Source organism: Castor canadensis, chromosome 17 (genome assembly GCF_047511655.1).
Source record: "Castor canadensis chromosome 17, mCasCan1.hap1v2, whole genome shotgun sequence".
NCBI lineage: Eukaryota > Metazoa > Chordata > Mammalia > Rodentia > Castoridae > Castor > Castor canadensis.
Genome location: NC_133402.1, coordinates 8,625,999 through 8,769,790, shown reverse-complemented (window position 1 = coordinate 8,769,790; position 143,792 = coordinate 8,625,999). Strand labels below are relative to the sequence as shown.

Sequence of the window (143,792 nt, the reverse complement as noted above, 5' to 3'; positions counted from 1 at the left end):
GGAGGACACAGGGTCAGGGCCTCAGGCCCTCCTGCCAGTGCAGTGGGGGCTCAGCCTCTTCTTTGTCCCCTTGCGGAAAGAAATGGCCGGGTGAACAAAACTGCCTCCCCATCTGAAGGGTGCAGATCCCCAGGGAGGGCAGGGAGATTTCCTGGAGGAGGTGTTGCAAGGAGGACCCCAATTTGGCCAGGTGAGAATCAGTCAGGTGAGAAGAGAGGTCATACAAGAGGAGACAGAACAGCAGGGGCAAGCTCCAGGAGTGTGTCTTTCGTGGGGGGCTCCAGGCAGGGTCAGGTTCAAAGCCGGAGAGAGGGCAGACGGTAGAGGCAACCAGGAGGGTCATGGATGCCAAGGTGTGTGGACTTTCTCCTGAGAGCTCAGGGACCCAATGAATGCTTGGTGCTGCATGGGGAGGGAGGGCGGCCTGAAGCCCTCGCTGCCACCCAAGCTTGCTCTCTGTCCCCTGTCCTCTGTCTGTATGAGGACTGTGGGTGTCTGGATGGGCCCCCCACTTGCTGGAAAGGGCTGGGTTGGGCGAAGTGTCTCCTATGGCTGGAGAAGAACCCAGGGGTGCAGCATGGACCTGAAAGAGACTACAAGGGAGCTAAACGAAGGGCTTCCCAAGACACAGAAGAATGTGTTTTTATTGGCATTGATAAAGCAATAATGACAACAGCATCATTGTCATCTACCAAGCACTTACTCTGCGTGCACTTCACAAAATTAATTCACTTCATCTTCGCAGGAATGATTACCTTTCCATTTTATGATGTGTCCTTGTCGCTTACCCAAGGTCACAGTTGAGCTACTGCAATGAAGAAGGGGAGCATTTTGCTGAGCACAGCAGAGGAAATGCACCTGTGCCTTGCAGATGGTCACGCCATTGGACCTTAGCCAATTCTCATAAAAATTCAAAGATGCAAACTGGCATCTCCAGCCTTCTTTACACAAAGCTTAAAAAGTTAAAAATCAGTCAGGTGCCAGTGGCTCATGCCTGCAGTCCGAGCTACTCAGGAGGCAGAGATCAGGACGAGCACAGTTCAAAGCCAGCCCAGGCAAATAGTCTGTGAGAAGCTATCTCAAAAAAAAAAAAAAAAAAGCCACCATAAAAAGGGCTGGCGGAGTGGCTCAAGTGATAGAGTGCCTGTCTAGTAAGCATGAGGCCCTGAGTTCAAACCCCAGTACCACCAAAAAAAAAAAAAAATTAAAAATTAGTTGATAATACTTAACTTGAAAGATTTGTTATAATGGAGAAGTGTTGGCACTTGGCACAGCTCAACATGTAGCCACTGTCTGGGAGAAACCACTCGAGTCTCCTACTCACAATGTCTGTCCCTCCTGCCTGGAGGGACACTGAGATCCCAGTGCATAAACATAGCCATAGAGAACAAGGTTAGAGCCGGGAGTGATGGGTTATGCCTGTAATCCCAGCAACTGAGGAGGTGGAAATCAGGAGGATTGAGGTTCAAGACCAGCTCAGGCAAAAAGTCAGTGAGACCCCATCTTAACAAAGAAGCTGGGTATGGTGGTACACACGGCAATTCCCAGTAATTCCCAGTTATGCTGGAGGCATAGGTAAGAGGACTGAGGTCTGAGGCTGGTGCTGACAAAAAGTAGGAGACCCTATCTGAAAACTAACTAAAGCAAAAAGGGCTGGAGGTGTGGCTCAAGTGGTAGAGTGTTTGCCTAGCAAGTGTGAGTTCTGAGTTCAACCCCAGTAGTGACAAAAATGAAAGAAAAAAGGGTCAGAAAAAGTCACACAGCAAATCACATGCAGAAAGCCTATGCATTTTCATGTGTGAAATGTTTGTGCCTAAAGGTCACTTGTTCCCAGATGTTCTGGGAACATTCCCCAAGCCTGGGATGCGTGTTCTAACAGCATCCTCCTCTCTTGCCCCCACCCAGGATTCTCTCACTGGCCACCCCTGGACCACACTTTGGGGACCGTGACTTTCATCCCTGAACACTCAGAGTAGCTGTGGTTCACGGGCAGGTGACACTAGACTGAGTCCAAAGGCTCAGGTCTTGACCTTGGTTCTGGGTGACCACAGCCAAATCTGCCCTCAACTCGAGCATCGACACCAAGGCTATCCACGGGCCGTTCTTCCCGGAGCATTTGGCCACGCTGCCATGTCTGGGTTTCTTGGCCTGGCAGCTTTAGGGATCGCCCAGCTCTGCCCTGAAGTTGAAGGCACCACATCTGTGTGGAACCTGTTTCCCTGCTTGTCTCACGGGTTTGGATGAAACAGACTTTGGGCTGGGCCAGGCCTCAGAGGAAGAAACCTGGCACTCAGTTCTCCCCAGAGCCTAGTTGGGCACAGCCCACCCAGCTCTTCCTCCGCCACCCGTGCACGCCACAAACGGCTGGTGTGTGATCGTGCACAGAGAAGCAAGCAGCAATGCCACCCTGCCCGGCCCACAGGTGGGCGACAACACAGGCAGCTTGGAAAGGAACCATCCCCCCCCACCCCCAGCCCAACACCGCCGCACAAAACACCCCAGGGTCACCATGAGGAGTCACGTGGAGTGTGTGGCTCCTTGAGAGGTGGCACTGGCTCCCTGCAGGTCCAAGTCAGCCTTTGGCACCTGGGTGGCTGCCCATGGTCACCACGGGTCATCAGGTGAAACCTGGAGACCAGGAGCTGCTCGCCTGGGGTCAGGAAACAGGACTTGGCTGCTGAGTGGGGAGGAGAGGTGCAAATGCATGGTTGCCTCACCTCAACCCCTCTCTTGTTCCAGGGCTCTTTGGGCCTCGTCATGGGTCCCACTCGTTCACACACTTAGTCACATGCCTGAGTCACATGGTGTCCCCACAAAACGCCCTCAGGGAGATGATAGCCTGCCTTATGGCAGCTATTTTTGGTTTTTGTGTTTTTGTGGTACTGAGGCTTGAACTCAGGGCCCCATGCTTTCTAGACAGATGTCTACTTGAGTCACACACCCAGTCCTTTTTGCTTTAGTTTTTCAGATAAGGTCCCCTGCTTTTATCCAGCCTTGGACTCTGATCCTTCCTCTTCCACCTGCAGAGTAGCTGGGATTGCAGTTGTGCGTCACTCACCACTCTATACCCTGAGGGCTTTTTCCTTTTTTTTTTTTTTTTCTGGTACTGGGGTTTGAACTCAGGGCCTACGCCTTGAGTCACTCCACCAGCCCTTTTCTGATGGGTTTTTTTCGAGATAGGGTCTCACAGAACTATTTCCCCAGGCTGGGAAGGAGCACCCAGCTCCTTTTTTTTTTTTTTAATGATTCTGGGGCTTGAATTCAGGGCCTCACACTTGCTAAGCAGGCGCTCTACCACCTGAACCACTTTGCTGGTCTTGACTGGTCTTGAGTTTTTAGTCTCTTTTATGTCCTAGTGAGTTTTATTTTAGAAGACTCGTGGTCTTCCTAATACCTAGCGTTGGTCAAGCCAGTCCACACAGCCCAGTGGGCTGTAGCTTTGACCCCTAGCTAGAAGGACTTGGCTGTCTGACATGGAAGTCCCCACTCACTGAGGATCAGGGCTGAGGCTCACTGGATTTGAGATGCACTCTGAGTGTGAAATATCCGCTAGGTTTTGAAGTCTTAGTGCCAGAATAAAAGGACGTAAAATACTTCATTGATACTGTTATTTTGATTAAAGTTTGTGATGGTAATATATGGGATAGATTGGATTAAAGAAAACATTTTTGACACTAATTTCACCTATTTTGTTTTGGGGTTTTTGTTGCTGTTTTGAGATGCGGGTCTCCCTGTGTAGCCCAGGCTGGCCTCAAACTTGTGACCCTCCAGCCTCAGCCTCCTGAATGCTCGGATTACAGGTGTGCCCTGCTACACCCAGCTCACTTGTTTGTTTTTTCAATGCAGCTGCTAGAATTTACAAAAGTCCATGAGTGACTGGCATTTTCTTTGTACTGGGTATCATCTCAATTGCTCCCTTTCCAGCCCTGGAGCTCCTTATGCAAAAATTCCTAACTGTCATTTTTAAGTCACACATGGCATGGGGCTGGCGGGAGAGGCCCCATCTTCATTTGCCTACAGAGTCCATGTTAGAAACACGTCACCAGCTTTCTCTCCTTTCTCCCAATCACCTTCCATAAACAACCATATTAATAAAAAGGGAGCTGTATCTGTCTCCAAAAACAGCTGTAACAAATTGCTACAGCCTAAGTGGCACTTGTGACACTGTTCAGCTCAGTACTGGGACCTACTCCAGCTGGGCAAAGACCTTCTTCCAGGGGACCTGTTTTGGCACTGGGGTTTGAACTCAGGGCCTTGCACTTGCTAGGCAGGTGCTCTATCACTTATGCCATACCTCCAGAGGGCCTGTTTTGGTGACTACCAGGCAAATGGAGACAGGCAACCTCATGGGCCTGGCCAATGGACATGGGTTCATCCCAGTTCTCCTAGTGACCAATAGGTCACTGTCAGGATGCCTGGGAGGCCAGCCCTCCACAGTGGCTGTGGGGCGCAGCTTCCCATGAGCAGAAAGCTGGTGAGAGAGAGACAGTGCATTAGTTCTAGAGCTACGAGGGTGTCTTAAGACCTGTCCCCCACCCAGTCCCATGGCCGAGCTTGGTGCCCCAAGGGTCTGACCAAAGGTGTAGGAGCTGCACATAGGGCTGACTGAGTCACTGACTGTCGGGGACTCAGGAATCCCAGAGGTATGCCAGGCAGCTGTTTTGGGGGTTGGGAATGTACCTCGGGGTCAGGAGCCCTGGGGCAGTGCTCCCCTCTACAGGAGCCCTTACAGCAGACAGGTCTCAGGCCACCCTTTGACCTAAGGGTCAGCCGTCCTAGTTTTACCTCTGGGAGTGAATGTAACCCAGGCCAACCCCAGGACCCAGTGCACCCTGGGGTTCTGTGGTCACTTCAGAGGAAGGGAAAAGCAGTGTCCCACAGACAGGCTGGGCTCTGGGACATGACTGGGGCTACTGTCACCTAGTCATGAAGCTGGGCATCCCAGACACCAGGAAGCTACTCCAGGAGCTTCCTCTGGACTTCCCAGCCAGCCTGGGGGGAGCACGATCCTACAGGCAACACCAGGAAGTAGATGTCAGTATTGTCTTCATAAATTCACTGAGGGTCTCGAGTGCAAATAGCAGAATCCACTCTGGTTAACTTAAGCACAAAAGGGATTTTCTTAAAAAAAAAAAAATTAAGGAGTTTTCTGAATTCAGGGTGAGGAGACAGAAAACTGGGTTTTCCCAGGAGCTAGCTACAGGTTAACACTCAACCATTCTGTAGGTGCTTTAGCACATCTCCAACCCTTCCTGCAGACACACAAGCCCTGTCATCATTGTCCCCAAAGACACAGTTGCTTCTGTCACCAGGGTCACCAAAAGACAAGATGGTGCTTGAGTTGGTTATCATGGAAGTCCTATACAGCTGCATTTGAGTTGTGAACAATTGGGCCTGGGAGATTTCTACGTTAACAAGGCCAGGCTTACATGACAGTTAAAATAGGGACATCCCCAGAGACAGAAAGAAGGTTCCAAGGTGGCCACAAATAGGAGGACTGCCCCCAACCCTTTCAGTTTACACATGAGGCACAGAGAGGTTGAGTAACTTGCCCAAAGGTAACACAGCAGAAATGGCAAAGGTAAGATTCAAATCAGAGCTGAGAGTTGGATTTGCCCAGGTGGAGATGGAGAGTAGAGAAGTCATGGCAGGTGGGAAGACCATGAGACCAAAGATGCAGAAGCAAGGACGGGCCTAAAATGTGAGCCATTGCTTGCCATAGTCTGTGAAAGAAAAGGGCAAGGAGGGAGGGCCTGGGAGTCAGACAGAAAGGTCCCCATCCCCCGTGGAACTCCTGCGCCAGCTCCTGACATCCATCTGGTTATGGGATTCCAGGATCCAGAGCACAGTGTGCCTGGGCTGGGGTCTGGGCGGGTACCGAAGGAGCTAGGAGACCACGTGTGGCCTGCTCCTGTCTCTCAGCCTCGTGTCCCCCACCAGACCCCAGGAGCCTCTGCTGGGAACTGCACGTTCTCTGAGCCGGTGATAGACAGACATTCCAAACCTGGAGGAATTGGAATGACGCAGCCACAGGCTTCGGGCTGCTGAGGTGACTTAGGGAAAGCCAGGGAGTGGGCTGGGCAGGGGTCCACCCAGCCCAGCTGCAGACTGTGCACATCCTCAGCAAGTACTCAGTGCCTACTGTGTGCAACACAGGTATTCCTGAGCCCTTGCCCAGGAGTCTCCTGGCAGCCAGCCCCAGGGGCGTGAGCCAGCCCACTCTTGGAGTGGGGAGTTTCGATGCCCTGTCCCCTCCTCTCCTCCATGGGCCGGGAGGAGCAGGGTAGGGCAATCAGGCTGCAATCTCAGAGAAGTCTGGGCCGGGACAGTATCACCACCCCACCCCTGTCATCAGCCCACACCTGGCGCTCTGAGGCCAGCTGTCTCTAGGCTTGGTGCAGAGACTTGAAGTCCTCCACACTGTGTCCTTAGTGTACATTCCTCTGGATCTGGAATCTGTACCAGGAGGACAAGAGAAACATCTCAAGAGAAGTGTGAGGCCTCTAAGCCAAAGTGGCACCGCAGTGGCAGGTGTGGAGTTGGGCAAAACTTCTCCCTCCCCCAGTGAAGGCTCTTCAGAACTGGGGAGGGCCCAGATCCAGGGCGGGGAGGTCCCCACCTCTGCCAGCCTCCCTCGTGTGGCCTCGGGGCTGGAGGAGCGACCTGCTGCAGGTTCCCAGCCCAGGCTCTTTACTGTCAAGAGGACACAGCTGTGTATATCAGGCCCTGGCCTGGTGGCCCTGTCCCTCTAATGCCCAGTCCCTGGGCTTTCGTGGCAGCCAGTATTCACCCACACACCCCAGGTGTCGGTGTCCAGTGTGTCACCACTCAAGCTGTAGCCTGCCAACTGTTCCCACGAGAGCTGAGTACGATATGGTGATCACGGGTTTAGAAACCTTTGTGGTGACTAGATACCATGGCTTGAGGCACGTGGTGAGGGTTCATGACAAATGGGCAATTAATATAGACTGGTCCTCAGCACACGGCCTGGCAAACACTGAGCTGCAGGACTTGGGAGAGGGAACGTTACAGAGCGGGACGTCAGGAGCACCAGGTCTCTCTTCTCGGACCTCTGGAAGCATCCAGGGGAACTGCCATAGCTTCTCCAAGGGGCTGGGGCTTCTGACTGAAGTCTGGGGGGTCCCAGCATCTCTTGGAGGAGTGCAGGAGCCTGGGATGGGATGCGGAAGGAACATCCCAGAAGGCGGGTAGCTCAGAGTCTCCTTAGGCCTCACGGGGGCTCCCCCTGTGAGGGACCCACAGATTAGGCCCAGTGCTTGGTTCCATCCTGGTGAGATCCAGGTCCTCACAGACCTTATGTTCTCAGGCGTGTGGGTGGTGACAGTGGCAGACAGTGAACACAGCACAGGAAGAAGTGACTTATGCCAAGGGGAGACACAACAGGAGGATTTGGACAAGAGACATAGTCATGGGGACTGGTGTCAGGGAAGGCCTCTCAGCTCTGAGTAAAGTGAAGGAGCAAGGAGGCAAGCCACCCCCACCCGCTTCGAGACAGGGTGTCACTCTGTAGCCTAGGCTGGCCTTGAATTCGCTATCTTCCTGCCTCTGCCTCCTGAGTGCTGGGATTACAGATGTGCACCACCAGCCCTGGCTTAAAGCTACACTTCCCAGACTTCTGAACTGGGGATGTTTGGTGTACTAACCCTGCTCCAAGTGCCTACCTTGGCCAGGCTATAGGAGGGTGACCAGGTGCTGCTCACAGGAGAGGACAGGGTGTTTTAAATAGCCAAACAAGGCCCAGAAAGTCATCTCAGACAGCCTGAAGGAAAGGAAGAATGTCAAGAAACTGCTGGGAGCACTGCCCTGCCCAAGTTCAAGGTCAGCTTGGCCTCCCTGCTACCCATACCCTGGAGGGGTCCACTCCTACCTCCCTAGTGCAGAAGGAGGCAAGGAGGCAAGGCTCTACCTGGAGGGGCTTCCATTCCCAGACTCTCTCAAGATCTCGTCCTGGGTTTGGTTTGTCCCCTCCTGCTACAGATGACAGTGGTCATGAACTTTCCCCATGCCATGCACCCAAGGGAGTCCTGAGACGTGCTGAAGCAGGGACAGCCGCAGGAAGAGGGACGCTGTGGCACGTCTCAGCTGAGGGTGCTGGCCATACTTCCTAGCCATCTGTCCCTTGGCCTGGTCACCTGCCTGGCCTCTCAGGTACCAGGACTATGACCTGCTCCTTGTGCTTGGAGTCTCTGGGTGCCTGGGAGATGCTGGTGCTGAGGTCTACATGGCTGAGCAGCACATTCTACACACAGGACACCGTGGCACGCACTGTCAGCTCACGACTCCTCAGCCAAGAAGTCCAGGCACAGTGCATGAGGGGCTCTGGGCTCCCATGATGCCCATCAGGGTGCCTCTTACCCCAGACTCTGGGAGAATCCACTTCCAGACTTGTTAGGTTGGCAGAAACCAGTGTTGTGCAATTGTTGGTCTGAAGACCCCGTTTCTTCGCTGGTGAGCATGGAGACCACTCTGTCCCTAGAGTTACCCTGAGTTCCCTCTCATGTGTCCCCTTCCGTCTTCGAGGCCAGCAAGGGCACCTGGAGCCCTTCTCAATGCCTGCTCTCCTCTCTCTCTCTCTCTCTGGCAGTACTGGGGTTTGTACTTGCACACGCTACCGTTTTTCACTTTATTTTGTTGTTTTTCAGATAGGGTCTTGTTAACTCTTTTTCCCCAGCTGACCTTGAACCACAATCCTCTGGCCAGAGCCTCCCCCCAGGTCCTGACTGAATTGACCAGAGGGGGACCCTGCCAGCACCATCTTTTAAAAGACCCAGTGGGCAGTCAGGGGACTATCATTCCCCACTTCCATGGGTTGGGGACAAAAAAATCCCAGAAGCAAGGAGGAAGTGGGCACAGGAGGGCAGAACATTCTGAGTCAGTCTTCTGACCATTTTCTTCCGGATCCCCCCCTGCCCCCCAGTGTGGCAGGAGCTCAGTGTGAGATATCCCTAAAGCTGGCTGTGCCTTGTTAAACCATGTTCCGGGAAGTAAAAGCCATCGTGCCAAGTTACCACGGCCCAAGCCGTATCTGCACGGCGCCGGAAGGCCTCCCCACATCTCAGCCACAGGGACCTGGCCTCACGCTCCCTCTTGGCCCTGGAACCCAGGCCCAGCCCTAGGTGAAGTATGGCTCATTCTGTACCGTTTCCTTCCAAACAAAAGGCTTCCCCTCTAAGATGGTTATCAGAGCACAGCCAGGGTGGGCAGGGCCGGATTTCTGCCCTGGACACTCCCCGGAGGTGGGAAGGGGGCCAGAGGATGGGGTCGTGGCAGGGCTGACAGAGTTTGGCTGACCCTGGCCTGGAGTTCCAGGTGGGGCAGCACAGCGTGGGCCCAGCTCTCTGCCTAGGGCATCCTGGTCATGGGGGAATCCCTTCCTCCCTCTCCCTCTCTCTCTCTTCCTCTCTCTTTCCTTCTCTCTCTCTCTCTGGGGTTTGAACTCAGGGCTTTGCCCTTGCCAGACTAGTGCTCTACCGCTTGAGCCATGTCCTCAGCCCTTTTTTGCTTTGGTCATTTCCAGGCAGGGTCTTGCATTTTTGCTCAGGCCAGCCTCAGGACACAGTGCCTCCCTCGGTGGAAGCACAGCCGTCCACCACCACACCTGGCTAATGATTGAGACGTGATGTTGTCAACTTTTCCCCTGGATCCAAGATCCTTCTAATATCCACCCCCTAGTAGCTGGGATTACAGGCATGAGCCACGGTGCCCTGACTGAATTTTCCTTTCCTTCTTAGAGTAATACAGGCCTATAAATTAGGAGCAGCCTGTTGGCTGGTAAGCTGGACTCCTCCACTGAGGGTGCTGTAGGGCTGGCTTTGTCGGGACCCAAGGACATTTCTCACCATGCTTACCATGAGGCCCTGAGCCCAGCAAGTGCTCAGTAAGTGTTGCTTGAATGAATGAGCAAAAGAAAATGATGAAACCCTTCAAAGCCTGAGATGTGTGCAAGGTACCAGAAATGCTTAGAGTTTACATTTCACCATTCCCACCACAGTTCGTGCCAAGGGTTACTGCTCTTCTAAGTGCTTTCTGCCCATGGACTCAGTCTTCCACCAACCTGTGAGCTGGGCAATAGCAGTGTTTCGTGAATGAGAAGATGAAGGAACAGAGAGGTTAGCAGCCTGCACAAGCCACACAGCCGACCTAACCTCAGACCCAGCCAGCTCCCTATGCTGTGGGAATGTGGGGAAACATGAGGTCTCGTGCAAACAGCTTGGCTGGCCCTACAAGGAAGAGAAAGTCCACTTGGTTTCACCATGGCCACGCCTGCATTGGTTATAATATGGCTGCAGAGGACAGAGGCGGGGGACAAGGGACACACTCAGGAATCCAAAAAAAGGAGCAGAACCCATGTGGGGGAACACCAAAAGCCCTACTGCTTCTCACCACCCCAGACTCAGTTTCCCCATCCCCAGAGTATAATAGGGTTGGGGTGGTCTTGGGTATTTCTATTTCCTGATTCTATTTGCTAACAAATGGGTGCCACCAATCAGTGTCACAGAAACTCCTGGGGTGGGGAGGGAGGATGACAGGGAGTGCCGCTCAGACAGCAGGAAAGGGGTTAGAACTGAGGTCGGAGCCCCCCCTTCCCAGTAGCCTGTTCTCTTCGGGGCACAACCCATCGGGCATCCCATGCAGATCTGGGGGGCGGGGGCTTGCATCAAGGGACCAGCATTCCCCTGGCCACGGGGTGCACACAGCACCTCTCCAATCGGATGTGAGTCCCAGGAAACCAGAAGAGGGCAGAAGGTGATGCCCACTCTGGGCTTGTCCCAAGGCTGGGAGACCCCATTGTCACTGGCAGGGCTGGGAAGCCCCTCTGCATCCACACTCCCCAGAAAGCCCCAGTCCAGGTGCCATCCCTGCTGCCCCCCTGACCTCACTTCTACCACTTTCTCATCCTTCATCTTGTTTCAGTCACATGTCACTTTTTATTCCTCCACAGGGCAAACTCCTTCTGACCCCAGGGCACAGGCGCTTGCTGTTCCCTCCACTTGGAACAGGCAGCTCCAGACCTTCCTTCCAACGGTGACTTCTTCTTGTCATTACAGTTTCTATCAAAGGTGTCCCCAGCAGAGCCCTGGCCCACCCTGATGCCTGGGCCCACCATACTCTCCAGTTGTATTTTCTTCATGGCATGCAAGTATCTCCAGCTGAGAATAACTTTGCTGACTTGTTTGCTGACTGACTTTTATCTGTGTCCTCTTGTAGGAATGAATGAATGAATGAATGAATAGGATGATGGTGCGTGCCTGGTCCCTATGTAATACCGCAGATTCTATTCTGTTCTCCAGTGGGTAAACTGAGGCTCAGTGAGAGAAGAGGAGGCCATATCAAAAGTTGCTGACCTGGCCTTCCTTCCCTGAGGGGGAAGAACCTCTCCAGTGTGTGAATACTTGGGTGTTGGGTCAAGGTTGAGTCAGACAAAACTTGAGAGCCCCCCGCCCCCCCGCCACATAAGGAAGCCTCCTTTTCTGCTCTCTCTGGCTTCAGGGAAGGAGAAACGCAAAGCACTTTTGCGTGTGAACCAAGGCACCTTTGCCCACCTGGACCTGGGGCACCTGGGAGGAGGAGGAGCAGGGAGCAGCAGCCAGGACAGGCAGCAGACGAGCTGGGTCATGCCACATGGATCCAGCTAGCATGTGGGTGGTGTGGCCCGACTGGTCGGGTGAGTGTGGGGTGTGGGCTGGCGAGGGTGCCAGCCAGTGAACTGTGACACCCCCACCCTGGAGACGGGAGGCCCTTTAGGGAGACACCTGGTCTTCCCCACTGTCAGCACTGTTCCCAGAGCCACACAGACCCATGGCATCTTGCCTGGCCCAGGGGAGTGCTGGGTGCAAGGTTACTGGAGAGGGGCCTCCTAAGAGTGTCCCACTTGGTGGTAGAGGGTGAGGAGAAGCATTCAGGGCTGGAAATGCAGTGGCCAGGAGTATAGGGCTTGAATCTTTGTCATGGACCATCATGTGCCCCAGGGGGACAAAAGGGTCAATTCTGTCATTAAGAAAGTGAAGGTCTGCTGGGCACCAGTGGCTCATGCCTGTAATCAGAGCTACTTAGAAGGCAGAGATCAGGAGGACATGGTTCAAAGCCAGCCCAGGCAAATAGTTCGAGAGACCTTATTTCAAAAAACCCTTCTTAAAAAAGGGCTGGTAGAGCCGCTGAAGGCGTAGGCCTTGAGTTCAAACCCCAATACTGAAAAAAACAAAAGTGAGCACCCGTCCTCACAGGCCTTGCTGACCTGACTAGGCCTTGGATCCCTGTGTGCAGTGCACAGTCTCTTCTGCTATGGTGAGGATGAAAGGAACAAGGGCCTGTAAAGCACCCAGCACTTAGTAGGTGTTCAATAAGATTTGCATAAGGAAGAGGAGCTTAGAGGGCTGATTATAGGACAGCCTCCTTGTACACGTAAACATTTGCTATTTCCCCTTTCTCTCCCTTTTCTAGAAAATTCAGGGATGAGCCCCTCCCATGGGCCCCCCTTTCTGTTGTCTCTCTGGAATGCTGGTTGATGATAGCTCCAACTCAGGTGTTAATGGATGACTTGCAGCTAATGGGGTAATGACTGATAATGACTGGATAGGACTTTCCATCTAAGAACATCTACATTTTAACCTGTGACAACTTGAAAAGCCAAAGGTTATTACAGAGCAGGGGGTGGGGACTGGGGTACAGTGTAAGTTGGGGATTTGGGCTGGAGATAGGATTCCTGGGCCCTTCTACATCTCCCCAGGGCTCTTCCCTCCAGCCCTGGGGGTATTAGATGGACCAGCATTGGACACATCCAGAGAGCCACCAGCACCAGGGTGGCTCAACCCTGTAATCCTAGCTACTCAGGAGGCAGAGATCAGGAGGACTGTGGTTGGAAGACAGCCCAAGCAGATTGTTTGTGAGAACTTATCCTAAAAAAAGACCATCACAAAATAGGGCTGGTGGAGTGGCTCAAGTGGTAGAGCGCCTGCCTAGCAAGTGTGAGGCCCTGAGTTCAAACCCCAGTGCTGCCCAAGAAAAAGGTAAGGTTGGAATTAGAGCCCCTATTTCCTTGGGGGATCCTTTGACTTCCTCTTTGATGTTACAGAGGGTCAGGATCAATAGATGTGTCAGGAGAAGGCCTGGGAGCTCTGCTTAGGAAGAGGCCCCCAAATTCATATGCCATTCCTCCGTGTTGTTGCCCTTGGTCTCCTAGGTGTATTTTGGAAGAATTCCTGAATAGGGTTCTCTCAGCACCACCTTCACAGTCACTGTTTTTGTAGTAGCTTCCACCTATATTATTTCAGAGGTGTAAAACTGAGGCCTGCAGGCCAAATTTGATTCTAGGTCCTACTTTGTAAATAAAGTTTTATTGGAACACAGTCATGCCCACTCCCTTATTGATGGTCTGCAGTTGACACTGTGTGGCACACAAAGTTAAAAATATTTGCTCTCTGGCTCTTCATAGAAAGAGTTCATTGACTCTTGATTTTACTTCATTAAAAATAGCCAATCTGCAATCCCAGCACTTGGAGGAATGATGTAGGAGAATCGCAAGTTTGAGGACAGCCTGGGCAACATAGCAGGACCCCAATTCAAAGAACAAAACAGCCAGGTGCAGGTGGCTCACGCCTGTAATCCTAGCTACTCAGGAGGCAGGGATCAGGAGGATCACGGTTCAAGGCCAGCCCAGGCAAATAGTTCAAGAGACCCTATCTCAAAAACAACCCTTCACAAAAAAGGGCTGGTGGAGTGGCTCAAGGTGTAGGCCCTGAGTTCAAACCCCAGTACTGCAAACAAAACAAAAAGCACTTAGCAAGTGCTCTAATACTTAAGCCACTCCTTTTGCTCTTAGTTTGTTTTTCAGATAGGGTCTTGTGCTTTCACCCTGGCCAGCTCAGACCATGATCCTCTGGCTCCCGAGTAGGGAACCATGAAACTTAGGGTGGCTTGCAGGTCCCACTTTCTCTGCGATTATAGGCATGTACCACCATGCCCAGCACATAAACAAATTTATTTTAAAATGAAAAAAGTTGGAAGAGAGAGAGAGATACTGGGGATTGAACCCAGAGCCTCACCCTTGAGCTATACCACCAGTCCTAAAATGAACCTTTCTCTCGCTGCCAGAACTTCTAGCCTGAATGGAAGGAAACTGACAAATAAATATAACCAAGAGAAAACAATGCACTGCAGCTGCATCTGGGTTCTGTTGCTCAGCTGCCTTCGGAGCTGAGGCCCCCGGGTTCTCTCTTGAGAGATTAAACCAGCCAGAATAAGGAGCAGAAGTGCTTGGGTCTCAGCCTGGGCTGACCCTGACCCGCTCTGTGTCCTTGAGCAAGTGAAGGCTCCTGTCTGGGCCTGTCCCTTCCATGTCAGTGTTTTTCCACCGTGCCTGGGTGACAGAGTCACCTGGGGCTCCCCCTCTCACTTCTGAAATTGATAAGACCCAGTGCCCATCCCGGAGATCCCCCTCAGTGGGTGTGGGAGGGGCCCCCAAGTGTGCGGTTTTGAACGAGCACCCCTTCCTGCCCTCCCCAGTGATCACCTTGACTGTGGTCCCTCCAACTCCCCAAATCTTCTTAGCTCCGGGCACCACCTTCCGCCTGCTGCCTCCCACTCTGGGCAGGGGAGTTTGGAGCTAGCAGGCAGGAGAGTGACTGCACCTGGGCTCAGAGGAAGGTTTTTCAGGTGCCATGGTGCCTGCTGCACCCTTGGAGCCAGGTGAGGCTGAGGCTGCTAGGACCCCTGGGAGGGAGAACGTTCAGAAGCCATCTCAGGAAACACAAAACAGAATGCCTCCTTCCTTTGTTTTTAGAGAAAAGCTTGTTTGCAAGTTTTCTGGAATAATTATTTCCAAGTCGTAGAGCTGGTGTCTAACAGACGCTGACAGTCCTGGAGGCAGGACTGGGCCGGGAGCCTAGACAGGTGTCTTGGGTGCCACGATGGGGAAAGGATCCTGTGGGCTGGTGCCTTTCCTTCTCTGGGAATCTTACAACCTGAGCCTGACGATTCAGGTTCTAGTTCACTGTGTCGTCCTGGACAAGGCTTGGGTGTCCCTTTAGAATCTTCTGAGTTGTTCTTGAAGGACTGTTACCTTCCAAACTTAAAAGACACATCTTCCAGAGGTCTTCCTGGATAGCCCGAGTCTTTTCTCTCCTTTTAATTCTGCCTGCCACAAATCCCTCTTTAAGACTGCTGTTTGTCCTAAGATACTTTTATACCTTCATTGCTGATCTTCTTCACTTTCTGAATAGCAGGAGCTGTGCGTGTTTTATTTCTTTGTGTATTAATCCAATGCTTCTCACCTGATTGTATCCCCCATGGTGTCAGGGACTCTGTCAGCCTCATTCACCACTGAGCCCTCAGCAGCAGTAGAGTCAGGGCCTTGGAGGACTCTCAACAAATAGGTGTTAGCCAGGCATGGTAGCGCCTCTTTGTAATCCCAGCACTCAGGAGGTAGAAGCATGAGGACTGAGAGTTCGAGGCCAGCCTGGGCTACATAGCAAGAACTTGTCTCGAAAAATAAGAATCCATAAAAAATAAATTAAGAAAAAGAAAGAATAAATATTTGTTGGGTTAAGGAATAAGTCTTTGGGCAAAGGAAGCACTGCTTCTCAAAGTTTCATGGGAGTAGCTTGAAGACTTTGTCCAAATGCTTCTGTCCCAGCAGGTCGGGTGGGGCCCGAGGACCTGCATTCCAGAGACGCGATGCTGCTGGTCTGTGGACCACATGTTCACAGCAGTGGCCCAGGTGAAGTTTGTCCTACTGGGCCATGGATCCCACCTCCCGCTGTCTCCCTTCCTGGTGCTCAGCGCCTGGGGAGAGATTCAAGCTTTCCGGAAGTGAGGAAGGGCCTACGAGACTCAAGAAGGCATTAATAAGGACGGAAACATATACACGGCACATAAAATCAGAGGCCCCAGGAACCGAGCTGAGCTGAGCACACCCCCTGCATTTCCAGAGGTGCCACCACCCTAGTGATCTGCTTTGTCTGGTCCTGGGAGCTGGGCCCAAGATCTCTCTGGGAGGGAGGCTGACCAGAAGTGTCAGCCTTTACCACCCTTATCAGCTCACTTCCATTCTGAACGCCAAGTTCACTGTGCATGTGGCAGTACCTTGCACACTTGGCCTGGCTGTTCTGCTGATGTGGGTTTCACACTGTCTCCATGACAACACTGTCCCCATCTCCACCCAAGAGCTCACAACATCCGCTAGAAACAGAGAAAAGCAACTGAAGGTCAAGGTTGCTTAACTGAACTGTGGATGCTGTCCCATGGCCCTCCTCTGTGGGAATGTGAGGTGGCCCTCCATCAACAAAGAAAGCCTTTCTCAGTAGGATGACAGCTTGCCAGCATGCCTAGGGTATCAGGAAACCCAAAGGTAACTCCGATGCTTAGTTGTTGTAACCATGTTTGTTTGAAGGACTAAAGCCGCCTTTCTCTAAATGTGGTCTGCTCAACTCCGGCATCAGAATCGCTTTGCAGGGGAGAGGGGCTTAGTAGACATGCAGATTCCTGGGCTTACCCCATGCAGACATTTGCACGGCTTGTAAGTTCCCCAGGTGACTCATCAGTGCATGTATACCTGCACAGGGCTTACAGCTTTGCTTCCGCCTCCGTCTATATGGTTTTTATTTCCTTTTGTGTCAGCTCTATTGTGTCTGTCTCTGATAGTAAGTCGCCTTAAGCTTCCCTTTGGAATTCAGATAGAGTCAATACAGGAGGCTCCACGCATGACCAGGTGTCCTGGGGAACCTCCTCCCTCCCCCCACCCATGCTCTTCTCATCAATGGTCCAGCCTCCAAGTGCAGCTCCACATAGAAGTTGCCCAGTGGGTCTGTCCCCATTGCCCAAATTGAGCCATAAGGACTTCAATCCAGTCTGTCCCCAAAACATTTGCTCCATCAGACACTGCAGTGGACCAAGCCATGCCCTTCACTTTTGGCCCCCTAGAGAAGTGCCCATGTCATTTGACCTCCAGACTCTTCGGTCTCCTCTAAATAATGTGACATTCTCTAGACATTTCTCCCAAAGGACGTCTGAGTCTCTTGGGGTTAATTCTCCCCCAGTCCCCCATCTTTCTAGAGTGTGTGTGGAATCTTGGATTCCACAATACTATCATTTCACATAGCCTGAGCCCATTCTCACCCTCCCCAGCCTTCTCCACACAGCATCGGACCACGTGATACTCTGAATTAAAACCTTTAACAATGACCTATCATCCTAGAATGAATCCCCCTGCCTTACCTTAACCATCTTCCCAGCCTTATCCTTGCCCCACCCTCCTCAGCCTACCCACCACCTTCCCACCCCAGGGCCTTTGCACCTGCTGCTCCTCCCCCTGGGATAGTCTTCCCTCCCCTTTTGCCAAGCCAACTCCTACTTACCCCCCAGGTGCCGGGCCTAAGCTCCAGCACCACTTCCTGAGGGAAGCCCTCTCTGGTGTCTTAGAGGGAGTCAAACCACCTTATTGTAGACCCCACAGCCCCCTGGGTCATCTTCCTTCTTAGCAGGCTGTCACACCAACTTGTTCACATTTAGTGGAGGGTTTCATGCCCGAATTTCTCTGGGACAGTTGTGTGGATGCTTACTGTCCCACCCCCATTATTAGTGGCACCCTTTTATTCAGAGTCTGACTGATGATCCATGCCGTGGCCATTCTGAGAGCAGTCCCCTACTGCCCCAGTCTGTAAGCTCTGTGGGGTTACAAGATGGACTCAGTTCCGCTCCTCATCGATTCCCAGTGTGTGACTCAGTGCCAGCAAGTGTGTGCTCAGTAAGCAGGTCCTCCAGAGCCACATGGTCACCTCCACATCTACTGGTTGACCACACACCAATGGATGACTCCAATCCTCTCTGTGGGCTGAGCGGCAGAGAACTTAAACATGTCCCCCAGGACTTGCATCTCACTCACTCACACATTCATTCGTTCACCCACTCATCCATTCACTCACTCAGTCAGTCGCTCATTCGCTCATTCATTCATTCATTCATTCAACATTCATCGATTCCCACACTCCTTCCTCATGTTGACTATTCTGTGTACAGCACAAGGGTTCCCAGCCAAGGGGTGCAATCCACCCTGCAGGCTTGGGCTTGCGTCTGCTTGGGAATTTTTTTTTCTTTTTGCACAAAGATACCGTCTATTTGCCAAGCTGCGTGCCCTGGGAAAACACCATTTTCTAAACCATTGCTTTGAGGGCGTGCCTTTTCCTAATTTCCATAAAGGCACTGTGAATACTACAGGAACCCTGACCGGTCACCTTGAGTAAGACAGAAAGCCTGTGCTCTCGGGAAGCGTGTGTTCTGTCAGGGAACAAAGACAATGAGTAAGAAAACATACACATAAGAGAAAACACAAAGATATAATTATAGACTGAACAGCGATGCCATGGTTTGGATGTGGTTTTGTCTGCTAGGGGTTGATGTGGTGGAAGCTTGTACTCAGTTTGGCGATAATACGAGGTGGCAGGACCTTTAAGAGGTGAGGCCAAAAGGGAGGCCATTAGGGGTGCTGCCCTCAGAAGGGATTAAGGTAGTTCTCTTGGCACCCCTGATTTGTTCTTGTGAGAGGGTTGGAATAAAGGAACAAGCCTGGCTCCTTCCCATGGGCTGGCTTCCTCTTTTACCATGTGAAGTCTTCCTCTTGCACCTGTTTCCTCCATTGTGCTGCTGCCTGCCCTGAGGCCTTCCCCAAAGCTGAGCTAAGGCCTGTACCATGACCCTGAATCTCTAGAACTGTGAGCTAAATAATTCTGTTTTGTTTATAAGTTACCCAGCCTTGGGTATTTCATTACAGTAGTGAAAAATGAACTAATATATATGTTATGGGAGAAAACTCCTTTGAGCATATATTCTGTGCTGGCCGCTGGAGGCAGAGGACAGAGTTTGGAGGCCAAGGCCACCTTATCCTGGGCACCCAATTCTCATGGGAAATCATACAGGAGAAGAATGAATGAGCGCAAACAGACACAGGCCAGGTCCAGGAGGATTTTAGTCCCTCACAGAGATGGATGGAATACCAAACTGCCCAGGTATGAGGCCGTGAAGATCAAGAGTCTAATTTGGCCAGAGTGGTTTATTTACCTGCCTTCCTGGAAATGTGGGAATGACCAGGAATTTCTAGGTCTCCTGCTCTGTCAGTCTCTGACTTTTCAGTTTTGGGGTGATGAATGGGTTGGGAGGGTATCCTTACTGTGGGGATGGACCCAAAGATTCATTAGGATTTGTGAGTCCAGTCTGAGTCCAAAAGCTGGGTTTGCTGGCTGGGCCCTTCATTCACAAGAATACCCAGCAATCTTAGAAAGAAAAACAAAGCACCTCTCAGTGTCCAGAGAGATAAGAAGTAGAACTGGCCAGCACTGGTTTATAAGTCCTGGGAGAGCAAGAGATCTGGGGGCATGTGTTCCCTCCTGTGTTCTCAGGGCCTCAACCAGCGTGTGGCACACGGGAGATTTACTCTAAGCATAGGCTAAATGAGGGGCTGGAAAAATATCATTTCCCTGAGCAATTGTTTGGCAGAGGGAAGGAAAGGAAGGATTGTATTTAGAAAAGTACAAAGCATGCACTTATAGACTGAAGGAAGAAGATTCAAGATGGCGCCTGTGATCCTGGAACATGACAACTACTCCTGGAACACTTTTAACAAGAGACTTTTCTTCTTTTAATTTCTCCTTTTCAAGACTTTTCAATGCCAAGTGCTTCTGTTCTTTTCAGAAGACAGGTCAAGAAATCTGGCCTCCATTCTCCTTGCTGTGTGGGAGACACATGGGGATTTCCTTCTGTAAGCCACCTTAAACTTCAGACATTTGGGTGGCAATACACGTGATGGAGAACACCCCACTTCCACTTCCGGTTACCCTTCCACTTCCTGTTACCCTTCTATTTCCTGTGACCCTTCCACTTCCTGTGAACCTCTCTGACTGAAATCAGGAAATTCAACTCTGGGAGCACTCTAAGCTCTTCGCCCTCTGGTACCAAAGGTCTTGATGCAACTGGGAGTCAGAGTCAAGCAGCCAGGTGTCTGGAGTCCACAGTGACAAACAGCTCTACAGGGGCAGCACCTGGAAGCACCCCTCATATGTCTCCCACTCATCGTGGGAGACTGAGAGCCAGGGTCAAGCAGCCAGGTGTCTGGAGTCCACAGTGACAAACAGCTCTGGGAGCCAGAGTCAAGCAGCCAGGTGTCTGGAGTCCACAGTGACAAACAGCTCTACAGTGGCAGCACCTGGAAGCACCCCTCATATGTCTCCCACTCACCGTCTGTTCATATTTGCCACACATAATGGATTTAGAAGACGCAAGAAAAGCCCAATAAAGCATGGTTGGGGGCTGAGTCTCCAGAAATTCTGTGGCTGTTGCTTGTGGTAATTAGTCAAACTTCTCTGTAGCCAAGTAGACAATGTACTGTTAATGTTCTGTTAATTCCTTTTGATTGAATTTCTAAGCTTTGTGTCAAAGCTGAGCCTCCAAACTGCATCTCACTCCTCACTCTGATGGCTTCCAGGGCTATGTTCTGAAGGTGAGACATCTCCAGGCAAGCACTTCTGTATGAGGAAAGTGCTAGAATCAGGAGCCATGGGTGAGGCAGGAATAGGCTGAAGGTGACCTGTACTGTTCACTCCTATTCTACTTGCAGGAAGTTTCAGGACAGTAGATCTTGGGCTTTTCTGCCACCCTATCAGTCCCAAAAAGGAGGCTGCACCCTCAACACATGGAGAGAAGTGATGAGACCCCAAATCTCACAGCTTGAAGTTGGAAGACACCAGAGCTTGTCTCCCTGCTGGGAACCATTGTCTCCATCCCACCCACACCCAGGCTGTGGAGGTGGGCAGCAAGGAGGGAAAGTCCCCAGAGAACACACTGCTCAGATGCTGCTCTGCGCAGAGCAGAGCTGCTGAGTGGGTGGACAGTGGGAGCTAAGGCTTCGTGACTGCCTCTCTGATGGTCAACGGGCAGCCAGCTGGGCCGTGCAGAGAAGGGCTGCAGGCAGGGCCTTGGGTTGGCAGAGGGGAAGTTTGGAACTAGGACTAGGCTTCCTGTACCTTTTGCACTTAGGATTTCCTTGGTAGGGTCCTGCTCCATCTCTGGAAAAGCAGCCAAGAGACAACGCTGCTTGGAGGCCTTCAAAGACATTTGCTGTATTCCTACATCCGGGAGTACTGACAGCCATAAACCAAAGTCAAAGCCAGTGCTGGATCCTCAAAGACGAAGCCATGTGCCAGGGTAACTGGGAGATTTTGCTGCTTGGCCTCATGACTTGCTTTGCTGATGAAATGTGAGCGCAGAGAAGCTTTAAATAGTCAGTGTCTGGGTCATCATTTTTCACCTCCTTCTTCCCCGAGATGAAGAAGGTTCCAGATAGAGGCTTTTCCATCGGCCTGTATCCTGAAGTAAAGATGAGAAGGACACATGGTCCCGATCAACCCACAGGTAGATATATTATGCACAAGACGTATCAACAGTAAGCCACCGAGATTTTGGGATTGTTTGTTATCATGGCACGATCTAGTCTACACCGATGGATGCTAAGGCTTCAACTAGACCCCACCCCAGCCTGAGTCATCACGGTTAATTCTATTCTCAGTTCGCATGTTAGTTATCTATTGCTCTATAGCAAATTACCCCACCATTTAGCAGCTTAAAGCAACACACATTTATGATCTCACAGTTTCTGTGTCAGGAGTCAGGGCAGGGCTTATCTGGGTCCTTGGCCTCAGGGTTTCTCACGAGGTTTTCATCGAGGTATAAACCACCCTGGGGTCTCATCCAAAGGCTCAGTGGGGAAGGGTGGGCCTCTGAGCTCCCGTGGTGCTGGCAGCATTCAAGGGCTTGCCGGCCGATGGATCAAGACCTCAGTTCCTGGTTGGCTGTTGGCTGGAGCAGCTGTCGATTCTTTACTGTGTCGGAGTCATGGGGTCTGGTTCTTCAGGGCCTGGTCTGTTAGTTCTTATGCTATTTGTAGGAAGTTTCGTGACAATAGGTCTTGGGCATTCATTTCCCAGAAGCAAACAAGCATAGAAGGCAAGAGTCTGCCAGTGAGACAGATAGATGTCACTGTGCTGTGGAACCTAATCATAAAAGTGACATCCCCTTACTTTTACTCTGTTCATCAGAAACAAGTCATTAGGTCAAGCTCACTGTCAGGGGAGGAAATTTCACAAGAACACGAGGCAGCAGCCTCTCGACCAGATTCTTGTCAAAGGAAATGGTCACTGAGTGAAAGTTAGTAGCCCTGTCCATCTGTCAGCATTCAACATATGGTAGAGTCACACTCATGCTTGTCCATTCCAGTAATGGCCATATGAACTTAAGTCATATGCTCTTTCAGACCAGGCACAATGGCTCACACCTGTAATCCCAGCTACTTGGGAGGCAGAGTGGTTCTAGGCCAGCCTGGGCAGAAAGTTCCTGAGACCCAATCTTTAAAATAGCCAAATTGAAAAGGGCTGGAGGCATGGATCAAGGGGTACAGCACCTGTCTAGCAAGCATGAGGCCCTGAGATCAAACCCCCAGGACCACACACACACAAACACACAGTTCTTTTAGATGTTTCTTCTTCCTCTTCTCTTTTTTATCCCCTTTCCCCTTCTCCTTCCTGGATGGTAGAGGAGTTTGAACTCAGGGCCTCATGCTTGCTAGGCAAGCACTCTACCATTTGAGCCACATCTCCAGTCCACCCCCCCCCTTTTTTTTTGGTTTTAGTTTGTTTTTCAGAGAGGGTCTTGAGATTTTCCCCAGGCCTGTCTTGGACTATGAAACTCCTACCTATGCCTCTTGAGTAGCTGGGATTGTGGAAATGCACCACCATTTCCAGCTTCCCTTTGAAATAGGGTCTGGTGAACTTTTGCAGCCTTGAACTGTGAGCCTTCTCTCTCCACCTCCCATGTGGCTATAACTACAGGTGTGCACCACGACACCCAGCTTCCATCCTTCTTGACAAGAGCCACATTGTCTACCCCATGACCACGTCTGCTACAACTTTGAGTTCTGTTAGGCTGTCTTAAGGTTGGGGTCCAATTTGCCCACAGGCTTGGACAACTCTAATAGCTTCTTAGAACAAAAAAAGAATCAACAGGGGTAAGTACCAGAAACCGGTAGAGCTCTGAAGTGCGCAGGGTAGAAAGGTCACACAAGAGGCCATTACATTCTGTTTTATTTATTTATTTATTTATTTTGGTGATGGTGCTGGGGTTTAAACTCAGGGACTTTGCACTTGATAGGCAGGTGCTCTACCACTTGAGCCATGCCTCCAGCCGTTTTCAGATTGGTATTTTTGGCTAGAGTCTCAAATTCACACTGGGGCAGGCCTGGACCTCGACTCCTCCCCTGCCATCCCCCACACACATAAGATTTTCTTTTATATCAACCTGCTATTGCTGAGTGACAAACAGCCCTGAAGCCTTGGGGGTATGCACAAAAAACATGCAGTACTCATTCATTTGTCTGCAGCATGTCAGGAGCAACTCAGTGTCCTAGCCACAACACGTGCAGGTCACCTGGGGAAGTGCTGCCCCCTGGGTCTTTCATTTTTCTGGGACCAGTGGGCTCCCAGAAGTATACCCTGTTCATGGAAATGGCAAAAGCACCATCACAATCCACCCACGAAGCCCCCTTCCAGTCTTTGCATGTGTGACATCTACTGAATTCTCATTGGCCAGAGCAAGTCACATGGTTGGGTCCTGCCCACCATGGGGCTGAGGCTTGAGTGGATGTTCACTCTAGTGATTGACATTCCGGGACTCAGAACTCCATCCCACACACCCTCCCTTGCCTCTACACCATGTTGGAGTTTGAAGCTTATAATTGAAACACCAGGAGCAGATACAAGCAGGTATAAGGCAGGTTTCTGTCCCCATTCTCACCGGACATAGGATGTGTTTAGAGAGAAAATGAAGTGGCAGTGAATGGGACAGGCTGGCCGGGCTCCAGAGAGAGTTTGGAGCTGGGAGAAGCAGGATGTAGCCATTCCTTTCTGTCCATCCCACCTGCAGAAGGCCCAGGAGGTGATGCTGGGAGAGGCGAGGCCCGGCTGTCAATCACAGAGGGGGACAAGGTTCCCTTCTGCAGTGATCTTGCATAGCCTGATGGTAACAGGAGAGGGACTCTCGCTCTAACCTGCCTTGAATACCTGCGTGTGTCCTTTTTTAGCATACGGTAAGGCTCAGGCTCCTGGGCTCCTTCAGGCAGCTGTATCTGGCTACAGGTTGCTTACACTTGTATTTTGGTCCTGTTTATATTTGTCAATTTGTCTTCTATTTTTGGTGGATGGCATTGGCTTCCTGTTTACCTTGTCGATATAGGCTTCCTTTTAAATAAATATTTTAAAATAAACAGAGCTAATTTCACTCTAGTGAACACTACTTCAGGTGGTAGGTAGACACAGCAAAAAGATAGATTGAGCCTGGTCACTAGCATTTGGTAAACATTTTGAAAGAAAAGAATGGGGTTTGTGCAGTCAGTCTGGGTTCAAGTTCACACTCCACCACTTGTATAGGGTATTGGTGAGAGTCTCCATTTCTTCCTGGATGAACCGAAGGCCTCTCACTAGGAAGGTGCTCTACCTTGAGCCATAACTCCAGTCATTTTTGCTTTAGGCTATTTTTCAAACAGGGTCTCTCAGTTTTTGTTTGGAAATGGCCTGGGATGGCAATCCTCCCACTATATCTCTCTGCGAACTGGGATTACAGGTGGGAGTCACCACCCCTGGCCAGTGTGTAACTGTTATGTTACAGTTCAAGTGAACATCTTCCTGTCCCTCTCACTTCGGGGTGAGTCTTCATTAGTCATACAATTAAAAGGGACCAGACAAATTGGGGCAGTTCAGGAGCTGGGGTGGGTGACCCTTGGTGGTGGGGGAGCCCAGTGAGCTCCTCTCATCACAGGATTTAAAAAGATGTCCATCAGACAAGTTTGACATGGTATCTCAGGCACACCACACGATTGTGCAATAAATTCCTATTTCTTGTCAGCCGCACAAGTCAATTGCCTTGTATTTTTGGTTTGTGCAAGTAACATTTAACCTGTAAAATGTTTTAAAATACACAGTAATATGTTTTGGAATTTCTTCAAATTTTAAAATATACCCCTCAGCACACAGGCTGGGCCTTGGGCTTCTCTGGCCTCCTTCGTCATCCTCCTAGGAGCCTCCAGGGTAGATAGGCTCTCTGCTTTCAGATGAGGAAACTGAGGCTGGAAAGAAAGGCAATTCCTGGTCTTTTGAAATCATTTTCAGGACAATAAATTCCAGGACTTCGGGTTCAAAGGACTTGGGGAATGATTTGTGTATGTGTGTAGGGGAGAGATGCATATTGGTGGGGATAGTCCATGGCGATTCATGAAGGAATCCTTTCTTTGTGGGGGGCTGGGGTTTGAATTTGGGGCTTTGCACTTGCAAAGCAGGCGCTCTACTCTTAAGTCACACCTCCAGTTCATTTCGCTCTGGTTATTTTGGAGGTGTGTGTGGGGGGGGGGTCTCATGAGCTATTTGCACAGGCTGGCCTCGAACTTCCATCCTGCTGATCTCACCCTTCCAAGTAGCTAGGATTACAGCCGTGAGCCACCGGTGCCCTGCTCATGAACACATCTTAACACTGGTTGCTAGCGGCCCTGTCACCTCACTCCAAGTGAGTCCTGCACCTCCGATAGATAACAAGAATAGCAATGGCTGACATTTATGGAGCGCTCACCAGGCCCTGAATGCATTACCATATAGACGCAAGAGGTCCTCTTGTGACCCCCATTTCCAGGGAAGGGAACTGAGGCAGGAGAGATTAAGAACGAGCCCACCAAGTTAATACGCGTGCCAGAGAAACTGTGCTAAGAGGGGGGTCGGATTCCAGAACCCCTATCCCGAAGGTCAGGGGAGCAAAGGGGAGAGGGGAGGACCCGGCCACTTGCGAGGGGGTTGCGGCTGGAGACTTCCAGCTCCGGGAGCTTCGCCTGCGCTCTCGGCCTGGGCGCCACCGACTCCGCCCCGAACTTGGCCGGAGCGCGGCCGGGAGGGAGGCGGGCTGGGGCGGGGGCGCCGCCTTTGCCTGGCCGGTCCCCCGTCGTCCTCCTGCGGTCCCTCCCCTCGGCTCCGGGCTCCTGACATCACGGTCCGGGAGGCGGGATCGGGAAGGAGGGGGCCGCGGGGAGGAGGAGGGAGGGCGCACAGTCCCAGCCAGAGCTTCAAAACAGCCCGGCGCCTCGCCTGCCTCGCGTGCAGCCCGTCCGTCTGTCTGTCCGGCCGCCCGCGCCTGGTGAGTGGGGGGCGCGCCCAGGAGCCGCGCGCGGACACGGGGGTGGTGTCAGGGTTCTGGGGGGGGCAGCAGGGGCACGACCACTCCTTTTAAGGACCCGAGAGGCCCCCCCGGGGGTGGTGGCAGGCCGGGAGGGGCCGAGGCGCGGTCCGTGCGGCGGACCCTCTGTTAATCCACGGGATCCGCCCTCGCCACCGCGGGGTCCCCCTCGCCCCCCTCGGGGCAGCACCCGTAGCCTGTTGCGCCGAAGCGGGCGGGAAAAGTTTGGGGAGGAGTCGGGGCGGCTCCCCTCGCCCTTGCCAGTTTCAGATCTGGGAATCTGGGGGTCCTGGGCGGTCCCCTTGTCGCGTGTGGGACCCCGACGCCCCGGCGCCTGGGCCCCAGCGGTGCGGATCGAGCCGGACCCACGGCGCCCAGGCCAGGACAGCCGGGTCCCCGCGGGCTGCGCACCCCGCTCGGCCCGGCCGCGGCTCTGTGGCGCCCCCCAGCGGCCAGGAGCGACTTCCTTGGGCGCGCAGCGGTGCCTGAGCCCCTCGGCCCTTGGAGGGGTTTTGGGGCAAGGAAGGGTCCCACTTAAGGGAGTCTGAGTGAGGGGCTTGGATAAGGACTTAAGCCCCCCAGCTCGGATTCTGTGTCATCCCACTTTTATGGGGCACCTAGAATCAGCAAATTCATAAGACGGAGTGCCAGGGCCGGGCCTGGGTGACAACGAGGGTTAGTGTTTAGTGGGTACAGTTTTTTTGTTGGGGAGGATGAAAAGTTTTGGGTATAGACCGTGGTGATGGTTACACAACCTTGTGGGCGATTCCCTGCCACTGAGTCGTACGCTTACACAGGGTGAAAATCATTACTGTATTATGTATATTTACCTTTTGGGATGACAAGAGACGCCTGTACTCAGTCTGCATCCGACAGAGAAAGCGCAGAGCTGAGGCCCCTAGGCGCCACACCCCTCCCTCCCCGCCCCGCTCCCTGGAATGTCACCTCTTGATAAGGAAAGGAAGGAGGACCACAAAGGCACAGGTTTCCCAGAGCCGTGGGGAAGAGGATGGTGGAGCCGAGGAGGTACAGTGGGCTGTGCTTTCCCCTCTCTCTATGGGAGCCCCACCCTGAGCTGTTTCCAGCACCCGTCCCTTGTCGCAGATGGGAAAACCCAGGCCCACGCGATGTCCAAGTCTAAGCCACCAAGCTCCAAGCGCAGGAGCCTGGCTTGGAACCTTCACCTGCCTCCCTCCCAAGTCCTTCCCCCACTTTCCACCTGGAGATGCCTTCGTGGTTGGTGGGTTTCGGGAAATGAGAGAAGATGCTTCAGGGCCAAACCAGCCAAGATGCCCACGGGGGCCTTGGCAGGAAGATGCCCAGCCCACAGCCGAGGGAAGGGTGTGGGGGTGGCAGGAAGGTGCCGAACCTGTTTTCCCACTGAAGGGTTTTGGATCCCTCCAGTCTCCACCCCCACAGGAACTGGGGAGTCGGGTGGGAGGCAGAGAGCAGGTCACACAGCCTGGAGCCACCTCTGTCCCTTGAGTGGAGAAACTGAGATTTGCCCGCCATCAGGGGAAAGGGGTTTGTGTGGGAAGATGGGGGGTGGCCAGAGGGGAGGGCCTGCTCTCAGTATGGCACGCCCCAACGGGATATTCAGTTGTAAATACAAATACAGAGCAGTTCAACCAGCTATGGTACTGGTACCTAGATTTCTTCTGCCTCTCTCTCTCTCTCTCTCTCTCTCTCTCTCTCTCTCTCTTCCCCATCTCTCTCTTTCTCTCTGTCTCTGTCTCTCTCTCTCTCTCTCAGTGCTGAGGTTTGAACTCAGGGCCTACACCTCAAGCCAGTCCACCAGACTGGGTCTCTCGAACTACTTCCCTGGGCTACCTTTGAACCCCAATCCTCCTGATCTCTGCCTCTTGAGTAGCTAGGATTATAAGTGTGAGCCACTGCCGTGAGGCTAAAATAACATTTTTAATTGAAGAGAATAGCTATCTTCTGTTATCTGTAAGATTACAGGTGTGTCTTCTGCCTCTCTCATGGTATCTTCACCATAGGAACTAAAACCACTTGCAGGTGGTGATGCACCTGGAGAGTGAACTGGCCTGTGCTCCAGCCACACCTACACTGGCACTCCCCGCCCTCCACACTCACTGCCTCGGCCCTCCATCTCTCTGGAGGTTCCCCTAGTTTGTGGGGCTCATCAAAGTCCAGTTCTTTGTCAAAGTGCACTGCAGCAGGCAGACATAACCAGAAAGGAAGTCTGCCGAGACAAAACTATATAAAAACCTTTCCAGGCCAGATAGGATGGCCTTGGACTGCTGGCTGGCTGACTGGCGGGATTTGTTTGGGAGGCAGGAGTCCAGTCACCACCACCCGTCCCTGGGGTGGAAGACGGCTAATTGTGTGTTGTGTTGCAACATGTGACTGATGCCCAGGTCTGTGGCCAAGCGGGGACTCTGACACAGGCTTCAGGGGCTACCGTGGGGATGGGCTCTCCAGCCACGGGCAGCTCCAGAGTGGTGGCCTTTATCACCAGAAAGTGCTGGGATCCCTAGCACTGGGACTGAGGCTCAGAGCCCTCCTAAAGGAGGCAGTTAGAGGCTGACTGAGGGAGCCTGTGCAGGAAGTTTGTGGTGTGTGGTGTGTGGTGTGTGTCAGGACTTAGGAAGGACATGACTGGCAGGCACAGTTGGAATGGGAGAAAAGGGCAGCTGGCATCCCAGAAGGAACTGGAGCCTGATTCTGGGCTGTCGGGCCTCAGCTTGTCCAGGGAAGGAACAACACAGGTGTGGAGTGGCAGGAAGAGGAGGTGCCCCCCTTCGCTCTGGGAGTGGTGACGCCTGGCTCCCTGCAAACTTACCCAGAGTGCCGTTTAGGCAGCACGGTGGCTGGGATCAGGAATTTGGTGCATCTGGCTCTTGTTAGGGACTGGCGGAGGGGGGCAGGCTAAAAATAACCCGGCCAGAGCAGCCACTCGGGAAAGTGCTGGAGGCTGGTAACCTGACACCCGGGGTGAGGCTGGTGGCAGTGGTGGTGACTGATGGTGACATTACCAGGATAGTTGTACTCCTGGGTCAGTTGTACTCCTCCAGGCAGCCAAGCCCGTGGTCGGACTTGAGCACTGGGCATTCAGGAAGACCTCCTTGTCAAGACTGGAGAATTCCAGGGACTCAGGGACCTTAGAAAGTCCCAGTTTGACCTCTAGGGACTCAGAGAGGTGGAGTGAGTTGTGCAAGGTTGCACAGCAAGTTGGTGGCAAACCCAGGGCTTGATCTGGGTGTCAGGAGTGGTTCCAAGAGAAAGGAATTCAATGGCTGGGGAGTGGTCAGTGGGATTCCAGTCACAGGTCTCCATGGTGTCCCTTGTGGCATGTGTCATCTGTCTGGGATGCTGGACACTCATGTTCACTCACATTCACATCCTGATGCGCAGAGACTTACACTCAAGCAATGGATCACTTCCCCTTGAGCGGCTGGCTGGTGTCTCTCCTGCGAGCTGGCAGGCTCTGAGGCAGGAAGTCAGAGGAGGGGGATGGAGGGGAACTGGGTGAATGTCCCCTTCCTCCTCTGTGCAGAGACATGGTTGGCTGCAATCACCCAGTATCTCTGTTGCTTAATGAGTTGGTTGAAGAATTGAGTCTCTAGGCTTCACCTTCCTTGGGAAGTCAGGCTTCTGTTGATCTCTAAGGCACTGAGAGGGAAGAGGGGGTCACTTTGGTTCTCATCCTTCCTGACCAGGCTAGGTGAGGCCAGCTGCTAGAAGCTTCCTAGGTCTCTGGATCTGGAGCCGAGGGAGGGAGCTCTAGGTGATATTGGGTATTAACACTGAACCCAGGAATCTGAGCTGCAAGATATCTGTCACCATGCAGCCTAGAGAGATGGCTCAGTTCAGTTCCCGCCACAAACTGCTCGGAAGTTAAAGTCAGTAACTACCTGACAGCAGAGTCCCTCCTGCACTGAGAGCTTTCTGATCGCCAGCTTCTCTGGTAAACCATCTTTCTTTGAAAGGAAATTAGTAAGCTGGCACTGGTGGCTCATGCCTGTTTAGGAGGCAAAGATCAGGAGGATGGTGGTTCGAAGCCTCCTTTTTTGAGACCCTATCTCAAAAAAACCCAACACAAAATTTGCAGTGGATAAATATGACCCCCAAGTTATCTCATTAATTTTTATTCTAATGAATATTTTCCAAGGTGTGTTTTCATTGGCGGTGCCCAGGATAATTTTAAATGATGGGCAGCTGAACATCAAAACAAGAAAGATGAATTATGTATTTTGGGGGGTCGGCATTTGAAAAAATATGTAAATATAGCACCCAACCCTATGGACTCATAAATGTGACTGGTTAAGGTCAAAGGAAAGTTGATGTTTTAAACTTTAAAGCCTTTTTGAAATAATAAAAGAACTTAATATGCACAGGTGGTTCTTGAGTTTGGTAAAAATCTTAGAATTTTAGTGATGCCTTTTGTGAGATTTCTTGTTGTTGTTTTATTGTGGGTTACTGGGGATTATGATCAGGGCCTTGTACCTCAGGGCTCTCTCTTGGGTCATGCACCCAGTCCTTTTTGCCTTAGTTTCTTTTTCAGGTAGGGTCTCGCCTTATTTGCCTGGGTTGACCTTGTACCTTGATCCTCCTATTGCTGAGCTGGGATTACAGATGTACACTCTACGCTGGTTTGTGGAGATGGTTTTCTAATGGGGATTGGGATGGACATGTTTCACCCTTTCGATGACCAGACTAATCCAGAAACACCTGTGAGCTCCCCACCCACGCTCCTGTTCGGCTTCAGACATACCTGCCACTTAGCTTTCTAGGAGTCTCTTCATCGTTAATGAGGGTCACTGCTCTGCCTCAGTGGCCTCCTTGGTTGCTCCGAGGATCACAGGAGAGGATCTATTGATGTTTGTGGTTTGCTTAACCAAAGCAAGGCCAAGGGAGAGGCCAGCTCGCTCACTTTAATCTTGATGGGCATTACTACAGGACTCTAAGCAATGGGCGACACCAAGGGGCACTTCCCTGTCTTCAAAGGAGGCTATAATATTGTGAAAGGAATGTGCGTGTAAGAATATCTGCTCCAGTCCAGGGCCCTGAGGTTGGAGTTTAGGGAAGCCTGCAGTATGGTGGCCGGCTAGGATGTCCTTAAGCGTATGGCTAGAAACCTTAGCGTTCTGCCCAGCAGTGATGGCTCCTTGGAAGGCAACCTAATATCCATTGGTCATTTGCAGAATGTATCATAGGAGTGAAAAAGAACAAAGTAGCCAGATGTGGTGGTTCCCGCCTGTAATCCCAGGACTTGCAGGCACTGGCCAGGTGGAGGCAAGAGGACCATAGGTCTGGGTCAGCCTGGACTAAATAGTGAGACCTGTGTCAGAGAGAGAGAGAGAGTGAGAGAGAGAGAGAGGGAGGGAAGGAAAGGGAGAGGGAGAGAGAGAGAGGGAGGGAGAGAAAACACGATTCATTTTTGCATGCCAATAGGGGAAGAGCTGAGCTGTGTTTCATGACTGAATTTAAAGAGGACCGAAACTGTGTATGTGCTGTTTATACAGAAATAGATAAAGCTTGTGGCGTGTTCCATGGCCTTGTGTGTGTGATGTTTATAAGGAACAATGCCTGGAAGGATGCATTAGACCAGATCAACGTGGTTGCTCATGATGACAGGAGGGCAGGGACCCAGCATGGCTGGAGTGGGCTAAGGACCTCCTCCAGTGTCCTCTACAACAAAGACAATGTGTGCATGGATACCCCTGTATCCATACCTCAGTGACCGGGAGCTGGACTTGCTGCTTTCAGGAAGCAGTGGGTGGTTTGCTGGGGTGAGGGTGAGAGCTGGAGACAGGGAGGCAGATAGATCGCGTGGCGGAGGCTCTTGACAGAATCTACCAGGGGCTGCTCTGGTAATCCAGGGACAAGGCAACGAGTGCCTAAATGAGTGTCCCAGGCTGGATCCCCCACTGGGACATCGCACTGTGGATTTCTAATGGTCACAGTGGGTTTGCCTTCTGGGTGCTGCGAACAGGAGAAGGGGAAGAACAGGTTCACTTGGGCATGTGCCCATGGGGCAGTCATGGAATGGAGAGAATTCAAAGGGACAAGTAGAGACCAGCTCTGTACACGGTGGCTTAGGCCAGTGATTTAGGGTAGGAAAAAAATGGCCTCTGTCTACCAGCGTCATCGGCAGTACTAGTCATAATTCATACTGCCACCATGAAAGCCTTTGCAGAGTGCAAAGAACTTTACGGGGTCACATGCATTGCTTCCCGGGCCTCGTTCAAAGTGATCAGCAACCCTACCAGGTAGACTTATCCCTGCTCCTGAGATGAACCAACCCTGTTAAAGAACACGCTTACAAGTGAGGACCTGAAGGTGAGGCTCCTGGAGCCGTCTCTTGCTTGTCAAAAATTGCCACCTGCTGTCCTCTCTTGAAATGCTCTTGGTCCCGGGGCCCAGAATGTTCCTTTGCTACAGAAGTTCTCGTGAGATCTCAGAAGTCAAGCATGCTTCCTGTGAAGTTGGCGGTCTCAGTCCTCAAAAGTCTTTCATGACACGGTGGCCTGAGCCCTCTCTGTCTCCTGCTCCGTCATTCACTTTTATGAGTATTTTCAGATCCTCAGATGATATGCTCTTTGGGTCAAAGGAGGGACCTCACTGGGTCCTCTGGGTACTGTGGAAGGTGTACCAGAATCAAGATGGTGGGTCATGAGCCCAGAAGCCTGAGCAAGTCTTCTGGTCCTCAGTGACAGTCCTCACATTAAATGCCACCAAGGCCCGCCATCAGTTTACACTGGGAGTCTGGAGCCACCCCTATGCCCTTTACACCAACCCTCAGTTTCTGGATCCATCTCTGCTCTTCATCACCATGGCCACCTTCTTGGCCAAGGCCATCACCCTCTTTTGTGCTGACTACTGCCCAAACACCCTGTCACCAGATCCTGAAGTCCACTATCCACATGCAGCCTGCAGGACTGCACAGAGAAGCAAAGCTGCCCGGTCACTCTTCCCTGCCCCACCTACAGATGCTTCAGTAGTTTCAATTGCTGAAAGAGAAGAAGGAAGGAAGGAGGGAGGGAGGGAGGGAGGGAGGGAAGGAAGGAAGGAAGGAAGGAAGGAAGGAGGGAATGAAGGAAGGAAGGAGGAAGGAAGGAGGGAGGGAGGGAGGGAAGGAAAGGAAGGAGGGAGGAGGAAGGAAGGAGGGAGGGAGGGAGGAAGGGGAAAGGAAGGGAGGGGAAGGGAGGAGAAAGGAAGGGAGGGGAGGGGGATGGAAAGGGAAGGAAAAATCCCAGGCTTTGCAGGATCTGGCTAAGCCATCCTTGGCTGGCTGCCCATATGTGACCTGGGAATTGTGATAAAATGTGACAGCCAGTCCACACCTGGAAGGAATGACATCAGCTTCATTGGAGGGTGGTGCTGGGCACAGGTGGTTCTGCAGGTTCCCAGGTGTGATCAGGTGCTGGTGAGCCCTTCTCTAGACTCATTCTTTCCTTTGGCTTTCTTGCTCTGGCCCACTGGCCTTTTTTATCTCCTCCAGTTGTCACACTGCTGCCTCTGTTTGCTGTTCTTCCCCCAACCCTCGCTTCTCTCTCTCTCTCTCTGGTGGTACTGGGATTTGAACTCAGGACCTCAAGCTTGTTAGGCAGGCAGGTGCTCTAGCTTGGTCCACACCCCCAGCACCCTTCCTGTCTTTGTGCAGTAGATTCTCCTTTTCCTTCCAGCCTTATACCATTTCTCCAGGACAGCTTCTAAGCCCAGGTCAAGTCACATCTCTCCTTTGCCTTCGTTTCTGTGGCAGGGGCTGGTGGGTGCAGGGACCCTCTCTCTGAGTTCACCATCACGGGTACCCAGCCTTCAGCAGACCCAGGGAGGAGTTGCAGAAGGGCCCCTGCCAGGAGGCTGTAAAGGTGGCGGAGCTGGAGGGCTTGGAAGGTGGAGAGATGACACCTGGAGTCCTGCAGCTGCTTGCTGTCCCCCTGCAGGTGGCTCTGCCTGGGACCATGTCAGGATGAGTGACATATCAGCATCTGTCTGTATCAGGGAGACATGAAGTCATTTTTTTCTAGGGCAGAGCTCCCAAAGAAGCTTAATCCTGAGCACAGCAGAGTGGGGTTCACCCACCCCAAGACATCTGCAGATATAGCACACGGGCCACGTTCAAAGCTGTAACACACTTTATTGTAAAGTGCATGACTTTTTTTGTTGTCATTGTTTGGTTTTTGAGATGTCTGACTTAAATGGTTTTCCATTTGCTGTGTAATGCACATTTTAAAAAATGAGTTCATTTAAGTGGACTGGGTTTGTGTGGGAACATGAAAAGAGGATGGAAATTCTGAGTGAGTGCGTAGTGGACTCTCCAATGACCCTCTCAGGTCCCCGTTGCTGGATGTGGACCTATCTTCACAGCACTGCTGACTCCTGACTTCCTTGTCATCTGAAGGTCCTGAGAAGTCTCTGGGAAGTCATGCTCCCATTCCTCCTGGCTCTCCCCTGGGGGCCATCCTTGGCAAATGGCTGAGGGACACTGGAGTAGGAGCCCGGGCAGGATCAGGCCAAGGCTGGTCCTAGATAGGCCACATCTGTTTGGCATGTTGGCTTGGTGTTTCCCTCACTTCCTTCCACTTTTCACCAAAGAGCTGCCCTCAGAAAACCCTAGGCTCAGGAATCCCCAGCCCAGGCACTGCCCCCAGGTCACCTGACCCTGGCCTGTGCCATTCAGGGACTGTCATATAGGCCTGCTGCTCCACCCCCACCCCTCATTCTAAGGGAAGGAGGACCGAGGTTGAGGTTACTCTGTGCCTTGGGGGCAGAGCCAGTGGGAGGAAAGGGGAGATGAAGGAGTTTCTGCCCTGACCAATTTGTTACTGGTACCCAGTGCCCGGTTGGTTTTAGTGACAGGGTCTTGGTGTTAGAAAAACAAGCCAGTTCTCTCTTGCAGAGAGGAAAGGCTGTATTCCTCACGGCTCCAGGAGAGAAAGCTGTGGACTGGCAGCTTATACATCAGTTCATGTGTAGTCTATGAAAATATGTACTATAATAATACATAAAAACATAAAAATAAAAATAAGCTGGGCGCCAGTGACTCACACTTGTAATCCTAGCTACTTGGGAGGCTGAGATGGGGAGGATCATGGTTTGAGGCCAGCCTGGGCAAATAGTTCGAGAGACCCCCATCTCCAAAATAACCAGAACAAAATGGACTGGAGGTGTGGCTCAAGTGGTAGAGCTCCTGCCTTTCGAGCTGTGAGATCAAACCCCAGGCCCACCAGAAAAAAAGCCTCTCTATGTGTATGTGTGCACACCGGACTTGACCTCAGTCCGTGACGAATGCAAGACCCGTTATCACTTAATGGCCAGTTTGGAGACTGGGGTGCAGACTTTGGAGTCACGTGGGCAGCTTTGAATAAATTCAGTTGACCTTCTGTGTCCCTGGATTCCACCTCTGGGGATTCAATCAACCTCTGACCAAAAATGTTTGAAAAAATTGCATCTTTACTGAAAATGTACAGGCTTTTTTTTCCTTGCCATTGTTCCCGAACGATACGGCGTGACAGTGGCGTACATGGTTTTGTCATTGTACCAGGCATGGCAGGTAACAGAGTTGATTTAACAAACACACTGTTTGCGTTTGGTTTTCGGTAGTTCTGGGGTTTGAACTCAGGGTCTGGTGCTTGCCAGGCAGGCGCCCTACAACTTGGCCTCACCCCGCCGTCGTTTTACACGAGGACATGTACATCCTCAGATTCTGGTACAGGTGGCGTTCCTGGCACCAGTCCCCTCGGATACCAGGACGACATGGAGGACATCCGGGGCTGGGGCTCCCGTGCTGCTCCCCTGCTACCCGCAGCCTGCTTTCTCTCCAGCCCCGGGGGCCAAGTTCATCGGCCCAAGGCCTCGCTCTCTCTTTCTTCCTCGCTCTGCAGTTCTGGCTATTTCAGGAGAGCCAGCGTTGCTCGGGGCTCAGTCCCAGCTCTGCCACTCACAGGTGGTGTGACTTGGTGTCCTACTTCACGTTCTCTTTGGCTTTCTCATCGATAAAAGTGGGGGGTCGTAACGACCCCCAAAAGATTTGAACAGAGGCAGGTGTCTCCAACACCTCAGTTCCTCAGTTTCCTTTCGGCTTTTTGTCGTCTTTCGTGCCTGAAGGCGGGAGCCATGTACAGCCCAGGGAGGATGGGAAGAAGATGTCTGCGGCCGGGCGTAGTGGTACATGCCTGTAATCCCCCAGTCTCTGCTGGGGCCCTGACTCAGGCCTCAGCGTCAAGAGGGCTTGTGGCTCAGGCTGTCCCCTTCCAACTCTAGATCCCGAGTCCTGACAGGGCTTCCCTCCTCCCCATCCGAGGCACTGTGTCCTGTGTTGATGCCAGCCTCCAGCAAACTTAGAGCGTCCCTCATTTTTAATTTTTTTAAAAAAATGAATTGTTTAACAGAGTGCCAGGGGCTCAACCTGTAATCCTAGCTACTTAGGAGGCTGAGATTGGGAGGATCACAGTTGGAGGCTAGCCCGGGGAAAAAGTTGGAGAGACCCCCCCCATCTCCAAAATAACCAGAGCAAAATGGATTGGAGGTGTGACTCAAGTGGTAGAGCGCCTGCTTTGCAAGGGCAAAGCCCTGAGTTCAAATCCCAGTACCACCAAAAAAAGAGTCATTTAAAGAGTACAATTCGTTGTATTTTAGTATATTTACAAACATGTGCAACTGTCCTCACAGTCAAGTTTGGAGTATGTGCTCTTTCCCCAAAAGAAACCTGTGCTCTTTGGAAATCACCCCTCCTACCTACCCATTCCCCATCAGCCACCATTTAGCCTCTGGCCACTTCTGACTCTGGATTTGCTGCTTTGTATGTTTATAGAAGTGGAGTTGCATCTGGCTTCTTTGTCTTGGCATCATATTTTCAAGGTTCATCCATATTGCAGAAGTTTCAATACTTCTTTCCTTTTCTTGGCTGAATAATACTCCACGGTATGCATGTCACACTCATCCTTGATGGTCAGGGTGAGTCCTTTCCACCTTTAGGTGATTATGGACGGTGCTGCTATAAATGTTCGTGTACAAGTTTTACAGTCATTTCATTTCTCTTGGGGATACACCTGGGACTGGAATCTCTGGGTCACACGGTCGCTCCATGTTTAACTGTCTGAAGACCTGCCAGGCTTTTCCACAGTGGATATACCTTCTTAGTTTGAACTCAGGGCCTCACACTTGCTAGGCAGGGCTCTACCACTTGAGCCACTCCACCAGCCCTGCTTTGTGTTGAGTTTTTTCAAGATAGGGTCTCATGAACTGTTTTCCCGGGCTGGCTTTGAACTGTGATCCTCCTGATCGCTGCCTCCTGAGTGGCTAGGAATACAGGCGTAAGCCACTGGCACCTGGGTCTAAATGATTTATTTTAAGGAACTGCCTTACCTCACATGATTTGGATGCTGGCAAGGGCAGATTCTGCAGGATGGGCCCAGGCAAGAGCCAGCGTTGCAGTCCAAGTCTGAAAGCCACTGGCTGACAGAATTCCCTCTTGCTCAGTCTTTTGTTCTATCCAGACCTTCAACTGATTGGACAAGGCCCACCCATAGTAGGGCAGGCCCTCTGCTTGCCTTTGTCAAAGTCCACAGATGCAAATGTGAGTCTCATTCCAAACACCATCCACAAAACAGCATGGCCAGCCGCACTGACCCATGACATGAACCAGACACATAGATCACGTGAAACAAAATCTCTCTTTAATCGCTCGCTTTCAATTTCCCTTCAACTCTTCAAAGAGGAGATTGCAGCGTTGTGCTGACCCATCTTTCAAAGTGCGAGATCCTGTGTGAGCAAAGGGTCACAGGGCTGGCCTTGGACTTGGCGCTCTCAGGCCGAGTTTCATAACATCGTTTTGTTTTTGTTGTACGCATTTTCCCCAGCACTTGCTATTTATGGCAGGCAACATCGACTCTCCATTTCAGCTGTGTTATAAGGCTTCTTTTTTGCAAAAATGGAAGTTTGAAAAGTGAGTAAGCCCCCAGGAATTCGAGTGGTACCTGAAAACCCAAAGGCAAGCTGGGAATGACAGATGTGGGGAGATGTCACCATGGGCACAGCTGGGAGAGTCTCCTAGATGTCCATAACTGTCACCTTTCCCCACCCACCTCCTGGAGTCAGCCCTGGTGGTTTCTCTCCTCCTGGCAGCTCCCATCCCAGAGTGGTGGCCGTGGACGGACGAGGGACGCTGGCCGTGGCGGGATGGGGACTCAGAGGCCAGGTCCTTTCCTGTGATGCTGACGGTCACACGCCCAGGATGTCTGTCCTGGGCCAGGTGCTGTGAGGCCCTTTCGCTCGCCACTCTCCCAGCACTCCCAGGAGGGGGGGGTGCTCACGCCATTCCCCCTTTCCAGACGTGGAAACTGAGGCTCTGAGTGCTTTGCTCCTGGACTCAGTGTGGCTCAGGTGGTTTTCCCTGGTTGTCCCCCAATTGCTTCCTGCTTGGGCTGCCCCGTCTCCTTCCTGTGTTCACTTACAGCTTGGCCAGATGGAGCCCTGGCTTCCCGGTCCCGCGGCTCCTTGAGCCTGACCAAGAGTTGCCTGCAAAATCCATCAACAGAAACGTCAGCTCTTGTCCTTTCTGAGAGAGGAAACTGCTGTCCAGCAGAGTGCGGCTGTCTGTCTCCTGGGGAAGAGGACATTCCAAGCCTAATGGGCGTGACGATGGGGACACCCTGAATTTGACACCTGCCTCGCCCCCAGGAAACCTGCTCCAAATCAACCCCACTCTCCTGCCAGCATTGCTGTGTGCCTGTAGGAACACTGCCCATCCTCTCTGGGCTTCGAGTGGGTTTGCTGTGCATGGTGATTACTGGTGGGGGGGGATCCTTGACTGACAGCAGCCGACAGGGTCAGGAAGAGGCATGGCGGAGTGGCACTCACCTTCAGAAGCTGCACAAATTCGCAAAGCTTTAAGGATTTGCGGAGTAACTTTGACACCAGGGAAGGTGCCTTTCTGTCCCTGAAGGGCTCTGAGTCGAATCTGCGGTCTGTCCCACTGTGTGACAAACATCCCCAGATCGCGACCGCTCCCACAGAAAACGTGGGCGGGTTCGCGAGTCGGTGTGTGGGTAGCTTGGGCCCGGCTCAGCAGGGCTCCTTGATGTCTGTGGCCGGCAGAGAGGTGAGCGGTTGGTCTGTGATCTCCAGCCCTGCAGCCCCTGGCCCACGCCTTGCTCTGCCCTCACTGGGCATTGAGGGACAGTGGAAGGGCAGGAGGACTCTTGAGGCCTTTGGTCAGAATTGGCACAATGTCACTTTTGCCAACATTTGTTATGTGCTTATTTATTGGTGGTACTGAGACTTGACCTCAGATCCCAGAGTTTGCTAGGCAGGTGCTCTACCACTTGAGCCACGCCCCCAGTCCTTTATTCTCACATTTTCCCTCTAGGACCAGCCTCAGACTGCAGTCATCCTACCTATGTCTCCCGTGTACCTGAAGTGACAGGTACACACCACCATCCCTGCCTTGTTTGCTGAGATGGGGGGAGGGGTCTTGCTAACTTTCTGCCTGGGCTGGCCTTGAACCTGGATCCTCCTGATCTTCACCTCCTGAGTAACTGGGATTACAGGCGTGTACAATCATAAGCCACCATGCCCTGCATTTTATTCCGTTCTTTATTCATTTATTTATTCATGGTACTGGAGGTGGAACCCAGATAGGCAAGCGCTCTGCCACCGAGCTGCACTCCAAGCCTTGTTTGTGTTTTCGGGACAGAATCTCACTCTGTAGCCCACACTGGCTTCAAACTCTGTTTTCTTGCCTTCACCTCCCAAGTGCTGGGATTCCAGGCGTGTGCTACCATAGCTGCTGCCTTGTATTGACAATCCAGATCAAAAGGCCAGGAGGGCTCAGTGGTGAGGAGATAGATTCTATCTCTTGAGGAGGATTTGATTTGTTAAAATTTTAAAGTTTTTTTCTGCCTAAGCCCATGAGGGAATCTGGTCTGTCTTTTTCTCTTCTTGTCATGTTTTTGTCTGGTTTGGGGATCAGGACAGTGCTGGCCTCACAGAATGAGCAGTGTGTGTGGGGGTGGGAGAATGTTCTCTTTTCTCCAGCTTCCTGGAATGGTTGTTTTTCTTTAGAATTGGTATGATTCTGCCTTAAATGTTTGGCAGGTTTCTCCAGTGACACCATCTGGGCCGTTCCACAGCTCCCTCAGTTTACCTCCTAATCCATTCTGCTGGCTGTGCCTGGCTGTCCTGCATAAGGTCCTCCACTGTGCCCTCCTTCACACATCCTCTACGGCCTATTAAGCTTCCTGCCCAGTGGAAGGTTTGGGGTCCTCTCCCCTGGAGCCCTGCCCACACCCCCTCCTTGCACAGATGCTCTCCCCACCTTGGGGTGCTGTTAGCTCTCTCCTCGGCCTGCCTGGCAAACATCCACCTCAGAGACCCAGCCTAGGTGTCCCCAGCCCAGCCCGTGCCTGGGTATTTCTGCACCCTCCTCTGTCATGGGTTGGAAGCTCCCGAGGGACACGGAGCGCGCCTTCCTCATCCCCGTGTCACCAGGGCCAGTTCATAGTGAGTGCTCAGTCAGTGTCCAGCGTGTGAATGAACCACAGGCTGGTGGCGGAAGGCTGGGGACTGAGCCCTGGTTCTGCCGCCTGTGGACCAGTCTCTTAGCTCTGATTTCTTGCTTACCAGCGGGTCATCACAGTCCTTATAAAGTCTTGGTGTCCTCCTTAACAGCTGTCCACCCTGCACACAGTGCCCAGAAGAGCTTCAGCCTGGAGGACGTGGGCATGACTGTGTTCTCTGCTCACCTTGTCCCCTGGGTGCTTCACACAGTGTTTCCCGGGACGTGGGGCCTGCAGGACTGACACGGAGTCATGGCCGGAATCTGAAGCCCCAGGACATTGGATGGCCTGCCTGATGTGGCATTAAAGTGGCAGGACCCCAGCAAGTGCCAGTCCTAGCTACTTGAGAGGCTGAGATGAGGAGGATCATGGTTCAAGGCCAGCCTGGGCAAATAGTTCTCGAGACCCCCATGTCTAAAATAACCAGAGCAAAATGGACTGGATGTGTGGCCAAAAAAAAGTAACAGGACCCCAGAATGGAAAGGGCAAATCATACTTTGTCGGGGCAGCATGGTGGTTTCTCTGGTTCAGACCACTGGATTCAAATCCCAGCTCCACCTTTACTAGCTGTGCAGCCTTGAACAAGTTGCTTAGCCTCTCTGGGCCTTATTTCCTTCACCTGTAAAACGTGGCTAATTATAGCCTCTTCACAAGTATCTGGGCGCGTGACGAGTAAGTTAGTAGGGGTGAAGACGTTCAAACAGTGCGTGACACGTGGTAGGCAATAAGTATTGGCTGTCCTTACTGTGACTCTCATGGTTAATATCATACCAGTGGGTTGGAAAACCTACGACCAGGCAGACAGACCATCCTGTGGCTTTTGCCTGAAACCTTGCCAAATTCCAGTGTCCTGCCCATGGCCATTTCCGGACAGAGAGAAGTGTTGGCTTTGTGCCCAGAGTCACATTTAGGGCAAAGCCGGGCCGCCCAGGGTGCATGGACTTCAGCGGTCCCCAGGGCATTTCGAATGCCTGGATATTCCCAGCTGGCTGGGGGCCAGACACCAAGGCAGAAGGCTAAGCTGACCTCCGCCTTCCTGGAAACAGAGGCCAAAGCCACTGTCCCCTGGAGTGCTGGGGTCGTGGGAGTGGCCTGGGCTCTGGCCAGCTCAGGGCTGGAGCACCAGCCCCGAGTGGGCCTTGCAATGGCCCTGGCAGCATGGCCTGGCCATTGCTCAGTAGCAAGATTTCCACAGCTCCAGGCCCAAGCCAGAGGGAGCCAGGGCTGTGGACGGGGCACCTGTGACTGGAGGGGACATCAGCAGCTCAGGCCTGGACTGAAAGCTTCCCCACCTCAGGCTGTCCTTGTGCTGCAGAGGCTCCAGCACAGGCTGCGGCTTTGCTCTCAGGAAGGACTCCCGAGGTGGGAATGGAGCTGGGTGGACCGAGCGGTCACCTTAACAGCGTGTCCTCTCTGGGCGGGGGACGGCTGTGCTCTCTGGTTCCCTGCACACAGTGCGGGGGTGCCAAACCATTTCCTTTTGGCACCAGCAGTGGGGCTGGGCTCCCATGGTAGAGGTTTTGTGAAGCAGAGGTCAGGAGAGGGCCCTGGGCAGGTCCCAAAGCCTCCTCTTCACCCACAGTCCCCTGATAGGGGCACCCCAACATCGACAGCAGGGCGAATGCTGCCCCTGGGGGTGGGAGGCCCATGAGTCACTGGCAGGACTTTGTGGTTTCCACAGGACCTAAGCATGTGAGGAAGATAGGGCAGAGTAGAAAAATGCCCTGGACTTGGACTTGGAACGCCGAGGGTTCGAGTCCCAGCTCTGCGATTTTTGGCAAAGCACCTGAAGCCTCCAGGAGCCTCAGTTTCTCATCTGTAAAATGGGCATAAAGGAGTTGCCCTCGTAAGGTTGACAGGGAATCCAGCTGCAGACCACAACTGTGTAAACTGTAGCTCCACCTCTAGTCACGACGCACATGGCGTGACCATGTCTCCCAGGGATCTGACTTAGCTCCCACATGTCTCGGAGTGATGGTGGCCCAGGATTGAATTTGTCAGGTTCGGATCGTATGTCCTTGTCCCTGTGATGGCAGCAGCTGCTGAGGCTGCATGTGTGTGGCAGAGAACTGGAGAGGGCAGAGCCCGGGGGGCCTGGCTGGACAGTGCACTGCGGAGGATGGGTTTCTTCCTGGGCTTGGAACTGAACCTAGACCTTGGCTTTGTGACTGGGGTTCTGCGACAGAAGACTTGGGGCAATAAAAAAATTGAGGAAGAACTTAGAAAATAGATGGAGCCACAGAGGGGAAGAAGCAGGCAACGCAGAAAGGAGGAGGAAGAAAGACGCTGAGGATTACTATGGGAAAAAGAAGTTTCTAAGAAAAGCAACGTGGTCCTAGTGCACTGTTTGGCTCTGCAGGGTGCAATAGTTACCTAGTGATAGATATTATTTGCACTTTTTGATCTAAGTAGAGACCAAATTGGGGTGACAGGAGGAGGGGGATAGGGGCTAATGGTGGCGAAAGAGAAACTCTTTGCCCTGAGCTGGAGCTAATACGTCAAAAGTTAATTGGGGATTAGATGTGCGTGGATATTGTTTGGGAGCTGTGCCTGAAAGCAACAGGGCTCATGCAGAAGGGAGAGACTGTCGTGGTCCTGCTGGGGGTTCTCCCACTGAGGTCAAAAGGGCGACTAGAGTGGGGGTCAGGATGTCCCGTTCTGGTTGTGGCCTTGTTTCTGTCTCACTGTGGGACTGGAGCCAGTCTTGGCTGTCCCCAGCCTCAGCTCCCACCTCGGGACAATCAGGGCTTTGAGTTTTCTGCAGGTCTTTACAGTTCTGCATTTGTTGAGCTGTAAAATGACAGCTTTCTGTGCAGCAGGCATGGCACGGAGCGGAGGGGGAGATGGTAAGATGTCTTCACGCAGAGCAAGTTCTGCAGGAAGAGAAACTGGGGTGGGGGGCTTGGTAACGTGGAGGGGGCACGGTGACTTTGCATTGGGTGGTCAGGGAATCTTCTCTGAGGGGTGCTGGCATTGAGACTGACACCCAGACAGTGCCGTAGGGCCAGCTGAGGGTGGGGGAAGAGATAGCTCCAGGGAACCATGTTCTGGGAGTCGTAGGCAATCTGCCCAAAGTGGCAACCTGCGTGAAACCTGCGGGAACCCAGGGACTCATGGCAGCATCACATTTTTTGTTTTCTTTGCAGTACTGGGGTTTGAACTTGGGGCCTACCCCTTGAGCCACTCCACCAGCCCTTCTTTTGTGATCAGTTTTTCTTGAGACAAGGTCTCTCAGACTGTTTGCACGCGCTGGTTTTGAACCTCGATCCTCCTCATGGCTGCCTCCGGAGAAGCTAGGATTACAGGCATGAGCTCCAGCACCTGGCTAGCATCTCTCTGTCTCTCTCCTCCCTCCCTCTCTCTCTCTCTCTCTCTCTCTCTCTCTCGTTTGTTTGTTTGTTTTTGAATGGCAAAGGTGAATTCTGATGTCACCCTGGGCTTGGTCCCCACTTCATCCAACACAAAGCGCAGGGAGTTGTTTGTTCCATGGAGTTTCCTAAGAGGACAGGCCACAGCATCTCACAGATAGGACCACCGAGAAACACTCGAGGCTGGCAGAATTATGAAGCCAAGGGGTGTTCATAAGTGAGCGCTGATGTCAAGGCTTTTCCACCCACCCACGCCCGCAAAAGAGTTGGCCCAGGGCTTCATCTCTTCTTAAGACACCCTGAAAGTCAAGGCTGACACAGCGCTAATGGTGCCCAGTGTGCTTGCAGTAAATTAAATTTAAAAAACTAAATTACAAGTTATATGCACATAAGCATTGAGAAGCACGTGAAGAAATGATTGCAAGATGGTCACTGGTGGTGGTGTAGCAAAGTCTCAAGTCACCTTCCCGGCACTCCCAGAGACCAGGTGAGTAAAGAGCGCACAGCTGCACAACCGAACCAAGCAGCCACTTCAGGAGGCGCAGTCACACACACAGGAGAAGAAGGACTGAAACCAGAATTTTGATCCAAGGCCCAAACTTTGAGATTCCATACGCCAGGTTTGGCCGCCCACCCTTGAACACCAATAAAGAGGCCTGGTGAAGGCAGAGAAAAGAGGTTTATTATAGGGCTCGGCATGGCGTGGGAAGAGGTAGAGCAAGCCCTCAGTCCATCTTCAGCCATCTTCAGGGTGCAGACATGAGCTATAGGTTTAAGTAGACAAAAGAACTGGGGGCAGGGGACAAAGGCATGCATAGGTAAACAGTCCCAGTCACCGGTGTGCTCTGGATGACCATTAGCTCAGTACAAGTGTTCCCAGAGGAGTTCCAGAGACGATGTCATCACTGTCATCTTGAAGGGAACAATCTGGTTCCCATGAGGTGATTGGTCCAAGGTGCAGCCTCATCATTACAGGTCACTGTCCTCATGGGAGGGGCATCTGTCCTGCCAGGCTCTGCTGTTCCTTATGGGAAGTTTCAGTCCCTGGTCATAAAGATATAATCAGTTTTGTCCTTTCTGGAATCCAAGGTGATTGTAAAGTGACTGCAAAGGGAAGGGCTTAGAGCAAAGACAGATATAAAATGGAGTTGAGGATGCCAAGCTTCTCGTGTTTTTAGTTAATTCATGTACCCAAGTAAGGAGTCAGTGCTTTTTCAGCAAAAGCGGTTTGAGCGCCTCTTACATGGTATCTGGGAGTTATTATGGGGTGAGAGAAGCTAGGTTAGAGCACAGGGTTTAGAATTCAAACCCTCTGAGAGCAGAGCAAAGTCACGCACTATGGTGCCATAATGGACCAGCTCCACCAACCCAGAAGGAGGACAATGGGCAACCCCTCCAGTCGGGAGTGAGGGGGTGGTGCTGCTCCCTCCACACAGAAACAGGAGGAGTGGGCAACAAGTGTCCCCTCTAACAGATATCTCTGTCAGCGTGCAAAGGGATCCTAGAAAATGCCCGGGAGACTGGGGGAGGGATGGTGGCAGAGGAGGGAGACTTATTTTGTACAGAGATACGCAGGAGTAAGGGGACATTTTTATTTCCTCATAAAGATGTGTGGGATCTCCTGCACTTATAAATAATGTCCTCCAGCCTCTGGTGAGGTCGCCACCAATGTCCTGGCCTCGAAAGTTCTAGCACTGATTCACTCCGTTTTGTTTGTTACTGGAGATCTGAACGCATGGGAGTGAACTAAGAAGATGACGTCTACTTCTCTGCTCCCTAATTGTCCTGGTGCCCGACACTGAATACAAGCGCTAGCCACCGTTGTGTGACCCCAGACGGCTCTCTCATGCTGAGTTCTCTTATGCCTGACTTCTTATAAAAACTTACCCCTTCCTCTGACAGTCCCAGCTGAAATCCTTCCTTAGGGCTAAAGCAGAAACCCCCAGGCATTGTGTATTCAAGAACCATTCTTGGGACTTTTGCTAACACTTCTTTTAATTCACATAGGATTTTTCTTAAATGACTCACTTTAAACAAATTGGTTTAAAAGGATTCTTTAAGCCAGGTCCAGTGGCTCATGCCTGTAACCCTAGCTACTCAGGAGGTGGAAATTAGGAGGACTGCAGTTCTAGGCCAGCTCAGGCAAAAGTACTTTGCAAGACTCCATCTCAACCAATAAAAGCTGGGTGTGGTGGTGCACACCTGTCATCCCGGCTACATGGGAAATATAAATAGGAGGATCACGGTCCAGGACTGCCTGGGCACAAATTTGAGACTCTACTTGAAAATACCTAAAAGCAAAAAGGGCTGGGGGCATGGCTCAAGAGTAAAGCATCTGCCTAGCAAGCCAGTGCAAGGCCCTGGGTTCAAAACCCCACACCTCCAAAAAAAGGGAGGGATACTTCACACCACACTACAAATGGAATTACTTACTTTATTATAAAAAGAAAGTACCCTATAAATACAATACGCCAGACGATGCTGTTAAATTCTAGCTACAAACTATGGCTTAACTAAAGCTCTGCCTTGGGGCTTTTTTTGGGCAGGGGGCCAAGTGTTAGAGACACAGCACCAAACCTGGCCTCTTTCCTTGGTGTAATGAGAAAGATTGGAGGCGGACACTGTCACTGCGTGATCCAGTGTCATTCAACACATGTCACCGCGTGGTCCAGCATCGTGCTTTGTAATCTCTCAGTTCCATCCTTGCTTGGCAGAGAGTGGGCAAAACCCTTTTTTCTCCCCTAGAAAGTTTTGGTTTTGGGATTCTCTGCATTTGTGTCATCAGAGCTGGGTGACATATGAAGCCATTGTCATCCTGGAGATTTGGCCTTTGACATTCCAGCTGGTGCTGGCATTGTGGCATTCAGCATGGCTGTGAGCTTTCCTCCAAGGATCAGAAATGCTGCTGTTTGGAAGCTAAGGACGATGGCACTGAGAGTGACGCAGGCCTGAACAAAGGGGAGTCTGTCCCTTTGGAAGGAATTGGAAGAATCTCTGAGCTGGCACGTTGGGTTCTCCATGTGGCCATGTGCAGAGTCGCCTGTGCCTGGAATTTCCCAGAATGAGCTCCAGGCTCTGGTGATGGGTCCTGGTGCAAGCAGTGGCCCCTCTGAGGGTCACTGAGGCTCCATCGGTCCTGTGAGGGATTCATGGAGGGAGGCTGAGCCAGAGAGGAGAGCTGGCGGGGAAGGGCTCACTGGAGGAGGAGGGACAGTTGGTACAAGAAAAAGACCATCTTATTTTTTTTTTCTTTTTCTTTTTTTTTTCATTTTTCTTTTATTATTCATATGTGCAGACAAGGCTTGGTTCATTTCTCCCCCCTGCCCCCACCCCCTCCCTTACCACGCACTCCACCCCCTCCCGCTCCCCCCCTCAATACCCAGCAGAAACTATTTTGCCCTTATCTCTAATTTTGTTGTAGAGAGAGTATAAGCCATAATAGGAAGGAACAAGGGTTTTTGCTGGTTGAGATAAGGATAGCTATACAGGGCATTGACTCACATTGATTTCCTGTGCGTGGGTGTTACCTTCTAGGTTAATTCTTTTTGATCTAACCTTTTCTCTAGTTCCTGGTCCCCTGTTCCTATTGGCCTCAGTTGCTTTAAGGTATCTGCTTTAGTTTCTCTGCGTTAAGGGCAACAAATGCTAGCTAGTTTTTTAGGTGTCTTACCTATCCTCACCCCTCCCTTGTGTGCTCTCGCTTTTATCATGTGCTCATAGTCCAATCCCCTTGTTGTGTTTGCCCTTGATCTAATGTCCACATATGAGGGAGAACATACGCTTTTTGGTCTTTTGGGCCAGGCTAACCTCACTCAGAATGATGTTCTCCAATTCCATCCATTTACCAGCGAATGATAACATTTCGTTCTTCTTCATGGCTGCATAAAATTCCATTGTGTATAGATACCACATTTTGAAAAAGACCATCTTAAAAGATCCTCTTTCAGATTCATTGGTGGATGCTCAAAATCCTGGGATGGAAGTTTCGTAAAAGATACGGTGGTACACCATCTCAACATAGCTCCTCACCCATGCTGCCTTGACAACACGATGCTAACCAAGCCATGCTATTTATGTAGAACGTGAACAGGTCAATCCCTGCACACAGAAAGCAGACTGGTTGCCAGGGCCAAGAGGAGGGGAAACGGGAATGACTGTGTCATGGGTTCAGACTTTCATTTTAGGGTGACAGAATGTTCCAGAACTAGATGGTGGTGATGGATAGTTTTTTGAATATTACTAATGGCAAATTTTATATCATATGAATTTTACCAAAACTATCTTCCCCACAAGTAAACGTTTGCAGATTTGCTTTCCATAGAGCTGAGATTGAACCAGGGTCTCGCACGCTGAGCTACCTCCCCTGCCTCAAATGATTTTTTTGGGCGGTGGAACTAGGGGTTGAAGTCAGGGCTTCATGCTTGCTAGGCAGTCGCTCTGCTGCTGGAGTCACACCTCCAACCCACAAACGACTTTCCCATTAAAAGGAAGACGGACGGTGCGAGACTCTGGCAAGCCATAAGCAACGATCAAAGCTGGCACCAGCAACAGGGGATCAGTGAGGCGGACTGTGCCTCCTGGCAGGACACACGAAGGACGTGTTGACTGTGTAGCATTCCTGCTAAGAAAACACAACCGGAACTAAATTATGGGGCGACATCAGACTCAAGACACTCCACAAAACAAATGGCTTACCCGAGATCAGATTGGTGCCATGACAGACAAAGAAAGGCTGAGGAGCCAGTCCACATTAAGGGAGACAAAAATGACCAGGTGACAAAGGCAAGGTGTCACCCTGGGTTGGATACTTGGGTCAGGAAAACGAGAAAAGCAAGTTACATAGTGTGTTATTGTGACAGTGACTTCAGGTGAAAAGACAGTTCTGTGTCAGGTTACAGTGGACGCACACTGTAGCTATGAAAGACTTGTCCTCGAGTTTCAGAAATACACACGGAAGTGTTTAGACATAGAGGTTTGGTTTAGCCAACTTACTTGTAAGTGGATCAGGGTGTGTGTGTGTGTGTGTGTGTGTGTAAGAGAGAGAGAGAGACACAGGGAGAGAGAGAGAGAAAGAGAGAAAGAGAAAGAGAGGACTCACGTGTGTTTTTTATTCCATTTAAAACTAGGCTAAAATTCCATCATAAACAAGGTCTGCTTTGCACTGTACTTCTTAAAAATGAGGGTAAAATTAATTTTGTCTCTTACAAAACTTTAGTAATAAAATCTGGTTGTAAGCGAGAGGCGTGACAGAAGAATGAAGCACATGTTGATTTTAGGGGGTGGCACCTCTTCCAGCCAGGCTACTGATGTGGCATTGTCACTTGACATTTGAGCTTTGTTGACCGTGTTCCTGCTCATAAAAAAAAAAAAAAAAAAAAAAAAAGCTCAAAGACTTCATCAATTTCCCCAAGTGTGACTTTTAACCCTTTGATGTTCAGGTCATTCCTTTGATTGCTTTTGTCACCCCCCACGTCATCAAAGTTTTTGTTTTTGTTTTTCTTTTCCCTCTTCCATCTCAAACTAGCCTGGCTCAGACAAGTTGTCACATGATAATCTTTGGTGCCCTTTGAGCACTCGTCCAGTGTCCTTCCATCAGCTTCTTACAACTCTAGCTGTTTTGCAAGACCTCCAGCTTTAATCGCTGCCTGTTGGACGTTATTCTGTTTGTCCTACCAGAGTAAAAAATTACCCTGAAGTCTTAGTGACTTAATGATCCAGACACTTGCTCCCCATTGTCGTCTGTGCCCAAGGTGAGGCTTCACAGTACTGTGGCTGTGCCCTGCCCTGCTCCTTCCTGGGGGAGACAGTGTGGAGCACTCCCTCCCTCTTCTGTGTTTCTGCCTGGCAGGGGCACTTTTATGACCCCAACCTGCAAAGGAGTCTGGGAAGTGTAGTCTTCCTGTGGATCAGTGAGAGGAGAAAAACAACAGCAGAAGGGCACCTGCCCGCCACGCTTAGCATTTTATGAGCAGCATTGTCGCGGATGGAGACAGGTACTAGGAGGAGAGGTTGAGTGGAAGTAGTTTTATAAGTGGCTGGATCGTTAGGAAATATTTTTGTGTTGTGATCACTTTTGCTGTGTTACGAAGCGGGCCTCTGAGAGCGAGCAATAGATGTTTCAGGGACAGGGGATCAGGAGAACGTTTTAGCACACGGAGCTGCTCCTTCCTGGCGGGATGCTTTCCTGAGTCGGCTTTTTATTGGTCCTCACCTTCCTATTCCACAGGGACGCTTGGCATCTGTGTCCCCCAAGGGCAGATCCTCCTGCCAGACTGTGGTCCAATGAAGTCTCCAGGCAAACAGATCTGGAGAGATTTTTTTTTTTTGTGGGACTTGGGCTGAACTCAGGGCTGCACACTTGCAAAGCAGACGCTCTACCACTTGAGTCGCACCTGCAGTTCATTTTGCTCTGGTTATTTTGGAGATGGGGGGCTGGTTCTTGTGAACAATTTGCCCAGGCTGGCCTTGAACCTTGCTCTTTCCAATCCCAGCCTCCCAAGTAGCTAGGATTATAGGTGAGAGCTACTGTGCCCGGCCTGAGAAGAGCTATTGTAGATTGTCTGGGACCCTCGGACAAGTTGTTTGATGTGCTTTGTGTTTTGCATTGACGATTCTGACACTGCCCCTCTTGGCCTCCTCAGCACCTCGCTCTGGTGACTGCCGCTCGCCCTCCTGGGAACATGCTGGTGCTTCTCTTCTCCATCATCGTCTTCCACATCGCCTCTGCCACACTGCTGTTCATCGCCACCATTGACAATGTAAGCTCTCGTCCCCTGACCACGCAGGGCCCTCGCACACTAGAGTCCGAAAATGGAGGGTGGAGAACTCTGTCCGTGTGGTCGCGATTTGGGGGTGTCCTCCCTGCCAAGGCGTCTCCCAGCCCCAGGCCTGGGGACTCTTGGCCTCTGTGTGGGGTTGCTGGAGCACCCTGGATTCAGGTTTGGATAATGGGTCCTGGAGGACAGGGACGTTTGCCTGTCCCCCTCTGACTTGCCCACAGAGCCCATGTGGGGCCCCGAAAGCCCTCTTGAGGACCTGTGAGAGGCTGCTCTCCTATCATCACGTGGAGCTGGATAAGTCTGTGTCCCATCCCTGGCCTCTGTCCACTAGGTGTCCATAAAAATGTCCTTAGTCTTTACCAGCTGTCCTGTGAGAGCAAAACCAGCCTGCATTGAGGACCACTGTCCTATAATCCCTGGGTGACCCACTCCAGGCCACCTCTGCTCCCTACCCCTGACCTCTTCTTACCAGCCAGGACCCCATGTGGCCCCCGGGCGCCTTGTGTCCTCCCTGGCAGAGCTCGTGCTCGGCTCTCCATGAGCCCCTGGAAAATTTAAATCTTTTATGTAGTGCCCAGCCCGTAGCTGTATGGTAAGGACATGGTTGATGGCCTCGTGGTGCCACACCCTGGTCCTAAAGAACTCACGGGCAGAAACATTGCTTGAGAAGTCCATGAATACACCACGCAAGTTGGTGGCAAGAGTGGCCACCAAGTCTGCCTTCTTGCGGACCTCCTGGTGATTGATCTTCATAATAAGGGGAACATAAATGATGATACCTGTCACTTGTTTTGTGGCACTAGGAAATGAACCCAGGGCCTCACACAATACAGCCCCAGTCCTTTTGTTTTTATTTTGAGAGAGGGGTCTTTCTAACTTTGCCCTGGCTGGCCTTGAATTCCCGATCCCCTTGCCTCTGCCTCCCAAGTCCCTGGAATTACAGGAGTGCACCACCGTGCCTGGCTGGAGGGATTCTTGGCTAGAATCCCCTTTTCCATCTCTTGCATCTAGCCCTTTGGGATTCTGAGGAAGTCCCAGACTTAGTGACAGGGAAGGACAGGCAGACACCAGGGGCAGGGATGCTCTCACGCACCCTGGCGTGCTGATGTCAGATGTGCTTACTGAGAAGTGGCACATGGGCTCTCGCCAGTCAGTGCAACGGTACTTGGCCTTGCAGTGGAAGCTCAGTGAGCATTTGCGGACCCGGTGGATGGTGGGAGGCCTCCAGTCTTTGGGGCATAGAGGCCATGGCGGGTGGCAAGGAGAGAAGGAGATCAGAGGGAAGTGAAGGCACTGGGCCCAGGCAGGACAGTCTTGTCTCCACTCCGCCTGCCACAGGCTGCCCCTCGATACCGCTCTCTCCTGATTCCCTCACAGTCCTCCTCCTCCTCCGTTTATTTATATTTTTTTTGGTGATACTGGGGTTTGAACTCAGGGCCCTGCACTTGGTAAGTACAAGTGCTCTACCACTTGGGCCCTGCCTCCAGCTCTTTTTTTCTTTTCACTTTAGTTTGTTTCAGATAGTCTCATGATTTTTCCAGGGGCTGGCCTCAGACTGTGATCCTCCTACCTCCACCTTCTGAGTATCTGGGATTACAGAAGTGTGCCATTACACCTGGCTTATTTTTTGAGACAGGGTCTGGCTAACTTTTTACCTGGGCTGGCCTAGAACTTCAGTCCTCCCGTCTCTACCTCCTGAATGGCTGAGATTACAAGTATGCGCTACCATGCTCAGTCCCGACCACCGTCTGCTCTTATTACCACCAGCTCAGCCTCTTCTCACCTGTAGGCCACCTTGGATCCTTCCCAATACCTGCAGCCTGGTATCCCCTGGAATTTGTTAGAACCAGAGGCCCCATGCAGGCTGCTTGACCCAGAGTCTGTATTTGAACAAGGTGTCCAGGGCACTCACCTGCATGCTGCAATTGGGGAAGGTGCCCAGTCAGACGGGGCTCTTGTTTGCACTGTGCCTTGCACCACGTTAGTGTTTGCATGGCTAACCAGCCTTTCTTTCTCTCTTCCATTTCCCGTTTCAGGCCTGGTGGGTAGGAGAAGGCTTTTTTGCAGATGTGTGGAGAGTCTGCACCAACAGCTCGAATTGTACAGAATTCACTGACAGCTTTGATGGTGAGTGTGATGAACTGAGAGCGAAGAGGCACGTCCCGTAGTTCACCGTGGCCTGGGTCCCCCTGCCCCTCCACACTGGGCCTGCCTGGCTTTGCCCAGTGCCTGCTGAGCTGGGTCATAGCACAACACCCAGCAGGAGGGAGCAGCCTCCTGTCCTTACAGAGGGAGCCCCCTTCATCATGCTCTCTGAGTCCTGGACAGGACACTCTCCCTTCCCGAGGAGAGCCTCTATGTAGGCTCAGCCCCCATGGTTTACACTGGGCTGCTCCCTCCACCCCAGCAGGCCACCATGGCGGGGACTTAGGGGGTATCTACTGCTTTAACAGCTGTGTGACCGCACCTTGGGAAGGTCACCTTTGCTCCCAAAACCTCAGCTGTGACTTGGGGGTGGTAACAGTGGCCGCCATGCCTTTCTCTTTAAATGAGCAAAAAACACAAAAAGGCTTGGTAGAGATGGAAAACCTATTTCTCTTTTTGGTTTTGATTCGGGGAATTGAACCTTCGTGAACACTAAGCTCGTGCTCTACCACTGAGCTACACACCAGCCCTGAAGCTCCTTTAAAACACAACAAAAGCTATGTGTGGTAGTATATGCCTGTAATCCTAGCTACTTGGGAAGCTGAGATTGGGAGGATCTCAGTTCAAGGCCATCCCAGGCAAATGGTTCATAAGAGCCCATCTCCAAAATAATCAGGCCAAAATGGACTGGAGGTGTGGTTCAAGTGATAGAGTGCTTGCTTTGCAAGCATGATGCCCTGAGTTCAAACCCCAGTCCCACCAAAAAAGAAGAAGAAGAAACTGTACGGTCGGCAGGTGTGAGATTTTTTCTATCTGCCCTTTCCTGAAATATTTCACCTGCTCCTCTGATACAGACGCTAGCCTTTCTCACATGTAAATATTTTGCAAAGTGCTCTTTCTATCCCCACCACAATAATAGTGTCCCTTGCCATAAAAGAAGGAAAGCTTTAGAAAAATACTAGCATTGTTTTTATTAACGTCTAGCCAGACACACTTCCCTTCTGATCTCCCTCTGCTCCATCTGTTTTCAAAACAAAATACAAGCCAGGCGCTGTGGCTCACGCCTCTAATCCTAGATACCTGGGAGGTGGAGATCAAGAGGACTGCAGTTCGAGGCCAGCCTGGGCAAATGGTTTGTGAGACCCCATCTCAACCAACGGCTGGGCACAATAGAGCACTCCAGCCATCCTAGCTATAGCAGGAGGCATAGGAGAATAGTGGGCCAGGTTAGCATAAGGAAAAAGTGGGACCTTATCTCAAAAATAACAGAGCAAAAAACAGATGGAGGCGTGACTCAAGCAGTAGAGCTCCTGCCTAGCAAGTGTGAAGCCCCAGTACCACTAAAAGAAAAAAAAATACAAACAACCAAAACTCAGATAGGAAACAGGGCACTGGGATGCACACCTGTGATTTCAGCAGGGCGGCTGAGACAGGAGGACCTGGAGTTTGAGGTCAGCCTGGGCTGCATAGTGAGACCCTGTCTCAAACAACACCAGGAACAAAAGCCAGACACAGTCATCCTCAGCATCCTTAGGGGATGGGTTCCAGGACCCCACAGGGTCTCAAAATCCACAGGTCCTTTTACAGAACAACCTATGTGCATCCCTTCTCCATGTCACCTCTAGATTTCCTTTGGCACTAAGGCAAGGCCTGCACATCACTTTATTTGTGTGAATTTGGCGTCATGCTCTGCAAATTCAAAGTTTTTGCAAATTCAAGTTTGATTTTTGGATCTTTGGTTTTTTTTTTAATCCCTCTGGAAAATGGCTGGTTGGATCCAAGGGTGGGGACGCCGGGGATATGGAGGGCTGTGTTGGATTATGGGGGTGCTAATGCAGCAAGCCGAGACCTCCTCCCCGAGGTCTGTGAACTGACAGCAGCAAAGGTTCAGTGTCTCTGTTTCCTGTGCCCTCCCTGGCTCTGTCACACTTAATGTCACAGGTCACCAGGGGCCCATTCTGCCCTCACCCCACTCTGAGAAACCCTGTCCTGAAAGCACCACCCACCCTTTCCCTGAAGTCACCAGCCCATCCTGTGATGTGACTTACCTGGGGTATTGGATGAGCACAGATTCTGGTGCCCAGGATGGGGGCAGCTGAGTCTCCAGGGACAGAGGCCCTGCATTTTAACCAGCAAGCCTGGAATTCCCTGGTACTCTGGGATTTGTGTTTAAAATGGAGGTATGATTTACAAACAAGGAAATGTACACATTTTTTTTGACACAAGGTCTTGCTATGTAGCTCAGGCTGGCCTCGAACTCTCTATCCTCCTGTTTCAGCCTCCTGCATGGTGGGAATACAGGTGTGTGCTCCCCCCCAACACACACATAAATGCACACTTCCTAAGTATGCGTGCATCTTCTCGTACATTCTTCCAGGCAGTCGCCGTCCAGACAAGAGAGACAAATTCTTCCTAATGACCCAGTAAGGTCCCTCGAACCCCTTCCACTCAACCCCACCCCTCCCCAGGTCCCCCTGCTGCCTCGTCCACTGCAGTTTGCTTCTGCCTGATCTTGGAGTTCACAGAGGGAGTCTGTGGTGTGAGTGTTGGCTGGGAGGGGGAGGGGGGCCTGGCCTCTCTCATTTCCCATAGGGAACGGGGAGAGGTGTGGTTCTCCCCCAGGAGACCCTAATGTGCACCCCGGGGGACTTTAGGCTTCATGGGCACTTAGAAATTTGCTCCTTCCAGGCAGTGTCAGGCAAAACTGCCAAAGAATTCTCTCTCTCTCTTTTTCTCTCCCTCTCTCATCTCTATCTCTATATCCATCTATCTATCTGTCTGTCTATCCAGCCATCCGTCCATCCATCCATCCTTCTAGCCATCCATCCATCCATCCCTATCTATCTATCATCTATCTATCTATTATCATCTATCTATCTACCTGTCTCTCTCTATCATCTATTGAGAGTGGGCCCCTGGGTTTTCTGTGCCCTGGACACAGTCCCCTCGCACTCTTGGTGTATCATGGTGGTAACTCAGCCCTTGCTTGCATGGGACCGTCCCCTCACCCTGTAACCCCTCAGCCAGGACTTCACTCGCCTCCCCAGCCTGATGAAGTCAGCTTATAGCACCAGCATTTTACAGGGGGCAAACTAAGGCCCAGGCAGGTGACTCCAGCCTGCACGCTCACACTGTCCCCATCACTTCAGCTGTGTCCTCCCCTGCATATGGCTCTCTCCAGGAGACCTTGGCTTTCCCAGAGACCTCCCTGTTCCCAGCTGCAGTCCTTCAGGCCCCACTTTATAATGACCTAAGACAGGATTTCCTGCTGCCTTTCCTAAGCGGGCACCAAAAGGCTCCCTCTTCTGCCTTAAGGGTGCCAGGGGCTTGCTTTCAGAAGGTCGCTCGAATTCATGAGCCCCAAGTCCAGGAGAAATCCTTCTGGAGGCCACACGATGGGCTGACTTAAGTTTTCTACAGTACTGACACTGGTCAGGCAGATGCTCTGCACTTGAGCCATGCCCTCAGCCCCATCCTGGCCTCCTAACTCAGGTCTGCCAGGTACGACCTGGGTGTTTTACTTTTTCTTTTTTTTTTGACAGCACTGGGGTTTGAACTCAGAGCTTCATGCTTACTAGGCATGTGCTCTTACTGCTTGAGCCATGCCTCCAACCCTTTTTTGTGATTTTTTTTTTAAGATAGTGTTTCACAAACTATTTACCCAGGCCTGCCTCGAACCACGATCCTCCTGCTCTCTGCCTCCGGAGTGACTGGGATTACAGACGTGAGCCACTGGTGCTCAGCGTGTTTTTACTTTTAAAAGCCCTCCGTCCATGAGCCAGGCAGGCGGCAGGTGGCAGGCAGAGCAGGGGTTCTTGCTTCATCTGCTGAAACTCAGGATCCTCCCCTTGGTAAGGGTTGAGGCTCTTCTGGTCACTTGTGCAGGTGGCCACTAGAGGGAGGAGATCTGGCCCCTGCTGGCGCTGGCCATAGTCCTCAGTGGTGGCCTCTTTCCTTCTGTCTGCAGATTACCCTACGCTGCAGGCCGTGCAGGCCACCATGATTTTGTCCACCATCCTGTGCTGCATGGCGTTCCTCATCTTCCTGCTTCAGCTCTTCCGCCTCAAGCAGGGAGAGCGATTCGTCCTGACCTCCATCATCCAGCTGATGTCCTGTGAGTGAACGGGGCGGAGGGGGCGGGAACACCCAGAAAGAAGAGGCTGGCTACTGCTCCATGGCGGGTGTTCCACACCGGGGAGCCTGGCTTTAGTGGGGGGGGGGTTGGAAAGGCGTCCAGAAGGCATGCAGCCTGGGCTGGGGTCTGCACAGGGAGTGGGCTGTGTGGATACAGTGGGGAGGGAACAGCAGGACTGGAGCCCTGTGGTGGGAGGGACGAGGGACTGGTGGGGCCAGACCCCATGGGTCTCACAGGCTGTGGAAAGGAGTTAGGGGCTTGTCCTAAGCTGGTGGAAAGCCATCCGCAGGTTTCAGCTGGTCGGTGGCAGAAGTGTCCACTTTGGACCTGTGCAGGCCGCTAGAGGAGAAGAAATAAGTCCAGCCTCATTCCTGGAGGAGCTCAGAGAAAACCAATGTCTCTGAGCACTTTTTTCTACCTGTGGAGTTTAGCAAGTCTGACACAGAAGTCTACAACACAACTTGACTATTTGTTATTATAAACTGGCCACAGATGGAAGCTGCGTGGATAGGAGAGAATGAGGTCCCCCAGGAAAGGCAGGGCCCTTGGCCTTGTGCCAGTAAGTGTGTCCGTGAGTGTTGGCACATAAGAGAAAATCTAACTACTGATGATTTTAGCCATAAAGATGGCTACTGTTTTTACATAAGTAACCCGCAGGAGGAAGATGCCAGAGTTGGTTTGGCAGCTCCTCAGTTGCATCAGGCATCCCAACTCTTCCCATCCTTCTAGTTTGACACCTTTACAGCGTCAGTGATGACCTCCACATGGTCCCACAGGGGCTGCTGCAGCTCCAGACATGCCATCCTGTCCATCCTGACCTGACATTATCTAAAGCAGTAAGCCAGGAAAAGGAGAACAATTAAAAAAAAAAAAAAAAAAAGCCTTCTCCACCCTTCTCTCTTTTTCAGGGAATAATATTTTTTACTGAGGGATTTTTCTTCAGCCAGAACTGGGCACTATAACAAGTAAACAGGGCTAGCACCCTGTGGCCCACGGACCGAATCTGGCTTGCCACATGTTCTTATAAATAAAGTTTTGTTGAAACCCAGCCCACTCCCATTTCTTCACGGGTTGGCTGTGGCTGTTGTCTTGACCCAGCAGGAGAACGGAGCAGCTGAGACTATTTTTCCCCTCTTACTACCTGACCCTTTGCAGGACAGGTTTGGTGACCCTTGGTTAGACCAAGTAGGGCTTGTTGTCTGGGCTGGGTACATTGAAACTGGTCTCACCCAGAGGCTACAGGGTGGGTGGCAATCCTTCTGCCACAAAATCCTAGCTGCAGTGTTTCCATAGAGTCGAATAAATACTTATAATAACAAAAGCTGCAGGGTGTCTTCGGCGCTGGCCAGGTGGCCCTGGTCCGCGGTGACTCATTTGAGTCTGGGCTTTGTTCCCGCCAGGTCTGTGCGTCATGATTGGGGCCTCCATCTACACAGATCGGCGCCAAGACCTCCACAGCAACAACCCCGAGTTCTATGGGGCCATGATGGCGGAAGGCAGCTATGGCTATTCGTACATCCTGGCCTGGGTGGCCTTTGCGTTCACCTTCGTCAGTGGCCTCATGTACCTGATCCTCAGGAAGCGCAAATAGGCACCCAGGAGCCGCCTCCTGCAGGACGGCACCCACAGTCACTCAACCGTTTTGTATATAAGCACTTTTTTTTTTTTTGTGGTTTTTCTAGCAAACATATTGTTTCCTTTAAAAACCAAAAAAAAAAAAAAAAAGGAAAAAGAAAAAAGAGGGATAGTCCGTGAAGGCCTCCTGCCCACCCGAAAACCCCAACCAGACAAAGGCAAATCCAGAATATTCCTGGCAGGACGCCACCCCTGGGTGGCGGTGGGGGCTGTGATGGGCTGTGACAAGAGCCGGACAAAGCCAGGTCTCTGGGGACGTGTGTTCTGTGGGTTTCAGCCCCACCACCCTCAGCTCCCCCTCCTGAATCTTGGCTCCCCATGCAAGGTGGGGTGAGGAGAGCCCAGGGGAGGGGTTGAACTCGTCCTTGGATGTTGACCCCCAAGTTCACGTGAGAAACAGGTGTAGCCGGCCCCTGGTGTTCTGTCTACAAGGGGTCTAGAGCCCCTCCCCTCCTGCGCTGCACTGGGTCACCACCCAAATCTGCTGACAGTGTGTCCTGCTTGCCTTGGGGACAGTGATCCTTAACCTGGGTGTCTGCCTTAGGCCAAGAGTTTCCACAAGCACTCTTGGTCCACTCCCCAGACCCTTAGATCAGCCTTCTGCCCAGGGAGTCTGCATTTCTAGAAAGTTCCTCAAGAGATCATATGTTCACAGGAGTTGGGGATCACAGTCCCAGAGCCAGGGGAGCAGGGCTGGCCTGTAGACGTCCGTGGTCTCTCATCACGTCTTGTGGCCCCACGCAGGCCACACCTTGCCCTACACCTGCTCTTGGTTCTCACTATCTTGTCCACAACTGTTCACATCTGGGCCACCCCTGTCCCACTCCAGGCCATGTGCCCCAATACCAAACATCTGGGGGGGGCCATGCAGCCTCTGCTCTACTCTGTTTTAGAAGGCCTCTCCTTTCTCTTCCCACCTTTCATTCAAGGCTGACTGCCTCCACTAGCCCCAATTCCCAGGGCCTTGTAGGGTCCCTCCACCATCCATCCACCCATCCATTCACCATCCATTCACCCATCCATCCACCCATCCATCTACCATCCCTCCATCCATCCACCATCCATCAATCCATTCATCCACCCATCCATCCACCCATCCCTCCACCCATCCATCAATCCATTCATCCACCCATCCATCCATCCACAGGAACGATGGCATGCTTGCCACGGCAGGCACAGGGGACCCCTCTGAAGACAGTCTCTTTCCTCACGTGGCTCTCAGTGTAGTGGAGGACACAGACAAGACCTGCAAAGACCACCAACGAACGGTTCAAAACAAGCCATAGGCAGAGGGAGTCGCTAGACGCTCGTCCGTCTCTCAGCGTCCATGGCACTCAGACCCATGCGAACACAGCTCCCTTGGCTCTGGCTGATGGCATGCATTTGGCAATGCCTGTGTGTTTTCCACCCAGAGAACACCGGTGAAGGGTTCCACAGTCCCCCAGCGACGAGGCAGAAGCCCCCTGGTCCTTGAGCTGTAGCTGACCTCAGAAGCTGGCTTGGCAGGTCTGGATGAAGCAGCTCTCAGGTGGCTCTGAGACCATCCTGATTTGCAGGTAGTGCAGGAGCCCCAGGAAAGGCCCCATGGCGTCATTTTGAACCTCGGTGCCTTTTTCTTTTATGTTTTGAGCCTCACGCTAGAGAGGTGATTGCTGTGCTAGTTCAGTACTTTTACACTTGACCTTCTTCCACATGGGAAGCTCTGTTTGGTTCCAGTCGAGCTGGGGGACATCAGGTCTCAGGAGTTTTAGGGCCACCACACCGCACCTCTTCAGTGTGGGGTTGGGTGGGGAAAGTCATTAATTAATTCACTCATTCATTGGTTTTCAACAATTAGTATTAAATTGCTCACCAGGTTCCAGGCAGTGTGTAAGGCTCTGAAAGTTGAGGCCCCTCAGATCCAGAATCCTCCCTTCCCTCCTGGAAGTAAGGACTCTAAATAGGACCCCCTCTCCTTGGAGAAGCCACCAGACCAGTGGCTTCAGACCATGGAACCAGAGAAGGACAAATGACCACTTCCCGCCTAATGGAAACCACACCAGGCACATTGTGCTCACAGCCCTGGAGTTAGCAGGATGCCGTGTGGCCTCATGGAGGCAGGTGGCATAAAGCACCCTGCTCCCCACACTTTCTCCCTGGGGACTTCTGTAGTGCTGTCTTTGTCACAGGGGAAGCAAAACACCTTAGAATCCGGGAGGAGAAAGCCTTAAGGTCCCAGGACTACCTGGGGGTGTTGGGTGCAGCCGAGGGACACTGGGTCTCCCCAGCTGGTTGCTATTATCACTTAAGTCTGGCATTTGGCGTCCAATCCATGTGTGACACAAGCGGTGCCTCTTCCCCACTGTGTGGCCTGCATTTGGGAAGAAACCAAGGTGTCAGAGCAAACCTCCACCAGCCCATCCACCAGCCCCACTGAAACAGAAGCAGCTCTCACTCGTGTCTCTCGTCAGCTCCAACAACAACTGCGAAGTTAGCAAAGACACCAAGAAGCAAATATTAGGACCAAATCTGTCACTGTGCTTGAAGGAACTGTAGTTTTCACATCCTCTGACATTTTTATAAAGTACTGTAATTCTTTCACGGGGGTGGGGGGGCCCATGTGACAGAGTCAGACTAACTTGTTTTGTTATTTGCATTAAAATTATTCTGAGTCTCTGTTCAAATGAGTTTGGAGAACGTTGCGTGTCGCTCTGCGTGAATGCGGGTGCAGAGGCTCAAAAACGGGAGAATCGTAGACCTCTGATGCTCCCCCACACTCTGCCCCAGGTTGGGGACCTGTATCACCCTCCTTGTGAACAGGCAGAGGCCCACGAACACTCTATTAATTGAAGACAAAGAAACCTAAACCCCATGTGTAAATGTTGACACCAAGCACAGCCACCCCTGTGGGAGCTGTGTCAGCAAAACCTCCCTCGTGGGGAATCACCAACCTCGCTAACCGGTCACAGGTGCAAGTCCAAGGTCAAGTTTTCGTATCAGAAGATAGGGGTGATCAGAACTGGGGGTGGGGGTGGCTGAGAGGTTAAAGTTGAATCCTGCTTTGAGGAACAATTGTGATTTTAGGACAGTTAGGTACTGTCTCCTGAATACCTTTAAAACAGTCTGCTTTGTATAATCTGAAACTACATGAAAAAGAAAACTGAAAATCGAATGGTCCAGAGCCACAGGTTCTGCCGTTCCCTACTGTGACGAGGTCTAGGGTAAAAGGCTAAGTTAGTGCCTTTTTATAACAAGCTGTCCTGCTCCACAGCTCGCCATGGGATAATCTCCCACCCCTCTGCTTCTCTCGTGGGGCCAGCTGGGTGGCCATACAACTCTGTATAGTCACACAAGACCCCACACATCGACAGGCCGGCCATGGTGGATGATCTCCTGGTTCCATCTTAAAATTCTTAGTGATCTTTTTTTTTTGTTTTGGTCGTACTGGGATTTGAACTCGGAGCCTCATGCTTGCTAGGCAGGCACCCTACCTCTTAAGCCCCTTCACCAGTCCTCTTAGTGATCGTTGAACAAGTGGCCACTTTGCAGACGTCCCTGAAGAGTATGTGATCCTGTTTTTTTGTTTGTGTTTTGAGGCAGGATCTCACTATGCTGCCTTGAACTCCCAGGTCAAGCAATCCTATTGCCTCAGCCTCCAGAGTAGCTGGGACTACAGGTGTCTACCACTGTGCCCAGCTCCTGGTCCTGTTCTTTAGTTTGTGTTCTTTAAAGATGCAAAATGTCAAGGGTGCCTCTGCAGCACACTCTGCTAAAACTGAAAAATTCAGAGAGAGAGAGAGAGAGAGAGATCTTTAATTTTTATCTAAGGAATCCCAAAGGTAATCGAAACTCTCTGCTTCCTTGCTTCTACACGGGGTTACCAACTAAACTCTGCAGGGCCACCGTCCATTCTGTTTCTAGCTCTACATTGGGGAGGGGCTTCTTGTGGCAGCTGGATGGTGCTCATTCAGACATTGCATTTTGCATTTCGGTCATTCACTCACAAATATTTGTGTCCTGCTAGGGCGTGGACGCTGAGCTGGTGTTAAGTACATCATGTGAAACTTAGTCTCTAACCTGGTCCAGAGCTGTTTGAGTTCCAGCACCAGGTAGGCTCGGATGGGGCTACCTGGTCACGTGCTCACTCATCCTTGCTCCACCACGTGGCTGGGTGGAGAGAGACCCAGTTGTATTCCAGGAAAGGTCAGGGGCCGGGGAGGGGACAGCTCTGTGTAGGGAATCTTATCTTGGTCACATCCAGATCCCAGTGGCCCAGATCTGTCCTGCTACCCATGAACTAAAGAATGGTTCTTATACTTTTTGGGGGTTGGGGGTGCGATTGGGGTTGAACTCAGGGCTTTGCACTTGCAAAGCAGGCGCTCTACCACCTGAGCCACACCACCAATCCATTTTGCTCTTGTTATTTTGGAGATGGGGTCTGTAGAACTGTCTGTCTGGGCTGGCCTGGACTGCAAACCTCCTGATCTCAGCCTCCCAAGTAGCTAGGATTACAGGCGTGAGCCGCTGGCACCCAGCTGGATTTACTTTTGAGATGGTTGGAGGGACAGTGCGGAGAAGAACGAATTTGCTAACACGTGAAAATGGTATCAAGTTCTGCCTTCAGTGTCCACAAATAATACTTCATTGGGAGACAGCCACGGCCATCCGTGTAGCATGTGCTGTCCTCGTGCTACCGTGGACACATGGCCAGCAAAGCTGAAAATACTGACTGGCCCTTTGCAGACGGCGTTTGCTGACCTCTGCTTCAGGGTTTGACCCGTCCATCCTTCAGATCAGATTATTGGGTCCCTATCACTATAGGCTGTGAACCGCAGGCAGGAAGAATCCCAGCAAAGCTGTTTTTCTTCCATTTTCATTGTCAGGTACCTAACACCGTTGGCCAACGATCCTCTTTCTCTTATAGAATTTTACTAAAGGCTTTAAGAAAGTGAATGTGCTGACACCCGGATGGCTTCTATCATTTCTCCTGATATTACAACACCTACACATTCATGGTTGCTATAAAAAAAAGGTGACAGTGTAAGCCAAGTTCAAACTATGGCCCACGGACCAAATCCAGCTCATCACCTGATCCCGTAAATAGTTTCATTGGGACACGGCCACACCCATTCATTTGTGGAGTATGCATGGCTGCTTTCAAAAGCAGAGTTGAGGCTGGGTGCCGTGGCTCATGTCTATAATCCCAGCTAAGCGGGAGCCATGGTCTGGGTCCCAAGGCTGGCCTTGGGGAAAAAGCCTGAGACCTTATCTGAAAAATAACTAAAGCAAAAAGGGCTGGAGGTAGCCGTGTGCCAGTGGCTCTCCCCTGTAATCCTAGCTACTCAGGAGGCAGAGATCAGGAGGATCGAGGTTCCAGACCAGCCTGGGCAAATAGTTCACGAGACCCTATCTTGAAAAACCTATCACAAAAAAAGAGTTGGCAGAGTGACTCAAGTAGTAGAGTGCTGCCCAGTAAGGGCGAGGCCCTGAGTTCAAACCCCAGTACTGCCTAACTAAATAAATAGATAAATAGATATCCATATAGATAGATATCTAGGTTAGAGATAGAGAAGAGATAGACGATATAGATAGATAATAAGAGTTGAGTAGTTTGAGAGAGGAGGGAGACCTAGGGACCAGGAACCCATTCCACACAGTGGAAGGACGAGCAGATGATGCTATCGCCCCCTAGTGGTGCTGGGTGGTAACACAGCAGCTGGAAGGCCCAGGGGCTTTGGTCCCTCCAGCAGCTTCTGCTTCGGTGACTTCCCCTTTGTTCTGGCCAGCATGTATCTAGGTCCTTCGAGCCACTCTTTGTCCTCTCATAGATCCCTCTCCTCTTACCTTCTGCCCTGCTGGACGGCAATGAAAATGCTTTCTTTTTATCTATGTCTGCATCCTGCTGCCATGGTCTGGAAACGTCCATCCTGTTTAATTTTTCACAGAGAGAGGGGAAGAAGGGACCCCAACATGACTCATCCATATGAGAGTTACTGTGCCACATTCGACCTGGTCCAGCAGGAAAGCTGTCATATTCATCGTGGACAACAGGCCACATGACTTTTAAACCTCATTGAAGTTTCCTAACCATGTTAGGAAAACTGGTTTTAACCTGTGTCTCTCAATTCCAATTTGTTGAATGCATGAATGGAGGAGGGAATTTTGCCTGGTGATAAAACCCACCGACAAGGACTTTTGTGTTAAGGATCGTGGTTCGAGGCCAGCGCTGGCAAAAAAAGGACAGACCCTATCTCAATCAAAAAGCTGGGCCCAGTGGTGGCATGTACACCGGTAGTCCTAGCTGTGCAGGACTACACAGGAGATCCTCAGGAGGATCACAGCGTGAGGCCAGCCCTGGGCAAGAACACAAGGTCCTACCTGAAAAATAACTACAAGCACAAGACGGCCGGGGTGTGGGTCAAGTGGTAGAGCGTCTGCTTAACCATCACCGTGCGTGAATCAGGGAAGAATCAAACTATTGAGATCAATAGAAGCTTGGGGCAGGGGGAAAAAGGGAGGCTCACATTAGGCCTAGATATTAGTTAAAAGACTTGCTATATTGGAACAATATGTTATTTAGTAGTATTGTCAAAATCAATGGAATCCAGCACCAAAAAAGATTAAAAGGCGGGGTTCATTTCAACTGCAGAAATGAGAAGAGGCACTATGCCACCTGGTGGCCATTCATCCAAATTGTTCGCATTCCACCCCCTCAACAGTGGGATATACACATTTCTTTCTCAATTAAAGTCTTTTTATTTCCTTGGTGGCACTGGGGTTTGGACTTAGGGCCTCACTGTTGCTAGGCAGACACTCTTACCACTTGAACCACCACTCTGCCAGCCCTATGTTTTGATTTTTTTTTTTTTTAGACAGGGTCTCCTAAATTATTTGCCTGGAGCTGATTTTGAACCATGATCCTCCTGATCTCTGACTCTTGGGTAGCTTGGATTACAGGCGTGAGCCACTGGCTCCCGGCTTCAATTAAAGTCTTAATTAGAAACAAAGCAGTTTAATTTGGCCAGATAAAAGTTCCTATCTTCCTGCTTATTATCTTCAGGGACCACATCGCATTGCCCTCTGAAAGAATTGCCTGTTGGGCTGGTGGAGAGGCTCAAGCTGTAAAGAGCACCTGCCTAGCAAGCATGAGGCTCTACAAAAAGAAAAAAAATTGAAAACATTGTGTGTGTGCGTGCGTGGTGTCTTTAATTAAGACAGAATCTTGATATGTCGCTAGCCTCATACTCACAGTCCTCCTGCCTCAGCCTCCCAAGTGCTGGGATTATAGGCATGTACGAGCAGGCCCAGCTTGTGCGTACTTTTTACACGTCAGTCTCCTGTGTCCCCAGCAGAAGGTCAGCTTCAGCTCCAAGAGGGCAGAGATGATCTGTTCTTGTTCTGCACCTCAGTGCCGGGCACAGTGTCTGGCAACAGTGTGTGCCCCATAATTCCTTGATAAGCAAAGCCATGAATCCTCACTGGGACAATTTACCCAATGTGCGAAAGTAGAGTTTTGGACTCCCTGAGCAGTGTGTGCCAAGCCTTTATCACGCCATTGACCTTTTAACCGCTGATAATTTCTCCTACATCTTGGGCTAAAATCCTACTTCCCCAGCCTCGGACTCTACGTTGGTTAGAGGAGGAACCATGTCTCCTAAATTTACCAAATCAGACACACACAGAGCCTGCTGGCCTGAAGCGAGACCTCTGAGCCCGCTAGCCACGAAACTGTCCAAATCTCTCTCTGCTTGCTACGCACAAGTCCCAGTATGTGAGCAAGAGATGGCCGAATGCCACTGGATGATGGGGCAATGGGGGAGGAAAGTCCTCTTAAAGAGGCATGGTAGTAACAAAATATGGAGAGCCAGGTGGAACGAGGAAGTGGGGTCCAAGCATAGGAAATATTCCCATGGGTGTGATCATGGATGACACGCGCAGGAATTTCAGGTGCTCGGGGTTCTTGAGCCTGCCCTGAGGATGAAATCACAGGACTCCAACAGCAGAGGTCGGAAAGATTTTATTTGTAGAGAAGAGAAGAGAAAGACTGCGTAGTGGAGAATGCAGGGGGACCCAGAAACCGGTGATCCTGTGGGTCAGGGTGGGGATTGGGTTTTATACATTTTATGTGTTGCCTGGGGGCAGAGATGTCTCTCAGGTGCAACAGAGGTTTCCTGGGAAGGAGAGGTGTCTCCTTGATCACTTATCACCTTTTGGGACCTCCTGCAGTCTGTCCTTTAGTCCTTCCTGTGCAAATTTTGATGAGATTCAAATCATGGCCAAAGAAGAAACAACTAGTCAATGAAATCCCACGTGATGCGTGCAGCCATGCACACGATACTGGAGTGCTGTTCCCGAGTTGTATCTTGGTGAAGTCGATGATTGAAGGCCCTGGACCAGGAGTTAAGAGTAAAGCATGAAGAGATTGCAAAGCATCCTGACGGGTGGGACTCAGTGAAAGAGCTAAGCCAAACAATGGCTGACGTCTAAGGGGTAATATAGGGCTCTGCCTGACTTAGGCTCCCACTCCACTTTGAAGTTGCATCTGTAATTGGCTGTCTAATTAACTTCTTGCTGCACCCAACCATCTGGCTGCCCTCCCCTCATCCTTATCAGACTGGACACTCCAAGAGGGTCTCATTAGTCCATCCTGTCCTTGGGACCTGTCATGAACATTTATGACTACCGCTCACTATTTTGCTAGGCCGGCACTACCACTCGAGCCACTCACCAGCCCAAGATGCTGGGATGACAGCTGCGCTCAACACGCCCAGCTCTTTTTATTTACTTATATTATTTTGGTGAGACCCTCCCCCCGCTCCACCTCCGCCACCCCCCCCCCCCCATTTGCTATCTTGGGAAAGTTTGCTGTGCTGTTTTCCTTAAGAGGTCTATTTTTTTCATGTCTTTAGACGTCTGTCTTTAAAGAAGCTTCTCTGTCTCCCTTATCTAGGAGAAAGAGCGCTGTGCTTTATTATCTGGGTGAGAAACCACTCCTCATGGCTCCCTAGATGTTTGCTTTCAAGAGTGCCTCTGTTTCCCTTATCTAAGACAAGGTTGCTTCTGCCATCTGTCCCCTTACATTCCCAGGGTCACTTCTGCCATTTATTCCCCCTCACAGCCACATTCCCTGACTGCTCAGCTGCCCACCACCTTCAAACCTTCGCTTCTCCTGTTCTCTCTCCTCCGTAGCTTCTTTTACCAATCTTGGTTCCGAAACTCACATTTTGGTGGCCTGTGCGGGGACTTTATCATTCCTTTTTCACATCAGGACCACTGTGGGTGACTCCTTTCCTCTGTCCCGACTTCTACTTTCAAATTCTTTGACTTTCCTTGGAGGTGCCATCTCAGCCCTTTGGAGGAGGGTCCAGTACCATGGTAAGTCCCCTCTCTCCGTTATTTTTCTCCAGTCAGGACTGACCACCCTGACACCGAGTCCTCATTTCTGAGGGCTGCACTCAGGCTTTGAAGTCCCTTCTTTTCTGAGAATGGCACTTGCTTTTCAGAGCTCCTTTGGCTAGATGGGAGACCCCTGTCAGAATTCACCCCTTGGATCCCTTGTGGATGACTCAGGGGCTGTACTTTCTGGTGGGACACCCTGACGAGGCTTAAGATCACTAGACACCCCCCACCCTGCTGCTGCTGGTCCCTTGTGGGTGACCGAAGTGCCCTCTAATTTTAGAGGTGGCTTCTTGGTCTCTTACAGACATCTTAACCACCTCAATCCCCTTGGACGCACTCTGGGTTGCGTTCTTTGGCACCGGGAAGAATTTGATCTTCAGACTCTTAAAAAGAAACGCCTGATCTTTCTCTACAATGAGGCCTGGTGGGTCTACAGGATGCCAGACCAGGAAGTCCGGCTTCTAAATGGCACCATCCTCTGACTTGTTTTCTTCCTTGGAAACCTTCCCCTCTGGGCCTGCAGTGCTGACTTCCTAGACAGACTGCCATTCAGCCCTCTGCCTCAAGGAAAACCTTCACCCAGAATGGCTTGATTGCTCAAGAGAGAGAAGAGAGAAGAGAGGAGGGAGAGAGAGAGAGAGAGAGACAGAGAGAGAGAGAGAGAGAGAGAGAGAGAGAGAGAGAGAGAGAGAGAGAGAGAGAGAAAGTGTGTGTTGTTGGTTAACACCCAGACAGTTCGTTTGTCTTATTTTGTCTTATTTTGCTGTCAATTACAAAAGCTCTCCAGGCTATCAGAAACACCCATTCTTGTAGGGGACTATCTCCCACTGGCCTCTGTCCTGCCTTTTCCTTTTTCTTGTGGGATCAAGCGAAAAGTCTCGTGTAGATGGCGCCCTATTAGCAAGCTCAGAGCAAAAGCCCCTAGTTTGAAAGAGCCCTTGAATTGGTTCCACTGCCTTAGGCTTCTGGGACTCAAGTGAAAAGGAAAAGAAATCCCGATTAGTTTGTTTCTGCTGTCTTTGTTTTGTGTTTGTGAATTATGTTTAATATGGCATTCTATTCCATCAGAAAGCCCTTTGAGGCCTGGAAGTGTGGCTCAAGTGGTGAGTGTCCGTCTAGGAAGTGCAAAGCCATGAGTTCAAGCCCCAGTCCTGTCAAAAGAAAAAAGAAAAAAAATCCTTTGAAAAAAAATCTGATGGTCACTCTATAAAAAACCCCCAACAACCTATAAAAAAACCCCAATTTCTTCTCCAGTTAAAACTGAAGATGAGCTGCAGTGCTTACTTTGCCTGTTCCTGTGGTGTGCTAGGGCCATATAATAAATCTTTCTCCACACTTCAACACTCCTTGTCTCTTTAGTCAGTGTATTTGGGGCTAGTGGGTGAACTTAGTATGTGGAAGTTGTGAAGCTAGACCTCTGGCCTAGAACTCAGGTCACACTCCCTGGTCTATAGTTTTTTTCATTGTCTATACTGTTGGATCACTGTCACTTTTTGATCAGTGACAGTTTGAGTTTTAACTAATTCTAGTCTTTTTCACCATCTACATAGCTAACCCATTAAGGTCTCCTACCATCCACTGGAGTTCCTGTCTCCACTTTGCCTGTGTGTCTTGATGCACACGGGACACCACCCTTTATCCCAACTCATATAAAAGAAGTGAAGACCCAAAGAAGTAGGCTTGGGGGCTCAAACACCCTTTTTATTTATTACTATATTGGGGATACACTGTGACATTTATAAAAGTTCTTACAATGTATCATACTTGAATTCACCCTTTTAGCCCCCTACTCCCTGGAGTGAGCTTTCTCTTGCTTCTGTTACTACTGAACCTAATGGGGGCTGACGGGAGATGCAGAAAGGACAATAGAAAGACATGCATAAAGCTGGACCAGGTGTGCTGGAGATGTACAACAGCCTTGTTGCTGCTTTTCTCTAATAGCTCTTCTTTTACATCACTTCTTTTCTCTGTTATTCTCTTCTCTATTCTTTAAGGCCTTTTACCATTTACAATTCTTTAAAATCTTGCTGTAACGTCTTTTCTATTCTTTAAGTCTCTTTCCTTAGACTCACTCTGTCCCGTTTTCTCTGAGCTATTCTTCAGCATAATCTTTATTTAAAGGCTTTGACCTCAGACTTGCAGACAGACAACAGCAGCCACATCTAAAAATTGCATATGCATAATTCTCTAAAAACTGCATATGCATAACTCTTAAAGTCTCAGTCCTTAGACTTGCACTGTCCCATGTTCTCTTCAGCTTTTCTTTAGCTTAGCTTTTCTAAAGCCTACGTATAAACTTCTCGGTGCAGAAACCTGCTCTGGTGGAGACAGCAGCCAGCCGATCAAAATCCCCCATCAAAAAGCCTCACATCCTCCTTCAGGGAGTCTTTTATAGCCAGTGGTAAACAAGGAGGTGGAGCAGCAGTTCTAGGGGAGGGGGCGTGACATTGTAGTAAGAGAAACCTCTGTTCCTACTTCTGTGAATGTAAACTTAGGAAAAGCAGCTGTGCTGCATCTTGCCTTCTCACGCTCTTCTGTGGCTGGGCCATGCCAAACTCAGCCTGTCACTGAGCACAACTGTGCTTATGTACGCTTCTCAAAATCTGCTCCCCACAAACCCGCTTCCTGGAATAGTTTCAGCGGCCTCATGTTTCTATTTTCATACATGAGTACATAATATTCCTATCATTTTCCTACACACTTTCCTTAATCCTTTCCCTTTCCACTGGTACCAACCTCCCAGACAGGACCTGTTTTACGTTTCTATTCTCCATTTTTGAAAAAAAAAAGACATTTAAGATAGCTATATAGGGAGCTTCCTTGTGACATACACACACATAAAAACTTGAATTGGTTCATTCCCTCTATTTTTCTCCTTTACCTCAGTTCCCTTCTTATGGTGATTTCAACAGGTTGGAAAATTCTATATTCATAGAGTGTATCAACTTAACTTCCTTCTTTTACCCTCCTTCTCTCATTATATGACCTATCCTTGGCATGACCTATTTTTCATATTGATGTATTTGTATTAGGTCTATATCCAGATATGAGAAAACGTGCAACTTTTGGCCTTCTGAGTCTGACTAACTTCACTTAAGATGATGCTCTCCAGATCTATCCACTTAACTACAAACAACAAAATTTCATTCTTCTTTGTGACTGAATAAAATTCCATTGCATATTAATATCACATTTTCTTAACTCATCAGTAGTGGGGCATCTTGGCTGTCTCCATAGCTTAACTATTGTGAATATTGCTGCAACAATTATATACTCTCTAAATGAAGGGCGATATATTGTGGAGAGACAGAAGAAAGGGGATTTGGCCTTCTGTAGTGGTAAATTTTGGGAAGGTGACTAGGAAATGGTGGGTAAGGATTGTTTGGTAAGGCTTTGTAATCATCTTTGCCATCTCTGATTACCCTGGTATGAGAGGGGTATACCTTTAAAAGGGAAACTCTGCCTTGCTTTCAGGCAGAAAAAGGGTGTACAGAAAACTCTCAATGGTCTTCAGCTCAAAATAATCCTTGTGCCAAAGTGGCATATTTTGAGGTGACATATTCTAATTCATCTTCCCTATTGGTGAGTTAAATGCCTCCCAGCACATGTGAGAATGTAAGCGTATCTAGGGGGACCAATCTCCACAGGGTAAGGACCTGGTGTCATTGTACTAAACAAGTCATGTTCCCCATGGAAATGGACTGTATCAGTTTCCTAAGGCTGCAGTAACAAAGGACCACACACATGGTACCTTAAAACAATGGCAATTAACTTCCCCACGGTTCTGGAAGCCAGAAGTTAAAAGCCAACTCAATAGAACCACATTCTCTCCAAAGGCCCTTATGGAGCCTCTTCCAAACCCTGGTAGATCCAGGCATCCCTTGGCTTGTACCACTCCAAACTCTGCCTCTGTCTTCACATTACAGCCTCCTCCTCACTGTCTCGTCTCCATGTGTCTTTTAAGATATGTGTCATTCATTTTAGGGTGCATCCAAGATGATCTTGAGAGCCTTATTTACATCTAAAAAGACTCTTTTCTAAATAAAGGCATGTGACCATATCTTCCAGGGGCAGGCACCATTTAACCTACTACATGGGATGCAGATAAATGCTAACACATCTCAGAAAAAACTTTTTGTCTCTATTGTAGGATTTTTCTTCCTTTGCTGGCAGAGAATCACGCACTTTGTAACTTTTTGCTGGTTATTTAGATTTTTCAGTTCCTATCTAGGCAACCAAACCGTGTCTTGGGTGGAGTCTTTTATCATCCCTAGGAATCTGGTAGTCTGAGAGGTGCATCCCATCATCATGACCACTAGAGGGTGGCCAAGAATCCACAGTCAGCAACAGGTCATACTGGAGGACTTGAAGCATAAGTTGATGGGCCCAGCTTCTGATCCAAGTTCCCAAGTAAGGGCAGGGGATACCAATTCAGCCTTGCACTAGCCTTGGCAGGCTTAACAGGCAGAATATCCAGCTGGGTCTTGGTGTAGCAATAACATATCCTGAGTATTTATGTAATGCACACCTGGTATTTTTTTTTTTTTTATCTGCCTGGCATCTTATCTCACTTCTGGGTAGCAGGATCCTTCATTCATTGAGGGGAACTTCCACATTTCACATAATCTTGATGGAATGTCAATCTCAAGGTAGGCATGTGGGAGAAAACCAACAAAGAACCCAAACTTTTTGAAGTCCCCTCAGACTGCTGCTCTGAAGTTCTAAGGGAGCATCCTAGAAACTACCAAGATTATTTTTATTTATATTTTGCAGTGCTGGGGATGGAAGGAGGGCCTCATGTAGGCTAGGCAAATGCTCCGTCACTGAGCTGTACCCCTGCCCTTCGTTTCTTGAGACAAGGTCTCATTATGTAGCTCAGATGGCCTCAAACTTGAGATTCTTCTCCCTCTGCTGGGACCAGGTATTCTTTGCTTTCTGTGTCAGCCAGTAGCTCTCCTGTAAATAGTCCTCCCAACAAACTTCCTTGCAATCAAGTGAGCCTTCTAAAAACAATCTGTATTTTGTTAAGTTTTGGGCAAACAACACAAACAGGCCAGATCAAAAGTAAAGAATTCTTCATTTTTGACCATCCCAAATGAGTTATGAAAGAAACTAACTTTATTTGGCTCTTCTTAAACCAATTATTTGAACCCTTGGAATGTTCAAATACTTAAAATATGCTCTTGGATTATTACTGAAGCTGAGACTATTTTATACGAATGTGGCAAGAGAAAAAGAGACCCATGAATGGCTCCCACTACAGAGATTGGAAAAAAAAAAAGTCCAGATATTTCTGTGTTTTAATCGCTTCCCAGAGGATTCTGGCATGTGACAGGGTTGAGGACCAATATTTCTCTCCAAGAACCAGGTCATTATGCCCATAAACTTGGGCAGAAGTGTGGTAGAGGAGCTTCTTCACCTCTTTATAGCCAGGAAGCAGACAGCGACGAAGGGGTCAGGGCAAAATATGCCCCTCAAGGACACCCCTTCAGTGAACCACTTCCAGCCAGGTCCCACCTTCCTGTTTCACCTCCTTCCAATAGTCCACTCAAATTTTGAATCCATCCATGGATTAAGCCATTCATCACATCAAAGCCCTTGTGGTCTAATCTGGAAACACCCTTACAGACACAAGGAAGAGAGCTTCGCTAATCCCCTAGGTGCTTCTCAATCCAATCAAGTAGACAACTGGATTAATCATCACCAAGTAATAAAGGGAGCCGTTTGGCAGGTAATAAACCAGTGTTCTTGGCATAGTACAGTGACTACAGTTTATGACAATAATGTAATTTTTGAAGACAAAAATGCCAGGTTTGCTTCCCTACTTCACCTTGTGATTTTTGGATTCCAGTATGGAGCCCCAAAAAGTAAGGATGACATAAATTCTTCTGTTGCATCCATGCAGAAGCGTATGGTGGACATAGTGTGAACTCAAGAACCAGGAAGTCAAATTTGAATTCTGGCTCCACTTACTGATTTTGTCTGTGATCTTGGGCAAGCACTTAGTATTCTGGGCCTGTTTCCTCATCTTCAAAATGGGCGAAAGACACCTTATGTACCTTTACATCACATGGCAGAATCTGAACTGCATAAGCCTCTGCAAATCTGAACCTTCTTGGGGTTGCTGCAAAACAGGCTTTCCTCCCTCCTAGTTCCCAAGCCTGTCTCTGGGCTTCCTGGGGATTCCATGAATGAGTTCAGTGTTTGTTCATCAGTCATTTTGATTTTTGCTTAATGGAGGCATAAAGGCATCTCAGTGAACTAAAAACTCAGGTGATGTTTCATCAGGTGGACATTAGTCCTCTCTGCTGTTGGCAGGATTTTCTTGTTCTTGGGCTGGACTTCTGGTATCACTGAAACATTAACAGGTGAGAATCTTACCCTGCACCTCCAAAGAAACACTTATGCTGTCTGAGCTGCCGCCATAGATGTCTGCTCTTAGCCTTCCTCTGTAACCAGCTCTTTTGTCTGAGTCTCACACCATAATTTTTCCAGAGGGCCTGTTGGTTGGGGATGTGGTTTCACACTGATGATGGGCACCAGAACCTTGTTACAGTGTCATCTTACATGCACTGAAGGGTATACTCCTCACCCAGAGTGGATCCTTGTTCTGTGCTGCAGGGTACCTTCCACCAGTGAGCCTGAAATGGGACCTGAGTGGGCAAGTCACTTCAACCAGATAAGATACAGTTCCAAACCTGGTTTTTTAAGTCATGCTTTGTAAAGACACAGGAGACTGACAAAAATAACAGCTTTATTATGAGTGAAGATATAAAGGCATTCACAAAATGCCAAGGAAAACCATTCCATTTGAATCGGAATTCTCACTATGTACCTAGAAAGAATGCCCTCTTTCAGACAGTATTTATTGTTGTTTCTCAATATCCTAGTTATTTGCTATGCCTTGGAACCTTACACATCTCACATTTCTTGGGCTGCTTGTGCTTCACTTCAGTATTACTTAGGGGAGAGGTATGCATGCATAAGACCCGTCTAGAATCTCTGAGTGTTATGTTCTCTGAGTACTGCTGGTAGCCAGGAAATTTAATTTGCAGGGAATCTGCAAATTAAACCTTAAATCTAAGGCAGGAAACTCCACAACCAAACAGGTTACACAATTTCATGAGAAAATCTAGGTTTTTGTGTACATAGCACACAATGTTTAACAAATTTTATATATAATTATACAAACAGCCTTAGGCAAAACCCCCAGACTATTTCTCCAAATGACTGATGTAGGCAAAGGTAAATAAAATAAAATAAAATAAAGAGGACAGGTGCAAATCAACAGCTCACTTAGAATTCAAACAGAACAGGAAGACATTTACTTGCACAAATCTTGGTGGAGATGCACCACAGGAGTGATCTGGCCTCAGGAAAAGGCTGATTTTTCTAAAAACAAAATCAAACCAAACAAACAAACAAAAAAAACAAACGAAAAGCCTCAAACAAAACAGACCACCTGCAGGTCACCAAAAACTGTTAAGAGGAAAAGGTGACTGCTTGTATCCCAGGACTCTGACATAAGGAATTCCAGAGTCACCAAGAGAATTAAAAAACACCATGACAACATGGTCCATGATGGTGTAAGTCTGAGAACACATACACTGAAGAACACACTGAAGGTAAGTTAGAAATTCATGAAACTACAAGCCACTTACAACACAGGGAAGAGGACTGTCTCCACACAAAAGGTTCACAATCTGAACTGGCCCTGGGAAATGGTGAATAGTGTTAGAATTACATTGTAAACAGTAAGACTTTTAGGTAAGGTTCTCAGAAAACCCAGAAATAGATTTTATATCACAAAATGGTCCATATCGCCCAAAAATGTCTTTTGACTGCACAGTAAAATAATATTTGTTGCAAGTCAAAAATTGAGATAAAGTACAGGCCATTGGGAGTGGTAACGCTTTAATTTCTCCAATTTTCTTCCAAACCAGCTTATTCCTGGGGCTCTCATGGCACAGGAAGAGGTGGTAGCTTTCCACAGGAGCACACTTAGGGTTAATCTTGGTGATGTTCCAAGTCAGGGCGATGCCCAAGGGTTTGAGGACCCGCTTCACTTTCAGCTCAGGCTTCTGGGGAGGAAGCATGTCTCGGATTTTGTCCACCAGGTCAGGGAGTGGTGGTGGTGGTTCTGGGAGAGGTGGCAGGTGATCTAAGGACTCAAAATCCTACAAACACATTGAAAAAAAGTTTAGCAAGGTCGTTTGGTAGTCAATTACAGTTGTTGCAAATATGTATTTCCCATTCTTCAATCCTTTGATTAAATTAACAAAAAAACTACTTCAAAAACATATGAGGCTGGATTCAGTAGTTTTGAGCATTAAGACTGGGTCATCACCAACCCAGAGCAGCTGGTCTCAGACATTGTGGATAGCTAGGCCATTCACTCCAATCTGTGTTCTCCAACACTGTACTAATTTACAAGAAAAGTGTCAGTGTTTGAATACCCTTTCTCTCTACCCTCATCAATAACTGTTATTACTTAAAATTCTTTCTTAATTTGTTGGATTAAAAAAATTTATTTTTTAGATGACTAAGCTTCTGGAAAACTTAGCTGATTTTAATTATAGCACATTTAAAAAAGCCATCAAGACATGTTCTAAGCTGAAATGTGACCCACATCATCCTTCAAGAGTAAAACAGGTAGTTCCCACTCAATTTGGAGTGAATGTCCCTTACACAGCACTTCTCATTAGTACCTCGGATCCATTTTCTGCCACTGGGGTTATTTCTTTTGAGTTTAAAACATCACTGGAAGGTGACTCCATGGTGAATGCTGGACTTTCTGTGAACAACACAAGATTTAAGAAGTAAAATTGAGGCTGGAGATGTGGCTCAAGCAATAAAGTGTCTGCTTTGCAAGAGTGAAGCCCTGAGTACAAACCTCAATCCCACCAAAAAAAAAAAAAAAAAAAAAGTAAAATTTAGTGGTAGAGAACCTGCCTACCACCTATGAGTCCCTGTGTTTGATCCCCAGTACTGTGAGCAATAATATCCATAACCAGTAAGCAGAGTTTACATCATGACTGGTAAATATCAATTAACATTAAAACTGTAAAATAAGAAAATAAACTTTTGATAAAAGTTTAAGACAGTACAAAATATCGAGAATTTTCCTTTAACTGATTAAGTATCCCCTCCCCCTTTTGTGGCAGTGCTAGGGTTTTAAGTCAGGGCACTTGCTAGGCAAACACTCTACCACTTCAGCCATGCCTCAGCCCTTTTTTGCTCTGGTTATTTTTAAGATAGGGTCTTGTTTTTTATGTGGTTTGGCTTGGACCATAATCCTTCTATTTACGCTTCCTGCAACAGAGAAGATGATACGAATACGCCACCATGCCTATACTTTTTGTTAAGACGATGTCTTATAAACTTTCTGCCTGGCTTGGCCTCACAACACAATCCTCCTGATCTCTGCCTCCTGAGTAGCTACGATTAGAAGCGTGAGCCACTCATGCCCAACTGAAATTCCCTCTTCACATAAACCTTTCAGCCATTATGCAACTGGGTATTAGATAAATGGACAGGGGTCTGTGCTCAGTAAGGAAAAGGTAGAGTCTCTTCTGTTAGACCAAAAAGGCTTCCTGCAATCACGGAGCCATTCATACCTCCCTGAGACCATATGGGAAACTAAAAACCCCACAGGCTAGGATTAGAGAAATCTCTTTTGAGGTTGTGTTCACTGGAAGGGAATTAAGTGTAAGTTGTGGACTGTGGGAAAAGGGAGAAAGGGAAGACAAAGAAGGTAGAGTAGTTGAGAGAATGGTGTGGAGACAACTGGGCAGAGCACAGTTGGAAGGTGTCAGGGACAGGTAAAGTTCCAGAGATTTAAAACATGTACAAGCAGTGCTGTGTGTTCATGATGTAACTATTTAATACACCTGATAATTCTAAATTATTTATTTGTATTTTTCCTTTGCTTTGTGATTACCAAGATTCTGTACTGTATTCACTTATTAGTAACTGATTCTGATATTAAAGAACATTTTTAGAAGAAATGGTTTTATTACTTGAGTCATGCTCCCAGTTGTTTTGCTTTAGTTATTTTTCAAATAGGGCCTCACATTTATGTCTGGGCAGACTTGGGCTGTGACTTTCCTATTTATACTCAGCTTTAATTGATTGAGATGGGATATATGAGCATTTTTTGTCCAGGACTAGTTTGTTTTTCAGATAGGGTACTGTGCTTTTTCTTGGGTGGGGCCAAAAAGAGATCCTCCTACCTCTGCCTCTGCTGGGATTACAGATGTACACCACCAAACCTGGTTTGTTTTTGATATAAGGTCCCACTGACTTTAGCCTGGACTGTGCTCAAACTGTGATCTTCCCATTTCCATCTTCTGAGTAGCTGGGATTATAGACATGCATTGCTAAACTCTGCCCAAAAATTCCTTAGTATCTCTTAGTCAACCCCCCTCTTACCTCTGTGACACCAGGAAACCACTGGTGTGTTGTCATTAAGGATTATGATAAGGGCTGGGAATGTATCTCAGTGTTAGGCACTTGCCATGCATGTGTAGCCATGGGTTCAACACTCAGCACACACACATGCATACATAAACACCCTCCTACACACACACAATTACATTTCCTTTTTCTAGAATTTCATATGAACAGAATCATAGCATGCAGGATTCTTTTGCTCAGCATGTTTTTGATATTTATACACTGGTTGTATAAGTCAACATTTTATCTTCTGTTTGAATATTCCAGCTCTGGGCTGTTATGAACAAAGCTGCTATGATCACTGTGTCAAAGTCTTGGTGTGGTCATTGGTGGTGGCACACGGCACTGACCTGAGGATTAAAAGTTCTAGGCCATCCTGGGTAACTTACCCACTCTCAAAAAGAAAAAAAAAAATCTGTGTGGATATGTTTTTATTTCTCCTGAGTAAATACGTAAAAGAATGGATTAATAGCCATATAATAAGAGTATAGTTAATGTTTTACGAAACCACCAAACCACTTCTTAAGTAGTTTTCCCACTTTACATTCTGACTTTCAATGTGTAAGAATCCCCAGCTGTTCCACATTCTCACCAACACATATTTTCAGTTGTAATTCTGGTCATTCTATTGGATGTGTGGTATCTGCTCCTTACGGTTTTAGTTTCCCTAATGACAATGATGTTCAGGACATCTTCTTGAGCTTATACTTGCCATCCTTATATCTTTACTGAAGTGTCACCTTCTTGTTTTGAGTGTCATTCGCTTTTTTTCCCAGCATGTTATGGCAAAAGCTTTAGACTTTTTTTTTTTTTTTTTTGCAGTCCTGGGGTTTGAACTCAGGGCTCTAGTGCTTGCTAGGCAGGCACTCTACCACTTAAGCCCTACCTCCAGCATTCTAGATAGTTCATTTTAAACCTTCTATTTTTTCTAATATAAACATGTAATCCAGGGTAATTTCACCTCTCAACAACCGTTAGCTGCATTCCATAAATTTTGGTATGCTGTATTTCCCTTCAGTTCAAAATATTTTCTAATTCTTCTGATTTCTGTGACTCGAGTTATTTAGAAGTGAGCTTATATTCCAAATATTTAGAGATTCCTCAGCTAGATTTCTGTTGTATATTGCTAATTGTGTCAAAGACAAAGTCTGTATGATTATAATCCTTTTACATATGCTGAAAACATTTACAGTCTAGAACCCGATTTCTAACTGCATTTTTCATGCAGTTAAGAAAACGTGGATTCTAATCTGGGTTGATTATCATTTAATGAATATCAAGTTAAACTGGTTGATAGCTTAGGCTTCTACATAACTTTCTGTCAACATATATTAATTACTAAGGAGTCCTGGAATCTCTAATTGTAATCACTGGAATCTCTAATTGTAATCATTTTTCTTTCATATCTTTTGAGTCACGGTATCACTATGTACCCAGACTGGCCTGGTACTTGCCCTCCTCTATACCTCAGCCTCCCAAGTGTTCAAAGATACATATACATTTGTGAAGAGAATTTGAGTGTTCTTAGTCATTGTATCCAGTAATACAGCTACTCCTGCATTCTGTGTTCCAGGCTGGCATCAAATTCAAGGTCTTAGCCTCCCAGTAGCTGAGGTAACAGATGAGTAGCTAGGACTGCAGTCACAGGCCACTGCAACCAGTGTGAATTTTTAGTGGCATCTCTGAAGATATTATTTGCTAGATAAAGAATTCTAGGTTGGTAGTTATTTTTTCTAAGGCTTTAATGATGTCACTCAATTGTCTTTTGTCTTTGTTCTAGCTGAGAAATCTGGAAAGTCTTCATTCTTCTATCTGTATTGTGTCATTTTTATCTTTATCACTGTTTTTAGGAAATGAAATGGATTTTGATGTGTGTTGGTATGGCGTTCTCAGTGTTGATGGGTCTTGGAATTTATTGGTTTTCTTTTGAAATTTTATTTTATTGCAATACAGGGGGCTGAACTCTGGTCTTCATGCTTGCTAGGCAGGCATTCTTACCATTTGGGCCATGACCCCAGTCCTAGTTTCCTAGTTTTCTTGGTGTTGATCCTGCTTGGAGTTTACTGAACCTCTTAGATATGTGGGGTACGCTTCTTATTAAATGTAGGTGAGACCAGAATCCCACCTCAGACGATTATATTTCTTTTGCTTAAATGAGAGAAGAGGGCACTGCTATCACTGTCCCTTGACATTTTCATATCATGCTTGAAATAACATGCTCCTACATTCATGTGTACATCCTGGCCACCACTGCTGTTATGGTTAGGGAAAAACGTGTACCACAGGGAGAAAATAACACAGATCTATCATTTGAAGGGTGAATGGATAAAACAAATTATGTTACAACCATACCATGAGCTACTACTTGGTGATAAAAAAGGATCACATTATCAACATGTAACAACATGGGTCAACCCTGAACAAAATCACACGGAGTGAAAGAAGCTAATCTCAGAACAATGCATGTTTCTTCATCTCATTTATACCACATTTGTGAAGTAACATTTTAAACATATATATAAAATAGCAGTATTAAGGGCCTTGCATTTGCTAGAAAGCACTTTACCAGTGAAATAGCAATTACTGTGAGTATAGATCAATGGTTGCCAGGGGTTAGGGACTGGAGGCCGAAGGTAATGTGGTTATAAAGAGATAGCATGAGCAAGCCTTGTGGGGTCAGAAGAGTTCTGTGTTTTGGGGTGGCAGTTAAATGATACAAGATGAAAATGCAAGCAATTAAAAAGACATGCACACCAACATGCTTTGACTTCACCAGTGCATAGGTGCATTCTGAGGTGCTACCATTCCCTCTTTCGTAAGAACAAGATTTAAAGATCCTTTACCTGTGCTGCAGTTGGACAGGCCCTCTCTTGTCAAATCAATAACAAAATCAAGTTTCCTCTTCTCTTCAGCCTGACAGGTTAGTGTAAGAAATAAGGTTTTACTTTAACAGCAGAAAATGTTTTTAAAAGACGAAACAGGTAATTTTATATTCTTTCCTTTTTTTTTGCAGTGCTGAGGATGGAACCTGAGACCTTGTACATGCTAGAGAGTGCTCTATCACTGAGCTATACCCTCAGCACTAAATTAACATTTAGAAATTAGAGATGGAATAAATCTTTTACGGTTTAATTGAATGCTACTATAAAAGAGAAGCTCTTATAAAATGAGGCATGGTTTCAGAATATGACAAAAAGAGTCTACATGAATTGGTAAATGAGTATGGATGGGAAATATATGGATTATTAGCTGTCTGCATTTTAGTGTAAGCTAGCCTGGAACCTGGTTGTTGTGAATATTAATTTGTGTGACACACACAACCCCCCAATCCCCCCTAACACACACACACACACACACACACAAATCCCCCAATCCCCCCCAACACACACACACACACACACACACACACACACACGGAGAAGTGTAGTGAGGAGAGGGCTCAGTGGAGGAAACAAACACCATTTAATAACCCTAGCCAAAGAATGAATGACAAAACCAAGCCATCCAACATGCAACAGTAAGTTCCCACTACTAACACATTTAAATGAAGAATATTCAGAGACAGTAACTGGTACCTACCCTAACCTCAATTACAGCACTAGATGAACTGCTGGAATGTCCTGACGTAGTTTTTCTAGTATCTGAAACAATATATTAAAATATGAGTATATTACAGTATAAATAAATCTGATACATTTATTAAAGTATTAAATATTTATGAATTGTAATATATAAATGCTGAAATAACAATGGGGATGTTATTTAGCTGTTAATTATATAATTATAAAGGGTACCTCAACTGACTTTACTTATTCCTAAAACTGACAATCTAGTTAAGAGAAATTAATCTGGGGCTAAAAGGTATTTTTCTCTCTGTAATTTTACAACTATATAGGAACCTTTTTTATGAAAGTCAATCCAGAAATTACTTTAGCATTTGAATGAAAAAAAAAAACTAGAAAACACATTTCCTTATTCACACTGTAAGTCTTAAAATGGACTGCCTGAAAAGGCTGAAGAAGCAGTACAATGTCTCTCTTTTGTTCATCTGTAGCTCTCTGATGTACGAACTGTGGAAACAATTACAAGGGAGCCAAGTGTTGTGAAATTAAGATGCAAATATCCTAATATGTAAAACATGAAATGAAAATAGGGAATTCTGGGTCAGAAATTATGGACCAAACAATATGACTGTTTTAAAAGAGAAAAAGTATCACTGGAAATGTAAAGTTTAAAAATCAAAGATAATAAAGAACAAACTTTAAATCTGAAATAGATGATAAGATAACATAAAGCCAGACATGGTGGTACATGCTTATGATTCCAGAAATCAGGAGGCTGAGGTAGAAGAATCTTAAGTTCAAAGGCAGCCCAGGTTACAGAGTGAGTGTGAGGACAGTGTGGGCTACACAGTGAGTTAGCCTCTCAAAATAACTTAATAGATAAAATAACCTAAAAAAGCAGCAAAACAAAAAGCCGCCAAAACAGAAGGCCAGGGCAAATAATTTAAAAATATACACGCAGATGATTTTATAACTTACAAAACAATTAGACAAACAGTAAAGAAACAAAAGGCCATAAAATTGATAAATCACAAAGTTAAAAAGAAATGTTAGTTTTATTAGAGTCATTTATTTATCTAGGTTTTATTAATTACACATAAATGAGAACATTTTTAAATGTAGGTAATTTTTTACTTTATTAAAAAATTCATTCTTTAATTTGATAGAGCATATTCTAATCAGCTTAAGATACCTGTTGGATCTGATGTAACTGGAGTTGCCAAATTAGGACTCTCCACAGAAATCAACATAACATCATCGTTACTAAAATGATAAAAAAATTAAAGATAAACTAAACATGCATTATGAGGCTTGAGCATGCAATCAGTGGTGAGAATTCCTCTAAGGTAGCATCTCGTAACACGTTTTAGGCTGAGTAATTGTGTGGTTGAGGATGGGGAGGAGATACTTCAGAAACTCCATGCATAACAACTCATTTCTATGACCCCAAAGTACATGGAAATCCAGTAATAATTGACTAGCCTAGCAAGAATGAGGCTCTGAGTTCAAACTCTAATCCCACCAAGTCCCCCCTCCCCCCAAAAATTCAAATTGCTTATGGCTTATAAACAGAAACACTATAGAAAAAGTATATATATATATATATATATATATATATATATATATATATATATATATACACACACACACACACACACACACTATACAGAAACACAGAAACACTCTACCCACATATCTACTGTATCTGGAGGTCTATGCTCCCTTACATCGATCCAATAGTACTAATACTATAATCTAACACTATTTCCCTACGGCCTGAAGAACTTTCTTTAAAATTCCTTATAATATAGGTCTGCTAATGGCACACACTCCCACCTTCTTCTCTTCTATGTACCCAGGCTGGACTGGAATTTATGAGTCTCCTGCCTCAGCTTCCTGAGTGCTGGGATTGCAGGTTGAGATTACCACACCAGAATGACACTACACTTTTCAAGGGTATTACTGCTGGGTGTAGGATTTTGAACAGACAGTTTTCTTTATATTCCAATACTTTAAAGATATCTCTCCATCTAAATATTTTAGAATTGTTTTCCAGTTTGCATAGCTTAGTGAGAAGTCTGCTGCCATTCTTACTTTTCACTCTACGTGATGTCTTTTCTCCCTGGCTGCTTTTTAAGGTTTTCTCTTCAGAGACTTTCAGCAATCTGAAACATGAGATAGGATGCAGCTTTGTGTGGTTTTGCTTCTTCTTGGTGTTTGTTAACATGTTCAAAAATATCTTTGAGTTTAGTATGGAATCAAATATGGAGTAACAGACATTGTTTTTCTGCCCGTCTTAGTGATTCTCCAGACGTGCATATTAGACAGTATGACACTGTTCCACAGGTCTCTCGTGCTCTGCTCACTGCCTTCTTACTATTTTTCCTCTTTAATTCCAATAGTCTCCATTCCTATTTCACTGATTTTGTTAAATCAACAATTAACTACATTCTTTTAATTTTATTTTTCACTGGGCTGTTAATGTCTTCCACTTCTCTGTGTTCACATTTTCCTCTAGACTGTTGAATGTGAATGAATGGTAAACTGGTTCATTGTTTTTGTTAATGGGTCACATGGTTTGCTACTTTGCGTGACTGATAATTCTTTTAAGTGTCAGACAGGATGAACTTTGTGTGTTGGGTGATGGGATGATTATTCCCTCATTCGGTGCTGGATTTTCTTTTGGCATATGGTTAATTTAACTGAATTACTTGGGGTTCCTTTTTTTAAAAATTAATTAATTTTTATTTTATTCATATGCACATACAATGTTTGGGTCATTTTTCCCCCTTCCCCGCCCCCCCTTACTCCCCGCAACCCCTCACTACCAGGCAGAAACTATTTTGCCCTTATCTCTGATTTTGTTGAAACAGTATAAGCAATAATAGGAAGGACCAAGGGTTCTTGCTAGTTGAGATAAGGACAGCTATACAGGGAGTTGACTCGCATTGCTTTCCTATACATGTGTGTTACCTTCTAAATTAATTCTTCTCGAACTAACCTTTCCTCTAGTTCCTGGTCCCCTTCTCCTGTTGGCCTCAGTTGCTTTTAAGTATCTGCATTAGTTTCTCTGTGTTGAGGGCAACAAATGCTATCTAATTTTTTGGGTGTCTTACTCTATCCTCATACCTCCCTTGTGTGCTCTGGCTTTATCATGGGATCAAAGTCCAATCCCCTTGTGTTTGCCCTTGATTTAATGTCCGCATATGAGGGAGAACATACGATTTTTGGTCTTTTGGGCCAGGCTAACCTCATTCAGAATGATTTTCTCCAGTTCCATCCATTTACCAGGGAATGATAACATTTCATTCTTCATGGCTGCATAAAATTCCATTGTGTATAAATACCACATTTTCTTAATCCATTCGTCGGTAGTTGGGCATCTTGGCTGTTTCCATAACTTGGCTATTGTGAATAGTGCTGCAATAACCATGGATGTGCAGGTGCCTCTGGAGTAACCTGAGTCACATTCTTTTGGGTTTATCTTGGGGTTCCTTTTGAGACTTGTTTTCAGTCCTTTTTGTGTGTAGCCCTTTGGTCCTTAGAATTACTTTAGCTCTACTGAAACAGTAACCATCTAAGGATATAAACTGTTGCTCCTTATTATAAGACCTCTTCATTTAGTCAGTGGGAAAGCAAAATGTTCCCAGTCCTTCTTCTACTGAGGGAAGCAAAATATTTGACCTTCAGTGATTTGGCTTTCTTTTCAATGGTTCTTTTCCCCCAGCTCATAGATAGTTTCATTATTTCTATGAACAGATTTGCTTTTAAGCAATGATTCACAAGATTCCCTTTGCAGACCTTCAACGCTCAATCTCTCTGCAATTTCTGCCATTTGCTGTTCTAACCCACAAACACGAGTCATTTCAGACTCTCCAATCTCTGGTCTAAATTCAGTGAAAGCACTAAGCTCTGCGATTCCCCCATCCCTGTTCTCTGACCTGCAAAATGCCCCTACGTACTTAGCTCAGAATGAGCAAAAAGACTGCTCACTGAACTGGCTTACTTTCTCTCAGGAATGAGGATCTCTGGGCAACTGGGTAAACAATGTCTGGACATAATTATTTTTGTAACCTAAGTTTCAAGTTATTTACAGCGAAAGGTCCATTCTCATGGTTATTAATGCTTTATGGGCAGAAGCAGAAATTTTCTACGTATTTATTTCATTTTGTGAAATCAACGGTTTCCATGCACATTTTAACAGATTTAAGCCAGGCACTGGTGGCTCATGCCTCGAACCCTAGCTACTTGGGAGGCTGAGCTCAGGAGAATGGAGGCCAGGGGGCAAATAGTTCAAGAGGCCCCCATCTCCAATACAACCAGATCAAAATGGACTGCTGATGTGGCTAAAGCAGTAAAGTACCTGCTTTGCAAGGGCAAAGTCCTGAGTTCAAACCGTAGGCCCACCAAAATAAAAAGACATGTATAGAATTTGCCAATGGGATTCTAACATTTGCCATTATTTCTAATAAACATAAATGTGCAGACCTAAATTCAGTTAAGAGTATTTGATTATCGATCCCCTTTTGGCTCTAAGGAAACTTACGCAGTAATAGTCATGAAATTTAAAGACTGATAAGATACTTACGTATTCTTGTTAAACGACCCGAAGATCTCTAGTAATTCTCTTCAGCTGTTCACTACACTACAGTCAGAACCCTTCATAAATCTCAAGATGCTCTTAGCTTCTTGCTACACAGTCTTCAAATAAAGAAGGATTTTGAAAAGAAGCAGGGAGGGCTGGGGCATGGCTCAAGAAGTAGAGCACTTGCCTAGCAAATGCGAGGCCTTGAGTTCAACTCTCAGGGCAGCCCAAAATAAAAAAATTTAAAATGTCAACGGGCATTTCTGGCAGTCTCACTGTGGTTAGGAAGGAAGGGTTAAGATTTTGGACTCACCAAGTGAGGCAGAATAGAGTAGGGAAATGTGACATTGTAAGCAGAAACCAGGAACTCAGAAATAAATATTGAATTAATGTATAGCTTGATTAGAAATGCACAAACACATTTTCTTTTCTTTAGGCTTTACGTTCCTTCCCTGAGCAGTAACAAGTGATAAAAAGATGGCCTCCTCGCCCACTTTTCAGATGATCCTTGTGGCGTAGGGATCAAGCATGAAGGCATCTTTATTTTAAAGGTATCTTCGAGAAAACTGCCCGTTTTACTCCCCTCCCTGGATTTGAACTGTGATCATTCAAGGTCACAAGAAGCAGAAGTCTGTGTTACCAGGACCTGAAATTAACTATCTTCTCAGATTTAATGTCTCTGAGCTGAGCTGATAATGTCAGAAAACCACTACAACAGGAATGGCTGGGGTATACCAGGTGCCTAGAACAAAGGAGGACATAGCTAAAGGAATGCTACTTTAAACCCTTGCTCTGTTTTATTCCTAACTTAAACCATAATGTTAGAACACTGAAATGTGCCTCTTTCCATGCCACACCCACAGCTGGATGTGTACTGTCCTTCCCTTTGCTTTACTAATAAACTTTGCCAGTCTCTACCTTGAAGTGTCCTGAAATTCTTTTCTGCAATAACACCTTGGTAAAGTTCTCTCCCTCTGGTGACCTCCCTTGCCTACCTTGTTCTTGGTGGCAAAAGGAGAGGGAGTCCTGGTGAATACTCCAAACTTTAGGATGGAATCCATGGAAGGCCAAGTAAGTCTTAGGAGCCAATGTGATCTACAACTTGAAAGAGCTTGCCTCCAAGTGGTACCATTTCCTGAGCAAATCAGGTGATTAGACCATATTCTATCTGCCAAGCAGAGGAAAGGAAGAACTGTCTATAGGGAAATGATACCATTCAAAGCCTCAAAAATTTTCAGAAGTATCAAGCATGGATACAGACAGAATCAAAGTTGACAGAAAATAAAACAGATACACAGGTGATTCAAATACTGGAGTTACACAGACATGACAAAGGAAAGACTTATGAATAGGAAAGATAATCATAAAAAATGTATCAAACAGTAAACCTGATAAAGAAAGGCAATCCAAGATGGAAAGAAGCAAGTCTCAGACTGCATAAATGATATCCAAATAGCTAACAAACATCAAAGTGTTTTCATGAAAGTGTTTGCCTCCATTACTAGAAGGGAATACTAATTAAAAACTAGCTAAAAACAGGAACAGACCATGCCAAGTGTTGGCAAGGATGGGCAGTGACAACAATCTCATGCACTTGCAGTTGGGGGTGGAACTTGGTGGAACTTCTTTGACAAAGTGGACTAAAGCTGCAAATGCAAATCTAGAAATTCTACGTCAGTGCGTATGTTTAATAGAAGCACATACATCTAAATTCTCCAATAGACATGACAAAGATGGTCAGAGCAGCACTGCTTATAACTTCCTCAGCCTGCTAACAACTTGAATACCCACGGACTGAATGTTTAACCATGGTACATTCACTTGATGGTGACAACTCAGCAGCAAGAATGCACAAACTTGCTGGTGAGCGACCAGCAAGACAGACCTCTCCACAAAAGGGGAGGGAAAGCAGTGAGGCAAAAGAGTTCATTAAGGATGCCTCTACGTGTTTAAGGGAGAAAAGCAAGCAAAAACTACTTATGTTGTTAGAATCCAGGACATGGCTGCTTAAGCGGGTGTGGTGGTGTTTAAGACTGGTGACTGGACGAGAAGGCACAGGCAGACAAGAGGCCACTGGTATTTTTGATCTGGGTGGCTTACTTTGTGAAAATTCATCAAGCTATACACTTACTACATTTGAATCTATAAAGCTGTCGATATTTATCTGGAGAAATCTACCTATAAATGTGCAAATGAGAGTCTAATTCACTTAATGACATGTAACTTGCTGCTATCTTGACTGCTACCAAAGACAGCTTTTCTTTAATGAAACACATGGCAATGTGAACATGCTTAACGTAGGTTTTTTTTTTTATTTATATTTACCTTGGAGAACAATATTTGTAATATTCATATATACTTAATATTTATATATTAATATATAATTTCTCTCTATATATAAATCAGCAATTTATTTTTCCAGGAAATGCTGTGATGTAGTAGTTAAGGGTACAAGTTCAGGAGACAGAAAGTCTGGGTCTACCTCCTGGCTCTGCTGTTCCTAGCTGGAGCATTTTAGGGTAAGAAACTCTGCTTTAGTGTCCTTGTCTGTGAAAGAGGGATATATTCATTATTATGATTAAGTGAGGGCTGGGGCTGTAGCTCACTGATGGGAGCATTTGCGTAGGTCTGGATTTCATCCCTAGTACTGTAAAAGAGAGAAGGAAAGGACAAGTAGGAAGAAGCACATGCAAAACAATAGGAAAAAAGTTTTAAGGGAGTACTGGGTTTTGAAGTCAGGGACTCCTGCTTACCAGCACCTTTTCACTATGGTTATTTTTTGGATAAGAGCTTGCATTTTGCCTGGGGCCTGCCTTGCACAGACAGATCCTCCTATGTAAGACTCCCATGTAGCTGAGATTACAGGAGCATTCCACCATGCACTGCCTGGTTTGCTAGTTGAGATGCGGGGAGGTCTTTCTAACTTTTTTGCCCCGGCTGGTTTCAAAGCAAGATACTCTTAATCTCTACCTCTTCAGCAGCCGTGACTAAGTGTGCGTGTATCCTACCACATGGAAATTTCTTGAAATACAGCGGCTGGTAACTCTTTTTCCCTTTTGCATCTTTGTAAACATTGCTTTATATGAAATAAAATACAATGCTATTTTCCTAAGGCAGTATCAACACTGTTTTCAATCAAAGTTAGTGAAGTGGCCTGTTCTTGGATACATTAGACCATCATGTTTAGTTTTCATCTTTGGGAACGACTGCACATAAACAGGCTTCTTCTTCACCAATATTGATTTTGGTCCAGAGCCTTCTCTTCTCTGTGCCTCTGCAGCTCAGCTATACTGCCTTTCCCATTTTCTTCACATTCTAAAAAAGAAATGCTTAAACTTCTAAATCTAATAACCATTAATAGACACAGAAAGTTACTAGTGGCTCTAATTCCTTCAATTATCTGCAGCATCAGGAAAACAATTATAAAACCTCCTGGTTTTCTCTTGAGCCGGGATAATATGGGGGAAATATATTCCTTTTTCTTTCTTTTTTAAAGGTTTCTTTATTTCTTAAGTCTTTTAAGAAATAAATTATATGAATATAATGTATAAAAATTGAGATGCAGAACTATGATGGAACCCTCACACTCAAACGATTTGAAAAGTTCTATTTAAAAAATTTAAGGAAAGAAATAATAAAAATGTTTGAAGATATTAGAAAGATGTGGCAGCACCAGCCACAACTTGAGGGATCAAGTTCCCAGAGAAGAAAAGCATAGGGAGAGAGAGGACTGCGAGTTCAAGACCAGCCAGGGTTATATATTGAGAACCTGTCTCAAAGTGGGGGAAGAATGCATTGTGACCTTTAGGATAACTTCTAAAGAAACAACGAAATATAATTAACAAGGCATTGGGAAACAGAAAATTAACTCAAAAGATGACTAAAATAAAGGCAGTCAGACACAGGTGGGGAAAAGACAATAAAAGTAAGACTAGGAGGAAAAAAGCAGTAAGATTATAATTATGAGCTCTGTATATCTAAGATTACAATAAACATAAATAATGTGGATTTTCAGATTAAAAGATAATTACTTTCATATTGGGTTAAAGATACATATTCTACTTCCTAAGTAATTACAAAGCTACCAACCCTGTGGCTGCCATTCAGGGAAGTAAATTTCCCCCACAAAGAGCAGTTGTGGTACAATTTCCTTGTTTTTACTCTTTTGGTTTGCCATGGATTTAAATCATGTTTTGATTTGGGGCTATTTTTTTGGGGGGAGGGGGGAGCAGTATTGGAGCTTGAACTCAGGGCATCACACTTGCTGGGCAGGTGCTCTACCACTTAAGCCACTCCACCAGGCTTGTTTTGTGTGGGGTATTTTTGAGATAGGGTCTCATGAACTATTTGCCTGGGCTGGCTTTTATGACCCTCCTGGATCTCTGCCTCCTGAGTAGCTAGGAGCGAGTACAGGTGTGAGCCACTGGCACCTGGTGGTTTGGGGCTATTTTTGAACTTCATTTAAGTGTAATCATAGCATTTTTTGTGTGTGTCTGCTTCTATGGGAGTAAAGTCACAATGTTCATTTTACTTCATGCATAGCACTCCACCATATGGATTAACTACAATTTCTTTTTCTTTTGAACTCTAAATGGACATTTTCATTGTGGGTTTTGGCTGTTAGGGAAAACGCAGCTAATCCACGTGGCCACACATACTTCCTGCTGTGAGTGTGTGCGTGCATGTGTGCAGCTGGGCATTTATCAAAGGGACGGGGCTGTTAGGACAAAGAACACTCAGATCTTCAGTGTTCTAGCTAATGTCAATGTCTTTTAAAGTACTACCCAACAAAATATTAAATAGCAACTTAAATAATATTAAATGGACAATTTCCTCTATTGCAAAGCCTCAACAATACCAGGTATTCTCAAATATTTAAACTATCTCTTTCTTACCTGATATGCAAGAGTATCTGCATTTCCCTGACCACCAATGAGAATGAACACCTTTTCCTGTTTATGGCCCATTTAGTCCCTCTTTTAGTGAAATGGACGCATGAATCTTTTGCCCAGATCTCTGTGTTATCTGGCTTCACTGACTTGACTTGAAGTTCTTGATATTCTGCACCCTATCCCTCTCCACGTAACATGTGCTCTATCTTCTCCACTCCATGACCTGTCTTCTCACTATCATGTTAATGCCTTTGAGGAAAGAAGTTTCTAATTTTAATGAAGTAAAATTAATCAGTTTTCTTTTATGTCAAGAGCTCTCGTTTACATTCATGGAAGTGTTGATATTTTAAAAGCTCTACAGCTTTCTTTAAATATTTAGTTCCTTATCCACATATATTTTTGTTCAACCTGATATGGAATTCACATTTTGTACAACACAAAGAACAAATTAAGACAGCAACATTTACTGAAAGTCAATCATTTTCCAAATGGTTTGCCATACAATCTTCGTCATTTATCACACATGCACACGCATGGATGGGTTCTGGACTCTCTGTTACAGTCTATCTGTCAAGTACTTGCCAACATTACATTATCCTAACTGCTGCAGCTGTGTAATGTTCCCATATGATACCTAATGGCAACTTCCTTCCATTCTGCCTCTCTATTTAAAGAGTATCTTGGAGGACTAGCAGAGTGGCTCAGGTGGTAGAATGCTCGCCTAGCAAGTGCTAGGACCAGAGTTCAACACCCTGTAGTCTTCCCCCTACCCCAAATAAATAAAGGGTACCTTGCCCTCTAAACTCATTTCATTTATGTAAGTTTTAAAACCAAACCCAATTAAGGTCCATAAAATTACACATGGGGATAGATTGAAATTGTACCCTATAAAATGACTGGGGTCATAGCTCAACTGGTAGAGCTTCTGCCTACCAAGCAAGAGATCCTAAGTTCAAATTCCAGTACTGACAAAAAATAAATAAAATAAAATTTCACATTCTAATTGTTTATATCTAATATATATACAAATGCAACTAAAGCTGGGTGTAGTGGAGTATGGCTGTAATCTGAGCACTCAGGAAGCAGAGGCAGAGGCAGGAGATTGTGAGTTCAAAGGTAGCCTGGCCTACACAGTGAGACCGTGTGTCAAAATGAAACGACAAAAAAAAAAAAAAAAAAAGAATACAGGGCTGAGGTGTGGCCCAAGTAGCAGAGTGCCTGCCTAGCAAGTTTAAGGGCCTAAGTTCAAACCCCAGTATCCCCATACCAAAAACAGGAATACAACTGATTTTCTTGTATGTGAGTTCAACAACCATATCAACTCTAATTAATCCTAATAACCTGTCTATAGGTTCCTTTCATCTAAGACACAGTAAGAATACTGCTCCTTCTTTAGTAATTCTTTATATCTTTTGCATTCTTTATTAGCTAAGAAATTTGGAGCTCTATAAAGTAGTGGCAGCAGTATCTTTCTCCTGTTTCGATTCTCAGGAAATGTTTCCAATGTCTCACCAATAGATGTATTTTAGTTTTTGTAGATACTCCATTAGATTAAGGAAGTTCTTGTATTCTGAGTTTGCCAAGAATCTGTTTTAACCCAACAGATATTTTATCAATTCCTAAAACTATTTTGAGTTGATAGTGATTAATCTTGTAGCAAATTGTATCAATAATTTTGTATTATTAAAGCAACATTGCAGTTCAAGTTGATTTACTGGAATCTTGTTTGGCATGTCTGCATCTGTTCTGTGGGTTAGAGTGGGCTACAATTTTCCATTTCTACTCACCACTGAAGCCATCAGGAACAAGCTACACATGTGACAGTGACTTGCGCCCTCACTAAGACTCAGTGTGTCTGCTACTTCAAACAGTTGCACAAACTGCAGGTTCTGCTTGCAGCACAAAACATAAAAGTAGATCTATTTATGTCACAGATACAACCCGCTGCCTAACACTTGTTGGACACTCGTCTAAAGTGCTGTTTTAGTTATGCATTCGCTTCCATCATCACCACTTTGTTTTCCTTTTTTGTTACTTTATATGCTTCAAACATGCATTACCAAAGGAAGACAACATCCATTCACTGAAATGTGATTCTTGCCTTCACCAACTAAATGACTTCTTTTAGCAGCTTGTGGCTCAAAACTAAAATTGGGATCTCAGTATCATGGAATGACAGGGGAGCTCCTGAAAAGTCAAAACTGCATGTTCGATTCTCGATTGCCAAGAATCTACTGAAAATGTATGGATCTGAAATGGCACACTTGTGTATGAACAGTAATTGGGGAGGGGGGGAATGCAGGTGTTCTTCAAACAATGGTTATCATTTAGTTCATTTATTTTTGATTATTTTTCTCTTTTTAAAACTTGTGACCCATAATCTAACACATAAGAATAAGCCTACAGAAGGTTTAAGGACTGTTAGCAATAAATAGTATCATAAAGTAGCAAAGCAGCCATCACCAGTGAGGAGAAAACAACTCATTACTACGCCCATGCCACCCCCACCCTGAGCAGCAACCAGGCCAGGACTTACAAGCATGTTCCTCTCGTGAACTACACATTCTTCTGCACTAGCCCCAGTCTTTTAGACTACATTAGAGATTAGATGCTTTATGATTCAATTAACTTGTTCACTCTGATCTGAAGTCACGACAGTACTTTCAACATAAGGGAACTAACTGATCCACTAACCATTATACCAAAGGTGAAAAGTGTTCCAACAAAAAACCTGATCACCTGACCAATTCAAAAATTTATTGTTGTAAAGCAAAGGCAAAACGCTAGAGAACCAACTGTATTCCTTCATCAGGAAGGAAAACTGCATGTGAATATGAAGCTCTAAGCTATTTTACACATACCTGAGAAATGGGTGTGTTTATAATCATATAATTAGATAAATAAGCTTATGGGGTTTTTATAGAAATGCCTACCTTTCAGAAACAAACTCAACACTATCCGAAGACAACTTAATCCTTTCCCTTGCTTTTTCTGAAGGTTTAAAAGGTTCACAGTTCACAGAAGCCGCTTTCTCATTTGGACCACTAACCGACTCTTGATTCTTACCCAAATTTGTGGCCTGTGAATTTCCAATCTGTTAAAGAGGTAAGGAAGAAGCAGATGAGTGAAGAGTAAGAATAATGACATGTCAATCTTCCATGGAAAATACCTTCAAAACATTCTTGTATATGCATTTCCAAACATTAAATTGCATGTATTTCAAATGACCACCAATTATGAGTTCTCCTCAAAATGAACTTTTAAACAGGACAAGGAATACCAACAATGGTACAAAACTTTCTAGCTTGGATGATAAGGAGGGGAATTAAAGGCCTAGGTACTTAAGCAATACTCTGTTTTCTATTAATCTAAGTTTTAGGAACTAAAAAACCTAATTTTTTTAACAAAGAAACTTTTAAATGATGCTATACTTTTAATAAAGACCAGAAATACAGATTGTCCACAAACTTTTCTAGCTGGTGAGTGTGGGCTGAAACATTTAGTCCACGTTTTGGCTGAGAATGTGCACTTAAAAAGGATCAACTGCCGATGAATGGGCTTTCCTAGGGGACAGCGTGAACAAAAACGCAGAAAGAACTATCAAGGCAGGATTCTGAAGTCCTATTATATTGAATGAACAGTCTATGTGAAGAATACATCAAAACAACACTGAAAGAAACGGTACAAAAGAGTTGGTATCCTCTCAGTTCTAGGACAAGTAGCATGGGCTCACTTTCCCTGTTCCTCTACAGATAATAATAAATCAATTCTGAAGAAGCAAAGGCAGATTGGCTGGGGACCTCATGACTGGAGAGGAACACCATAGTGGGTATGCTAAATATAAGCTGTATGTATTTATTTATTTGAGACAGTCTCGTGGTCTTTAACTCACTATGTAGTCCAGGTTGGACACTAACTCATAATCCTTCTGGCTCCTGAGTGCTGGCATTACAGGGAGGCACCACCATGCCCTACCTGAGTATTCCTTCATTCTCCGTACTTCCAACACTGGATGTCAATGGAGCCAGACCTCCTTTGCCCCAGACCTGTACCAGTGGTGGTTACCCACCCTCACATCTACAGACTCAGGGGATCCAACTCGAAAAAGCATCAGTGTCAGCTGGTCCCCATCTGACAAGTGGGATACTGGCAATCTAACTGGCTGTAGCAGCAGCGGTAGCAGAGATCATCCAGACACCAATTTCCAAATCTCCAGACCCTGAAGGGCAGTAATCTGCTTCCATGGCAGTGTGGCCATCTTCCTACATGTGGGACAGCAGTAGGACCTAGGCCACTGAACCATCCATCAGCAGCACATCTGCTCCATACCTACAGCAGGCCGGTCCACTGTGTGGCAGAGACCACAGGTCAACATTTCCTGACTTCTCACCCAACAGCACAGGGAATGAACATGAGTCCCAGTGGAGCCTGAAAAATGAGGCCAAAAATACCTTTCTCTTCTAACTTCTAGAGGCTGCCTACATTCCTAGGCTTGGGCCTCTTCCTCCATCTTCAATATGCTCACTCCAACATCTGCTTCCCTGTGCCACCTTCCTTCTGCTTTGAATCGTAAGGACCCTATGATTACACTGACCCCACCCAGGTAACACAGCTGAAGGCACTTAATTTAATCACATCTACAAATCCATTTTACCATGTAAAGTAACAGTCACAGGTGTTGAACATCTGATTACAAAGATCCTGGTGGCTGGGGGAGCAATTACTGAGTCTACCACAGCTATAAAGGCCTAAACATTGTCAGCCACCTTGGTACAATCAACATAAAAGTAGCATAGAATGTCATACCTAACATTCTGAACATGGAATATTCGTGAAGGGAAATTATATGGTAGTCTATAAAATAAGCATCGACCATTAAAAATGAAATTTTAGGGTTGGAGGTGTGGCTCAAGTGATGGAGCACTGGCCTAGGAAGCATGAAGGTGAGTTCAAACCTCAGAACCGTGAAAAACAAATAAACAAACATGTTGTCTGATCAAAATGGAATTAAATTAGACATCAATAAAAAACAACATGGTCAAGAACGTTCCAAATAAACACACACATTTAAATAGTCCACAGGTCAAAGGATAATATGACTATGGAAATCAGAAATTATTCTGAATTGATAGTAAACAAAGTAAAATCTATCAAGACTTCTGCACTAAGAAGTGCACAACTTAAGCACTAATTAAAAAGCTTAGAAGGTGTTTAGAAAAAAAAAACTTGCACTTAGATATTTAGCTTTAAATGTTTTTAGTAGAAAAAAGATTAAAAATTACGCTCTTTCTTTCATAAGCTGGAAAAAGAACTATATCTAAAGTATGTAAAAGACCATACAAGATGAAAAGAAAAATCTAAATTGTTCTAAGAATTTATTTTTAAGTAAAACTTAAATTTTTAAAAGGAAAGCTCCAACTGCAGGTAGAGTGCCTGCTTTGTAAGTGAAGTGTGAAGCCCTGACTTTAACACACAAACCACTGAAAAACAAAAAAAGCTCTTTACCCAGTTTGCAGAGACAGATTCAGATTCTATCAAACATTCAAGGAATAAAAATCTTGTACAAATGTTTGGAAAACAGAGGAGGGATGCTTCTCTATTCATCTAGTGAGGCTAACATAAATCTGATTTTAAAAAATTGACGAACATGCATGAAACACTGTAAATTTTTATGTAAAACAGTTAACAAATTCCACTTGCTCTGCATGCTATATCACTGTAATATACATGTAATATTCTGAAATATTGTGTTTTGATACAAAATACACTGGCACTATGAATGTACCAGATATAAGATGGCTTAGAGGAGATGAATAGATACATGACAAAATTTAGTTAAAAAAAAAAAATTTAACTCAAGGATTTGTACTTGCTAGGCAGGCACTGTACTGTTTTAGCCATCCCTGCAGCCCTGGTTTAGCAAAATATTAAAGGTAAATTCTTTAGGTGCTGAATGAATATTCACTGTAAAATTCTTTCCACTTTTTGTATATGTTTGACACGTTTCATGATAAAGTCATGAGATGGCAGGGGGATGGACAATCCAGGCTATCACCAATCCCCTCTTCCCTCCTTTTACTGCAGGGCACTTACTTTATTACCTAACTGTTCTTCTCTAGAGACAGATTCAAGGAAACAGTCTAAGTTTGTTGTCCTTTACAGTTTTTTGTTTTTGCTTGGGAATATATTTATTTCCTATAATCCAACTACGTATAATAAGTCACATAGGTTGTTAAAACTCCTGTGCGTTTATACCAACCTTACGGGCTGTATTACTGGATAATGTGTTAGACTCCAAACAATTCCTCTGAGGTAATACTGCTTTAATACGTCTGCGAAGTCTTGTCACTTTTACCTGGTAGAAAGAAAAATGTAAAGCCAAACCACAGTACTAAGTAATACATCAATAGAGGGAAAACTATTTTGTCAAAGTAGTCTTGTGAGGCTTAAGCATCCACTCAAATAAATGAGAAATTCTTTATAGACATCCCTTGGTATCTGTGGGGGACTGGTGACAGGCCCTGCAGACACTAAAATCTGAGGATGCTGAATTCTTTTTATACAATGGCATCAGTATCTGCATATAAACAGTACACATCCTCTCCTGTATTTTAAAACCTCTCTAGATTACTTAAAATACCTTATATAACATAAATGCTACATACGTGGTTGTTATGCTATACTTTTAGGAATTAATGACAAGAAAAAAAGATTTATATGTTCAAGACACATTTTTTCCCTGAATATTTCCAATATAAATACGCAGATGCAGAACCCAAGGATAGGACGGCTGTCTGTGTAAGCAAAAGATTTAAAGCAAATTTTATGCTTGTATATATTCAAGAATGGACAGGTCTTTAAGGAGGCTGATGCAGGAGAACCAAAGAATTCAAGGTCAGCCTGGAGAATACCGCTAGACTCTCTCCAGAAAAAGAAAAAGAAACGTAAAAATATGACATTTTTAATTAGTCTGCAATAAAACTGATGTTGGTAAAAATATCAATCGATCAGCAAATAACCCCAGAAGAATAAAACAAAAAATTCCAACAGAGCTTATGGCACGTCACACAAGCTCTAGTAAAAGACATATTACAGGACCACACTAAGAATGTAGGAAACTGCCAGGGTGCAAGCTGTCAATTGATGCAGAGGCCGGACAGTTCTAACAGCGTTTCTCAAAGGCCAATACTGCTGACATAAAGTAAATTCTGCTGTCTCTATACACTTCAACTAGGCTATGGCCAGGAATCAAATGTGGTATTCCTTTATTGTTTGCCTTTCCTAATATATAAGGTATCATAAAATTCTTTTTTGTTTTGGTGATGATGGGCCAAACACTACCACAAACCATGCCAGACAAACACTATCACAGAGCTATAATCTCCAGCACCAAATTCCACTTTTTAAAAGGTTTCAAATGAAATTAGAAACTTACAAAGAGTTCACAAGCGATTGCTTCATGTTTATTCCTGCATTGTGTCTTCCCAATGCGTTCCCTCAATTCATTCAGTTTTTCATCAAAGAGTTTGTAATTTATACTACACATCTCCTGTCGAATCAAATGTTTGACCTAGAATTTTAAAATAAAAACCAAAAATCCAGGTTTCAATTTTAAAAGCAAATTTGTTTTCTAGTTTCAAAAATAGTTTGCTTTTTCTGTATTTACTACACAATGAGACAACATACTTTGTGTTTGTGTGTTTATATACAAGAAAGTTCTAAAGAACTTGAATATTAAAACTAGCAGAACACATCCAACATTTAGACATATTAGAAATTAAAGTCACTATCAGCATGCTAACCTTAGTTCTTAGCAGTTCAGATGATTGCTGTTTCGTAAAACACATCATATGAAGTTACAAGGCTACATTCCACCCTATTTTTTAATGACCATAACTGAAAGCTAGTATTCCATAAAAAAGGAGCTCTACTTATTTGAAAACAAAAGGCTGATGAAAAGGGTTGCATAGTTATAATAGATACTGAAGCAAATTTATAAGTTTGAGCCATTAATAAGTTACATAGTTTTTTAGAAGTCACATAATCTCTGGTCTTCATTTTCCCTGTCCACAAATGGGCAGATGAAAAACAAAGGATTTTATAAGAACAAAGGTAATAATGTAAAAGTTCCATAAAATGGAAAGTAATTGATGTGGGAAACAGGAAAGACAATCACTATTACTTGCATAATTTTTTAGGGGGTATCTTTACTATGTTAAAATTGAAAGACGCCAAAGACAATTATGTAGCCACTAATGCTATCTAGCATAATGCATGCTGTTTTAACAGACCGTAAGAGTTATGAAATGAAAAACTAATGTCATTTCATCACCTAGCTTCTTTTTTCAAAATAGGCTGGCCCATTTTCAGGAAGCATAATTAGTCTCAATGCCCACTGATTAAAAACAGCTCTGCTGAGCCACACACCCAGAAACACACTACTTTTCAATCAGTGTTTCCTCCTGTAAGCAAATTCTTAACCAAGTGGGGAGTCCCCCTTAATGACGACACCCAAAATGATACACTAAAGGTATTGCTTAGTAATATCTTGCCCTCAGTATTTCCTTTATGGTGCTGAAAATTGGAACACACGGTTCCTGTGTTCAATTTTTCTATATAGATATCACCTGCATGATTAGTGATAGTCTATGACTTTGATTATTCCAAGGGTAATTCTCTTTGTTTTCACTTAACATAGTTGTCTACTTGATCTCTTCTCTAAGGTTTTGAAATATTAATTTACATAGTGTAATATATATGTACATATATATTAGTCATAAAATACAAAAACACATACTATTTTCACTAACAGCCATGATCTGTAACCCAGGGTGGTTTCTGTGGATCAGTACATACTGACCAGTTCCCTGGTGGGGTAACGGGTGAAGCTGATACTCAGTCTTGAGGAAACAAATCTAAATGTTTTCAACGTATGTTTCTCAAACTTTCCTAGTCTTAAACTTGATTATTTTTGACTAAATGTCTACAAAGGGATGATTCTTTATAGTTGGACTGGACATTCGTCCTCATTTTTGACTAAATGTCTACAAAGGGATGATTCTTTATAGTTGGACTGGACATTTGTCCTCAATTAGAGGGAAATAAATAATGAGTTCTATCAAATACCTCATTAATGCCTTTACCAAAGGTAATGTGCCCAACATTACAGAATTAGATAGAAGTACTAGCTTCTATTTCCAGATGGCAGACAAACTGGCCTGAGTTTGTAACAAGTACAAACTTTCATATGCCCTATCTGCCCCACCTTTCTAAGAAGGTAGGTAGAGTGAATAACCCTTCCAGTTCAGTAATCTAACTAGACTTAGCAAGGCCAAATCCTTTCAAAACCCCAAAATGTAAGAGACAACAGCTCCAGCACTGTCTCAAAAGGGAAAAAACTGTCAAAATGGGAGGAGGCACATTAATGGAATTCAAACAATATAAACATAGGAATGGGCTGGTGGAGTGGCTGCAAGTGTGAGGCCTTGAGTTCAAACCCCAGTACCATTAAAAAAAAAAAAAAGGTAAACAGAGGTATTGTTTAGAGAAAGAATTATTTGGACATGAGTTACAAGTGAGGGGCAAGTTAGCTACTTAATAGCAGATCTGTTTAGCTATTGTATTTTGCAGGATATACAGTATTTAGTTAGGAAAAAATAAATAGCTAATACTGAAGCTGCCTCTGGAGAAGGAAACGAACTGCTGGGAAGGAGAAGTAGCAAAGCTAAACTGCATTCCTTAAACTCACTGGGAAGCACTGTTTTCTGTGAGTCAACGTAGGCTGAGGAGTTTGCAAGACAGACAATAGTACTGAACACCCTGCTTTTTTGATGCAGTGAAATTAAAATGTTCAGAGACTAAATTTTGTGTTGGTAGGTCCACATAAGTTGTTTCTGATGTAGCCACTAATCACTGGGAACAAGACACAGCCGAAATCCTCAACCTTTTTCTTAGATAACATGCTCCTTAGGCTTGATCCATGCTTCTGTTATCTTTTCCCTGACAGCAATAGAACAATTACAGATTTTTTTTTAGTGTCTCTGCTGGTCTTCCTGGAAGACAAGAGGAGGTAGAAAGAGGAAAGCTGTTGCCTTACTTTTTAAGCTGATACTGCATGAATCTTTTGAAGAGATTTTCTTTTATTAGGTGAATGCATATTCACAGGATATAGAATTATAAGTCTATTTTAGAAAACAGTAGTGGCTTTTGTTTCTGAAACATACAGAATTGTTTGAATTGGGAAATTTGGCCCATTACAGCCGAAAGACATTTATCTACCAAATTACATATTTTTAAAAAATAGTGGCATTCAACTTGTAGTGAAATAGCAAAATCTGATCATCAAAACGAATCCTGATGACAGCTATTCTACTAGAATTGAAGCATACTACACTACAGTTCACAGTTGATCAGACATGTCTGGGGGCTGTAGAAAACAATGAGATGAAAACAAGAAGAATATTTAATGATGCTATAAAGCAAATGTCAGATAACAAAACATATTCAATGTCAGTGTGGAAATTGGGAGAAGTTGGCCTGAAAGCAGGGGGTCTTTGCAACAGACTTCAAGGTTGCAGTCTACCTATATGAACAATTGTGATGAGGTATACAGACAAATACAGTTGTACCTAAAGGACTGCAGGACCAAAAAGTCATATAGTTACTGACGCTCACAGAAATTTGAGAGTAATACGTACTAAAAAGTCCTTCTTCTATAACAGGACTCTACTTACACACGAGTCCCTAGGTTACTCTTATCTGCAATCAATTTTAAGAAAGGAGAGATATTTTAGTAATGCAAATAACTCTGCACGAATTTGCTTTTTATGTAGCAAAAAAAATTAAGTCAAAACCACCTTTACTGCATCATTGAGAAGAACAGTTGATTTAACTTTTAGCATTCTTACTAATCAAAAGTAGTTGCCGAAGCAAATATTTAAGCTCCAATATTTTACCTGTTCTAGCACTGCTGTTTGCCTTTCTAGAACTACACAAATACTTTCATTAATTTGCTCTGAAGTCTTCAAGCGCTTCACATTTTCTTTGCTTTCCAAAAACATCCTCTTCTTTTGATTATGGCCTTGGGGAGACAAAGATTAGGTATCTTTAGAGATAAGAATATTCTTAATAAAGAAGGAAACAGGAATTCTCTAATTTAGGGACCCACTGATCAAATGGAAAAGCCAACATGTGACAACATGTTAAAAAAAAAATCTAATTGCATAAACATTCCCACAAACTATTCCTTAAAAAATAAAATGAAAAGTCTATTTTACACAGGGTTCTGGTCTCAGATATACTTCCTCTACAATCTTCTGTAATACATGTAATTGCCAGGCATGATAGCACATACCTGTCCTGGCACTTGGAAGGCAGAGGCAAGAGGATTTTGAGTTTGAGAACAGAAATCAAACCAAAATGAAAACACAAAACTGAATTAATTATGGCATTTAATGTTCTATTCCAATTAAGTGGTTCTACATTACTTTTTATGAACAGTTACTTAGGCAGCCAAACATACTTTTAATAGGTGATCCTATTATTATTTTTAAGCAATTAAAAATTTTTTTTTGTTAAATGTAGCCTAAACAGAAACAAAAAATTCTATGAAATCAGTATTTTCTTTTACTTCAATAACATAAATAATCTTACTTCTGAAGACTTGTTCTATTTTAATGATTTTGTTAGTTACTTGGTATGTTTCTCTCCCTGTGTGCACATGCATTAACAGTATTAATGCATGTGTGTCGATTATTATTTACTGGTCAATTCATGGAAAGAAATGAGCTCACCAACAATTTTTAAAGCCTATTTTTCTAATAAATAAAACTTCAAAATAACAAGACAAGCCAGGCACTGGTGGCTCGTGCCTGTGATCCTAGCTATTTGGAAGGCTGAGATCATGAGAATTGTGGCTTGAGGCCAACTTGAGCAAACGGGTCGTGAGACCCCCCCATCTCCAATATAAGCAGAGCAAAATGGACTGGAGGGATGGCTCAAGTGGTGGAGCATCTGCTTTGCAAGCACAAAGTCCAGAGTTCAAACCCCAGTACAGATGGAAGGTAAAAAAAGTAAAACCAGAAGAGCTAGGTTTGTGAATTCTCTCCTTAACAGCATCTTTCTCTCTCTCCACCAATGGCTCATAACGAAGTGCTCTGAACAGTCACCGCTTACTTTACTTTCTTCCTGTCTACTGGTACTCTATTCATATACCTGAGTCACTAAATCCCCCAAAGTGACCTTTTTTGGGTACCGGGGTTTGAACTTAGGGCCTCTTCTACTTCAGCCACTCCACCAATCCTTTTCTGTGTTAGGTATTTTCAAGATAGGGTCTCCAGAACTATTTGCCTGGGGCTGGCTTCAAACTGTGATCCTCCTGATCTCTGCCTCCCAGGTAGCTAGGATCACAGGCATAAGCCATGGTCACCCGGCTTCAAAGTGACTATTTTTGACTTCTTCAAAAGATATATAAAATGTACACTTACTACTGCCAGTGGCAAGTAATGAATGACACTCTGAGTCTGCAGGTTTACAAAGTGAAATGCTGGAGTGACAGGTTCTACTGGATTCTTCAGTTTTCAAAATGGTAGCAGCACAGTTGTTGCAGCTGACTGAATTCACCAAGATAGGTTTTTTCTCAACAGGCACAAAACAGGAGTCCGAATTTAAAGTATCACTCTGCCTTCTATAAAGAGACTCTGAATTGGAGTTTGCTTCTAAATTGGAAAACATCTTGGCAATTCTTTCATCATCCAAGGTGTTTTCAACGACACCATTCAATGCAGCAGGTGGATACCAAGTGGACTTTGGAGAATTCTCTTCACATTCACAAGAAGATCTTGTTTTAGTTGCCTGATATTTACAGTGAGTTTCAGAAGTATTCTGTGAATCTTCTGTCTCTTGTACAGAGAGTTTGCTTGGAGAAACAATTGCTTTTCTTGACCTTTGGTAAGGACACATAACTTGCTCATTAATACATTCCAATCTTGTTCCTAAATCAACATTTTTTTCCACTGGTTTCACATTCTGGGAAGATTCTATACTCTTCTGTGACAATACTAAATTTTTGTTAGAGCCCAATGAGGAATCAACATTTTCAGAATGTTTGCATTTGCTAGTTATAAGCACAGTACTTAAATTGTGATCACCACTGGGAACTGTATCCGTAATTGCTGTTGTTTTCAGAGCATCAATGCTTTTTGACCTATTCAGGATCTCCCCTTGCTTCCGGCAACTTATAGGCATGGTCTTTTTGGCTTTTAATATCTTCCGCTTACTTCTATCGGGACTTGCCATCTTTCATATCCTAGAATTTAAGATACAATATTTAAATGCGTTTCTCCAGTGAATTGTTATTTACCTACAATATTACAATAATGTTGAGACTGTATCGCCAGATTTAATTACTTGTATTGGAAATTTTTTTTTTTTTTTGTCAGAGTTGGCTTTTGAACCTAGGGCCTCAAGCCTGATCAAGTGCTCTACACTGAGTAATATCCCCACTGGCACATTCATTTTCATTGTCACTAAAAGCATACAAATGATTTCATTTTTTAATAAACTACATATACCCTAATCTAATATCTCCAGCAAGGCTATACTTGATACCGAGCCCAATACTTTATCAGGAATATAGCACTGACGTGCTCCCATCATTCACTTTGATTTAATCATGTAAATAGGTCACAGTTGAGACTATGTGAAGACATTTCTACATAATGCACTCTGTAGAGAACGTCACATTTCCTACCAATAGTGACATGCTCGTGAGTATTAAAAAAGCACCGTGAAACAATGTATGCACATACGAATAAATAAAAAATAAAGAAAAAAACAAAGAAAAGCACTGGCGACACAAAATGCCAGCTCAAAGCAGCACACCAACTTAATCTACCTTATAACACTTAAACCTTAAAATTCTTCATTGTTTCTCTAATTTAAGAAAGATCTACATACCACAGAAAAATATTTCAGTGTTTATCACTCAGTTTCCTCATCACCTTTGATTCAAACCATGGGTTAAAAAGACTGCCAGAACAACTACAAAGTACTTTCTGGCTGAGCTGGTAAAGTGGCTAAGAGGAAGAACGCCTGCCTAGCAAGCATGAGGCCCTGAGTTCAAACCCCAGTACTGCCAAAAAACAAAACAAAACAAAAAACCAACATGGCACTTAATAAGCTCAAAGATGAATCTAATCCTTATTAAGGTGCCAATAAGCCACCCAAAGCTGCATGAATAACTTTTCCATTTATCATTATTTTCTTATTTAAGTTTTCTTTTATTGCATTCTTTTTATCCACTATATCATTTGATAAGAACAGTTACAGATTTTGCTAAGACCTGAAGTTTAATATAAATATTTATATACAGTAAGAGAAGGAATTATAACAAATTATATTTTAAAAGCCTGACATGTAAAGTATCACAAAATCCAGGAAGACAGCATAATATTTTCACTAACTAAGGATCTGCTACACCTTCTGAATTCTATTTTTCCTATGACTGCACATTATTTGCTGCCTCTTCAAGAATATAATTTCTTCTATTATACAACATAACACTTGGGCAAGACTTGGCTGAAGGGTATGTGTGTATACACAAATATATTCACATATTCATTCTTTTAATTTTTTGTGCTGGGGACTGAATCTAGGGCTTTGCACTACAGGAAAGCACGCTACCAATGAGCTACACAAGCAACTACACACAGACCCACACACACATTTTTTAGCTAGGTCCCAGTGGCTCACACCTGTAATCCTAGAAACTCAGGAGTCAGAGATCAGGAGGATTGACGTTCGAAGCTAGCCTGGGCAACTAGTTTGTGAGACCCTATCTCAAACAACCCTATTACAAAAATGGGGCTGCTGGAGTGGCTCAAGTTGAAGGCCCTGATTTCAAGCCCCAGGAGTGCAAAAAAAATTTTTTTTAAAAACTTTTTGAGATATGGTCTTGCTATGTAGGCCACACTAGCCCCAAATGCAAGTGGCTGGGATTCGAGGCAGGTGGCAAGATGCCCAGGCCTGTACATATATTTTAAATTAGTAGCCAGGAAACATAAAACAAGCAATTTCACCTAAAGATACATTTCTTGTTGACAGTACCATAGCTTTGTGTAAGATAAACCCAAACAATTTCATTTTATTTAAAAAATCTTTCAACAAAAAATGAATGTATGGTGAATTTATAAGTGAATGTGCTGTTTTCCTATTTTTAACAAGAGAAAAGTTCTGCTTTAATTGGAACCCGAGATTAATACATCCTATATTTACAATTTAAAGCACCAGAAGTGCTTTTACTGCCTACCTGTGGCTTCACAACTTTCAAACTTTGGCATCCCTACTATTCATGTATTATAGGTACCATGTTTGCATCACAACAGGCTAACAGGCAGTAAGTAGTACCTATGACCAGAAATGACTTGAACCAGAAACACATCCTACTAAGCTCAAATTAAGTATATCCCCATCTACAACATTGCTGAAGCCATCCTACTTCCGGATAATGGAGGTAAGGAGAAATCAAGGTGGAAAAAAATGCAGTTGAAATATTTTACTTTGGGAAATCTTGAAAACATTCCACTTCCATATGAACATTAGTTATTGATGTGGCATGCCTTTGGAAAAGTCCTAAAGTAGCAAAAATTCCTGAAATTCAACCTTTGAGGTAAACGTACCTCCATATTTAATGCATACAAAAGCCATGTAACCTGTGTGCTGTAGTTTGAATACAGCTTGTCCCCTCCAAAACTCATGCTGAAATTTAGTCCCTATTATGAAATATTAAGAGGTAAGGCCAGACAGAGCCTTTAAAACATGCTGAGGGCTCTGCCCTCAAGAACAGGCAATAAAAGATGCATGAGTTCCCTCCAGAGTGGGTCTGCTCTAAAAGGCAGTTAGGCTGGGTGCCTTACACACTCCCTATCTCTTGCCCTGTGATGCTGTGTACCATTCTGCAATTCTTCCAACAAAAAAGCTCTCACAAGATGCAGCCCATCAACCTTGAACCAGAACTTTGAGCCAAAATAAAATAACATATAGTCTATAATGCTGTGTTATCGAAACAGAAACTGAACTAAGACATATGCTTTTAAAAGATGTATACTTTTCTTTTAAAAATCCTAGCAGGTACCTTTTATTTTGTGTACATTTATAAACCAATTTTAAGATTTATGTGGCAATGTAAAGGACCAAAATAATATAGTCTTAAAAAGAACAAAAATAAAATATTAGGACTTACAACATTAGATATCAAGGTTTTACATAGGTAGAAATGAAGGCACTGGTACCAATGGAACAGAACAGAAATCCAGAAACATCCTCATATACAGTTATCTGATTTGTTTCAAGGGTGACAGTCTTACAGAATGGGAGAAAGGATGGTGTATATTAGCAATACAAGATGCAGGTAAGAATAGGTATATGAACAGGTATATGGGAAAGACATACCTTAAGCCTTACCTCACAACTTATCTTAACTCCAAGGGCTGTGGGTATGGCTCAAGTGATAAAGTGACTGCCTAGTAAGTACAAGACCCTAAGTTCAAACCCTAGTGGAAGGGAAGCAATGACAGAGGTGACTCCATTTTGTATGAGAGAGGCAGTTTAAAAGCAGACATCTAAGGAGGGTGGGAAACAACAGGTTTCTCAGAGAAATAACAAGCCTTCACCAAAGGCTTGGTGAACTGCACAATGTGGGGAGTGGGCCCCAAGGCCAGGACGAGTTGAGCAAACATTCCCAAGATAACCCAGACAGGAGTCTCACCAAAATAATGCGTGACAGTCATAAAATGTACATGACAGATTTCAAGGACAGGATGTATTAACAAGACCCTCTTGGAATGTCCAGTCTGATAAGGATGTGTGTGTGGGGTGTGTGGGGAGGACAGCCAGAAGGTTGAGTTCAACAATGAGTTAATTAGATAACCAATTATAGCTACGGCTTCAAGGGGAGGGTGTAAAGTCAACCCTTATTATACCTCATGAACTTACGCCATCCTCTGGCTTAGCTCCTTCACTGAGTCCAACTTGTCAGGGTGCTTTGCTAGCCTTTCAAGAAACTTTGTTCTCACCCTTCCATTCTAAATATCACCACTGTTATATTACAAGCTAGAAAATACTTAATTGCACACAGTGCAGGAACAATAACACCACCAAGGGCAATGAAGGAAGACAGAAAAAAACAGGGAAACCAGTTTCCCCACAGCAAAAAATTAGTACAGAAACCAGGGGGAAATGAAGAAAACAGATACTCAGATCCAGACTCCAACAAAATGAAGATAAACTATGCCAAAGAACCCAATGAAGCCCACAAGAACAATCTAAAAGAAGAAATACTACAGGTAATCAATGAGAATTTTACAGAGATGATACTGGATATGGTCAACCAAAATGTACAGAAGACACTCAAGAAATTCCAAGACAACAAAAATAGAGAATTTGAAAAAGCACAACAAGAAATAAAAGAAACCACAGAAGTACTGTATAAACACCAAAGTAAAAACAAAGAACATGATTAATAAAGAGATAAATGAACTCAGGACAAAAACAGACAACATTAAAGAGGAAGGGACTCAGGATATGGAAAATCTCAGAAAAAAGAACGAAACAGAAATGCAAAACAAAATGGAAGGCCAATCCAGCAGAACAGAACAAACAGAAGACAGAACCTCAGAACTTGAAGATGAAATGGTAATTAAAGGAAAAACCGAAGAACTATTAAACAACTGAAGACCTGTGAAAAGAAAATGCAAGAACTCACTGACTCCATCAAAAGACCAAACCTGAGAATCATGGGGATTGAAGAAGGAGAAGAGGTGCAAGCGAAGGGAATGCGTAATATAGTCAACAAAATAAGAACAGAATATTTCCCAAATCTAGAGAAATCTATTCCCAGACAGGTGCAAGAGGCCTCCAGAACACCAAACAGACCAGATCAAAATAGAACTACGCCACGGCATATCGTCATTAAAACGACAAACATTACACTTATCCAAAACCAGGCAAAGACACCTCCAAAAAGGAGAATTATAGGCCAATCTCCTTAATGAACATTGATGCAAAAATCCTCAATAAAATAATGGCAAACCGAATTCAACAACACATCAAAAAGATCATTCACCACGACCAAGTAGACTTCATCCCAGGAATGCAGGGGTGGTTCAACATACGAAAATCAATAAACATAATAAACCACATTAACCGAAGCAAAGACAAAAAAACATTTGATCATCTCAATAGATGTAGAAAAAGCCTTTGATAAGATCCAACACCATTTCATGATAAAAGCTCTAAGAAAACTAGGAATAGAAGGAAAGTACCTCAACATTATAAAAGCTACATATGACAAACCTACAGCCAGCATTATACTTAACTGAGAAAAACTGAAACCATTCCCTCTAAAATCAGGAATTAGACAAGTATGCCCACTATCTCCACTGCTATTCAATAGAGTACTGGAATTCCTAGCCAGAGCAATTAGGCAAGAAGAAGGAATAAAAGGAATACAATAGGTAAAGAAACTGTCAAATATCCCTATTTGCAGACGACATGATCCTATTCCTTAAAGACCCAAAAAACTCTACTCAAAAGCACCTAGACACCATCAATATTTACAGCAAGGTAGCAGGATATAAAATCAGACACCATCAATATTTACAGCAAGGTAGCAGGATATAAAATCAACATAGAAAAATCATTAGCATTTCTATACACTAATAATGAACAAACTCTGAGAAAGAATATATGAAAACAATTCCATTTACAATAGCCTCAAAAAAAATCAAATACCTAGGTGTAAACCTAACAAAAGATGTGAATGACCTCTACAAGGAAAACTATAAACTTCTAAAGAAAGAGACTGAGGAAGACTACAGAAAGTAGAGAGATCTCCCATGCTCATGGATTGGTAGAATCAACATAGTAAAAATGTCGATACTCCCAAAAGTAATCTACATGTTTAATGCAATTCCCATCAAAATTCCAATGACAGTCATTAAAGAGACTGAAAAATCTGTTAAATTTATATGGAAACACAAGAGACCACGAATAGCCAAGGCAATACTCAGTCAAAACAACAATGCTGGAGGTATCACGATACCTGAATTCAAACTATATTACAAAGCAATAACAATAAAAACAGCATGGTACTGGCACAAAAACAGACATGAAGACCAGTGGAACAGAATAGAGGACCCAGATATGAAGCCACACAACTATAACCAACTTGTCTTTGACAAAGGTGATAAAAATATATGATTGAGAAAAGACAGCCCCTTCAACAAAAACTGCTGGGAAAACTGGTTTGCAGTCTGCAAAAACTGAAACTAGATCCATGTATCTCACCCTATACCAATCTTAACTCCAAATGGATCAAGGATCTTAGTATCAGACCCCAAACTCTAAAGTTGATACAGGAAAGAGTAGGAAATACTCTGGAATTAATAGGTACAGGTAAGAACTTTCTCAATGGTATCCCAGCAGCACAGCAACTAAGAGACAGCATAGATAAATGGGACTTTCATAAAACTAAAAAGCTTCTGCTCAACACAAGAAATGGTCTCTAAACTGAAGAGAACACCCACAGAGTGGGAGAAAATCTTTGCCAGCTACACATCAGACAAAGGACTGATAACCAGAATATATAGGGAACATAAAAAATTAAATTCTCCCAAAACTAATGAACCAATAAATAGGCAAGTGAACTAAACAGAATTTTCTCAAAAGAAGAAATTCAAATGGTCAAAAAACACATGAAAAAATGCTCAGCATCTCTAGCAATAAAGGAAATGCAAATTAAAACCACACTAAGATTCCACCTCACCCCTGTTAAAATAGCCATCATCAGCAACACCACCACCAACAGGTGTTGGCGAGGATGCGGGGGGAAAAGGAACCCTCTTACACTGTTGGTGGGAATGTAGACTAGTACAACCACTCTGGAAAAAAATTTGGAGGCTACTTAAAAATCTAAACATTGATCTACCATATGATCCAGCAATACCACTCTTGGGGATATACCCAAAAGACTGTGTCACAGGTTACTCCAGAGGCACCTGCACACCTATGTTTATTGCAGCACTATTCACAAAAGCCAAGTTATGGAAACAGCCAAGATGCCCCACTACTGACGAATGGATCAAGAAAATGTGGCATTTATACACAATGAAATTTTATGCAGCCATGAAGAAGAATGAAATGTTATCATTCACTGGTAAATGGATGGAACTGGAGAACATCATTCTGAATGAGGTTAGCCTGACCCAAAAGACCAAAAATTGTATGTTCTCCCTCATATGCAGACATTAGATCAAGGGCAAACACAACAAGGGGATTGGACTTTGAGCATATGATAAAAGCGAGAGCACACAAGGGAGGTATGAGGATAGGTAAGACACCCAAAAAACTAGATAGCATTTGTTGCCCTCAAGGCAGAGAAACTAAAGCAGATACTTTAAAGCAACTGAGGCCAACAGGAGAAGGGGACCAGGACCTAGAGTAAAGGTTGGATCAAGAAGAATTAACTTAGAAGGTAACACACATGCACAGGCAATCAATGCAAATCAACTCCCTGTATAGCTATCCTTATCTCAACTAGCAAAAACCCTTGGTCCTTCCTACTATTGATTATACTCTCTCTTCAAGAAAATTAGAGATAAGGGCAAAATAGTTTCTGCTGGGTATTGAGGGGGTGGGGGGGAGATGGAGGGGGCAAGGGGGTTAGGGTGGGAGAGGGTGGGGGAAGGGGGGAGAAATGACCCAAACATTGTATGCACATACGCTTTAAAAAAAAAAAAGAATAAGAAACCTTGTGCTTGTTTTATTCCTTGTCCGGTATCTTCAATCATCAACTGCACCAACTCAGGTACAAGAATCCAGAATCGTATCACTAGTACCACCCAAACAAAAGAAAACAAAACAGAGCACACCTTCATGACTCTGGATCAGGCAAAGTGTTTTTTTTTTGTGGGCGGTGGTCAAATACTGGAAATTCAACCTAGGGCCTCATGCTTGCTAAGCAAGCACTCTATCACATAAGGAATGCCTCTAGTACATGGCAAATCTTATTTTTGTGAAAAGCTCTGAGGTATAAAGGAATAAAAATGACGAAGCCATATAACTTCTTTTTACGAAATGAGACCTATGAGGGGTCTTGACTGCATGTGTAGTTCAAGGGTTAGAGTGCTTGCCCACCACGTCCCAGGCCCTCAGTTCAAAGCCCAGTATCACAAAAAAAAAAGTATCATTCAAAAAATGAAACTAAGGGTGAAGAGTATGTGCAATGCATATATTTTAGATGCAGAATACTAAGAATCTCAACTCAATGTAAGAAAGATGGAAACTGTCAAAACATATGAACAGGCACTTTGCAGAAACAGGAAATGAAAATGATTAACATACAAATGAAAGAGAATGTGGCACCCCATGCCTACAACCGAGGTTATGCAGGATGTGGAGGCAGGAGGATCCTGAGTTTGTGGTCAGCAGGGATTACAGTCTTCCAAGGCAGCCTAGGGTACATAACGAGACCCTGTCTCTAAACAAACAACCCATGCAAGACAGAAGCAGGAAGTTTTACAGAAAAGGAAACATACACAGACCAAAAGACCTATGAAACAATAGCAGCAATTAGTGAAAGGGATGTTAGTACAGATACAACTCTCTATCCAAGAAGACTGGTAGCATGAAGTCTTGTAGCAAGCACTTAAAAGAGGGTGTGGATCTCTTAGTCACTGTTATATGAATGTGAATTGGACAAACTGCTTTGGAAAATGATTCAGCTATACTGAAAAGCTGAACACTTACACATTTATACACCTTAATGCTATGCAACAGGGACTCAAGAAAGCTGGGGATGCAGCTCAGTGGTAGAGTGCTTTCTACCTGCATGAGGACTTGTGTCAATCCCCAGAACTGTAAAACAAACAAAAATCTTACCTCACTCAAGAAATGCTCACATATATGTACCCCAAGACAAAAAATGTTCACAGCAGCAATGTCAGTAAGAACAAAAACCAAAAATAATCCTATCAAACTTTATAGATAACCAGATTCACTTTGGTATACTGATCCAATGGATTATCACAATACCAGGAAAATTAACATATTACCACTATACATACCATATGAATGAATTTTGGAAATATTTATGAATTAAAAAAGCAAACAATGAAATTATAAACTCAACATTTAGATATGTTTAATCAGGATGGAGAAGGGGCCAAGAGGCTCGGTATGAAGAAACAAACCGGTAAATTCAAGTTGCTGATAGTATTTGAATTGTTTGGGTGACTGGTGGGTAAGTCAAAGGAGCTTCAGTGTATTATTATACTTCATAGCTAATACACTGCTTTAATCTATTTTCTGTTGGTAAATGACACAATACCAGAGACTGCATAAACCACAGAGGTTTATTTTGACTCACAGTTGTCAAGGGACCTTGCTTCTGGCAGAATCTGAAGGTGATAAGGTGATGCAGGGGATAGCAAGAGACAGAGGCGTGAGAGACCTGGCCAAACTGACCCAACCCTTAGATAGGCCACTAACCCACTAATCCCTCACTATAGCATTAGAGGCCACAGCCCTATCAACCCTCAGCATTCCTAGTGGGGAGTTCAGTTTCAACATGGGCTTTGGAGGGGGCAACCCATATTTAAACCATAGCAAGATGCGAGTATAATGTATGCATATGTACAAACGACTTCATTAAGATGTGATGTACATGCTTTACAACTGACACACTGTCTTGGTAGCTGTATGGTAAGTTTTGAGTTCAGGATACTTAAGTCCCCCAACTTTGTTTTCGTTTTGAAGATTATGTTGGGTATTCTGGGTCCCTTGAATTAACATACGAAATTTAGGATCACATTAGCAATTTCTGCAAAGAAACCAACTTCAATTTTAGTAAGAATTGTGTCACATTTTAAGAATAATGTAGGTGGTACTGCCATCTTTTTTAAAATTTCATTTACGTTTTCACTTATTATTTACGAATTTGAACATTAATTGCCACGTGGAAATCATTCTCCAAATACACATCCTTTTTTTCTTTTTCCTTCTTTTTTTCCTGTAGGACTGAAGTTTGAACTCAGGGTTTCATGCTTGCAAAGCAGGCGTTATGTGGCTTGAGCCACACCTCCTTGCCTCCAAGTATGCAGTCTTTTTCCTGTGTAGCCTAGGCTTGAATTCATGATCCTCCTGTCTCAGCTCACCAAGTGCTGGGATTACAGGCATACACTACCATGGCCCAGGTCTAAATTCTTTGAAGTTGTAATCACCATGTTGTAGGTTTTTTTTTTCTTCTTGTTTTAAAGACAGGGCCTCAGTTGCCTGGGCTGGTCTCAAGCTCATGTGCTCAAGTGATTCTTCCACCTCAGCCTCCTGACTAGCTGATGCTGTAGACTCATGCCACAGATACTAGCTGTTGACCTTATTTCTCCTGAAATTATTTATCCTTTGATGCACAGGATCCAACTCTCCCCCTCTGCCTTGCTCATAGCAATCTGTTGTTTGCTCCTATGAATTAGACTTTAGCGTCCACATATAAGGTAGATCACGCACTATTTTTCTATGCCTGGTTTATTTGGTTGATATAAACTCCTATAGAGTCTTCACTTTTTTCACAAACAAGAGGCCTTCTTTCTTGTTTTTGTTTTTTTGTGGTACAGAGGTTAGAACTCAGGGTTATGCACTTGCAAGGTAGCTGCTCTACACCTGAGCCATGTTTGCTTTAGCTACTCTTCAAACAGGGTCTTGTTTTTATGCCGAGGCCAGTCTGGACTGGGAGCCTCATATTCATGCTTCCTGTCCAGATGAAATGACAGGTGTGTGCTATCATGTCCAGCTTTTTATTGGTTAAGACAGGGGTCTCGTGAACTTTTTGCTTCAGCTGGCCTCAAACTAGCCCAAATAGCTAGGATTAAGGCATGAGACAACACACCCAGCCTATGCTTTCTCCTTTTTTAGGTATGACAGTATTCCACTGTGCTCATATACATTTTTAACCTGCTCATCTGTTGATGGACACTGAGGTTGATTTCATGTCTTGGCCACTGTGGATAATGATGCAATGAACATGAAAGTGCAGTGAAATCATTTGATAAAATGATTTTAACCCTTTAGATACATGGCAATTAGTGGGACTGCTGGACCATATGGTAGTTCTACTTTGTTTTTTAGGAACCTTCATACTGTTTTTTGTAATGGCTATACTAGTCCACATTCCCACCAAGAGTATACAGGGCTGCCTTTCTGCCACATGCTTGCCAACACTTCTTTAACAGGTAGGAGGTGACATCTTGCGTGGTTTTCATCTGCATTACCCTGATGATATTGAGCACTTTTTCATGTATCTGCTGGTAATTCTTATGTCTTCATCTGAAAAATGTCTATTCACGTCCTCTGCCCATTCTTTAATCAGGTCATTTGTTTTCTAATGATTGAGTTATTCCAATTTTATATATATTTTGGAATTAATAGTGTAAAAATTACTGCCAAAAATACTCTGAAAGTGGTGCTGCACATCTGTGATCCCAGCACTCAGGAGGCTGAGGCAGGATGATTGAGAGTTTAAGGCCAGCCTGGACTACCTAGTGAGAGCCTGTCTCAAAAATACATACTTATATACATAAAGTAAAAATTATTATCCAAAATGATTTACTGATTCAATATAAGCTTTATCAAAAAAGTCATAAATATACAATAAAACAGATCATTCATGTGTAAACACAGAAGAACCTGAACAGCCAAAACAATTTCAAGCAAAAAGAACAGGACTAGGGATGGAAAGAAGAACAAAGCTGCAGTCATCACACCAGCTGATTTCAAAATGTACTACAATGTAATCAAACCAGCATGATGCAGCCACAAAGATACACAAACAAATGAAACAGAATAGAGAACCCAAAGAACCCACACATTTACAATCAAATGATGTTCAACAAACTGCCAATAGTACACAATGAAGAAAAGAACTGTGCAATAAGTGGCACTGGGAAAAGAGAACAACCACACACAAAAAGAAATTATGCTCTCATCTCACTCTATAAACATAAATCAATTTACAATGGATTAAATCTTAAATGTAAGTCTTGAAACTGTAAAACTACTAGGAGAAAACACAGGTAAAGTTCCACAGATTGGCTTGGATTGGACATGACCCCAAAGCACAGGTAACAAAAAAACCCAGAAAATAGAATGACATTAAAATACTTCTGCAAAACAAAGGGAACTATCAATAGAGTGAAGAGACAGCTGGTATAATCAGAGACAATCTCTGCAAAAGGATCCACCTGACAAGAGGCTAATTTCCAAAATAAGAGTATAGCTACCTTAATCCTATCAAGTATTCTGATTTGTAAACATATCTTTCCATTTACTTAGATCTTTAATTTCTTTCAGGAATATTTTACAGTTTTATGTAAGCTTTATACTTCTTTTTGATATTAATATAAATCAAACACTTTTTAATACCATTTTTGGACTCTTCATTAGATGTAAAGATGCTCCTAAATTTACAACGGTGTTACAAAGTTCCTGTAAATAAAAAAATGCACCCAGTAAACCCACAGCCAAAGCTGAAAAAGCATAGAACTCCAGTGACTCATGTTTATAATCCTAATGACGTGGGAGGCAGAGACGGAAAGGATCTTGGTTTGAGGCCAGCCCAGGCAAATAGTTTGTGAGATCCCATCTCCAAAATATCCAGTGGATATGGGCTGGAGGGGTGGTTCAGGTAGTAGAGCACATGGTTTGCAGGTGTTCACTCTAGTCCCACTAAAAAAAAAAAAAGTTGAAAAATCTTAAGTCCAGATACTCCTTCACCTAGATTGAGGTTCTAATAAACTCACTGCAAAATCAAAACATTATAAATTGAGTCACTGTTAGATGAGAACTGAACATGGAAAACATTTTTGCACACTGGTCTTGTATCCTGTAACTTTGGTGAATGTTTTTATTTTCAACAGTTTACAGATTCCTTAAGATTTTGTACACATTAGATGTCATCTATGTACAGAGTTCTATTTCTTCCTTTCCAATTTCACTGCTTTTCTTTCATTTTCTTGCTGTACTGTCCTGATTGTCATCTGGTAGAATGTTGAATAGAAGAGGCAACAGTGATCAACTTGTTCCTGCTTCACAAAATCTCCAATCTTTTATCATAAAGTATGATGTTATCTGAGGGTTTTTCATATATATCTTTCCAAACTTTTAAATTAAGGGACATTGAATTTCCTTTAATGAAAAAAAAATCACTTAAAATCTTAAGATTTTGTGACTTTTTAACTCTTTTCATATGGTACATTACATTAATAGACTCTTGGATGGGAAACCAACCTTGCATTCCTGGGCTAAATCCCACTTTGTGGGGATGATGATCCGCTTTCTGTGTTGTTGGTCTCAAATTGCTAGTATTTTCTTAGGATTTTTCCATCTATATTCACGAGAGAGATTGTTTTGTAGTTTCTTTTGTAACATCCTAGTTTCCTTCTGGAATCACTAGTGTCACAGTGTAATTTTGGAAGTGTTCCTTCTATTTCTTGGAAGAATTTGTCAACAGTTGGTACTGTTAGACGTATAGTAGAAGATAGGTGCGGTGATACACACCTGTAGTTAGCACTCAGGCAGTTGAAGTAGGAAGATCATGAGTTCAAAGTCAGCGTGAACTATTTATAGTGAGACCTTGCCTCCCAAAAAAAAGCATAGAATTCATAGATAAGGCCATTTGACTTTAGGCTTTTGTGTCCTAATTCAATTTCTTCCCTTGCTCAGATTTTTCTTTCTTTTGAGTCAGTTCTGATAGCTTTTGTCATTTTAGGAATGTCTGTTTGCCTAACAATTAGAACATTCTCTAGTTTTTATCTTCTAAAAGTCAGCCCCCTCATTCATTTCTTATTTAGATAATTTGAATTTTCTACCCCCTTTATTTCCCTTGATCTAACAAAATGATTGCCAATTTCATTGATGTTTCTCCAAAACAACTTTTGGTTTAATATTTTTGTCATTTTTTCTTATCTATTTTATCAATTTTTGTTCTAATCTTTATTTTACTTTCAGTCTATTGAGTTAAGGTGGTTTCCTCTCCTATTTGTAGTTTCTTAAGGCGAAAGATTAGGTTATTGGCTTGAGATGTTTCTTCTTTTGTAACACAGGCATTTATTAACAGTAATTTTCTCCCAAGGAATGTACCCTCAAAAGACTTGGCATGCTGTCTTCATTTTCATTCATTTCAGAAGTGTTTTCTAATTTCCCGAATGAGTTCTTTGTTGGGAGAGTTAGGAGTATGTGGATTTCCACAAATTTGTGGCTTCTCACATTTTGTTTTGGTATGGATTTCCCACATTGTTCCACTGTGGTCAGATAATGTACTTTTGGGTGGGGGAAGGTGCTGCGGATTGAACCCAGGACCTTGTATGTGCTAGGCAAGCACTCTGCATTGAGTTACATCTCTAGTGATCAGATATAATGTACTTTTTATTATTTAAATCCTTTTTAAGTTTGTTGGTTTATTCTATGGCCTAGCATGATTTATGTATATTTAATAGCATATATTGTGCCAGGTGTGGTAGCACACAACTGTAACATGAATTCAAGGCCAGGGTACACTACAAAGAGAGAACCTGTCTCCAAAAATTAAAAATGTATTTATTCTGCTGTTGATGGGTAGAGTCTTCAAAAGATGCTGCTCTTAAATCTAGTTGACTTACAGTGTTAGTCAAGTCTTCTCCTGCTTGCTGATCTGGCTAGTTTTCTATCCATTGTGAAAATGGTGGACTGAAACCTCCAGTTATTATCATTAAATTGTGTATTTCTCCAATTCTGTAAATAGTTGCCTTATATATTTGGGTGCTGTAACAGGCGCACATATCATTGTGATGTCTTCCTGAGAGACTGCCTCTCATCAATACAAAATGTCCCTCTTTATATCTCTAATAAAAGTTTTTATGTCTATTTTATCTGATATTAGTATGGCCACTCTAGCTTTCTAATGGCTGATGTTTAGATGATACATTTTTTTCTATGCTTTTACTTGAAATTTTCCTATCTTGCAATACAAAATATGCTCCCATCAGAGAGTATACAGCTAAATGTTGTTTCTTTCCTTCAGTGTGCATTCTGAACTATTTGACTAGACTGTTCAATACATTCATATTTATTATTATTGATAGTTGGATGTATGTCTCCAATTATACCATTTTTTTTTTGGTGGTACTGGGGTTTGAACTCGGGACCTCGGGCTTGTCAGGCAGGCGCGCTACCACTTGAGCCACTCTGCCAGCCCATACCATTTGTTTTATATATCCTGTTTTTTTCCCTATTCTTTTATTGCCCTGGGTATATTTTTTAATGCTCCAAAAATTATGTCACTTTTAAACTAAATTAAATTGCATAGAAACAGTGCTTTTTTAATGATCACATCTTTGACTACTTCATTAAATTCATTCATTAAATCAAACAAGTCTTCTAGATTTCCTATGACAGTATCTGTGTCACTTTTTTGGAGGGGGCAGCACTGAGGTTTGAATTTGGGGCCTTGTGCTTGGTAGGCATGTGCTCTACCACTTGAGCAACATCACCAGTCTTCTTGGCTTGGTTATTTTTTGATCAGGATCCTGCTTTTATGCCTGGCTTGCCTAGATGCAATCCTCCTGTTTTCCACCTATCTGGGATGACAGGTGCCACCATGCCGTTTTTTTATCAGTGGAGATGGGATCTTTCTACCTGCCTGGGCTGGCCTTGAACACCACATCATTCCTCCTGTTTATGGCCTCCTGAGCAGCTAGGATTTACACACGAGTCTCCACAACCAGCCCCTGCATCAGGTTTTAATATCAAAATTATGCTGGCCCTGATACAGCAAATTTAATCTTTTTCTAGTTTCTGAAGTTTGTCATGTACTTAATGGTACTCATTTTTCCTTAAACAGTAGCATAACTGCAGAATTAACTTTGTGAAAAAGGTTTTTCATTGCAATTGAATTTTGAAAGATGTAAGATCACTCATATTTTCTATATCCTTTTGTGTCAATTTTATTTTCTTCCGTTTCAGATTTGTCACCAGTTCTTCATAATATTCTCTAATTAATTTACAACCTGTAGTGCTGCCCATCTTTCTTTGCTACTGTAGTTGTTTTTCTCTTTTCCCTTGATAATTCTTGTTAGAAATGTAGCAAGTTTATCAACATTTTTAAAACCCTTACTCTTTGCTTTGCTAGCTTGCATGTAGTATTCCATTTTATCATTATTTACAGGCATCATAATTATTTCCTTCCACTTTGGTTTTGACTTGCTGTTCTTATTCCAGATTGAGATAAAAATCTGGATCTTTTAATTTTCTCCTTTCTTAAACTTTGTATTTACACCTGTAATTTTAAAGATTTTTCTCTTCATTAGTTGAAGCCATAAATTTTGATAAATCCTATCTTAATTATCAATTTGTTCAATGTATTTTCTAATTTGCACTAGTTTCTTCTTTGATCAGTGGATTATTTGGAAATAAAGTAATTAGTTTTCAAGCAATTGAAGTGTTCCTAGTTGTACTTTATTAGAAGTTTGCTTTATTTCACTGTTATCAGAGAATAACCTATGTGTGATTTCAATCTTGTAGTATCTGTTGAGGCTACATAAAAATGGTCAATTTTATATAAGCTGCATATGAATATGTATTTGAACATTACAGGGTGATTATATATGTATGTCAATGAGATTGAATTTCTTAATTATGCTGTTCATGAACACAGAATTACTGAGAGTGGACCACTACCAGGCACCTGTGGCTCACACTTATAAACCTAGCTACTCTGGAGGCTGAGATCAGGATCACAGTTCTTGAGACCCCATCTCCAAAATAACCAGAGCAAAATGGATTGGAAGTGTGGCTCAAGTGGTAGAGCACCTGCTCTACAAGCATGAAACCCTGAGTTCAAACCCTATTCCCACCAAATATATAAAAAAAGAGTGGAACACTGATTCTGAGCTTGCATCTTTTCATTTTTTTTCATTAGATAGCTTGATCTACATGTTCAGAACAATTCCTGTTAATTTTTTTTGGCAGTACTGAGGTTTGAAGACAGTCTCACAATTGCTAGGTAGGTGCTCTACCACTTGATCCACTCCACCAGCCCTGTATTTTTGTTTTTGACATGGAATCCCACTGGTACTTTTGCCTGGACTGGCCTTCTACTTCTAGTCCTCCCAACTGCCTTCTCAGTTGGTGGGATGTAGCACCATGCCTAAGCTTCACACCCACATTTCTTTTTCTCCCCTCTTTCTTTTTGGGACTACTAGGGTTTGAACTCAGGGCCTCATGCTTGCTAGGCAGGCAACTCTATCACTTGAGCCATGCCCACAGCCCCTCATACTTATTGAGCTGCAAATTTTAGCTGTAGCTATCCATTTCTGAAACACTTGGCCCTTCTTATCTGTAGATTCTACAGATGGGAAATATTCACAAAAAAATTTGTTTGTGCTAAACATTGACAAACTTGTCATTATTCCCTAAACAACAAGCAACTACTTATGTAGCCGTCACATAATAAACACTGGAGATGACTTAAAGGAGGGTGTGCATGGGCTTTATGCAAATGCTACACGATTTCATATAAGGAAGCTGACTATTGGCAGATTTTAGTATTTGCAGGGAGTCCTAGAACCAAAACACCACCAATAATATGGAACAAGTATAATTACAGATGAAGACTTAACTCTTCTACACTCTATCCATTGGCTCCAGACCTCAGTTTTAGATAGATCACTATCTGTTATTGTTACAGATAATATTCTCTTCAGCACCAAAGCATCATGACTGCACTTTAGTTTTCAATCAAGATCGTAATGAAAAAAAGATCATAAAATAGCATTTTCTCATCACTGTACATTAAGACCACCCTTCTGACGATCGTACTTTCTTACCCCAAATTTTGCTTGTCATGAAGCTACTATCCATTTTTCGGAATTTATCAGAACTGTCACATTTGACCATTTTCCACTATCTGCACTGCTTTAAGGTAAAATTTAAAAACCACCTCCTCAAGAATGAATGCCTTCCAAGGCAGGAGGTCTGGCTCAAGTGGTAGAAGTCTCAAAGCGCAGTACCGTCAAGAAAAGAGCACAAAACGCCTTTCCGAGAAGTTACATCCTCACCTGAACTTCCCATTACGAAGTCTACACGGCTTATCTACACTGCGCGCTGTTTCTTGGGGTCTCAGCATGGACACGGGGACACGGACGGACACACGCACACGCTGCAGGACGTGCGGACGTCCCCGGCCGGCCTCGAACTCACGGCCCGGTTCCGTATGTGTCTTTGCCCCGGGTCTGCACCGCAGGCGCGGAGAAGGCTCCCGGTCCTCGCGAGGCTGCGTGCGGCTCGCGTGCGAAGCTCCACGCAGCGACGGGCAGCGGAGGAGCCAGGCTTTCTAGGCGCACGGGGCTCCGAGCAGAGGGGCACAGCGAGGTCGCCGCCCGCTCGGACACGCGCCGGTCGTAAGCGCCCAACCGCTCAAGGCCTTGGGCGGGGGCGGCCCCACCCGGCTCCGGCCGGCCCCTAACTGCGGCTCCCCCGCCACTCGGCCAGGCCCGCGGGGGCGTTTTCCGCACACGGACGACGGAAACGGCCAGGAAGCCGCAGGGACACTGGGCACATGCAAAAGTGAGCGCGCCCGCAGCTTCAGAACTCTCTCGTTCCCGCGCCGCCCGGTCCCCTCGGCCGCGACCCCCGCGCCGCCGCCCCGCCAGGTTCCTGCGCCGCCCTCAGCGTCGTCCCCGCCGCCGCCGCGCCAACCGTCCGCCGCCGCGCCAACCGTCCCCCGCCGCGCCAACCGTCCCCCGCCCCGACTTACCGAGAGAGCGCGGCGCCGCACCCGACGCTGCGCCCGCCCAAAGTCCTAGGAGCGCAACCGCGGAACAAAAGGACCGTCGCGCCCGGTCCCGCAGAGGTAAATCCCTCTCCTCCCACCCCCGCCTGACTCTCAGCCAATGGCAGCGTGAAGGTACGGCAGCCCAGCCAATCAGAGGCAGGCTTGAGTGGGCGGGGAGAAGAGACTCCTGGGAAGTGGAAGCCGTCTGCAGGGCGCTCGCTAGCCTTGCGGTTTGCTTTGCGCTCGCCACCTGAGCGCTTCTTCCCGTCAGCCCTCGCGGCGTCCCCGCCCAGCGGAGAGGGGCAGCGCCTGAATAGGCGCTTTGGGGACATTGGAATCTAGTTCGCGAATTATTACCAAACTTCGTTCTCGGAAAATTGGTTTACAGAGTCAAAGTTTGTTTTTCCGGGGTCTGGTTTTGAACTCAGGGCCTCACGCTTGCTAGGCAGGCGCTCTACCACTTGAGCCGCTCCATCAGCCCTTTCTTGTGTTAGGTTTTTTCGAGATGGGGTCTCGCTAGCTCTGGCTGGCCTCGAACGTCGACCCTCCTGGTCTCTGCCTCCCCAGTAGCTAGGATTACAGGCGGGTTCCTGACTTTTTTTTTTTTTTTTTTTTTTTGGTGGCACTGGGGCTTGAACTCATGGCTTTGCGCTCACAAATAGGTGCTCTACAGATGACGCCCTCATTTTCCTCTGGCTACTCTGTTGATGGGGTCTCGAGAACTACCTGCCAATTTGACCTAGAACCTCCTTCCTCCTGGTCTCTGTCTCCCAAGATTACAGGCGTGAGCCACCAGTGCCTGGCTCAGACTTGAATTAAAAGGTTGGTTCTCAGCTGTCAGGGTTCTTTATTACTGAGTTCTCATTGTCCCCGGATTTAGAAGAGGGAGTCTAGCTGGGTGTCCTGGGGCATCAGGCTGTAAGCCTGCAGCTCCATGGTGGCCCTTGGGGTTGTCCTGGCTCGCTGGACAGGTTGGTCATGGGACACCGTCCTGGACGGTGCCAGCCCACTGCCCAAAGCCCTGCATAAATATACAGATACATGTAATTTAATTGAGTATTCAGTATGGTTGTCCAGAGGCACATTCAATGAGGACACAGCTGTCCTAAGTCAGACATTAAGGAAACTGGCAGAAGTGTGAGACATTGCTAATGTTGGTATGATTATTTTTTTTTTGCAGATTACTTTTATTTATTGATCAATTGCTTTTTGAGACCCGACCCCTCTATGTAGCCCAGGCTGGCATCAAACTTTCAGTCCTCCCAAATGCTGGGATTACAGGTGAACTACACCACGCCCAGCTTGGAGAACCATTTTGAGTGTAAGTGAAGCATCTACACAGGGGTGCTAAGAAAGGGATGGCGTGGGGCTGGGGGTAGGGGAGCAAAACACATGCAGGTAAGGACTTAATTCAGTCAAAGATGAGCCACTATCCTTCACAAGTATTCTGTCTATTAGGGTCATAGGGTGTGCTGTGTGTCACTTTAATAATCATGATTCTTTACTGGATGTAATTTTAATGAAGTCTGTTGCAAGCAGTATTCTCCACTTATTTCTAAGCTTGAGGTTGAGCAACCTGTCATCAGAGCCAGATGGGTCACTTATCAGCCACTTCATCTTGAGCAAGTTAGATCACTTTTCAGTCACAGTGATCTTGTTACACTCATGAGTCCTGTGAGCTCTGCTACAAGGATTAGTGGGAGACAAAGACTCAGAAATAAAAGCTTTATTCTTATGCTGGAGCACAGGCAAAGTCATGTGGAAGTGTTGGGAAGAAGGCTCCATGGGCTCCCCCTTTTCTGCCCACATCACCACACATGGAGGAGAGCCGCCAGTGCCTGTTCTTCAAGCACTCATCTTAGTTTCCTTCTAAGGGTGCACATTTTACTATGATAATGAATCAAAGGCTACTTTGGGGGAAAGGATTTTTTTTTCCTCTGCACCCCCACCCTGAGGGAAAACGTGGCTAGATGAGAAAACTTCTGAGCATTGTTTTCCTGACTCAGGAAACTACTGGTTGCCAAGTCAGTCTGCAGTCTTAACAGTTTTTTTAATGTGTCAGGGCAGGCTGCCCCCCACCCCCAAAAAAGAAATACAGAACAAACACAGCTTCTTGTGCATTTCTTGACTCATAGTAGACATTCTATGTATGATAGCTGTTCTTAAAATTGGGCTGAGCACACGAGTGAGCTCAGCAAAACTCTGAGGCTTTTGTGTTGGAGTATTTCTGGTCCTCCAAGGAGGACCATGCCGGCAGAATTTGGACTCCATCATCTTTGTCCCCTGGCGTCCTGTGATGATGTTAGGCTGCATGGCAAATGGGACTTTGTAAATGTAAGTAAGGTTACTAATCAGTTGAGGTGAAAGTGGATAAGCCTGGGTTTTCCCGGTGAGTACAATGTGATCACATGAACCCTTAAGGCAAAGGACAAGTCAGGTACACGGAACACAAAGGAAATGTTTGAAAATTTTAAGGAAGGAAATCCATAGAGATTCAAAGCATAGAAGGACTTGACACATGGGCACTAGCCTGTAGATGGAAGTGACCACAGAAGCCATGAGAAGGAAGTTCATTCTGCCAACAACCTGAGTGAGACTGGAAGCAGATTCTGCCCCGAGCCTTGCTGGCTACTGCCTTGATTTCAGCCTTCTGAAAACCAAAGCAGAGTTCTCAGCTGCGACCACTGAACTTCTAACAGAACCATGAAATAACAAGTGTTATTATTTGGCAGTGCTGGGGTTTGAACTCAGCCTCCTCGCACGTGCTAGGCAGGTGCTCTACCACTTAAGCTACGCCCTAGACCTTTTTGGATTTAGTTATTTTCAGGTAGGGTCTCATGTTTTTGTACAGTGCCAGCCTCAAACTTGATCCTCCCAGAAGCTGGGATGACGGGTGCTCAGCACCACACATGGCTTATGGATTAAGATGGGAGTCTAACTTTTTGCCTGGGCTGGCCTCCAACTGTGCTCCTCCCCATCCTCACCACCAGTAGTTGGGATTACAGGTGTGAACCACCATGCCAGGCATATGTACGTGTTGTTTTAAGCCACTCTGTTTGTGGTAATGTGTTAATAGTAAAAAAAAAAAAAAAAAAAAAAAGAATGTAAGTAATTATTCCCATACCCTTCTCATTCTCCTAAAGACTGGAATTCTGGGAAATCCTGGGAACATTTCCCAGACACCCTTGCTGCCAGTGTTCTGTAAAAGCAAATCTTACATTTTGGTAAGGACTGCACTTCCTGAGACCTAGAAAAGGGAAGAGAGAATGTAACTGCTGTGAGGTCGCTATTGCTGGGGCTCTGTCTCCCTTTCCTGCCATTGCCTCAGTCACATAAGCAGCTCTGACACAGAGGTTTTGTGGACTCTGTCCTCTGGGCAGCAGCAGCAACTGCAGGAGACTTCCTGTTCTCTGGACCACCCAACCAGGGGCACAAATGAAAATCAGTATGACAAGAGCTACCCGGCCCTTCCAAAGCTATAAGCACCTAATTCCCTCTACTAAATGGTATGAGATTTGAAACACCTGAGTGGTACTGGGATCGAGCCCACTGCCTTGTGCAGGTCAGGCAAGCACTGTATCACTGAGCAAATCCCCAGCAAGGAGAGGCTTATTTTTGGTTTAAACCTTAACTGATAGGCATCTTCATGACTCCCATTCCACTGTAAAGTGTGACACACTAAAAAGTAAATCGTTAGAATGATTGTATGGATTGAATTATATGGACTAAATCCAGGTAATTGCTAAATACATGTTTGTTCCTTATTTATTTTTGAGACAGGAACTCATCACATAGCCAAGGCTTGCCTCTAAGTCACAATCCTCCTGGCCTCAGCCTCCTAAATGTCTTATGAGCATCTCAAGAGCTGTAACTCATCTTTTAGGTGCTGTGTGAAATCATATGGGTGAAAGATACTGGAAAGAATGCCTGACCCATAGTAAGTTCTTAATAAAAATTTACAGCTACTATCACAAATGTAATCACCACCATTGTCTCAGGACCTATATTATATGTTTCTATTATCTAACACATAATGAGTGCTCAATAAAAAAGTTCATGAAGTAAAAGTGAATTCATTCAGAGAGCTTTCAACGTATCTTTTATTGTATAATTTCCACCAGCATCATCAAAATAGAACTGGAATTTATAGCAGGAGATATTACAAACATAATCACCAATTAATTCACATTGTAGGATGGAAATACTTTTATTTTCAGTATATATTTAAGTATGATCATTGTGATAGTATGTTAATTTGGCAAGACTATGGTGCCCAGTTGTTTGGCCAAACATGAGACTAGATATTACTGTGAAGGTGTTTTGTAAATGTGACTGATATTTATCAAGTAATTTTATCCTCAACCATGTGTGTGAGCCTTATCCAGGTAATTCAAGACCATAAGGTCAAAAACAGGTGTCCCAGAGTAGAAGAAATTCTGCCTGAAAATTGTAATATAGATATTTTGACTTTCCAGCTTACTAGCCTTCCCAGCACATTTCAGACTCAACACCATAGCATCAATTTTTTTTATATGTCTGTTTTTTGAGTCAGGTTCTCACTGTATAGCGTACGCTGGTTTCCATCTCACAACTCTCCTGCCTCAGCTTCCCAAGTACTGGAATTATAGTAGCTCAGTGGTAGATAAATTTACCTGGCTGGGGTTTGATTGCCAGCAAATAAAATGAATAAATAAAACAACAGCAACAACAACAAAATTCTATTACATTCTGGCACACAACCAATTTTTTTTCTTTTAAACAAAAGGTTTCATATATTACTGAACAACTTACTACAGCAGAACACAGCAACAAAGAGAAAAATCACATTCTGAATAAACACGTCCAACTGTCCAGAGCAGTGAGGACAGTTTCAGCTTCATATGGTCAGATGACAGTACCTCAGCATAACACGTGTGCCACATCACGTGCAATTTCTTACAGCCCCAGCTTAGTTCTCCTCCAGTGTCTCCTCTTCGAGTTGTACCTGATTTTGTTACCAGTTTTCATCTGAATCCACTGTGGAATTGGACGATTTTGCTTTTGTTTCTTGGCCAGAAATCGCTTGATCTTGAAAGTCTTGTGAGAAGACATGCTGAAGAATGGAGGGTGCACACCACAATGACGAGAGGAGAGAGTCAAAATTCTAGTCATAAAACAAAAGCAAGCTGATGAAAGAAATGGTCCACAGAAAATAGCTCAGCAACACAGGGCAACAAATGAAACAAACACTGGGGTTAAACACAGGACTTCACTAATGTGTTCAAGGAAGTAAAGGGAAATGGCAAGCAGTAGATAAAATAATAGGAAATATCAGTACAGGATTTGAATGTATTTAGGAAAGCCTCAACTGCAGGGCTGGGTGTGTAGCTTAGTGGTAGAGGGCAAGCTTAGCATGTATAAGACCCTGGGTTTAATCCTCAGCACCAAAAAAAGAAAACCAAAAAAACCCATCAACTGTACATTACAAAAATAACAGCATGAGGGGGGCATACTGATGTATGCCTGTAGTCCCAGCTAGACAGGAGATCAATTTGAGCTAAGGAGGTCATGGTTGGGCTGAACAAATGGTGAGATGCTGAAACATAACAGGGCTTGCCGAATTCAGGTACTGGTTAGCACTTTGTGTCATGAAACAGAACAACAACAAAAAGAATACACACACACACACACACACACACACACACACACACACACAGTGTTCAACACTGAGAACCAACAGGCTCAGTTCTTAGGAAAAGAAAAAGAAGGGGTGGTGGAGTGGCTCAAGTGGTAGAGCATCTGCCTAACAAGCATGAGGTTCTGGGTTCAAATCCCAGTACCACTAAAAAAATAATCTAACAGGTGAGTTTACCTGAAGAATGGACACAGCAGAAGACAGGATTAGTAAACTGAGTGATTGAGCATTGTGGGAGACTGAGGCAGTGGAAGTAGTCTAGGCATGAGCACGGCTTTGTCAAGGGCCTCTGGGCTGACAGGCACGGACCCAACCAAGGGGAAGGAAGGTTCAGCAAGGCTGTCTTGCAAGAAAAACAGGACACACTGACCTAGTCAGGACAGTCTGTACTAAGGAACATACCACAGCTGCTCTGTTCCTGCCTCCTACATGACTGGACCCATGAGAACTCGACCTGCATTTCACCCTGCTTTCCCATACATGCTGTATAAATAAATGTGCGTGAAGGTGGAGGGGGCTGCTCCCTCATCAGGAGCATTGGATCCACCTGACCCCAGCTTTCTCTATGTCTGTCTTTGTGTCTTTTTCTTTATCCCTAGTCACCCCAGTCAGGTCAATACGGACCTGTTCATGCTGGCCATGAGAGCGCATACACAAAAACTAGAATGTAAAAGGCCATTGACAAAAGGGTTCCAGAATGAGGACATAATAAGGGTCTAAGTTCAGGAAATAATGTGAATTCCAAGCAGGATAAATACAAATAAAATTACACCTGGAACATAATTTTCAATTCATGAACAATTGGCACATTTGATTAAAACTGCTGAAAATGAAAGACAAACTTCTTAAAGGATCAGTAGGAAAAAACAAAAAACCCTATCTTCAAAAGAATTAATGGCTGGCCGACAGTGGTGCACACCTGTAATCCTTGCTATTCAGGAGGCAGAGATCAGGAGGATCACGGTTTAAAAACAGCCTGGGCAAACAGTTTGTAAGACCCTATCTCCAAAATACCCATCACAAAAAAAAAGCCAGTGGAGTGGCTCAAGTGATAGAGCACCTGCCTAGCAAGTATGAGGCCCTGAGTTCAAATCCTAGGACCACCAAAAAAAAAGGGAAAACACTCAGAGAATAATATCTAAACAATTAGTAATATCAATAAAGAAAAACTCCAGAAAAAATATAGAGCCAGGAATAATGGTGCATACCTGTAATCCCAGTTACTCATGAGGCAGAGATAAAAGGATTGTAGTCAAGGCCATTCCTGGCAAAAGTTACTGAGACTGAACCTCAAAAACAAGCCAGGCATGGTGGTATGTGCCTGTAATCCCAGCTACTAAGGAGGTGGAAGCAGGAACTCTGGTCTGAGGTTGATCTAGGCAAAAGCATAAGACCTTATCTGAAAAATAAAAGCAAAAGGGCCAGGAGCTGGTGGTTCACACCTGTAACCTTACCTACTCAGGAGGCAGAGATCAGGAAGATCATGGTTTGAAGCCAGCCTGTGCAAATAGTTCACAAGACCCTATATTGACAATACCCATCACAAAAAAGGGATGGAGGAGTGGCTCAAGGTGAAGGCCCTGAGGTCAAGCTCTACTACTGCAAAGCAATAAATAAATAAATAAATAAAATAAAAGCACAAGAAGGGCCAAGTGTAGTGGTAGATGGCTGTAATCCAAGCTACTCAGATGTCATGGAGAGGAGGATTGTGGTCCAAGGTCAGACAAGCAAAAAGCTTGAGGCCCTATTTGAAAAATAACAAAAGCAAAAAGGCCTCAGGCATGGCTGGTGAGCAGAAAGTCCTACATTCAAACTCCAGAACCACTGAGAGAGAGAGAGAGAGAGAGAGAGAGAGAGAATTTCTGGAGCTGTAAAGTACAGTCAAGTAAAATGAAAAGTTCATCAGTGGTTTTCAATAGCAGTCAGCCTTGAGTGGCAGGGAAGGAAACCTAAAATGGAGGATTCCTGAGGTCTCTGAGAGAAAGACACTGAACATCCCACCAAGGTCATGGGTCATGGGATGTCACAGGATGTTTTTGAGTCACCTATCATAGGGTAAGTCAACATCAGTTCCTGAAACCATATATGCTTACTTAACAAACTGAAGACCTAGGCCTGTAAATCATAACCTAGAGATCAGGTGGACCCAATAATATTTCATACTTTGTAAATCTGTAGGTCTGCCCTACCTCGTGACCGTGACTTTAGCCTCATGGACTAGTCTTAGGGAGGGGTTTTCCACTACAAAAAAAGCCCCTTCCACTACAATAAAAACTGGTGCCAGGGAAAAAATGACTGTCATTCTTGTTTGCACTCGAGAAAGGAGACACCTCCAGTCTATTGAAGTGTGTGCCTTTCCTAGTAAACTTCAAAATCACTTTCATTGCATCTCTGTGTCTTGTCTGAACTCTTCTCTTATGCAACATAAGGACCCAGGTACACAACTTTGTTGATTTCCCAGCACTTTTGGTTGACTTTGACATGGAATGTCATCAAGTCTATCAACTTAAACATGGTGAAATTCACAGATGGTGGTAGAAAAAAATCTTTGAAGGCTGAAAACTTCCATATTTGATCAGACACAAATGTATGCATCTAAGAATCTCAAACAACCCCAATAAACATAAACAAATACTCTGCACTGACATACTGTAATCAAACTGTAAAAACAAGACACCATGAAAACCTTGAAAGCAGTAAGAAAGATGCACATCACCATGTACAAAGGATCATCCGGGAGATGAACAGAAACCAGGAAGATCACAAAGCAACGCAACAACACATTTAACATGAAGGGGAAAAAAAATCAACTTGAAAACCTTTCATCAGGTGAAATTAGTCTTGAAAAATGAAGGAGAAATTAAGACACTCTCAGATAAAATAAAAAGGCAGAGTATGCTGCTAGTAGACCTACCTTACAAGAAATGCTAAAAGGGATGATTAGGGTAGCACACACCTGTAATCCTAGCACTTGGGAGACTGAGGGAGGAGGTTCCCAAGTGCTACACAATGAGACCTTTCTCCCCCGCCCCCCTGCCAAAAACCCAAAAAACAAAAAAAGTGGAAAGGACCCATAATAAGAAATACTGAAAGGAAATGAATGAAAGACACTAGACAATAACATGGAGCAGCTATAGAAAGATCATTGGTTAATGCAATAGTAAGGAGAGCTGGGCACCAGTGGTTCATGGCTGTAATCCTAGCTACTCAGGAAGCAGAGATCAGGAGGATCACAGTTCAAAGTCAACCCAGGTAAACAGTTCACGAGACCCTATCTCAAAAATACCCAACAAAAAAAGGGGCAGGTGGAGTGGTTCAAGTGGTAAAATGCCTGAGGTCCTGAGTTCAAATTCCAGTACTGACAAAATATAGCAAGGAAAAATAATGGTTAGTAATATACTTTTTTCTACCTTCTCATTTTCTTTCTGCATGATTTAAGAAAAATTCATGTAATAATAATTACAAATCTATGTTAATAAATACAAAATGTAAAGAGATGAAATTTGTGAAACAACACATAGAAGGAAGGGAGGAATTATATGAGAGCACAGTCTCTGTAAGTTAAGGCAGCTGGGGCGTGTCTCAGCAGTAAAGCACTTATCTAGCAGGCACACAGCCCTAGGTTCAAGTTCCCAGGATCTAAGGTGGGAGATACCCTAAGGCCTTATTAACCCAATAGTTTGATATAAGCTTAACAGTCTAATTGCAATCCTCAGGTAATCACTAAAAATAAATTATTTTTCCACAAAAAATGAAATGAGAAAGTGACAGAAATAGCACACTATTAAAAAAAATCACTTAGGATTGGGGTGTAATCAGTGGTAAGGCACATTCTTAGCATGTATGAGGCCCTGAGTTCAATACGAAACACAACAAAAACAAACAAACCCCCAAATATGCCAAATTTTACACTGATTACCTCCAGCTAAAATCAGTTGAGTAACTTCAGAAAGAGTCATTTGTCCTACCTTTTCCTACATGTGCAAGCCACAATGACTCTCTTGGGAGGGCTGCTGTTCATATACAAGGCCTAAGAAGAGCCTTGGTTACCAGACTGTGAATTGGAGCTACAAAGAACCTAAATAAATAAAGTCTTTGAGGTAACCCTTAACTCCACTAGCTTCCACATACACCCTGGTACCTCTTAGGAACATCCCTAGAATTTCTGCTCTAGTCCTATCATTCCTTGACAAACTTATTGTTATCTGTCTAAAAAATATTTGAGCAACAGGCTTTGGAAATTTTGTCAGATTTCACTCCCCGTGAAGATCCCCATGAACACGTAAAATTAACAAAAATTTTAGGCTTTTCTCTTGATCAGCTCTTGTATTGTGTTCCAAGATCCACCCACAGGCTCACATAAGAACAAAGGGTGGAGGTATACAATTAATGTACATTCAGTGTGGGGGAAAAAGAACTAAGAGGGACATATAGAGGGTCTTTCCCTCCACTACAAAATGTTAAACTGAATGCAAATTGAGGCCACGCTGAACAAAGTGAGCATACCCACTCAGGAAACACATTCTCCTCCACAGTAACTGCTCCTGAATCACATTAGAGGGTTCTGGCTTTACTGATAGAAAGAATGAAAGAGTTTCAGCAAGTTGACTGTTACAGTCATATAGGCTTGCAAGAATGGGCTATTGACTGGTTGTTGTGTGACAGAATGAAATGGAATCAATCTTAACAGCTTTTGCTGACCTGCAGTAGCCATGCTCACAGATGTTTAACCACAGAAGCAACAACAGAAGCTTGCAGCTGCTGATAGGAACTTACAGCAAGGTAACCACAACAGCAAAAGTAGGGCAACAGAGGTAAAGACCCCCGCCCCCGCTTTTCTTGCCCTGCTATAGACAGCCTTGTATCCATATTAGGAATGTAAAAGCTGTCCTCCAATGAGCATGTGTTAACTCCCCCGCCCAGATGGACTCAGAACCTGCTTATCAATAAAAGTAAAAGCACTACTGTGTTTGGGGCTCAGACTTTGGGAATTATCCCGCTGAGCCTCGGTTCCACCAATAAAGTGCTGCTTCCAGATCTTGGTGTCTCAACCACTTTGTTCCTGCTACATTTCTGGTACACTGGCAGGGAAATCTGGGAACTAGAGACAGTGGTCTTCCACCTCCCTTGTTCCCCAGGGACCTGCTGAGGACACCACACAACCATTCATGTACTCTGGAGCCAACGGGTAATTTTTCCCATTGAGGGGGGCCTCTCCCAGTGTAAACATCATGCTCCCCGGGACAACAATGCAACCTGGGGAGGTACAGGAGCCAGCATCTGGACCACTGCCTGTCAAACGTGTAGGAACCCAGGTTCTAGTGGTAGTACCTGCCCCTAAGTGGTGGAAGGGGAGCCCAATCACCTCCCAGAGTTGAGTTGCCCAAGTACTTTCAAGTGCATGAAAGGAAACCACAACTCTTGGGGGACTCTTAAAACAACCCCTGGACAGAGGGCTAGTTTTTTGTGAGAGTGTATGAGAGTGCAAGCCTAAGACGAAGCCCAGCTACAAAGTGAGTGTGGAGTCCTGATCCACGGATCTGTGGTGAACTCACATGGGTCAGGGTAAGCCCTAACTGGGCCTCCCATCTGGGGTTTATACAGACTCACTACAGCCAAGAGACACCTAAATCCCCGGGAGGAGATTGGCTGGAGACGGGCAAAGCAAGTGATGTTAATTTGCCTATCCCTTGTGTGTCAGAGGAAAGGACCCCCTTTCCTTTCCTCCAAGACCCCAAACCATCTGTGTCTGTCTTGACGTCTGGTGTAGCATGGAAAATGGGTGGACAAGAAAACAATGTACCCCCTTAGAATGCATGTTAAAGAACTTTAAAAAGGGATTTACTACTGACTTCGGTATCGAACTCATTCCTCAAAAACTACGAACCTTTTGTGAGATTGACTGGTCCAGTTTTGAGGTAGGATGACCATCCAAAGGATCATCTGACCCAGAGATCAGCCACTCTGTTTATCTGGTGGTTGCAGGAAAACCAGGGCACCCAGAACAGTTTCCACATATACGTATCTTTTGGGACTAGTTAGAACCAAACCCTCGTGGCTCAAGGCTTGTGCACAGCAACAGTCCAAGATCATGATGACAAGGCTCAGACAGGGGCACCACACGCCCAAAGAAACCCCCAACAAACTTGTCCTGAAGCTGACCCCGAAGATGGCCCTACAGCCTCTCAGACTCACAACCACCAAGAGCTCCAATTACTCCTTACCCTCACCCTCCTCAAGGAGGATTCTTAGCCAGTGAGTCCTCCCAGGGTCATAGCACCTACTCCTGAGATGCCTCTGCAATCTCCAGAGCCTAAGTTTAGAACCTTCCAACTCCACTAAGGTCAAAGGAGCCATTCTGTCAGCCAAAATTCCGAAGCACTTCAGATGCCCCTGAGGGAGACGTGGGCTCTGTTTTATACTGACCAAGAGGACCAGATCCAGGAAGGTCACCGCATCTTTCATTCCCAGCCATTCACTATCACAGATCTCCTAAACTGGAAAAACCACTCCCTCATTCACCGAGAAACCTCAGACCACAACAGACTTGTGCCAGTACATCATACAAACCCACAAACCCACCTAGACAGACGGTCGGCAGCTGCTCCTGACTCTCTTCAACACGGAAGCACCAGATTGCTCAGGGAGCCTTAACGTGGCTTGAAGAATATGCCCCACCTGATGCTGGAGATGCACCTCACCATGCCCAGAACCAGTTCCCTGATGAGAATCCAGGTTGGGACCCAGATAACACCTAAGATTACCAGCAATTGCAGCATTACCTGGATGCACTTATTGGTGGCATGAAAATGGGAAGCAAAAAGATAATAAACACAAGCAAGACTGCCGAGGTCCTTTAGGGTACAGAAGAAAGCCCCAGCCAGCTCTACGAGTGTCTGTGTGAAGTGTTCTACCTATATACCCACTTTGATCTGGAAGTCACTGAAAGCCAAAGAATGATCAATACAGCCTTTGTGAGTCAATCCCAGAGAGACATTCACTGAAAACTCCAAAAGTTAGAGGGTTTCGCCCAAATGAGCGCAAGACTGCTAATTAAATTTGCTACCAAAGTTTCTGTCAACTGGATAAGGAGGCCTGCAGAAAGGCTAAATGAAGGATAAAAAAGAAAGTGGACAAGCTGGTGGCTGTTCTAAGTAGAAGACCAGACACAAGCAATTGAGGAAGAGACAGACAAGGACAAAGACAAGGAAAGTCTTCAGGCAGGCACCAGGTGAAAGAACTGGGGAGCCTAGAGTTCAACCAATGTGCCTACTTGTCACCAAGAAGGTCATTGGAAAGCAGAATGCCCCAAGAAAACCTCCTAGACTACGAGGGGAGGGGGAATGGCCAAGAGAATATCCACCCTTGGAGGCATCTCAAGCCTCAGAAAACTTCAATGCTTTGGCCTCGCTAGAAGACTAGGACAGACTAAGCTCTATTCCCTTAGGCCTCCAAGAGCCCAATAGTCAGAATGATGGTGGGGGTCTGCCCAACAGACTTTTTGGTGCAGTTCATTCCATAGTCACCCAGGCTGTCAGTCCATTATCAGAAAAAGAGATGACAGTTGTAAGGCCCACAGGTCAGCAACAAATCGGCCATTTCTAAAGCCCCATTCCTGCAAAACTGGAACCCACCAGGTTACTCATGAGTTCCTGTACCTCCCACACTGCCCTGTCCCTTTGTTGGGGAGAGATCTCCTGTCAAAACTTCATGCTCAAATCACATTTACTCCTCACTTGCACAGCCAACTGCAAAGGTCCTAGCTCTTAACTGCCCCCAGGACCATAAGAATAGTGGTTGTTTGTGCTGCAGAAACCGGTCAAACTGTAAAGCTACTTTTCCCAGAAGTCTGGGAGTAGGAGGCTGAAGAAAATCCCCCAAGACCTGAACAATATGTTTCCCCTGTAGTAGAGGAACTCCAGCCAGGGGCAATTCCAAACAGAAGCAGCAGTACCCAATCCCTTGCTAGGCACAATTGGATATTCAAAAGCACTTGCATCAGTTGAGAATGCACTGAGGGAACACATTTGCTCCTCAAACATTTCTGGGAGGCTGGTTACAAGGCATCCAAGAAAAAAGCTCCTATCTGCCAGTCTAAGGTCAAATATCTTGGCTTGCACGTCTCTTAAGGAACCAGGTGCCTGGGGAATGAACAAAAACAAGCTATGTGCTCCATCCCCATTCCCACTACCCAAAAGCAAATTTGAGAGTTCCTAGGAGCATCAGGATTTTGCTGAATCTGGATGCCCAACTTTGCTGTCACAGCAAAACCCCTTTGGGAGGGGTGGGGAATGGGACCTGCTGCAATGGGGAAGACTATAGGAAAAAGCCTTCAAGGATCTCAAACAGACTCTCTCTCAAGCTCCAGCACTAGGACTTTTAAATCTGAATAAACCACTCTTTCTTTCTGTACACAAGAAAAACGGCACAGCCGTCGTGGTGCTCACCCAGATGCTAGGATCATGGCATCAGCTAGTGGCATATTTGTTTAAACAATGAGACTCTGTTGCCAAGGGATGGACTCCCTGCCTGTGAGCACTAGCCACTGTTAGTGGCTGAGGCAGACAAGTTAACTCTAGGACAAAAACTGATAGTACAAGTTCCTCATGCAATGTTACCTTTCGTGGAATACAAAGGACAGTATCAGCTGACAAGCATGCATATCACCAAATACCAGAGCATGCTATGTGACAACCTTCACATCTCCATCAACACAGTAAAAATCTTAAATCTTGCCACGCTCCTCCCTGTGCATCCAGGAGGACCAGACCATGACTGCACTGAAGTATGAATAAGGTCTTCTCCAACCATCCAGACCTAAGTGATCAACCACCTGATCTCCCAGATGTGGACTACTTCACCAAAGGATGCAAGTTTGTTCATCAAGGAGAAAGGCTAACAGGCTATGCAGTGGTCACTCTCCACGCTGCCATCAAGGCCAAAAGGCTCCCTAAAGGAATCTCTGCTCAAAAGGCTAAACTCATAGCTCTTACCCAAGCCCTACAATTGGCAACAGGGGTCCAGGCAAACATTTATACAGAATCTAGGTATGTCTTAACTATCTAACATGTCCATGGAGCTCAATACAAAGAAAAAGGACTCATAAATTAAGGAGGTAAAGATATTAAGTATGTCCAAGAAATACTTGAGTTATAAAAGCTGTTTGGGCCCCCAAAAGGGTAGCAGTAATGCACTATCAAGGCCATCGAAAGGGAAACTCAATCACCACCCAAGAAAACCAAAAGGCAGATCAAGTAGCACAACAAATTACAACAAGCAATGAATCAGCCTCCTCAGCGCCTGTTCTGGAGCCACCCTCCTACCAGACCATTAAAAAACTGAGACCCTGAGTATTCAAAACATGAACATAACTGGCTCAACACTGAGAAGGGAAGACTCTTCAAAGAGGGACAGTACAGGCTCAAAGATGGACGGATAGTTATCAGAGACTCTAGCCTTCTCAGTGGTACAATTTTACCACCAAGACACTCACAATGGCCAGATCACACTGGAAGCCACTCTCGAAAAATATCTCTATATCCTTCGACTATCCACCATACCCTGTGCTATTTGTGAGCAATGCATGCTTTGCACCAAAAACAATCCACGCCAGGGGCTCAACCTACCATTAGGCATCCAGAGTACTGGAACCACCCCATTCGAAAACATCCAAATGGACTTTTCAGAGCTTCCCTAGGCCGATGGAAACAAGTATCTACTAGCATGTGTCTGCACCTTTTCTGGCTGGGTGGAAGCTTTCCTGACCCGAACTGAAAGAGCCCAAGAAGTGGCCCAGCTTCGCCTAAAGGAAATCCTTCTGTGCTATGGCATCCTTCTCACCACAGGATCTGCCTTTGTGGTTGAGGCTGTGCAAGCCCTATCACAGGGTCTGAATATGAGCTGGAAGTTGCACACGGCCTACCACCCTCAGAGCTCAGGCAAGGCAGAATGCATGAACCAGACTTTAAAACTAAGTAAACTGTACCAGGAAACCCACCTAAAATGGACTCAAGTTTTGCCTACTGCCCTTCTTAAAATTAGGTACAGCATTAATAAGCAAGCCTGATCCGCTCGTTGTGAAATCTTGTATGGAAGACCTCCACCTTTAATTAAAGGTTTCAGAGAAAATCTATCAGAAATTGGCAACCTTTACTCTGAAACAACAAGTGCAAGGCCTAGGGACAGTTTTAGTCAAGCTTCATAAATGGGTCCAGGAATGTCTCCCAGTGAGCCTCTCTATTGTAGTACATCCTTCTCAGCCAGGAGATGTAGTATGGGCAAAAGAATGGAATGTACAACCATTAAAGCCCCTGTGGAGGAGCCACTATAATGTCCTTTTCTCTACTCCCACTTCTGTCAAGGTGGCTGAGGCGACTCCCTGGACTCATCACAACCATCTTTAAAGGACTTTAATACCGTTGCTCCTCCTCCCTACTTCTTTCCCTCTTGTTTTGCTACTATCCTTAACACCCTATAAAGAACATCATGTCCCCCTATATGATCCTGATGCTCATACAAATTGTTGAGTTCATGAGAGCCTCCCCTCCCTGTAACCTCCCTGATGGTGCTTATGGGGAATGGAGTGACACTGGGGCTGGGTGGGCAGTGCCGCTGGTAGCGCCAGCGATGCGATTCCCAGTAGTGACAAAAGTGACAACAGCAAAAGCCAAACAGGCCGAGCTCCCACTGTGCTCAGAGTGTTATAAACCACTCTCCAAAGGTCTCCTCTGGATCTGGGGAAGTGGTCCTCAATACTTTCAAACCACCACATTTACAGAGAGCACCTGCTACCAGGGGGCCCAAGAATACATGAAAGAAAAAAAAAGTTCTGGAAAGCAAAAATTACCCACAATTCCAAATTCCACTGGTCAGTGACTCGGAAATCCTGATAGCTGAGTTTGTTGGAAATATCAAACCTGCCTTCCAAAAGAGGTGCTCATCCAATACTCAAAAGTTCAAAAATGTCTTCCGTTTTCCAGCCAGGAAAAGAACCTCTTTGTAGACCTGGTGGAAAAAGTAGCCTCTGAGCTAAATGTCTCTCAGTGCTGTGTATGTAGAGGGGCCTTTGGAAATGAACAAGTTTAAATACTAAGGAGCTTCCATCAATATGGGACCAAGTCAATAACCAGACTAAAACCAAACAAAAGAAAAGTCCAGGATTGGACCCTTTCTTCTGAAGTAACTGGAAAAGAATACACAGAAAGACTAGAAACAAAGTATGTTCATTTGGTTGGAAACACCCTCTGTAAATGAGTGTATATAGTAAATAAAACCAAACTAACCCAATAAACCTACCTGGTATTGGTCAGCATGGATAACAGCGTCAAAAGAATTGTCATATCATACACCCAATACAGGGGCCAAACCCTCTGGAAGTACACCTCTCCTGAAAAAGTTAACCCCTTCCAGGGCATTGGTGATTTAAATAAAATCTGGAGTAACCCTTCAAACAGTAACTCCAGACAGTAAGCTGCCCCGAATAGGGTGTATCAGATATGTGGAAAACTAGCATACACTGTCCTGCCTGGCAACTGAAAAGGAAGCTGCACTGTAGGGATCATACAGCCTGGATTTTTCCTCTTGCCCAAACAAAAGGGAGAACAATTAAGAGTCCCTGTCTTTCAAGACTTAGAGGAAAAAAAAAAAAAGGACCTCCCTGGGATAAAAAGTCTCCCAGAAATAAGAGGCGCACAGTGCTGGACAGAGGACAAATGGCTACCTCCAAAAGATTATTGAGGCTTATTGATAAGAACTGCCCCTTGCCACCATTCTGCAGCCTGAGCTGCAGCTGGTCTCATCCCTTGCAGAACAAAGCCCCACTGTCCCTTATCTCCTGCCACCTCCCTTTGCCTGCCCCTAGCCCTTGCTTTCTCCCAAATGCTACTTAAGGCCAGATCTGCAGAGAGAAGCTGCTGCACCATTTTTTCTCAGCCAGCCAGTCTGCTTATTAAACTTTTGGACATGAGATACCTCTCGTGAGCCTCTTTTGTGTGCAATGTGCAGCGTCTTCCTAACACTTATGGTCCAGCTACCTGGGCACAAGATGGTAGCTGGGGATATAGAACCCCCACCTAAATGCTAAATAGAATTATTAGACTGCAAGCAGTAGTAGAGATTACAACCAACCAAATTGCCACAGCGTTAGAGTGTCTAGCCGGGCAACAAACCCAAATGTGTGCCACAATATATCAAACTTTCTTAACATCAGACAGACTACCCATTAGCAGAGGAAGGAGACTGGGAAAAACGTAATCCTTCAGACTGCTGCCTCCAGATAGATGATAATGAAAAGCCATGATGGACACTGCCACCAATATCAGGAAATTAGCCCAGGACCCAGTACAGACCTGAAAGGGACAGAATCCAAGTGACCTCTTTGGGATGGTTTTCATCTCTGGGTGGATTCAAAACACTTGTAGGGACCATCATACTGTTACTAGGGATATGCCTCCTTCTCCCTTGCTTCCTTCCCTTAATCGTCCGCTTTGCTTCTTCCTTCATTAAAACATTAGTCAAAAAGAAAACTGGGTCTCATGTGCTAGCTATATGGAAATATCAGCCTGTAACCAACTCAAATTATGAGAGTGATGCTCTCTAATCTTAGTAGATTTGAGCATCGAAGGACAGAATGTGATAGAATGAAATGGAATCAATCCTAACAGCTTTTGCTGACCTGCAGTAGACGTGCTCACAGACATTTAACCACAGAAGCAACAAAAGAAGCTTGTAGCTGCTGACAGGAGCTTATAGCAAGGTAGCCACAACAGCAAAAGTAGGGCAACAAAGGTAAAGAACCCCACCCCTGCTTTTCTTGCCCTGCTATAGACAGCCTTGAATCCATATTAGGAATGTAAAAGCTGTCCTTCAATGAGCATGTGTTAACTCCCCCACCCAGATGGACTCAGAACCTGCTTATCAATAAAAGTAAAAGCGCTACTGTGTTCGGGGCTCAGACTCTGGGAATTATCCCGCTGTCAATAAAGTGCTACTTCCAGAGCTCGGTGTCTTGATCCCTCTGTTCCTGCTACAGTTGCTCACTCACTCTATATATTCTAGGGAAAAATTCAAGAAGTTGAAAAAGGCTTTGGTAGGGTTGTTTATTACCTTTATGAATCAGGGAGTTGGCAGAAACATGCCCTGCTAAGTCACAATGACCTAGGTGACTGTCTCATGTTTCAGTCTTTCCTGGGCTAAAGATTTTCAGCCTCGTTTTTAAAAAAAAAAATTTTTTTTGGCAGTACTGGGGTTTGAACTCAGGGCCTTATGCTTGCTAGGCAGCTGCTCTCCCACTTGAGCCACACCACCAACCCTCATGGACTTATTCTTATGACATTTTATATTCTCTATCAGGTAAAATTACTTTTCATATTATGTATACAATTTTTGCTAACGCTTTTAATAGTATCTTCTCAGTGCTGGAATTATCCAACATTTTTGCTTTTTTACTTTTCTATGACAAAAAGTATTTTTAAAAAAGTATTTAGCTAGACAAAAAGAAAGATACTAATTTTGGCCTGCAATGGCTCAATTTAGTTTGAACGAATCAGAGGCGAGCAACTATTTAGAAAGAGGTAATTGTTTCTCTTGTCCCAATTAAAAAAGGGATTCATTATCAAAAGAAAAAAATTTAATGGTATCCTTGACAACTAAACTTTAAAAAGGAAATTGCAAAAAAGGAGAATGGAGAGCAGTGTACTCATCTGCATCTCAAAGGCTCCGCCACCCAAGTAACTCTTCCCATAGATGTGAACTCATGACCATCTTGTCTCTTGAAAGCAAAGACATATCTATTTTCTAGCTTTCCCCCACTGAAAAAGCCAGGAAGCAATGACAATAGACTCCCCAAATGTTCCACCCAAATTAACTTGGAACATCCCATATTCAAGAGGGGGGAATTCCACCACTTAAATGGGAGTGTATGCTAGATGTTATGGACATATTTTGAAACCACCTTGATTTTAAAAGTGCAGTAGGGAGGAGGAGAAGACATGACAGGAAACTGAAACTTGAAACTGAACCTGAAAATGGTCATGTAGCACTGAGAATAAAGTAGGCAATGAAATCATGAGTAACCATACATGGGCTAAACTTTGTTCCTGTAATCTGCTTGCAGGGTATAGAAGGCAAAGCCCTTTGTTTTGGGGACTCAGCCTTTGGATTAGCAGGCATGACAATAAACATTGCTTCCTGAAAAGACTTGGTGTCTTGTCTCCCTGTTTGAATATGCTGCAACAAAGGTACCCAATTATCCACATATAACCTTATGAAGCACAAACAAGATAGAAACATACTTCATACAACTGAAAATGTATAAATGTAAATGAAAAGGAGCAATGTAAAAACTGAAATGCACTCTTTATAACTAAACTTACCCAAACAACTGAGGATGTAGCTTAGTAAGAGAGCATCTGCTTAGCCTGCATGAGGCCCTGGGTTCATCCCCAGCACAGTGGGGAGAGAAAAGAAAAACCAGCAGGCTGAGGTGCTGAGACAGGCTAGTACTAGGGATGTTGGAGCCAGCTTGACCATTTT

At 45.5% G+C, this 143,792-nt stretch overlaps 3 protein-coding genes and 1 non-coding gene across 7 annotated transcripts; 2 read left to right on the top strand and 2 right to left on the bottom strand.

Annotated features, from left to right (window-relative positions):
• Window positions 1-26,072: 26,072 nt before the first annotated feature.
• Emp2 (epithelial membrane protein 2) lies at window positions 26,073-58,929 on the top strand. Its single transcript, XM_020152035.2, has 5 exons — window positions 26,073-26,229; window positions 50,806-50,922; window positions 52,980-53,070; window positions 57,056-57,202; window positions 58,624-58,929. The coding sequence occupies exons 2-5, from the start codon at window positions 50,845-50,847 to the stop codon at window positions 58,812-58,814; spliced, it is 507 nt and encodes a 168-aa protein (XP_020007624.1). The 5' UTR covers window positions 26,073-26,229; window positions 50,806-50,844; the 3' UTR covers window positions 58,815-58,929.
• Window positions 58,930-74,973: 16,044 nt separating this feature from the next.
• Window positions 74,974-123,673, bottom strand: Atf7ip2 (activating transcription factor 7 interacting protein 2). Of its 4 annotated transcripts, XM_074059363.1 has the most exons (12): window positions 123,569-123,673; window positions 117,202-117,504; window positions 104,217-105,037; window positions 102,687-102,811; window positions 99,167-99,301; window positions 97,991-98,086; window positions 94,665-94,825; window positions 83,447-83,517; window positions 82,271-82,332; window positions 81,535-81,604; window positions 76,945-77,030; window positions 74,974-76,413 (listed from the first exon to the last, which is right to left on the bottom strand). In XM_074059363.1, the coding sequence occupies exons 3-12, from the start codon at window positions 105,025-105,027 to the stop codon at window positions 76,000-76,002; spliced, it is 2,031 nt and encodes a 676-aa protein (XP_073915464.1). In that variant the 5' UTR covers window positions 105,028-105,037; window positions 117,202-117,504; window positions 123,569-123,673; the 3' UTR covers window positions 74,974-75,999. The 4 variants fall into 4 exon arrangements, with proteins under 4 accessions (XP_073915464.1, XP_073915463.1, XP_073915465.1 ...); XM_074059362.1 differs by lacking the exon at window positions 117,202-117,504 and having other exon boundaries at window positions 123,569-123,670; XM_074059364.1 differs by lacking the exon at window positions 123,569-123,673 and having other exon boundaries at window positions 117,202-117,511.
• Window positions 123,674-128,463: 4,790 nt separating this feature from the next.
• LOC109673980 (large ribosomal subunit protein eL39-like) lies at window positions 128,464-128,719 on the bottom strand. The gene has a single exon (XM_074059366.1). The coding sequence runs from the start codon at window positions 128,675-128,677 to the stop codon at window positions 128,522-128,524; it is 156 nt and encodes a 51-aa protein (XP_073915467.1). The 5' UTR covers window positions 128,678-128,719; the 3' UTR covers window positions 128,464-128,521.
• Window positions 128,720-129,337: 618 nt separating this feature from the next.
• On the top strand, window positions 129,338-129,410 carry Trnav-aac (transfer RNA valine (anticodon AAC)). The gene has a single exon. It is a non-coding gene; the product is annotated as a tRNA-Val (tRNA).
• The last annotated feature ends 14,382 nt before the right edge of the window (window positions 129,411-143,792 follow it).

What these genes read in the sequence shown, in the direction of transcription:
- Atf7ip2 (XM_074059363.1), bottom strand. Translation starts at nt 105,027, where the DNA reads ATGGCAAGTCCCGATAGAAGTAAGCGGAAGATATTAAAAGCCAAAAAG. An exon ending in ATTACTTGCCACTGGCAGTA is followed by an intron (nt 102,812 to 104,216) that starts GTAAGTGTACAT and finishes TGTCTCCCCAAG; the next exon opens with GCCATAATCAAAAGAAGAGG. An exon ending in CCTGTCCAACTGCAGCACAG is followed by an intron (nt 77,031 to 81,534) that starts GTAAAGGATCTT and finishes TGTTGTTCACAG; the next exon opens with AAAGTCCAGCATTCACCATG.
- LOC109673980 (XM_074059366.1), bottom strand. Translation starts at nt 128,677, where the DNA reads ATGTCTTCTCACAAGACTTTCAAGATCAAGCGATTTCTGGCCAAGAAA.
- Emp2 (XM_020152035.2), top strand. Translation starts at nt 50,845, where the DNA reads ATGCTGGTGCTTCTCTTCTCCATCATCGTCTTCCACATCGCCTCTGCC. An exon ending in TCATCGCCACCATTGACAAT is followed by an intron (nt 50,923 to 52,979) that starts GTAAGCTCTCGT and finishes TTCCCGTTTCAG; the next exon opens with GCCTGGTGGGTAGGAGAAGG. An exon ending in CATCATCCAGCTGATGTCCT is followed by an intron (nt 57,203 to 58,623) that starts GTGAGTGAACGG and finishes TGTTCCCGCCAG; the next exon opens with GTCTGTGCGTCATGATTGGG.